Source organism: Xenopus laevis, chromosome 9_10L (genome assembly GCF_017654675.1).
Source record: "Xenopus laevis strain J_2021 chromosome 9_10L, Xenopus_laevis_v10.1, whole genome shotgun sequence".
In the NCBI taxonomy this organism is placed as follows: Eukaryota; Metazoa; Chordata; class Amphibia; order Anura; family Pipidae; genus Xenopus; species Xenopus laevis.
Genome location: NC_054387.1, coordinates 118,968,502 through 119,092,609, shown reverse-complemented (window position 1 = coordinate 119,092,609; position 124,108 = coordinate 118,968,502). Strand labels below are relative to the sequence as shown.

At 41.6% G+C, this 124,108-nt stretch overlaps 2 protein-coding genes across 3 annotated transcripts; one reads left to right on the top strand and one right to left on the bottom strand.

Moving 5' to 3' along the window:
• Positions 1-34,022: 34,022 nt before the first annotated feature.
• grap.L (GRB2 related adaptor protein L homeolog) lies at positions 34,023-73,929 on the bottom strand. 2 transcript variants are annotated; one of them, XM_018236586.2, is made up of 6 exons: positions 73,796-73,929; positions 70,950-71,240; positions 69,266-69,363; positions 65,665-65,787; positions 44,730-44,898; positions 34,023-34,432 (listed from the first exon to the last, which is right to left on the bottom strand). In XM_018236586.2, the coding sequence occupies exons 2-6, from the start codon at positions 71,025-71,027 to the stop codon at positions 34,241-34,243; spliced, it is 660 nt and encodes a 219-aa protein (XP_018092075.1). In that variant the 5' UTR covers positions 71,028-71,240; positions 73,796-73,929; the 3' UTR covers positions 34,023-34,240. The 2 variants fall into 2 exon arrangements, with proteins under 2 accessions (XP_018092075.1, XP_041432869.1); XM_041576935.1 differs by having other exon boundaries at positions 70,950-71,200.
• A 20,463-nt stretch (positions 73,930-94,392) lies between these two features.
• LOC108701657 (synaptogyrin-3) lies at positions 94,393-123,637 on the top strand. The gene is made up of 4 exons (XM_018236585.2): positions 94,393-94,756; positions 113,254-113,488; positions 118,852-118,988; positions 122,536-123,637. Exons 1-4 carry the CDS (start codon positions 94,658-94,660, stop codon positions 122,746-122,748), a joined length of 684 nt encoding a protein of 227 aa, XP_018092074.1. The 5' UTR covers positions 94,393-94,657; the 3' UTR covers positions 122,749-123,637.
• The last annotated feature ends 471 nt before the right edge of the window (positions 123,638-124,108 follow it).

Here is a 124,108-nt window from a genome sequence, read left to right as displayed (position 1 = left end):
TTCCTGCACTTTACATTTTGCTCCTGAGTCTCAGAAGTGGCCCCATGTCAGCAGCCTGCTGAATGTCACTACTAGCAACTTCCACATGAAATAATATGTATGTTACGTTTCTGTGATATTCTTGTGACGTGGCTGATAATTGGCACTAAATATAATTATTTAATTGAATCATCGTGGGGGGGGGAGAGCTGGATTTTATAGGAATCCTCATTGCGTAACACAAAGTTCAAAAGGATTTTCCTATAGATTGAAATGGAATCATATTGGATTAATCAGCCAGTCGCATGAATCATAGGAGGATATTCATGGTTTCTGGGGAGAAATTTGGAAGGAGGATGAGTTACTCACCTTTACTTTGGTGTCAGTGTATTTCTGTCAAGACAAAAACAAGATACTTCATGGGCTCTCACCTGGCCCCACACTCATATGGCATTTATAACAGATTGTGTGGAGTGTATAGTAAGGCGGGATAGTGTCAGGGTAAGGGGCTGTTACTATGGGATGGAGTGTATAGTAAGGCAGGATAGTGTCAGGGTAAGGGGCTGTTACTATGGGATGGAGTGTATAGTAAGGCAGGATGGTGTCAGGGGTTGTTACTATTGTTGTGCCAAAACAGTCCGAAACTGCTTTGGCACAACTTGGCTCCTTCTTCAGTGCAACTCGGCTCAGCTCCTACTTCGGCACTGCTCCGTTACTACTTTGGTGCAACTCGGCTCCCCCTTCTGCGCAGATCGGCTCTTACTTCAGGTCAGCTCGGCTCCTACTTTGGCACAACTCAGTTCCTGCTCGGCTACTACGTCGGCATTTTAAGGGAGGCCCGGCTAATCCAAGAAACTCAGTTCGGCCGGGCTCCCCTTAACATATAGAAGCCACTGGGCCTGGGATGATTGTTTTCCACCCAGTGCCCCCTGATGGTGGCACTGCCTGCCAGCTGCTCCTTCTTGGCACATTGTGGGCATTGTGGGTAGTGCAGTTGCCAAAATACTGAGCTGTCAGTTTCACCCCAGCGGCACAGACATGGCCTAAGCCCAGATACTGTAAACTGTGGTTTTGCATGGATGGGAACGGACTGGAACAATAATCCTTTCTTGCTGTGATGGCACAAGTGACTGATATCTGTGTCTAGACCTGAGATTTGCTGAGGGCAAAGAACAGACGTTACCCGTCTAACAGCAATGTGGAATAATGTGGAATTCGAACAGGACAGGGAGAATTCCTCAGCAAGGAAGAAACAAGTAGCATTGGTGAAGTGAAACAGCGTTACTGTTGAGGGAACACATGGAGCTGCTGGGGGATATTGCGATGCAAATGTAGATGCATTGAGCTTCCCTGCACTTGCTGCATGATCCTGTGTCTGCAGTACAGATTACACTTTCCTTATAAATTGTACAGGTATGGGACCTATTATCCAGAATGTCAGGACCTGGGGTTTTCCAGATAAAAGATCTTTCTGTAATTTGGATCTTCATACCTTATGTCTACTATAAAATCATATAAACATTAAATAAACCCAATAGGCTGGTTTTGCTTCCAACAAGGATTAATTATATCTCAGTTGGGATCAAGTACAAGCTACTGTTTTATTATTACAGAGAAGAGGGACATTATTTTTAAAGATTTGGATTATTTGATTATAATGGAGTCTATGGGAGACAGCCTTTCCGTAATTCGGAACTTTCTGGATAACTGGTTTCGGGATAACGGATCCCACACCTGTAATTCTACAATTTATAATCTGGCTGTCAAGTGGGTTGAAGGTATGGAATGGATTTCCTTCAGTTTAGGCTGGAGAGCTGCTGAATATTAAGCTAAATAACTCAAAAACCACAAATACAGGTATGGGACCTGTTATCCAGAATGCTCGTGACCTGGATAAGGGATCTTTCCGTAATTTGGATCTTCATACGTTAAGGGGCAGATTTGCGAAATTGTGAGTTAGATAATATAACTCACCCACGTTTTATTTATACCTATTTATCGTTCTATTTATACCCTATTTATCAAATTGTGAGTTCTAATTTGCACCCATTGATAAATGCTATTCTAAAAATCCCATAGGAATGAACAAAACGTGGGTGAATTTTTATTTATTAAGATATAAACTCACATATTCATAAATCTGTCCCTTAAGTCTACTAAAATAAGATTTAAACATGAATTAAACCCAGTAGGATTGTTTTGCCTTTAGTAAGAATTAATTATATCTTAGTTGGGATTAAGTACAAGCTACTGTTTTATTATTACAGAGAAAAACATACCTCCCAACTGTCCCGTTTTTAGAGGGAAAGTCCCTCTTTTGACAGCTCAACCCGCAGTCCTGCGTTTGTACTGGAAAGTCCCGATTTTTCTGCACTGAACAGCCAAAAAAGATACAATGTTTCTAACTTAATTGGCTTTTGGCAGAGATCCCAGAATCAATACATTTGTAACAGTTTTGTCCCTTGGGAGAAGTTAGACTTACCACTTAAAGGGCAATTCACCTTCATTAGTAAAACTTTAATAAAACATAAAAGCTACAGAAATGTGTTCAAACTTTCATAACCTGCCAAATTTTGTAAAATAGGCACGTTAATTAGGTGGTGTGGCCTCAAAAAGAGGCGTGGTAAAAAATTGATGCGCTTTGTCCCTCTTTCCGTTTTCCAGAATGTTGGGAGGTATGAGAAAAAGGAAATCCTTTTTAAAGATTTGGATTATTTGGATAAAATGGAGTTTATGGGCAGTGGCGTAACTAGAGTGCGCAAGGCTCCCCTGCAAAAAAATCTTCAGAGGGGCCCAGCGCACTCCGATCCCCATCCTCCCTCCCACTTCCTGTCCTGCCTCCACCCTGCCCAAGCCCCACCTCTGCCCCACCCACATCCCTCCCGACTCCGCCCACATCCTGGCCCAACTTGCTGCCCTCTTCCTCACTGTAAGAGAGAGCGGCTGGTGAGGAGGTTTTTTTTATTAGCTATCAAGGAAGCAGACCTCACAGTCCGGGCCCCCTTGCGACTGCGGGATCTGCTTCCTCTATAGTTACGCCATACCTCCCAACATTTTGGAAGTAAAAAGAGGGACAAAAAAAATTTTCCGCACGTAGCACAGCAATTTTTGACCACACCCCTTTCTGTGGCCACACCCCTAATTACCATATTTGTTTTACAAAATTTGGCAGGTTATGAAAGTTTGAAAATATTTCTCCTTATCTAAACTGTGTTTTTGTGTCTCAAAATTGTTACAAAGTATCTTATTTGCACCTGTTAGCTGTTCTGGGCTCTCTGCTAAAAGCCAATTAAGTTAGAAACTTTGTTTCTTTTTCTGGCTGTTCAGTGCAGAGAAAAGAGGGATTTTCCAGTACAAATGAGGGACTGCGGGTTGAGCTGTCAAAAGAGGGACTGTCCCTCCGAAAAAGGGACAGTTGGGAGGTATGGTTACGCCACTGTCTATGGGAGATGGCCTTTCTGTAATTCTAAGCTTTCTGGATAAAGGGTTTCCCGATAACGTATCCTATACCTATAATAAAAAAATCTATTGCAAATTGTCTCAGAATATCACTCTCTACATCCTACTAAAAGTTAATATAAAGGTGAACAACCCCTTTAATTGTCTCTTGAATGCCTTTAAATGTAAAGTGGGAGCTTATGCAGCACAACAGGGAACATACAATAACAAAATAACCTTCAGCAGCTTTAACAGACCATCCGTGATCTGCCAGAGAATCTCATGTTCTTGGACTCAAATCTGGGATTTGTTATTTGGAACAAAGGTTCCATACAGTGATGCCAAACAGCCTGAACTCTCCTTCCCAGGTTCCTATGAGGACAGACAGATGGCTAAACGGCAGGTACAGACTGATCTGTCGGAGTGGGGGTGCCACCGTGTAAACTGCCAACCCCCAAGTCAACGAAAAGTTATCAGGCAAAACATCTTTCATTTACAGTTGACAACTACCTGATTCATGCGGATAAAACATATATTAAAGGGTAAGCAAACCCATATATAAAGAGTTGACTAATATAAGATATTGTTAGTCTCCATCAAGTCATATGAGGCAAATCGAGAGGGTCCCTGTCTAAGGAAAATGGATGAGTCCATCCGCAGTAAGGGCGGTTTCAGACCTCTGTTTTTAGATGGCACTGATCTGAGATCACATGACTGAAAGAAAGCAATCAGCCCCATATGTACATCACACCAGGAAGCTCACAAGCTGAAATGTGTCTGTATTCTTTATATGGGATCTGTTATCAAGAATGCTCGGGGCCTGGTTTTTTTTCCGGATAACAGATCTTTCCATAATTTGGATCTTCCTACCTTAAGTCTACTAGAAAATCATGTAAACATTAAATAAACCCATCAGGCTGGTTTTGCTTCCAAATAGGATTAATTATATCTTAGTTGGAATCAAGTACAAACTTCTGTTTTATTACTACAGAGAAATTCTGAAAACTCCATAGCTCAGACCTTTCTGGATAATGGGTTTCTGGATAATGGACCTGTATGAATAGCCTCCTCTTGTACTTGCTGCCCCTAAATCTACAATTTTGCCTGTAGTCATAGGCCGTTGTCTAGAAGTTGCGTGACTCCCCAGCAAAATCATTTTAGGGTCCCTTTAACTTTGGTGATGACACCAAAGCACATGAACAGGTAATCCGTGTGGTTTGACCACTAGCATGGCCAATATGGTTCTAGTCTTGAAACCGCTTATTAAATGATCCCACTGCCAATATCTGAAATAAGTCCTTGAATAATAAAATGAGCATGTCACTTTAAACTGAAACGCATGGAAATCCAACCAGGGCTATCTTGGTGGGAAAGTCAATTTCCAGGTTGGAGATCCTTGGTTGACAATATTTTAGCCAAAAGGAAATTCCTAACCAACCCACCACCATCCAGTCTCTAATAATGTGATCATGTGACATTTTGCAGATTCCGCCTTGAAGTTTGTGGAACAGAAGCCGGTTGTTTGTACCCGGCTGGTCATTAAACTCATGCCTAGTGGTAAGTTGGCCCTAAAAGGGGGACTTGGCAGTGTGTGTATAGAGTATAAAGGGTATAAGTAATGATGTCTGTTTTACTTCGCCGAAAAATTAGCAAATTTCATGCAAAATTCGCGAAACAGCAGAAAATTTCGCGGAAAAATCATGAAATCGGAAAGTTTGGTGAAAAAATTGTGAAATTCTGACATTTTCACGAAAAAATTGTGAAAATCTGACATTTTCACCAAAAAATTGTGAGAATCTGACATTTTCACGAAAAATCTTGAAAATCGGATATTGACGCCCACGTCCAAGTTGACGCTGGCGTTAAAGCCAATGGGCGTCCCAATAGTGTTGACCCTCGCCAATTTTGATGTGAGAGACTTTTGGGAAGCGTGTCCAAAAAATGTTGACGCCGGTGAATTTCCACAGGAGATTCGCAAATTTATTCGCTGGCGCCGAAACGTGGAAATTTGCTGCAAATTTGTACCAGGCGAATTTATTCGCCCATCACTAGGTACAAGTGAGGGTTCTGATTATTACGAAATTCTATGGATGTAATGACGTCTAGTTATACCATGGTGAACTAGACTTCCCTGGCCAAATGGAGATTGTGGATAGAGTCTTGGGTTCCCTCATCATTTTCCACCCCCTAAAACACCAGCTAGAAACGTGACCAATAAATGCAGCATCTCCTATTGTTCTGGCCTTTATCAGGTCTGCGCGGGCTGATGATTGCCGTGATGATGGCCGCCCTGATGTCCTCCCTGACATCCATATTTAACAGCAGCACCCTGTTCACATTGGATATCTGGAGGAAGATCAGCAAGAATGCCAATGCTAAAGAGCTACTCCTGGTTGGAAAGTATGGAGTAACCAGCAAAACGATTCTCTTTATTGGAACCAGAGTAATATTCCTACGATCAAACTATCACATTACCCTGTTACCTCCACCCAACCATTGCTCAAATGAGCTGCCGTTATAGTCAGTCAATATTTCAGTCCCTCAAAGAAACCTTCCTCAAGAATGTTCTCATAAATAAGCATTTTCTTCATTTTTCGCCATTTCTGAAGTCGCCATTGTGAAGTGCAACGCAACGAGTTCCCTCATCACTAATTAGGACCATTGTATGTGATTGAGATGGAGTTCACTGAACCTGTCATGTATAGAATTATATGTGATAATAGGGGCTGATTTAAGAACATAGATTCCAAATTACTCAAGTGCATTAATAGTCGTTTGCTGTGGAAGTGGGACACACTCTCAGCTCAGTGTCGGGCTGGGCCAGTGGCCACAAAATATTGTGGGCCCCATCATCCTTGCCAGGAACTGGAGAAGATCCCGTCTCATCATGACTGCAGTAGGTAAAAAAGTAGGCAGGGGGCGGGTGGAGGAGCTTGCGACTTGGGCAGGAGGGCACAACTGGGGCCAGATAGGTTGCGACTGGGACAGGGGCCCACAACCAAGGTGTGGGGCCCCTAAGGTGGCAGCCCTGGTGGTGGGCCTCAGACACCCCAGTCCAATACTGCTGAGCACTGTCCACCCACCAACATTGGAGGACATGGGATATGGGATGAGCCAGCAGGCATTTTATACAAAAAACAATCACAGAATATATGACTGTTCATTAAGGGGCTCATTTACCAATTACAAACTAGACATGTTAAGTTAAATATCATTTTCCCGTTTTTTTTCTTACGCCTATTTTGTTACTAATAAATGTTTGCCCTCCCTAAGGAGGTTTAAGCCATACTCATACTCCTACAGCTTTCTATTCACTTACTGGCTTGAAAATTTGGCCATAATTTTTGCACCACCGTATTTTAGTTTCCATGAACTGGTAAATTGCATTTGGGACTAAAAAAAAAATTCCTGTGTGTTTTTCAGTTGGGAAAACAGTATTTTGAGGATTACTAAATTATGTAAATAATATTTTGACTTCAACCACAGAAAAGGGGGAATTAGGCAATTAGGCACATAGGGGCCGATATACTAAGGGGCCGATTCACTAACTTCGAGTGAAGGATTCAAAGTTTTTTTTGGGCTACTTTGACCATCGAATGGGCTACTTCGACCTTCAACTACGACTACGACTTCGAATCGAAGGATTCGAAGTAAAAATCGTTCGACTATTCGACCATTCGATAGTCGAAGTACTGTCTCTTTAAAAAAAACTTCAACCCCCTAGTTCGCCATCTAAAAGCTACCGAAGTCAATGTTAGCCTATGGGGAAGGTCCCCATAGGCTTGGCTAACTTTTTTTGATCGAAGGATATTCCTTCGATCGTTGGATTAAAATCCTTTGAATCGTTCGATCAAAGGATTTTATCGTTCGATCGAAGGATTTTATCGTTCGATCGAAGGAATTATTATATACTATCTGTGAACTATCTGCGCTAAATCCTTCGACTTCGATATTCGAAGTTGAAGGATTTTAATTCCTAGGCGAATATCGAGGGTTAATTAACCCTCGATATTCGACCCTTAGTGAATCGGCCCCTTACAGTCATATTTCTGCTTTTTTTTTCTATAAAACATCATGCTTTTTTAAAATTTCTCCAAAAATTTATGAAAAGTGAGAAAACGTGAAAAACTCAAATACAAAAATTTGGCACGTAAAAGCAGTCAAAGTCATACCGTGCTGAGTCTATTATTGAACCTTGTTTTAGGCATTTGGTTTTATGATTTTTTTTCCTAGTAATTGTCCAAAAAAAACCTCAAATTTTTAGAGGTTTTAGAGGTATTTGCATTTTGTTTCAGATTGTCCAGCTCTTTTTTTCATTTATGCTTTTTTTATATTCAGATCTTTTAGTAAATTACACAGCATTCATGATTTTAGAGATTTCAAAAACTTCTAAAACCACTAAAATGAGAATATTGATAAATGGGCCTCCTGTGTTCATGGAGCACAAAACGTATAAGGCAATAGAGATGTTGTTCAAATAATGTTTTTTTGTTTTTAAATAATTTTTTGATGAAGTTTATGGTTTTTGCCTAATTCTCCCTTTTGTGTGGTTGGAGTATACCATTTTTCTGCACCTTTTCTTGGGGTGTGGGGTTGAGGCACCAGGACCACACTATGGGGCCGATTCATGAAGCTCGAGTGAAGGATTCGAATGAAAAAAACTTCGAATTTCGAAGTATTTTTTGGGTACTTCGACCATCGAATTGGTTAAATTCGATCGAATTCGATAGAATTCGAACGATTCGAACGATCCGAAGTAAAAATCGTTCAACTATTCGACCATTCGATAATCGAAGTACTGTCTCTTTAAAAAATACTTTGACCACCTACTTCGGTAGATAAAACCTACCGAAGTCAATGTTAGCCTATGGGGAAGGTCCCCATAGGCTTGCCTGTGATTTTTTGATCGAAAGATTTTCCTTCGATCGTTGGATTAAAATCCTTCGAATCGAACGATTCGAAGGATTTAATCGTTCGATCGAACGAAAAATCCTTCGATCGATCGATCGCAGGATTTGCGCAAAATCGTTCGACTTCGATATTCGAAGTCGAACAATTTTAGTTCCCAGTCGAATATCGAGGGTTAATTAACCCTCGATATTCGACTCTTGATGAATCGGCCCCTATATGAACGGTGAGTGATTATTTCAATATTTTGTTTTCATACCATGGTACTATGTTTTACATTTCTTTCATAGAAAATATATTGAGTGAAGAACTAAAAAAAATTATTTAGTTAAAGGGGATTATTTTTCAAAGTCCAAATTTATCTCAATATTTTCCGCTACAAACTCCAATCAAATCCACTTGGGTTTTTTACGCTTATTTATTATAAAATTGTCCTGAGAATTTGCTTTGCGGGAATAAATCAGAGTTTTAAAATTTTTGGGGTTTTTTCATCCTATTTTCACAATTTTTCTGGATTTTTCACCTTTGATAAATCTGCCCCTATTTTCAAAGTGAAAATTAGAATTAAAAAAATTAGAATTTCGAGCTAATTTTTGTGTTAAAAAAAAAAAACTCGCAATACTTTGAAATTGATAAATATGCCCCTTAATTTGAACTGTTTTCACTGATGATAAAAATGTGGAAGGGAAGAATCCCCCCCCCCTCTTTGATAGATCTACCAAAAAAAAATTAGGAAAAAGGGATAAAAACAGGAATATTTTCTGCCAATTTTAACTGTTTTTTAATGGTGATAAAATGTGAAATTACAGTTTTTTTTGCCACAAAATAAAATATTTTCCCCCCAGCCTTTGATAAATCTTTCCCTCTGGAAAAATCCCTCAAAAACAGAAACTTTTTCTCACAATTTAAATTGATTTCACTGATGCTAAAATGGCTGAAAATGAATTATTGAAATGAATGAATGGGTGAAATGAATTGAATTTTCCAAACCTAGCCCCTAGGAAGAAATAATAGGTTAGAGTGATACCATGGTGGTTTTTGTTTCCACAGGTGCTCAAATGTGAAAAGAAAGAAGAATTTTTCAGCTGTATCTGCCCCAGAAGGTGCTGGGATTTGTAGTTCATCAACAACAGAGGTTGAATGACTTAAGTCAACATTTTAATGGTATTGTTGCCAGCATTCCGTGTGTCATCTCTCTGTATATATATATATATATATATATATATATATATATATATATATATATATATATATATTAATAAAAGCTTAAGAATGTAACAAATGCCAAGCACCCCAGCCATGCCATTAAGTGACAGTTAGGATGGCACACAAACTATATTTACCTCCTGACGGCTTTGGAAGTGCCCTGGGCACCTGACCTACATACAGAACCATGTCATTTGCCAAGTTATGAATGGCCACAATGTTTCAGGGAAAAACAACAAAATAGTGTGTTAAAATAACATGAGATCATACATCATATTTACAGGTCTTGCCTTGAAAAGCAAATATTACAAACAGGTTTCATCTGAAGAACGTGCTGCTATTTATACTTGTGTTTTAGAAAGTTCCAGTTTTGGAATGGTGAACAGAACAAAATCTGGACTGTAGTTTCGGTCTGTCCATATTTAGTCCAACAAACATCCACCCTCTCTCATCGACAGCCCCTTTTATCCTATTTCCCCCCTAAGGGTAGGGGCACACGGGGAGATTTGTCATTTTTAAAAAGCGAGTCTCCGCGACAAGGCGATCATCTTTGTGCAAGCGAAGATTTCGAGTGACTTTTGTTCCGGAGCGATTTGTATCCCATAGTGCGTCGCGCTACTTTCTCTTCCCACGCAGGAAACGGAAAATAACTACAGTTGTTTTTCGCTCACTGTTTTGAACATACGCATATGCATAAATTATATATTCTTACACACACACACGAAGGAGAGTATTTTCTCAACGTCTTGCCTCGAGCGTTTGGTAAAAGAATGGTGTTCCCGCGGCACGACCTTTGCTAGCTTCCTTACGTACCTGCGTCATACTTTTACATACTATTGCGGCTACTAATCTCTATGTCTGTGTGCTTGTAGGTGATTTCAGAACTTCACTATGTACATGCTATTTCTGACAAATCGCTCCAAAAAAGGTCTCAGTGCGTTTTGGAACTAAAGGCAATTTGAAATCGCGCTGTGTGCATAATGACTGGCGTGTCTCATGTAGAGACAAAATGAACGACTTGTCGCCAGAACTCGCTTTTGAAATTTCCCCATGTGCCCCTACCCTAAAGCTGGCCATACCATCCCCGTGTTTGGCGAGGTCACTAAAGGGTGAATCTTTCCACCGAATTACCCACCTAAGATGGGCAAAATCGGGCTTAATCTGATTGTTGGCCTACGGCAGGAATACGAGATGTTGAAACAAGGATTGCATCAGCTAATCAATGCAGTCCTCGATCTGATGGGAAAATCAACCGATCAACCAGATATTGGTCAATTGGACCCATCAGAGGGCCCCATACAAGGGCATATAGGTTACTGAATCGGTCTAAAGGGCCCGAATCGGTAGCTTAAATCTGCCCATGTATGGCCACCTTTACTCTTTATCTTTTCGTTTACCTCTTTCTTTTGCTCCCCTCACATTTTTTATCCTCCTCTCTCCATTTTTTTTACTGTCCCTTTATTCTTTTATCACACCATCATCTTTTCTCCAGCTGTTCTGTCCCCCCTTTTACCATATCGTCTCTCTATCTCTCTTCAAGCATTTACTTTCTTTTATAAACCTATCTTTTCAACCTTGCATGTGATGTGTTATGCAACGCTCTCTTCTCATGCCACCTACAGTTTCCATTCCTCTTCCCATCCTCCACCCGCACACACAGGTGTCCTTCTTTCTCGATCTATATATAGTGGTGTGATCTACAGTCCTGCATAGGGTCAGATACCTGCTCAATGACCATGAATTAGTTGCTTATAAGGCAGAAAACCCATGATTTTCCATATGTGTGGGCCATCTGTGTACAACACTCATAGGGAGCTGGTGGGTTGGAGTCTTTTTAGAATGCTATAGCTAGTGTAGATTGGCAGGCCATGGTTGGGTGCAGGTCATGGTTGGATGCAGGTCTTCCTGACTACATTCATGCCCCTTCCTTTCTCCTCTCTCCATACTTGTTGAGTTTGTGTGGGAGCAGCAGCTGGGCTGGAGAAGAACCCTGACAGCAGTGAAGACCATGTCACCATCTAACAAGCACCTGATTGGAAGTCTGATTCTAGAATGTCTTGTTCTACATTTTAGGTTCTCTTCAAGTGAACTGCAATATTAGGCTCGAGTAAGTTCAAGGTTAGGTTCAAGGAAAGCACATTTTTGCTTAGTAATCAGGGCTTGGATGAGGTGAGGAGGTCCACCAAAGATTGCTGACTGACTGGCTGCCAATAACTAGCCGCATAAGTACTACAATGGTTTTTACCGTTCTGCAATTGGAAAACCATGTTTACCAGAACACCTAGTCTCTCTTCACTCTCTTTTAGAGCAGTTTCAAAGGGGAACTAAAGTCTAAAATAGAATAATGCTAGAAATGCTGTATTTTGTATACTAAACATGAACTTACTGCACCACAAGCCTAATCAAACAAATGATTTATGCTTTCAAAGTTGGCCACAGGGGGACACCATCTTGTAACTTTGTTAAACATGAACAGGCAAGGATAAATACACAAAGGTCAAGACAAAAACAGTAGAAGCGCACCCAGGAACTCAGAATGAAGAACCTATTGTAGGGCAATGTGAGCAGTGTCTCAGCGTCTTTTATAGGCCTCCTTTGGCGCCAAAATTAGACGCAGTGACGTCATGACGCCGTTTGACGCTGGTGTGATGTCACAGAGCTGCGACTAGGGGGAACCACATGGAAGCCGCCGCCATCTTGGGAGACGCCATCTTGGGATGCCAGGTAAGATTTCCTTACACACAGTCAGCTACTGCTCTACAGGGAAACAAAGAAAGCTGCTTGAGTTCTGCATGTCTGAGAAGTAAAACGGCCCCTGCTTTTCATGAGTATGATTGTTTCCCTGCAGAGCAGTTAGGAACCGTCTGACAATTCCTATCCACAGCAGTAAATGAAGGGAGAATTTCACTGCATACAGTCAGGTTTCTTATAAAAACAGTACACATTTTTTAATTAAAATATATTGGAGATAGGTTTCTTTTTCCTTAAAGAAGTAAAAATGGGATTTTATTTTTTTGCCTTTGCATGCCCTTTAAGGGAAGTGGAAGTAGACTTGACCCCTCAGAGCTCCACCAAGCAGCTATTATATTTCAATTACACCCCATAACTCTATGAAGTACAACAACTCACAGCATCACTTGATGGCACACACAATGGACTGTGCCCTCTTCTGAGTGGTATAGAAAAGTGGTTCCAAAAACTGTGGTACTGAAGGAGCTCAGAGCAGCGGATGGTGGTCGGGGGATGGGCTTGGATGAGGTGATGAGGTCCACATATAAGCCTAACGTGTTTCGTGCCTGAATGGGCACTTACTCATAGAGCCTATGAGTAAGTGCCCTTTAAGACACGAAACGCGTTAGGCTTATATGTCCTAATAAAGTCTTTTTTAACTTAACAATACTTGGGCTACTGCTTCACTAGAAAATGGGCCTCATCCCACTTTGAACCTTATATATTGAAGAAAATTGGCTGGCAACCATTGGACTGGGAGCTGGCCTGGTGAGGGACAATTTCATAATTTATACTTTTCTCTTTTTTTCTTTATTTTGAATTTGTATATTTTTTCAAGGATAGAGTTACACACCATTTCTTGCATGTTTTTGGATAAGGTCCACATGCCACCAGGTTGCAGACTGCCGGCAAATGGGAGGTGCTCTGAGCAATTACAAGTCACATTAGTACTACCATGTTTTCTGAAACAGGGAAACCATATTTAACAGAACAGCCAGTCCGGTTGTAGTAATTTTGGTAGTAATACGTAGTAATACCTGATGACTGGGATTACCAGTCGCTCCAATGATCGAAAATACTCTTCAAAAAGTTACTGTGTCTTTGTGTACAGAGGGATTTCTGCATGTTTGCAGGTGGCTACTGAGGCCTTTTGTAAAGCAAGGCGTGGGAAAATCAAATGATGGAAATAGAATAAGCAGCCCAATCCCATTCAGTTAGTTTTCGGAGATCAGCTGCTTACAGGCACCAAGCGACCTGGATAGTGATCTAATTTACTATAATTAAAGAGGAGTGTTTTGGTAGAAAACAACATGACTTATTTCCTAATACCCATGATTATAAGGCTTTGTGCGGGTGAGATACTTTCTGTATTCACAGTGACTGTACTTTCCTTCTCAAGAGAGGTACAAAATAGCAAAAATACACCTAAAATTACATGGGATTGGCCTAAACAAAACAAAGTGGATTAGTACCTTTTGCTATATGTATAAATGTTTATTTACACAGTTGGAGAATTTAAGTTCATGGAACCAATGTGTTGTAATTATCTGACATTAACCTAGAGAAGAGGAACTTACCATGTGGTGGTTGCCTTACAGTAGGAGGCCTTGGTCAGCTTCTTATTTAACAAACCATGACGCAAAGGGTTCAAGGGAAATTGCTACCCTAACTTTAACAACTGGTGACGGTTTTATGATTGTTGCATAATAAAGCCGGATAACTATTTGGTATTTGCTTTCATTATTCAGTGATGCACTTGTATGAGAAAAATAGATTAGTGTTCCTCTTTGCTTGAGGTCTAGGCTTGTAGGCATCTAGGGGAACTTTGCCAGGCATATTGATATGGCCATATTCATATACTTAAAGGCCTAACCTTCTGCCTTCCATTTTTTTCAGCTTCTACTACATTCAGGGGTGTTTCGCCAATGAGGCAAGTTGAGGCTGTCGACTCAGGCGGCAGTGCCCCACTAGGTACCAGGGGCAGCAAAAATGCTGCTCCTGTAGCTTTAAGAGCGAATTTCTGGGGGAGGGGGGGCAGCAGGAACTGCTGCTGCCCAGGGCCAGAACTAGGGGTATGCAGAGTAGGCACGTGCCTAGGGCGCAAAGCTGGGGGGGGGCGCCAGGCACGCACCTCTGTCGCCTACCCCCAGTCCGGTGCCCGACTCTGTGTGGTCTTTACTTCTTCTTGCGCTCCTGCAGAAGTGCAAAAGAAGTAAAAACTACCGCTTTCTTGCGCATGCGCACGCGAGCGCCACCTTGCGCATGCGCACTTGGGCTAAGCCGGCGACGCGTCCGCCGGCTTGCCTTGGGCACCTGTGCGGCGAGGCCCAGCCCTGCTGCTGCCTCAGGCGGCAGAGGGGCCAGGATCGCCCCTGACTACATTCTCTCTCTCTCTTCTTTATCTATAAGAGCTGTCTTTAGGAAAGTGGAAATAGACTTGACCCCTCAGAGCTCCACCAAGCAGCCATTACATTTCCATTACACCCCATAACTAATGATGGGAGAATAAATTCGCCTGGCACAAATTTGCTGCGAATTTCCGCACTTCGTTGCCGGCAAATAAACTCCCACGAAAATTCGGCGGTGTCAATAAATTTTGGACGCGAGTCTGAAAAGTCGCTTGCATCAAAACTGACACGGGCGTGAATTTTCGAGTTTTAGAAATTTTACGTTGTTTCCCGAATTTCACGGGAAATTCGTGAAACAGGAGAAATTCGCCCATCACTACCCATAACCCCATGAACTACAACAACTTCCAGCATCACCTTTTAGCACACACAATCGGCTATGCCCTCTTTTTAGTGGTATAGATCAGTTGTTCCAAAAACTGTGGGACTGGTCCCCCTGATGGGGCTTACAGCAGTGGATGGTGGGTGGGGGGAGTCAGTCTGAGGTCCAGTTAGTCTGAGACTGACCAGTTGCTTTCCTAGGTACACTTAGGAGCCAGAAGGTCAGTTAGGGTGAGATTTGGGATGGATATATTTTTTTCATCCTAGATATTTTTCAAAGTATGACTGATACATTGATAGTTTCCTATATCTGTTCTTATTTCATGAGCTGTTGGGGGGCTTAGACCAAATGTTGGACTACCCTGGCCAAACTTGAACTTTAAGTGAGACTTGAAATGAAAAAGCCTGACAACCAATAGTCTTTGTTAAAGAAATTAAAAGATAGAAAATAAATAGAATAAATTAGACACCTCTCAACATCTTTTTCATGTTTTAAAGACTCAATACATAGAAAGGTTGTATCATTTTCCTAAAAGGATTCGGAGAGATGAGGGCCACATCCTGAAAATCTCAGTTCTACACCTTCACATAGTTAAAACCATCCCAAATGTAGGTTCTCTGCCTGAAACTGAGAACTAGAGTCTGTGAGCTCTGGTCACACCCAAGGTGTCACTGGTCTATTAAAATGTGCCCCACAGAGTGAAGCTATTAAAATGTACATAGGCGCACCTCTGTAATTGTTTTCATCCTTTGTTCCTTGATGAAAACTTTCAATTAACTTCCCCCGTCATTGAGCAAATGCAAGTCATCGTCTTGGCATGAACAGAGGGTGGTTCAGCTAAGTCTGATTCCACCATATGAGGTTCTTGCTTTGAGCTGCATGCACTGGGCAGCCATATTTAATCCTAAATGGATTTGTTCTACTGATGGCAGAGGTGACCATCAGTTGACTGTATCCTTCACATTCTCCAACAAGACTGACTTGATCTGATCAAAAAAGGATCACTGGGGGTCAATCATAGGCTAATAGGTGCCTCTCTAAGGCCCTCTAGAAGAGCAGATGTAGACTTATTTGTTGATAATAGTGTCCAGAGCTGATCATAATGTGGCCTCCAGCCATCACAGTTCATCATTGTTTTAGTAATAGTTTTCCTTTAATCTTGATTAAGTAACAATAATTAAAGGCAGTATAAACTGCCTAGTGATGATGGATATTCACCCTTGAAGATCCATCACATCTGATAAATACTTAACTCATGAATCTTCTTCTTTCTTTTGCTTCTCTATTCTTGGGTGGATCATTGGATATAGCCCCTTCCTACCCTGAGATATGAATTGTCTCTTCCTGCAGGATAGTCACCGTGGTGTTGGTGGCAATCAGCGTAGTGTGGATCCCCATTCTACAATGTGCTAACAGTGGGCAGCTCTACGTCTACATCCATTCTGTTACAAGTTATCTGGCATTGGCACCCCCGGTCACAGCTGTCTTTGCCTTGGCAGTTTTCTGGAGAAGAGGCAATGAACAGGTAAAGTGCATTATACACCTTCTGTGTAGATCAGGTTTGGACAATCTGTGAGCCTCCGATGGTTAAAATGGCCATGCACAGACCTATAAAAGACCAAGTCGGCAGCTTATTGGCCAGTGTATGGGACCCTCCGACATTTTTCCCTGATATCTGGCCAAAAATCCCTTTGGATCGAGAATTGCATTGGTTTGTTGATTTAGTTCTCTCTCTGACCACCTGCATTCCTGGCATTGTGATCCAAGCATTGGGCCCTAGGGTCCACAATTAGATCAGCCTAATATTGCCTACTCTAGGTGGGCACAGGACCGCTATCAGAAATCGCAGGGCCCCATAAGACAAAATTTCCTGGGCCCCCTGGGCTGCGCCCACCGCAAGCCCCACCTACAGGTCCGCCCTCCCCGCCACACAGTAAAAAAACAATTGGTGGAAAATATTGGTGGCTAGGGTTCCCACATGTTAAATAAATTTTTATTAAATAAAAAAGATATTGGTGGTCAGGGCCCCCCATAAAAAAACATTTGTGGCCAGGGCCCCCCCATTAAAAAATATTGGTGGCTAGGACCCCACATGAGAAAAAAAATTGGTGGCCAAAATTGGTGGCCAGGGCCCCTTAAATGTCCATGCCTTCCCGAAGTCAGCAGCTCTCAGAAAGATGGGGGGCCCGGCTAATCAAGTAAGTGTGGCATGGCCAGGCCCCCCTTACCCTCGGGCCCCTTACAACTCTCCCCCGTGTCCCCCCCTAATGGCTGCCCTGGGTGGGCATATCCGTGCAATTTGGCAACCTCTTTAGGTTATATTATTTACTTACTGAATCAAATTGCTAACATTTTGGACAGGGAGACTGCTCAATCCAGAGGCAGAAGAAAAAATCTCAAGTTTGTCAGTAAATATTAAAGGAGTTTAGAGAGCAGAACTAAAAGCAGCCAAACAAGAGTGGAGAAGTGGGGACTCAAAAGGGAAGGTAGAAGACAGTGGAAACATTCTATAGGGCAGTAAAAGAGCAGATCAGAAAGGGTAATAGGGGAGAACCTAAAAGACAGAATGGGAAAGCGGAATGGGTAACATTTACTAGTTCACTACCCAACAGTACAACTCAGTACTCAGGGCCGGATTTACATAGAGGGCGCCCCTAGGCCCATTGCCGTTCGTCCCCCCTGTCCCCTCCCCTTTATTCGTGCAAATTTTCATCATCAATGGGGAAATTTAAAAAATGATTGTATCTCCAGTGCTTTCCAAGTGTTTATGAATCAATGTGGGTGTGGTTGAGCATCATGCCGTGCCGCCCCCCTAAAATCCTGCCGCCCTAGGCCTGGGCCTGTCAGTACTACCATTGCTGGATTCCAGGGAATTGAGACAGGCATATCGCCGGTGTGTAATTACCCTTCCAATTTATACTGAGTTTTATAATCTCTTTAATTAAACACACACTTCCCTACCTGCTTTGAAATTGTCTTTTGCACAGTTATGAAACCTTATCTGCCCACACCTGCACACAGGAAGCCTTGCTCAGCTCAGTGAGGATTATCTAACAGTCGGGACTTCATAAATACTCCCTAGCCAGGAGAAACATTAGCTGGTGTGTTCTAGCAGTCACGCTATACAATATGATATCAGGCTGAAACCCTGGATCTGTGGCCAACTACCCACACTGTATTGCCCACAAATTTGGTTGTCCTCCTTTTTCCATTTTTCCATTCTGTTCTTCTGTTATAACCTTATTCTTTAATGGTAGCCTCTTCCTCTTCACTGTTCTTTGTACCTTCTTATATCTCCTATATATTCCTTTTGTATATCTCTCTCCTATATACGTTTTTTCATTGCTCCCCAACTTTTTGGTCCTTCTCATCTCTCCTTTCCCCTTCTCTAGCCTGATTTCTCTTCTTCAGTTCCTCAACCCTTTTTTGATTGCTCATCTCTTTTTCAACAAATTTCTATTTTCTATCTTCCTTTGTGCCACCATCTACTGGGACCCATGGGATTGTACTGTAATGGGAGCTGTACTGCTAAAAATGGCTAAAAGGGTTTGAGCAGTTTGAGACTGGGTCTTTTAGGACCACAACAGGACCATCACAACAGTTAGATGTAGATAGTGCTAGATGTAATTGGTGTCATGTAGACCTATGGTGGAAATAAGAAGGGCTAATGGAAATTGTTTGAGTCTTGGGCCCACCCAGGGATTCTCTGGTGGGTCAGTCCATCATTGCTTGCAGACTAGAGACAGCATCGGGTGAACTATATAAATCCCATCTCCTCCTCCAATGACTCTGCAGCACGTCCCGTGAAGCAGGCTCATGTTTTATATTATATTACCTTTATGTATATATGGGTTCACTGTATGGTCACGTCCTAGCAAGAGCCACAGAGACACATGTAGGGAAAACTGAACTCCATCAATACATAGAAAAATTCAGCAGTTGGATTTTAGAGCTACCTACCCAAAAAGGCAGTGCAGACGGGGGCATATGGGGCAACCGACTAATAAAAGACCTGATGAGTGTAGCATACAATTTGATTTAGGGTTGAACTAAAGCTTTTCCCCATCCATTTTTAGTATAGGAGACTATATTGGCTCTGAGCGTTTATTAGCATGTCAGAATCCAGACTTTATATCTGTGAGGAACGGCATATTTGCATTCTGGGTTAGGCATTTTGTGTTCTGGTGCAAAGCAATGCAGATATAGATTCCTGCTAAAGATAGTTGTACATTTGCTATTTAAAGGGGCATTGCACTGAGCAATATTGACAATCAGGGGGATATCTACATGGTCCCAAGCCCTGGGGTTTTAAGAGGCCTATATTGGCCATTTCCCAATGTCACACTCAGATGTGGCCAACGGAGATTTGTTATATACATGGCTGACTTTAGATTGTAATAGCTCCATGCACGGCTACTTACAGTAATACATAGTAACAGCAAGTTAGATTGAAAAAAAAGACTCTCGTCCATCAAGTTCAAACTTTTAAGTCTATATATAACCTGCGTAACAGTTAGTTGATCCAGAAGAAGGTGAAAAAAACATTTGAAGCCTCTCCAATTTGCCTCAGAGGGGGAAAAAACCCCAACTTGGCCAGTCTTTCCTCATAGCTAAGATTTTCCATACTTTTTACCAGCTTAAACGAAGAAATACGATGTGACTAATGGCGGAGCTCTGCCCTTGCACGCCAGCTCCTGCTGAACTGCTGCTCTCGCGATGAATCGGCTCCTTCCAGCCGGCTTCTACTCACACACTCTCTGTCATCGCTGTATAGCGCTGTTCAAAGCATTATCGGAGTCTGGCTTGTTAGTATCAAATAAATGGCTTTATTGAGCGCTTTAACATAGCTGAGGAGGGGGATTCACATCTAACGCGTTTCGTGTCAGTAAACCTGACACTTCACCAGCTTAGTTGCCCTTCTCTGTACCCTCTCTAATACAATAATGTCCTGTTTGAGTGATGGAGACCAAAACTGTACGGCATATTCTAGATGGGGCCTTACCAGTGCTCTATACAGTGGATGAACGACCCCTCCTCCCGTGAATTTATGCCCCTTTTAATACAGCTCAAGACCTTATTTGCCCTTGATGCTGCTGACTGGCTTTGCTTGCTACAGCCAAGTTTATCATTTACAAGGACTCCAAGGTCCTGTTCCATAATGGATTTGCCTAGTGCAGTCCCATTAAGGGTATAAGTGGATATTTTTACATCCCAGGTGCATGACTTTACATTTATCAAAATTGAATCTCATTTGCCACTTAGCTGCCCAGATTGCCAGTTTGTCAAGATCATGTTGCAAGGATGCCACATCCTGGATGGAATTAATTGGGCTGGATAGTTTTGTGTCATCTGCAAACACTGATATATTACTTACAATACCCTCCCCTAAGTCATTAAAGGGATACTGTCATGGGAAAAAAAATATTTTTTCAAAATGAATCAGTTAATAGTGCTGCTCCAGCAGAATTCTGCATTAAAATCCATTTCTCAAAAGAGCAAACAGATTTTTTTTAATTCAATTTTGAAATCTGACATGGGGCTAGACATTTTGTCAATTTCCCAGCTGCCCCTGGTCATGTGACTTGTGCCTGCACATTAGGAGAGAAATGCTTTCTGGCAGGCTGCTGTTTTTCCTTCTCAATGTAACTGAATGTGTCTCAGTGGGAGATGGGTTTTTACTATTGAGTGCTGTTCTTAGATCTACCAGGCAGCTGTTATCTTGTGTTAGGGAGCTGCTATCTGGTTACCTTCCCATTGTTCTTTTGTTAGGCTGCTGGGGGGGGGGGGAAAGGGAGGGGGTGATATCACTCCAACTTGCAGTACAGCAGTAAAGAGTGATTGAAGTTTATCAGAGCACAAGTCACATGACTGGGGGCAGCTGGGAAATTGACAAAATGTCTAGCCCCATGTCAGATTTCAAAATTGAATATAAAACAATCTGTTTGCTCTTTTGAGAAATGGATTTCAGTGCAGAATTCTTCTGGAGCAGCACCATTAACTGATTCATTTTGAAAAAAAATTTTTTTCCCATGACAGTATCCCTTTAATGAACAAGTTAAATAAAAGTGGACCCAATACCGAGCCCTGAGGGACCCCACTAAGAACCTTACTCCAACTAAATAATAATCCAACAATAATACTGTTCGTGGGAGTGCATGGGATTCTGGGACTCCTATTGCCTCCATGTTTATCATCCTTTTGTGTTTCCCGGCAGGGGGCATTCTGGGGCTAATGGTGGGACTTGTCATTGGCCTTGTTCGGATGAGACGCTGACTCCAAAAGGAAAAAATGTGAGGATCTCCAATAATCAAAAACTAAATATTTTTGTAAAAAAGTAGAAAATTTATTAACCTAACGCGTTTCGTGCCTAAAAGGGCACTTACTCATAGGCTTGTTCGGATGATCCTGGAATTTATATATACCCTTCCCTCGCTGTGGGATCCCTAATGAATTAAAAGGATGTGCATTACCTGCACTTTTCCATCATCTTGTGCGCTCTGACTGTGGGGGTAATAGTGGGGGTCAGTCTCCTGACAGAGCCGCCTTTGCAGTCGCAGGTAAGTCTACGCCACGCTTAATCCAGTTGAGGCATCATGAAATGTAAAGTAATATATTTGTAATTGTCCTTTCAGTGCTGCGGTTGGCTCTTTCATCAGTAAACAAACACATGGCATGGATCAAAGAGCCAAGCAGAAAAGTATAAATTATGGAGCGTGATGTAAGCAGTGATTTTCAGACCACTGTAGTCAGAATGCTGTGTTATATGGATAGGTAGAATCCCAGCCGTAAAGCACGGCAGAACTGTTGCTGCTGCTGAGAGCTGAATGTGTGTTCTATTAACCATACATGCAGCTCTTTTTGTGCAGTGCCCTAATGCCCTGTTCCAAGCAGAAGAGAGGTAAGCAAAGGGGAGCACCATCACCATCATGGTAATAACACATGTCCGTGTTAGATAAACATAAGAGTAGCCGTATCCATTGGCTGGATCATGCCATTCACATGCAAACATTGTAGAGGAAAACCAGCAGTGCTCATGATTTATTTACATTGCAAAATGACTCCAGGGCGTGCATCTTGCCCCACACACAACAATGCACCTGGAAAAGACAATATCAATTTGGAATGCATTGCGGCAACCCAGGAATTCCTTCATGACGATCCAGGGAAAATATGGTAACCCACAGCTTTAGCCGCAAGCACCCGGCAGGCACTGGTTCCCATTTCAGGGAACTGGAAATCATTGTTTTTATCTCCACTGAAGATTTTTTTTTATTGTGAAGAAGATATTTTGCATTAAACACAGAGCATTAAGCAGTCAGGGAGACAAAGGCTGGGTGGGGGAATTCACAGGCTATTGCTGAATGTAACACCGCGCAGAGACCTTGTGGCTTCTTGTAGTTTCTTCAGGCAACATGAGCTGTGAGAGGATAATGTCAGTAGCAATAACTGGTACTTTGCAGGGTATTGGCCTCTGGTTCCTTCTTAAGGAGGCCACAGATGTAATCCTGCAACCACTGGTCAAGGGAAAGATCAGACATTTAGAGCTGAATCATCAGATATACAGGTAGAAACAATAGAATTCTAACTGGTTCAGCTGTAAAAATACTTGCCGATAGGCAATGTTTGGAAGCCCAATGTTCGGACTTGGGCAATCGACGAGCCAACCAATATCCAAATATATTGCCAGTATTGGTGGGCTCATCTTCCGCCATACACACACCGAATATTGTATGAAACATCTGTGTGTCTATGGCCGCCTTTCCAGTTTGCAGGCCTGGACTGGCAAACTGGGGGTTCTGGCAAATGCCAGAGGGGCTGCTGTAAGGTCCCATAGAAAGTCACTATTGTGTGTACTTGGAATGCCAGGGCCTAGTCCAGACCTGCCAGTTGGGCACTTAAATATATTAGGAATTACAAGCCTTAGGCTAGTGGCACCAGGGGCATTCTGAGTCCACCTGTCTTACAGTGATGTACAGTGTCGGACTGCAGAGTTCTTTCCGGTGTTCCACTGGCCCAGTCCAACCCTCCTGTTACACAAAGAGCAGTGGCAGACGGGACACAGTGCAAAAATACTTAGGCATCTGCTTATCCACCTACTATACATCAGCCATACATTATATTTTGATTACTTTAAACACACTTTTATTGTTTGGGGGTCACCGTTCCTTTAAGGAGTTGTGTGACTAGTAGATCTATTCTACAACACAACTCAGGGGCAAATTCACTAAAGCGCGAAGTGGCTAAAGCTAGCGCAAATTCGCCAGCGTGACGTAATTTCGTTACTTCGCCGATTTACTAACGGGCCCTGTCGTAAATTCGCTAGCGAAGTGGACCTACTCTAGCGCTACTTCGCACCCTTACGCCAGGTGAAGTTGCGCTATGGTGAAGGGACATAACTACGCTAATTCACTAATTTGCGGATTTTCATGAACGTTAACTCTTGCGCCAGACTTGCCTTCGCCAACTGAGACCAGGCGAAGTGCAATAGAGTAAATAGGGCTTGCTTCAAAAAAAGTTGACATTTTTTCTAAGTCCCAAAAAACGCTGGCGTCTTTTCTTTTTTTTAGGGTGATAGGCTGAAAAAGATCGTACATTTTTTTGGGGGTACCCTCCTTCCCCCCTACATTTCCTAACATATGGCACCTAAACTATACAGTGGGCACATGTGTAGGGCAATATAACAACTCTATTTTATTTTATGAAGCTTTCCCAGGCTTGTGTAGTGTAATGTATTTGGTGCTACATATACGTCCATTGTACTTTAACTTGGCACCGTATGCAAATTAGGCATCGCTAGCGTAACTTCGCTTTGCTTGACGAATTAACGCTAGCGCAACTTCGCTACCGTTCGCCTCCCTGAGCACAACTTTGCATTTTAGTGAATTTGCATAGCACTGGCGAAACTACGCCTGGCGAAGTGCGGCGGAGTGTGGCGAAGCTGTCGCCGGCGCAACTTCGGCTCTTTGTGAATTTGCCCCATAGAGTCTGAGCTTTAGTTGGCCTTTACATTTCAGTGGCTGGATCCATTATACACAGTGAGACATTGAGCAATTGCTTTCTCGTTTAACCGTGTGATCTTCCCGGCTGTAGAATGTTGGATAAGCTTAAGGAAAAGTTCAACAAAGAAGCCCATGAAATGGATGCAGAATAGTGCAAAGCATTCCGTGCGGGTTTCTCATGAAAAACACATGTGCTGTATATGCATAATCAGTAGCAACTCTCCCTGTTAAAGGAGTGGTTCACATTTAAGTTAATGTTTAGTTTGTTATAGAATGGCTCATGCTAAGCAACTTTTTAATTGGCCTTTCTTTTTTATAGTTTTTTAATTATTTGCCTTTTTCGTCTGATTCTTTCCGGCTTTCAAATGGGGGTCACTGACCCCATCTAAAAAACAAAGGCTCTATTCTAGTCTATTCTCGGTCCACTTTTATATTTTATATACAGTATGCTTCCCCTTGGTTTTTTAATTCGACGTTTTAATATTGCGTTTCATTTTTATGCAGCTTTTTTTTTTCTTTTAAGCGAAATTATCAGAACGCCTTAACGAATTTATCAGAGTGATTAATCACTATTAAAACCTGGATGGCCTGCAACTTTTTAAGCCTAAATGAAGAAAAAACGTAGGTTTTGATCATTGGTCCTGAAAAGCTTTCCAATGCTTTGTAGGTGGATCTTGGTTCATTGGGGTCTAAAGTGAGAATGTCAGTAAGGAACTCGGGTATTGTTTTTGATTCTCAGTTAAATTTTCCTTTACATACAAATAAGTTAGTTCAGTCATGTTTCTTTCGGCTGAGAATTATTGCAAAAATTAGACATGTTCTTTCTTCTAAGGATACAGAAAGAATTATTCATGCATTTGTCTCTTCCCGTCTGGATTACTGTAATTTGTTATTTACGTGCCTGAGTCAAAGATCGTTGGCTCGGCTTCAGTTCATTCAAAATGCGATGGCTCGGCTGCTAACAAAGTCAAGACGATTTGCTCATATTAGTCCAGTGCTGGTCGCTCATCATTCGCTGGGTGAAGTTTAGGATTGATTTTAAAATGTTACTGCTAACTTACCAAGCTTTACACCATGAGGCTCCAGAATCTCTTTCGGAGTTGCTGACTGTTCATAAGGTCCTCCAGTCATTGCTTATCTTTTTATTCAGGCCTCTCCTATTCATATTTCAGTCTCTTTTTTAAATCAGTGTATGGTTGCTAGGGTAATTGGGACCCTAGCAACCAGATTACTGAAATTGCAAACTGCTGAATATAAAGCTAAATAACTATAAAAAAAAAAAAAAATTAAAACCAATTGCAAATTGACTCCGAATATTACTCTCCACGTCATACATAGGGGCATATTTATCAAGGGTCGAATTTTGAATTGGAAAAAACTTTGAAATTCGAATTCAAAAAGACCAACCGAAATTAAAGCAAAGTTTTTTTTTGGTCGAATAGGTTCATTTTCGATCGAATAGGGCCGAATTTTGGCGAATTTGAATCGTACGAATCGAAGGAATAGCGCATTCGATCGAATTCCATTCAAATTTTTTCCCAAAAAAAACTCAAAAATTTTACAAAGTCCACCAATTGACTCCAAATAGGCTCTAGGAGGTCCCAGATAGGCTAAAACAGCAATTCTACCGGTTTTAGATGGCGATTGGTCGAAGTCGAATTGTTAAAAAGACAGTACATGCTAAATTTCTAATTTGGACTATTCCCTAGTCGAAGTACACAAAAAATAGCTTGAAATTTAAATTTTATTCATCGGAAATTCACCTTTACCTTTGATAAATCTGCCCCTAAAAGTTAGTTTAAAAGTGAACAACCCCTTTAAAGGAGAACTAAACCGCCATCTTCAGCCGCTTCGGTAATCTTCAGAATAAGATCTGTGCTTTGGCAATTTTCGTGAGTTTCAGCGCACGCGCAGTTGTCGCGAAGTAGAATTGCTCCAACTGCACATGTGCCAATACGCCAGTCTCATTTCGAAGATTGCCGAAGAGAAGAAGTTGGCTGCCGTGAACTCCACTCGACAGAATCTGCATGGAGGGGTAAGTAAAGACTTAGGGGCATTTGCCCAGGGTAGCAGCTAGGATGGGGGGAGAAGGGTCTATGTAGGGTAGGGGGGGGGTAGGGTTTTTTTAACATTTGCATTCAGCACCGTCTGCATTAGGCAGAACACTATCTTCGAGGGGCAGGTGGGGAAAGCCCCTAACACTTGAGAAAGGGTATGTAATAACCCGAAACATGTCGTGTAGTAGCCTTTAAATAAATACAACCACAGCGATTTTGCTATTGAGAAGTGCTCTCCTCATTTTTGAAAATTTGAAAGCCCCTAAACCATTGTATCAATGACACACAAGATAGGGGACATCAGGAGACCCAGGCCGCCCTATTTCCTCCAAACAGGAACATCGGCCCGGGGAAGAAAACTTGATTTATTTCACTGGTAGGTGTCTGACATTTTGGAACACCCTCATTGAATAAGCTTTACTTGTCCTTTAAGACTTTTTTTTTCTCCTTTCAAAAATTCCGTCGTTAAATGCAGACAGGCTCATTTATGAGCGCATTTTCCTTTTTCAACAATTCAGTGGCTTTCCCAGAATTTTTTTCCCCAGAATTGCGGGCAGGTTTGTTGAGGCAAGTAATATTTACATTAAGGTGCAAATTCCAACATGCTGTCCATAAAAAAGTAAATGAATAATGTCACCCATTTATTAAAGTTATTCCGGGCTCCCTATTGGCTGGCGTGCGTGTAAGTAACTCTCATCGGCCCCAGGACACCCCAGAATGAAATATAAAAGCCAATGATGTCACTGCCCCTCCTAGCACCCTAAGGCCTAAACCACCAAAAACTTAATTAAAAATGAAATTAATGTGTCTTTCATTAATAACCTGATCAGAACCGTCTTTAGGGAGGGGTAAATAGAGGGGAGTGTCCAGACTTCAGGGCTTTGGGCAAAATTGGGTTTCACAGAGCAGTAGCTTTGGGTCTACCTCCCCCCAGTAGGGTAAAACCAGTGAAAAGGGGAGCCAACCTGAAGGCTTATCAGGGGAAATTTAAAGGAGAAGTAAAACTCAAGGATTATGTTAGAAACAATAAACCTTCCCCTTGCTCTTTAGCAGGGAAGATCTGTGCTTCAGAAAATGCCCCAGTTGCACCCCATCTTCTTTTCTGCTGATTCCCAGCACAAGCTGTCATTCACTGAGCTAAGGAACCCGCTCACAATATACAGTGTTTTCTGCTAATGGGTTAATCATATTACACAACCCCTAAGCTTAGAGCAGCCCAGAGCACACTGAGCATGTGCAGTGCCACTGACACAAAAAAGATGGCCCAACGAGATCCAAGATGGGGAGCTGCTGGGGACAACTTTGAAGGCCTGGATCATTACTGTTATAGGGCTACAGAACTTCTGGGCTGGTACAGTAAGTAATATAAAATATATTATACATAAAATACAGCATTTCTAGCCATATTTATTTTAGAATTGAATTATCCTTTAAAGGAGAACTAAAACCTAAAAATGAATATGGTTAAAAATGCCATATTTTACATAATGACCTTATTGAACAAGCCTAAAGTTTCAGCTTGTCAATAGCAGCAATGATCCAGGACTTCAAACTTGTCACAGGGGGTCACCATCTTGGAAAGTGTCTGTGACACTCACATGCTCAGTGGGCTCTGAGCAGCTGTTGAGAAGCTAAACTTAGGGGTCGTCACTAATTATCCAGCAGAAAATGAGGTTGGTCTGTAATATAAGCTGATGCTACAGGACTGATTATTAATTTCTGATGCTAATTGCACTGGTTTCTGTGCTGCCATATAGTAATTATCTGTATTAATTACTAATCAGCCTTATATTGTGACATTTCTATTCTATGTGTACTGTATATTGTGAGTGGGTCCCTAAGCTCAGTAAGTGACAGCAGCACAGAGCATGTGCAGTGAATCAGCAGAAAAGAAGATGGGGAGCTACTGGGGCATCTTTGGCGACACAGATCTTTACTGTTTAAGGGCTGTAGTTGCCTTGATTTGGTACAGAAGCCCAAAACATAATGTACAACATGTCTAGCTACTATTTAAGTTAAGCTTTAGTTCTCATTTAAGAGTGGTTACTATAATGTGAATCACCATAGCTCAAAATATCCTCTGGGGCAATTAAAAAAATTAACCATGGGCTACTCAATATGCAAATGGCAGACTGCACCATCAGCTACAGCAATGCAAAGGGCAAATAAACAAGTGCATCCGTCATTTGGAGACATATCAGTAATGCAAGTGCACAGCCACAGCTTGGAATAACCCTGTTAGGTGTGTCGGCATTTGTTCATCTTTAGTTTGGGGCGTGGGGGGAACTACGGGTTCATCTTACATTCGTTTAATGAGTAGCTTTGTAATTTGAATCGATTTTACTGGTTGTGCATGGGTGTGCATATTTGGAGTTAATGGTTTTTTGGCGTTTATTATGTGTCTCATTAACATGATGAAAACCAGGATGTCAAAAACAACTTCAGCTTCTGCAAATTGAAGTAAATTTTCATGGTTTGGATTTTTATTGACTGGTAAAATGTTAAGTGGTTCAGTGGTAAAACGCTGAAATAAAATATAAAAGAGATCTTCTCAACATGGGCCCCATCATCATGCCATAAACACTATGTGCTTGTCTCTCCTTTAGCCAATAAACCCTAGAATGTCTTGCCTATATATTATCATATGGATAATTACATTTGCCTCTTTCATTTTAAGTGTTTTTACCATTGTTTCCATGACAATATATTAGTATTTCTAATTAACCTGTGGCCTATGAAGAGTGGCGTTACTAGATATTACTGGGCCCCACAGAAAATTATTTTTCAGGCCCCAAAATGTTTAGAGGTTGACTTATTTTACCAATTTTTATTGAAATTGTATATGTATTAGGGCCTCATGGGGCCCCTTTTTACTGCCTGGGCCCCCTTGCAGCCCCAGAGTCTGCTTCCTCTATAGCTATGCCCCTGTCTACGGAAGAAGATTGAATGATCCTGATCATTATCCCATATACTTTACATGGTGGACCATTTGGTGGATCGTATCCCAGGGACAGCCCCCCGCTGAAACCAAACTCAGGAAAGTTAACACAAGGAGCCAATGATTGTAATCAGAGTATTTCCAGATTATATGATATTAGACAATGGTCTACATACTCTAGTGCTTTGAAGGACTTTACAGTTGAGTCTGAGCTCATGATTAATGTCCACCCAATGGGAGGTAGAGTCCTGCGCTGGTCCATTTTTTGGACAATGTACCCGACCCGTACCCGCAACCTGCAATCCGCAACCCGGACCCGCAACCTGCATTCTTAACCGATTGGACACACTACCCGACCCGCAAGTACCTTATCCGCATCCCGGACCCGTGACCCGCTGACCATCAAGAAACAGGAAGTGCTGCCATTGTAAACCGGAAGTGACATCATCAGAAGTAGGCATGATCAGGAAAAAAAGGAGTAAAACAGGAAGTTTTGTCATTGTAAACCGGAAGTGACATCATCGGAAGTAGACGTGATCAGAAAAAAGGAGTAAAAATCGCTATTGAGAAGACCCTCTGCCCAACCCGTGACCCGCAAAAACGCTGACCCGTGTCTATACCCGCATTCGGAACTTCTACCCGAAACCCTCAGGGTACCAGACCCCCTGCAGGACTCTAATGGGAGGCTTACTCTGCGGCTGCACCGAATGTATTTAACATTTCAAGATGTACCATAGTTACCATCTTCCCGGCCGACTATTGGATCTTCTAGTGCAGGGGTAGGCAACCTGCGGCTCTGGAGCCTCATGCGGCTCTTCGTCCTGCTTGCTGCGGCTCGGTCTTGCCTGTCATGTCGTATATACAGCCCTCACACCTGCTGGTGGCTTCTTGAGTGTGCGACCACGGTAATCGATCCATTAGCTTCCCGTGGTCACACACTCAAGAAGCCTCCAGCCGGTGGTAGGTATCTATAGACATCCCAGGAGTGACAGGCAAGACTGAGCCGCAGCAAGATAATTCATCAAGGTCCTTACTGCGGTCACACACTAAGGACAAGAGAGAAGATCAGCATGGAGCTTCTCTAAAACAGAAGTCACATTAAACAGATGAGAACACTAGCATTTAATAGGGCTATTCAGTGTTTCATTTATTTCAAAGTAGGCCTACACATACACACTGCACTTCTGTTTGTTGTATTCTGTTGTTGTAACAGTTAAAATTTAAAAAAGGTTAAAAAAAAGTTTATAACTGTGTGTTATGTTTTGCGGCTCCAGACTATTTTTCTATAGTGGGAGAGGGGCAAAATGGCTCTTTTGATAGTAAAGGTTGCTGACCCCTGTTCTAGTGTATGTACCGAACAGTAAAATTCATTCAAGTGAATGATTGGCGGGATGGTATGGTCCAGGAAACCCTATCCTACATCTGGTTTTTTTTGTAACTTTTTCTTTAACAAATAGAAAACAATAGAACGTTTGCATTAGAGAAGTATCTGCCAGCCCAGTTTCCTACAAATAGTTGTCATATACCTACAGTAGCCCAGCTAGAGGTGCCAAAGTGTTGCCATTCAGTTAATGTTTCATGTCTCCCAGAGAGTCCACGTTTCTAAATATTGAGTCATTTGATTATGGATATGAGCAATTCTGGACTCAATGTTTTTATTGCTTTCTATTCTGGCACACACCTCGGGTATGGTAGGTGAGTCCGGGGTTTTCCATTTTGCTGCAGTCAATATGTGGTTTATCAACATTTTTTACTTTCTTTTTGGTTTTGGGATGGTTTTTGCCAAGCAACAAGGTCGTTATGTCCTTTGTTATCATTTTATGTAGAACAATATTAAGCAGTTTTCGCTTGTTTTTGGGGGATGTAGTACCAGAACATCATAATCTTATAAGTATGTTCCTTCTGCTTCACACGTTACTAGTCCTCTGGTATTTTGCCAAATGGAGTCCCAGTCTTCTTCTGTTCTGTTGAGGGAGTATATTGTTCCATTTCTCCATATATGTGTGTTGAGTTGGGGTTTCATGCAGCAGATTGCTTATTCTAGATATTACTTTGGGGCAGGCCCCTTTTGGCTATTGCTTTGGATGGGGCTGGTGTGCTGATTAATGCACTAATGCTGAATGGGTATCCTACATCTTCTGTTCTAAATAATAGCTCCAATTCCTTGCTCCAGCAACCAATAGGAAGGTATGATTTACTGGTCTAAACATCTTATTGGTTCAATCACAAAAATTGTCAGAAAAGGTCAAACACAGTATAAAAAAATCTTCAGAGGGGCCTGGTGTGCACAGCAAGTTCTATCCTGTGGGAATGAAACTTTGGGCCCCCTACAAATTTAAACTTATGTCCCAGATTCCTCAGACCTTGTCCTGCTTTAACCATGGGTTGTTAAGAAGATCCAGAGCACACGCCAGGGGTATAGGGGTACAACTGTGTATCCCAGGGTATTTTGCAACCCCACCCCTATTTGTGAGCTTGTTTGCATTAGCCTGTTTATGCCACACGTTGGTTTTTCCTGTTGGGTTAAAGGAACAGTAACACAAAAAATAAAATAATTTTAAAGTAATTAAAATATAGTTTACTGTTGCTATGCATTGATAAAATGTATGTGTTTGCTTTAGAAAGACAACAATAGTATATGTAAATAACTATTGTGTAGCCATGGGTAATAGAATACAATGGAATTCTACAGAGTGCATCAGTTAACTGCTATGTAACTTGTGCTATGAATGGCTGCCCCCATGAACTCACACTATTACAATAGTAGTATTCTAAAGCAAACACACCAGCTATACCAGTGCAGGGCAGCAATATATTAAGGGGGTTATTTATTAAAGTCTGAATGCTAAAAACTCGAAAAAAAAATTGGTTTTGTTTTTACTATAAGATCCAAATTTTGAGTGGAAAAAAAACCTTACATTTTTCGAGATTTATTTTACCCCGAGGCTGCAGATGGTCTGAATCTGAAAATACCCTGTAGTAGTACTATCTGCACTGGATTTCGTATGATAAATCAAACTTTACGGGTTTTTCTACAGTTTTCACGAAAAGTCGAACCATTTTGGGTGTCAAATTCGGAAAATTCAGATTTTTTGCACCACAATTGGCAAAAAGTTTTGTTTTTTCCCAATCAGATTTCTTTCAAGGTTTTTACTGATAAATAAGGGCAACTCATGGATTCTAGTTTGGTCTGACTTTTTTTATTTAGAAAATCCAAACAATTTGGATTTTGATGAATAACCCCCTTAATTTTAATGACGTTAAAATTTTTTATCGGTTTTACTGTTCCTTTTAATAAACAGGGCAAGTCGTGTGGATCCCATCAGTATGACAAAAAGCGGGTATAAAATAAATGGTGTATTTATGTTGCTCAGAAGGATTTTCTGCCTTGTAGCTGGGTTGCACATTGGACATCACTAATGTATGAATTCTCACAACCCCTCCCCCTCCACCTGAGATGGGAGATCCCTCTTCTCTTGCTCCGACTCTGGTTAAATCAGAGCAGATCATGGAGACAAAATCTGCTCGTCTGTAACTCTGGGAAAACAAGGCGCCGCACAAATAAACACAAGTCCAAACATTGTTGTCAAATTGGCGTGCCATCTGCAAACCTGAGCAACCTGTGAAATTATTCCTCATTAGGAGAATTATACTCACCGGGCCCAGAGTATTCAAATGCTTCCAGAAGATTAAAGCCGTGAGGCAGCAGGAAAACATTCCGTGCATCTGCTAATTGTCTCCTCATCATCTGCTTTTCTATATTTAAAGAGAAACACACTGATCATATCAGTCTATAAGTCATTCTCAACTGATATATACATATTGTGAAGATGCCCCAGATGTGCCCTTCTGACAGTTTGGCTTTTCTTATCATGTACGTGTAGGTAACAGTGTCCAAGACAACCTGTAGGTTGGTCTTTGTCATTTATCCTTTGTGGTTTTATAGGTTTTATAAGTAGTAATTAGGTCAGATTATCATTTGTCTCCATCACAATGAAAGTTTAAGCTGTAGGTGAATCACAAATGCCAGTCCTCATCAGCTGCTTGGTTATAGTTAATGGGAGTTGTAGCTCTATATATGTAGATCGATTAAGCATTTTGCACAACCAATGGCTTGTCCATAAAGGGCCAACCAAATAGCCAATCACAGCCCTTATTTGGCACCCCCAGGGACTCATGCTTGTGTTGCTCCCCAATCCATTTTACATTTGACTTGTGGGTAAAAAAGGTTGGCGACCTATGCCTTTACAGTGTTCCCTAACCAGTGGCTCATAAGCAACACCAACCCCCTGGATGTTGCTCCCAGTGGCTTCAAAGCAGGTGATTATTTTTACATTTTTGGCTTGGAAGCAAGTTTTGGTTGTATAAAAACCAGATGTACAGTAGAGCCTCCTGTAGACTGCCAGTACATATAGTGACTACCAAATAACCAATCACAGCCCTTATTTGGCACCCCCAAATTGACCTTTTTCATGTTTGTGTTGCTCCCAAACACTTTTTACATTTAAATGTGGCTCACTGGTGAAAAACGTTGGGGATCCCTGCCTTGATACAATTGTGCTGAGGTTTGGAGAAGGGGGAAGTTCTAAAAATGAGGGGTTTGAGTAGAGGAGCCAGAATGGGTGGGGGTGCATATATGAATGGAATAGTTCTTTAAGGCACCATCCATAATGGCCTAGGGCAGCACAAGTTAAAGCAGGTCACACACTATAAGACCTGCTCGACTGGAAAGGTCACCAAACAAGAGGAGCTTCCACTGATTTAGCCACCAACATTTTGGGCATAATCCGGGATGATCCAAATGTATCATCCCCCAGGCCAACAATTCAATTTTTATTAGGGGCGTAGAAAGATCTTTCAGCATTAACACCTTGATGCAGACCTTGCCTGTTTCTATTGGTTGCCCTTGATCTCAAGTAAGAGGAGCAAGCAAGACACCTCCTGTGAGCCCAAGACCAATAGCCAGATAAAGACATACCCTGTGACTAAACAGAGCTTTTGCATTTAATTACTCACGAAATAAAGAGGAAATGTCAATTATCAAGGAGCCAGATACTCCACGTCTTTATCATTACTTATAATTTATTGTACAGCAGGCATAGATTCTGAGAGTGACATATCACAACACAAAAATAACAAATAATACAAGAATTTCCATCCCAAGGGATATAGCAGGAGGTTACAATGTCTTATAGAGAATTCAGGCATGTTTGAGTCATCTATACATAACAACCCGACACTAAAATATTGACAGTTCACATTTGATTAACGTGGATTGGATGCACATAGTTCTGTGGGAACATGCCGGTCATTCCAGAGATCCTCCCTTTCCACCAGTGTGGATCTGAGTAGTCCACCACCTCGATGATGTCTCCTCGTCTGAATAAAAGCCCTGTGGGTTGATCTGGGGTGAAGTCATAACGAGCTTGGACGTAGCGTATTTTTCTCTGTAAGGATACAAGTAGAGAGAAATGTTGTTATTAAACACTGGGGTTGAACATCATCTGGAGGTTCTTGTTTACCCCCTGCCCTGCAAGGCAGAAAAGCAAAAATAGATAACACTGGGCGCAAACTAAAGCAATGGGAAACAAGGTTCTGGTTGGTGGAAACCTAGTATAATGTAATATTTAGGTTCAAGAGGAGGGTTGTGGGTGCACTCCTAAGGCCATATAAAAACATATTTAAATACAATAATCCCCTGTCTAAAAAAAGAAAAACAGGGTTTTTTATTACAAAGTTATGATCATAAAATTGGTAAGCCGCCATACCACGTCAAGGTAAACCCCAAATGATCACAGGTAAACAGGTTAAGGACCGCCGTATGGCGTTTAACTTGACGTGGTATGGCGGCTTACCAATTTTATGATCATAACTTTGTAACAAAAAACCCTGTTTTTCTTTTTTTTAGACAGGGGATTATTGTATTTAAATATGTTTTTATATGGCCTTAGGAGTGCACCCACAACCCTCCTCTTGTACCTGTAATGTAATATTTACATAAGTGTGAATACATTTTTAGTGGTCGACCAGCTCTATGCAATGAAATGGGGCTTCCAAAGACTTTGTACATCACTTCTTGCCTCCTACGAACATCGGAAAAATTGACTAGAAACCTTCTCAGGCATCGGCATGCCTTTGATAACATGATGCCTGTTTATATTCTATAAGTGAGGAGGCTGGTACTCACCTGGTTCAGATCAGTGTATTTCTTATAAAAGACAATTATTTCGGTGCTTTCCACATGGCTGCCTGAGGCAATGGCTGATCCCAAATTCTCAGCCAGCTGCGCAAATGTAATCACCACTCCTCTAACAGTATCAGCAGAAGGGACCAGCCTAATCCCCGTCTGCTCTTCTATATTATTGCCCAATAACCCTTATATTTACATGAACTTGCAAGTACAGCTGTTCGGATCACATTGCACCCACTCCTTGAAAAATTAGCCAGCCTTGCAATAAATCATCACCTCCATGCTGGAGCAGACTTAGCAAATAAAAATCCACCAGTGGGATCTCCAAATCATTACAGAGTCATGTTTTATCAACATAAGCCCCTAAACAGATCTATTCTTTAAGAAGATTGGGACAAAAATACGGTGGCTCCCAACCACCTCTTTATAGCAGATTGTATTCTATACGATATTTGTATTGCAAAAGCAGAAAATAACCTTTAACTAGAAGAGCACATGGGGGCATCATGTTTTGGGCTGCAAAAACTGTTGGCTCTCCATTGCTTCTCTCCACTAACCACATTCTCTACCCTTATGTTACCTTGAAGATCCCTCTAGAAGTGAAGAGATGGTCACTACTTGGATACCTTGTGCACAAGAGTAACAATTTTGTTGGCTTCTCTCTTTATGCAACCCAATGTTGGCCAAATAAGCATATATCTGGTGGGCACCCTGTACTTTGCACCTTATTCCACACACTTGAAGAAACCAACAATTTGGTGGAAGGCACAAGTGTGTATTGATGAAAGCACCTTGGTGAAGAACATTTAGATGATTCTAAATGTTCTTGACCTTATGGCGCAAAGATGGGCCATAAGGTGCCAGGATTATGAATTATTAAAATGAATTATTCATTGAATTATTAAAATGGTTACAGCTGATTTTCTGCCTTCTTCATCCTTTTGCAAAACTCTACCAGCGACACGCTCATCATCTTTCAGCTGACGCCATCATTAAATAATAGACAGACCGACTCGTCTGGTTATGTTTTCTAAAGAATGGGAGGAAGCAGCCTTGTTCTGTACCACAGTGATCATATGTCTTGTGAAGAATATGCATATTAATCAGTTGAACTACTGCCAGTTGGAGGTTAACACCTAAATGTGAACAAATTCCAATAAAATCTGATCTGCCTAAAACACATCTGTATCTAATAAGCCAGTCTTGATGTTTGTACTAGAACTTGATGGGCCAACAGTGAAAAAAAAATTAGTTCACCACCAAACCTAGAGAAATCGTTTTACAAATATATTATTAAAACTCTATACCAGTCAAGACCCAGGTGGGCCTCATAGCAACTGCTGGGTCTGCTGCCTTCATTGCTACATCTCATCTACTGTCAGATGGCAATGCATAGACTGATAAGCCCCTTAGCCTCACAGTGTTATGCAACCCTTCAACTATGGGATTCTGGGAATTGATGTCCCTCTGCTTTCCATAGACATTATGCAAGGGCCACTATGGAGAGCAGAGGGAATCCATCCATTCACAATGGAACAAGTGACACTGCGAGCCTTATGGGGTTCGGAAATGGTTTGTACGAGTATCCGTAGAATCTATAGGTGTCTGCAGAAAATTTTCAATGGAGGAGGACAAGTAGGCTAATATAACATAGGGTAGCTTCCCACTGAAGATGAACCTATTGATGACAATGCAGAAGATAACCTAATGAAGGCTTGCCTTGGGATGGGAAGTAAAAAAATGTTTTGTGTTGTTGGGAATTACTGCAGAAACCCATGGTGGAATCATGTATGTGTCTTTCTACACAAGCCTAAGTGAATGAGCTGATGTAGAAAATAAGGGGGGTATATTTACCTTTCATTTTTACTAACCAGTCAATGACTGTAATTGGAGTGCTGAGAGATGTAGTTCAGCTACAACAGCCAGAAAGCCACAGGTTAAGGATCAAGGCAGACCATCTCTCCTAATGGTCTTTGAAGCAATTCCAGATAGCCTGCCATTTGCAAGGGTTTGGTCCAAAGATTAGAACCTTACAATTATCCAATGTGTGTCTAATTACCCAGAGCTGAGCATGCAGCATTAAAATAACCGTGTGGTTGGATTTGTGCAACACTGTAATCTACAACTCATAGGAACCTTCCTGTATAAATCAGACTTAACATTTGGTACTTGCATGCCGGTGGCACACCATGCAGAGGTTCTTGGCAGAGAAGATGCTCTATGCCAAAAACTGAGCTTTACCCAACAGCCTGCAGACACACAATAGAAAAAAAGTGATTAATTTCCCATTTGTTCTGCATGTTCTGCATGTTCTGCCCTAGAACATATTGTGTTGTTATTATTATTAGTCTAAGATATGTTGACAAATGGAGCGGAGCTGTGTCTCAATGTCTCTGCACCTTGGCTATGTTGATCCCTGCCTTTCCTACTATTGCTGATTCTCACCTACAAGACCAAGCATCTCTACGCAGGTCACAGCAATCCAAACCCTTTGTGGTCCAATATTTGGTGAGGTTGCCTATAACTTTAGAAAGAAATGTTAGTAGCTCCACTACAGATCTGATAATATCCAAGGTCACATGCTCCATCAAATTTTAGCCTAGTAGGTCTAGGGTAGCAGCCCTCGGTATTCTCTAACTTGCTACTCTGGTGGGTCACAATATAATGTCTTCTTATGATATCAGTTGACACCTCATTGAAGGCCCAAATTGTGGTCCAGTCTGATTGACTTATCAAAATGATGGATATTTAAAGCACTTATTTACTTGCCATAGTTCCAGGAGTATTTAGGACAGGTAATAAAATGACACACTATTTCACTTTCATTCTGGGCTTACAGCTCTCGTAGAGAGAAAATAATATTTATTTTACATGGGTTGCTTCAGCCATGAGATGAGGCCCTGTTGCCTTTGGCAGAAGTTACACCGAAATCAGTCATGGTTTAACACTAACTGATCTGCAGTCTGGCTCCACCAGTTACTGGTCTGGGCGCCTCCGGAGGGGCAGCCCCATGAGTCTGGGAACCAATGATATAACAAGACAAACCTATCTATACTTGTGTTACCACAATGTTGACTCATCTTCTGAAAATAAGGGAGGGAAAGAATGAGAACGTTAAAAGTCCAAGAAAGGGAGAAGGGGAAATAAGTATAATTGCACCCAAGCAATATGCAGCTTGAATTTGCTATAATAATAAGGGTAAGTACATTTTATTTATGCTCTGCTGCCCACACCTGCAGGCGTATATTCATCCTACTCTCAGGCTTCCGTTTAACCCGCACGTCGGAGGAAAGTGGACAGGACAGAGAAGTGAAACTGCTCTTCTACATCTTTTGTGGTCTCTCACCTTTCTTTCTTCTTTAGAGAACAGCTGTATATCTAACAGTCCCATACCATAATACCATAGAGCAGGCAAGTAAAACTCAAGACTGTGCAGCTGCCGGGAACTACATCTCTCAATATATTCCGCCAGCTGGCACTCCTGCATTAAATTTTATTAGAAAGGAATAAGTAACGATAAACATTATTTGTAAAGGTTACCAGAGGAGGCAAAAAAAGCCAAATTTCCTGTCTTCAAATTAGTAGCTTTCTGAGCTACCAATGAGACCCCCCTGAACCCCCTCCGCTGCTGAAAAGGTAAGCAGGGAATAATGTCTTTCAGAGAAGTCAGATAAGTTAACAACATTTAGAAGAAGAGCTGCCAACATCTCAGAAAAGTTATAAAATTCAGATACTCTCACAAAGCACAGATACCCAAACACATGGTTTTCTGGTCACTTTATAATACATTTGATGGAAGACTACCCCAATGTGTAAATAAATGTACACAACAATATTTTTCATCACTTCCTGGAATAAGGTCTGTCTTGGTTACGTAGATGACATTTTCATAGGAAGAGCTGAAAACTGTAAGTGAAATTACACAATTCAGATACTCTCTCACAGAAAATCACCAGATTTTATCACTTTATAACATTACATTTTTACATGTGAAACCAGTGGGTTTGGTGGGTGCATTGTAGACTAGTGATACCCTTCTGGGTTTTGTCTGTTACCATTACTTTTGTAGCATCAAATAGCAATCCCATTATATTTACCAAGTCTTATTTGCAAGTTTTGTCTCACCGTCCCACAAAAATAGCCTGGTCACCCAATATATGGGCCATTGCCCAAACTACTCCAGGCACCCTTTCCACTGAGCAAATAAACCTATTCTAAATATTCAGTGGAAATCCAATAGACACATTGTACTGTTGAAAATATAGAACACATTCATTTCAGAGGCTTGGGTGATTATTGTAATTCACAGCATCCAACCAGCCAGCAGCTGACAGAGACGCCAGTACTCCCAACCTAATATACCTCAATACACGTTGTATGAAGGAGGCCACAAAGCATCGGCGGTACTGTGCTGCAAAACTTTTATTCCGAAATACACGACATGTTTCAAGTCAGCAAGGACCCTTTCTCAAGTGTAGTCCCAACCTAATATGTTGTACAGATGGAATCTCCTATATTTACTAATGCACTGACATTGTTACACCTAATTGTTAGCAGCAAATGTACAAAGTTCACTGCACCCTGGACAGATTTATGGCATCTTCTGTTCTGACAACCTGCTTGTACCTCTTCCATTAATACAGATTGCGTTTCTCATCTTTTTCCTTAGGGCTATTGTCAGTCGAGTCCCTTTGATGTGTTATTTTAATTACAGGCCCCTTTTGTATAAGTTAGACATAAAACAGGTGTCTGCTCCGACACTCGGCTGGGAACGTGGCTTTGTTTTTCCCATGTTGCTGGGAGGTTGAGAACTTTATTTTTCCTTATAGACGATGGCCAGTGCTGTACATAAAGATAGCTAGAAACTGAGCCGTAAAGCATGATCAAATTGTAGCTTTGTGAGGACGAGGAAGGAGACCAAAAGAAGTTCATAGTCCATTGTAAGGCTAAGGGTAAATGATGAAGACTCTCTCCTAGGGCTGTCCTAGGAGGTTGAGGATCCTGGGGAATTCTATCTTGCACGGACCCTTTATTGATTGAGAGATCAATAATCAGCTGATTTTGTTATGAGCACAGCTGCCCTTATCCATCACCTGGCTCAGTCCTCCACTGGCAGAGAAATATCAGTGCTCAAATGATACTGCCTCGGCCTCCTGCAGTGTCACTTGGCTCACATTACCCTTCAGATGGTTTCCCCTTGTAATTAGTAGTAAATATCATTGGGTTTGATTGTAAGACAACAGTACCAACTATTTATAAAAAACAAGGCTCCTTTATTTCTCCTAATGAGATATTCCTGCATCACTAATAAGGCACCAATACATTAATCAGTGCAAACGTTAAGCGCCAATCAGCCATAAAACAAGTCTTATTTTCAGTATGGCCTTCTTTCACAAGGATATTTGCAATAGTCCATTTGTGTAGGCAAAGCTAATAATACGAGCCATTGTGAGAGAGATGGGAGTGTTATTTGTTTTTAATCAAGCTGAATTGCTTGCTATCGGGCCGATGATTGCTGTTAGGCAAGTATCTCCCTACTTCAAAGACAAAGATAGAGAAGGTATTTCTTTGATAATGGAGACGCTTGCCAGCAATTGTTTTACTTGAGGAGAGTGCCAATTTTTTAAATTCCCAGCAAGCAGTTGTTGGGATTTGGGGTACAGGAGACCATACCCTGGAAATCCATTGTTTTTGCAAGGTTTACAAATAAGGGGATTTTTGCCTTCCAGGTGGTAGGCCAAATCAGGCTGATTTATGATCCCCAGACCAAATATCATCTCAAATCGGAGCCTATGCAGTTCCCTCTTATACTACAGAAACTGAATTAACTTCTTCAAGGCGGTGCCTTGAGGGCATCTAAAACTCCTTAACTGAAGAAACAGCTCTTTATACACATTCTGAAGGGGTTAGGGTGTATCTAATGATACCTGCCTTCAAAGGCTTCCAAGGTCCTTTTGATTGATCAGTTGCTTTATTTTTTTTGTTTCATAATTCTTTTTATATGAAGCACAGCAAGTAAGAAATCATTGATCATTTGACATTATAAAAGTGCCAAAGTGCATTGAGAAATGTGTTGTACACTCGGTATTCACAAAAGTATTTAGACTTTCTACTAGATAGACAGAGGATGTATCTAATGATACATGCCTGAATGATCCAAGTCCAATACAGAATGTCTGGTTGTGATCACCCAGAAAAGAACTTTCAGTTGGATAACCTGAAAAAGACCACACAGTTCTTGTGATGTCAATGGTCCAGGACCATTCATATGGCAGACTGTGCTGTGTATCAGACAGCAGGTCCATTAGATAACCTGAGATTAGGCCTGTGAAGGATACTTATGGATGCTATACATACTACATTTGTGGTAGCAAAGAACTGCACCCCGACTGTGCCTTCTGTTTTTCCATAACTGCCTTCTTGGGCATGTCAGCATTCCTATGTCTCCTGTTCTACATGTCTTGTGAGATTCTACCACAGAATGTTCAACTGAAAACAAACTGGGAGTGTACTGAGGTATGAAGAAGTAGCCTGAAGTAGAAAGTATTGGTTGAGGTACCACTAAACTACACAGTAGTCCTGTGCCTATGGTGCCCAACCCTCAAAGGATTTAGTTGCCTGTCATCCCCGCAACATCGACCTGCTGAAGATATTCTTTTCCTATTGTACATATGCCATGAGATGCCACCACAGAGGGTTCAACTGAAAACAAACTCCGAGAATACAGAGGTATGGAGAACCAGACTTAAGAAGAAGGTCTTAGCAGAAGTACTATTAAATACACAGCATTTCTGTGCCTTTGGTACTTAGCCTTAAAGGATATAGTTTCCCTTTACCGCCACAGCATAGACTTGTTGAAGATGTTCTTATCCTATGAGATATGGAGAAGATCTTTCCAGAGCTACCACTAAAATACACAGAAGTTCTGTGCCTTTGGTGCCTCAAAGAATTTAGTGGCTTTTTATGTCCACAGAGTAGACTTCCAGAAGATATTGAGAGGTTTCTTCCACCAAAGCTGGAGCATAAGAGCATCACATCCATCATAATTATTGCATTATTTATATGTTGTGCGACGAGAACATATGGACTCCTGTTCATGTCATAGAATGTTTATCTACCAAATCAACATTATCTCAGGACTCTACTTGCCATTTTCAAATAACTATTACTGCTCTAGCTGTGAATAAACACCTCCTAGCTAGCGTTTTACTGCTGCTTGTGGTTTGCATAATGCCGAGTCGACTGCTGATTCTCTGTCAGATAATAACATGAGGAGTTAATGACTTGTATTTGAAGCCTTCATTAGACTCTGCCCTTGGCATCTGTACATATAAAGAGTCTATCACAGGGCAATTATAGCAGGGCACTTTTATATCATTATTGCAGCACGGGAATTGGAGGCTTGAAATTGCCCCAGTATAATTTATAAACTGCTTTATCTAAGGAATGTTGTTATGCACAGCACTGTGTGTACAAGAGAGAGGTAGAGTGAGCAAAGGGGAACTGTCATGCCGATGTTATGCCATTATTATTGTGTATACCTCAGAAATGTATCTTTATGAAGTTAACAGATCAAGTTTAGGTTCAGTACATGTGAGTTATTTCAGCTTACATTCAACCGCACAGTGGTTTGCTGCCGGTGTTGGTTTTTCTGAAGGAAGGCTCCCATCAGTAAGAACTGATTCATAAAGCCTGCCTACATATACTATCCCAATACCTATGGGTACTGATACTGGTAAGATTTGTGTAATAATGTAATTTGTAGCAATCAGTTAACTGTACCTTTGTATTAACAGCAGTATGGTCCTTAGTAAAATGAACCCAAGCCTGGTAGACCCTCCAGTAGGCCTGTGAGAGTCACCACACCCATTGCATGAAAGTCTGCAGGTAAGAACTTGGAGGGGGTCCCATCCTTGAACTTGGATTCGGAATAGGCCCTGGCATTGTTACCTTATGTACTTATTCCCTGCCCCTCCAGTGATGGTCCCGCCCATCTGTACCATCATTGAAGGAGGCGGGTCAAGCAAGGGCTTAAAAACATCATTAAAAGTTCGGTTGTGGCTGGGATAGCACTAAGCGGGTTAGGTTGGCCCACGCATTTCTAGAGGGCGTCAATACTATTTGGTCCAGCTCTAGCTGAAAATGTTCTGCTCATACAATAATATAAAACTTCCTCCTGAAGAGAACCCCTTCTTAAAAGGGGATACTTCCTCTTTAAATGAAGAATCTAATTAGGCTTTGTTAAAATTACACAGTTTGTTTTGCTATAATATATCAATTTGAAGAAAAAAAACTATTCTCCTGATTGAGCTCCGGATGTTTCCATGTTTTCCCGTGATAAACCTTAAGATATGCATTTTTCCTTGAACTGAATCTGGCACAAAGTTTGATAACAGTCTATGAATCATTTTGGTCCCGCAGTTTTGCAATGGCCCCGCTACCATTAGCTTCATTGTATCAATATTTCTTAATAAAAAGGTTTGCAGAGCTTTACAATTACATACAGTGGACATTAACAAACACACAAGGGTTACAGTATTAATTAGTATGATTGGTGCTGTTTACAAGAGCTTACAATCTTTAATCCCCCCATTCTCTCCTCCAAGCAAAAAAAAAAAACTAAATTCACTATGAGTCTTGCACGATAAAATTTCATGACATCAGCAACTGTATTTCCACTGTTACGGAATATGAAAGGGGAAGTAGAAGACTGTAAATAAAAGAGCAGGCTACCTCTCCACCACACCTGTTTCCTATCTGAGTAGATCACATTGTCAGAAAGACGAGGGCTATATCTTTATAAGAGCAGGAAAATTATGCCAATTACAGCTTTATTTGGCACCCCAGGAAGTTTTTCTTGCTCCCCAACTCTTTTTATTTTTGAATTTGGCTCATGGGTAAAAAAGGTTGAGGACCCCTGCTCTAGAGGTAGGGAAACCAGTCCAAATTTGAGTCAAGAGTCATGGGTTGAACTAAATGCATGTTTTCAAGCCATTACCTCTTATAGAGTGAGACCTAGGATGCCTCCGTAGGTCTAGATATGTGGCCTTTTAATTCAGTGTAGTCTGCCAAAAAATCTCCATAAAAGTTCCTTGTAAGAAACAATACTTTATGGAGTGGCAGCAGACACTGAGAACTGAATTCTGATGAGAGGGATAATAATTCCAAGAAGCTGCCCAGTTCAAAAATCAGGAACATATCCAGAGAGAGAGGTAAAACCATGGATTACTATTGGGTAATAGGTAATATAGAATGGAATGCTGGTAAGGAAGACTGTGGTCAAACAATGATAGCAAAGACAAAGCTAATAGTGGCAAGTCCTTAAGAGATCAAGATAATAAGCATATTCTGTATTGCACTGTGTTTCCAGTAACATATCTAATTACTCCTATTGGAGTCATGTAGAATATTATGGCAGCATTCTAAAAATTAATTTTGAAACATTCTACACCTGGCTAAGTTGACTAGACTCCTACCTGCTCAACAATTATAACATTGATAGGCGACTTACAGGCCAAAAAGGTGACAATGTTGTTTTTTAAACCCACCCCTACCTTCTCATCTTCATCACAAAGCAAGACCTGGTGGTACTTGGCAATCGAGTATCTTCTATAGTAGTCCACCAGCTCGTTCAAGGAGTTGAATTTGGCCTCCCACAGGTAGTATTTGCCTTTGTTCTCATCGTCTCTCAGAACCTTAAAATGTTGCACGTGGTGCCCATAGCTGCAGAAACAATGAGATACTAGTGATGTACAAATTTAAACATGGTGATGGCATCTACAAGTACTTGACCAGTATAAACAAATCTGATATAAACATAATTCACACATACAGTAAGTCAGTTGGACTGAAACCCCAAACCTTCATGGTGTTTAATTTAATAAAAGGTCACCAGATCTGTTTTTCTTCTAGTACTGTGTTTTATCTCTTTACTCTCGATCAAAACAGAACGTTCCCATTGAACACTTTAATCAAGTGTTTATGTTCTGTCGGCTCTAATTATCCCTCTGTCGTGTATTTGTCCTCCAAGCACGTATTGTCTGTGTCTGGGCTTTGTCATTTGCATTTCCTTCAGTGGCAGACAGTTTGTATTGTATTCCACCTGTCAGTTTATTTGCCGTAGTTAAGAGCTTGACAAATTTAAACCATAGCTGACGAGCCAAAGGGTTACTGTATAGGATGCCTCTGCTGTACAGTCATTTATTGTTGGACATATGAGAAGAATATTAGATGCTTTCGTGTAGGGCTTGGGAAGGGTTACTTGGTCATCTAAAAAAAAATTAGGGACCCTTCTCATAACTGCGAGTCAGCCATGAACTCTTTCAGATGGATTTTTTACTCTGGATTTTTTCACCTTAATCTGGCTATAGTTATTGGATAACTGATGAATGATCATACAGCCAGTTGTCCGGTATATGATCATCATCAGATGGGGCCTCCAGGCACTCCAGGAAATCCACCAGTATAAAATATACTGTTTATTTAAATACAATTAAAAATTAGTAAACATCTCCAATGGCCCTACGCATTTCATGCCCTATAGGCACTTAGTCATGGTCTCCATCGTCTAATTGTACAAAGAACGATCATTAACTTGAAGACTGTTCTACGTTCAAAGGAAAGACAGGCCGGAAGGCTGTTCATGAGTGTAAAAAAAACAGTCAAGAACCCACAAGAAACGTTGTGCTTTGTCTCTAAAATTCTACTGTAATTGTCAAATTAAACGGCATTGACAGACAACAGGTATTTAAGGTATAAGAATGTATTGCCCAATCATCCATGAAAACATGCATCCCAAATAATTGTATCTAATAATTGCATCTAATGATAATTGTATCTAATGATAATTAAATACAAAAATAATTGTATCTAATGATACTATCTGTATGTGGATGGCCAGCTTTAGGTGGACCTATCTCCTACCTAGAACTAGCTTAGATCCAGGACATGAAGGTGGATTTGAGAAGTAAGCCCCTCAATGTTGGCTTATGCAACATGGGAAACATCAGAAAGCATCTCCAAGTGGATTGCTTTAGTAAAAGGGGCATTTGGCCAGGTCTCACTTAGACAAGTGCCCATCCATCTGCTTCAAAAGATAAGTCCCATTATTTTAATGTACGGAATGAGCTTTAATTTAATTTCCCTGAATCATATCTAAAGCATGTTTGCTGCCATCTTTAGCGGAAACATAAAAGATGTCCCACATGGCCCTCCGTTGCCTTCAGTGAGAAGGACACGGGCGAGAAGTTGCCAAGTGACTCTCAGCTAAAGACTTCCAGATATGCCACATATTACATATGCTAGTTCCATATATGAAATTAAACTGTAATTAATGAGAGTTAGTTGGTATGCCTATAATAAAACAACACCCTATGTGCATATGAATGATTTCAACCCCATTCCATATAGAAAAATAATATTGGGTGGATGCCAAAAACACAGAGCCTCTCCTTCAATCTACTGAAGGTATTCCATTTAAACATTGCCATAAAACTCTCCCCTTCTCAGGAAAAAGACACTGTGCTTGGGAAATAATCACTTGGCGTCCAACCCAATCAGTAGGAGCTCTGCATCCAGTGCCAGTGAGCTGTGCCGTATCTTGCTGCTGGATGTCGAAACAGGTATCAAGCCCAATATGCTTCAAAGATGTCTGGGGATTTAATAATAGACAAACGGCACCATTTAACTGTCCATGAAAGAATGACCAGTTAAATAGGGTCAAAAATGGATCTCTCCACATCAGCGGCAACTGCCAAAGTATTCTTATAGCCTATATAAAGAGATATTCCTTAGAACCAAGACCCCAAAGACATTCACTTGTCCTACACTCAATTCTGCAGGAATATTTAGTAGTCCATTAAGTCAATAATTAAGTCAACCTTAAACTCCCCAGGTCTGGTACGGCTACAGCTCCCATCATCCCTTTTCCAAAGAAATGGGAAATATAGTTCTACTGCTCCCAAAGTGCTAAATATTGATTGTCCCTGAAGAAAACCCAAAAGTTGACGGCAGTTGCACTCCCATATTGATAATGTTTTGTTAAAGGGGTTGTTCACCATTAACTTTTAGTATGATGTAGAGAGTGATACTCTGAGACAATTTGCAATTGGTTTTCATTTTTTATTATTTGTGGTTTTTGAGTTATTTAGCTTTTAATCCAGCAGCTCTCCAGTTTGCAATTTCAGCAATATGGTTGCTAGGGTCCTAATGACCCTACAACAATGTATTGATTTGAATAAAAGAGTAGAATATAAATAGGAGAGGCCTGAATGGAAACATGAGTAATAAAAAGTAGCAACAATAAATTTGCAGCCTTACAGAGCATTTGTTTTTTTAGATGGGGTCAGTGACCCCCATTTGAAAGCTGGAAGGAGTCAGAAGAAGAAGGCAAATAATTCAAAAACTATAACAAATAAAGACCAATTGAAAAGTTGCTTGGAACTAGCCATTCTATAACATACTAAAAGTTAACTTAAAGGTGAACCACCCCTTTAAGGAGATTCTTAAGGTGGCCATAGACGCACCAATAATATCGTACAAAACTAATCTTCATATGATATTTGGTGCGTGTATGATGGGAGACGAGTGACTGATATCGGTAGAAGACTTGAATATCGGACGGCTCGTCGATCGGGCTGCCCAGAAAATTTTGAACAGGCGCCTTTGAAGACACCCAAACATCGCCCATTGTTCGTGCTGAATCATCAGATAAAGGTAGAATTCTATTGTTTCTTCCTGTATATCTAACGATTCAGCTCTACACTATGGGGGTTATTTATCGGAAACTCTCATATTTCGTAGTTTTCAGAGGAAAAAAAAAACTACAAAATTTTCGAGATTTATTAAAGTCTAAAAACTCCGAAACCCTGGCATCTAAAAGCTCTCGAGGTCCTGTCAGTGGGGAAGGTCCCAGTGTCTGCGCTGATGTCCGTACCGAAATCCACTGAGTTTGTGGCTTCTGCGCAAAAAACTCAGAAAACTATGATTTTTTTAGTTGTTTTCAGAGTTTTTTGTGCAGAAACCACAAACAATTCAGAGTTTTCGGGGAAAGCTCCGGAGTTTGCCCGATCCCTATTTTTTCTGGCTTTTTCTTCATAAATAAGGTCCATTTGGGCAACTGGAGTTGCTCAGATTTCTAACTTAGAAATACTGAGATGAATTCTGACCTTGATAAATAACCCCCTATGTATTGAAATGAACAATCTTTCCAGGAAAGATCGAAATTGTAACATCTATGGCCCCTTTTAGAAATGGAGCAAACGTGGAGCAAAAGACACGTGAAAATCTAAATAGACATCAATACATCATATAATGTTGATCAATAAAATTAATGACTTCCTTTATGCTTGATAAACAATGACTGCCAGATAATGACACCCATTCCATAGTATTGAGATATATATTACATTATATATTGTTCCTATGGGTTATTATGCACCTGTTTGGCCATTGATATTCAGTAGGTCGGTTGTGATGAATGAAACAGGAGGAATGAAAGCCACCCGGTAATTGCAACGTATATACTGAAGGCTGGTCATACACAAAACTATTTGTTATCACAAGAGGCATTAACTGATAATGATGATGGGAACAGGTTGTGTTACAAGCGACAGTAAATATTTCACATTAATGGAATGATTTAAACACCCGTAATGGCAGAGGCAGGCAGTGTCGGACTGGGACACCAGGGGCCCACCATAAACCCTTAGAGCAGGGCCCACCCAAAAACCCTTAGACCAGGGTCCCACTCTAAATATTATTTTCTTCCTATCCTCACTCAACGTCTATTCTACTAGTATCTTTCTTTACATACTATAATCTATTATTCCATCTATTTAGTCTCTATATTCTCTTAGAAATAGAAAATGGCCATGAAATAAGCCAAATGTTTAGCAGCATGAGGCCCACTGACACCTGGGCCCAATGGGAGTTTTGAAATGAATGTGTTCTGTGTTCTCTGTAGGGCCAACCTGCATTGGGAATAGCTACACTGACACCGATTTATTGAATCTGAAATAGAAAGTGGCCTTTTGGCCAATCACATGGTGCCCAGGCTGTGCCCCTTTCTTACTCCTTTGGAGGGGATTATTACACTGGGAGGACAAGGGAAGTGACTAGTGATGGGCAAATTTGTGGCGTTTCGCTTCGCCGAAAAATCTGCTAATTTCCCTCGAAAACAGCACCCAGTCTCATTTTTGACACTGGCGTCTGTTTTTAACGCCATCGTCTGTTTTTTTGTCATCGGCGCATATTCGCTGGCGGTTTCACAAATTTATTTGCCAGCGGCGAATTGCGAGAATTCGCAGCAAATTCGCGCCTGGCGAATAAATTTGCCCATCACTAGTTGTGACAAGTTAGATTCTGAGCAGTCAGCCTGAAAACAATGGCTGGTAGGTATTTCCATTAGACAAATTCACAGATAAAACTAAAAATGATGACATGCCCCTATAAAGGAGAACTAAAGCTTAATAACTTAGAAATGCTACACCATATGTTTGGGGGTTCTATACCAGCTCACAGTCCTTTATCAGGGAAGATTTGAGCCTCTGAAGATGCCCCAGTAGCCCCCCCATCTTCTTTTCTGCTGATTCCCAGCACATGCTGTCACTTTCTTGAAAATGACAATTAGGGGCAAATTCATCATGGGTCGAATATCGAGGATTAATTAACCCTCGATATTCGACTGGGAATTAAAATCCTTCGATTTCCAATATCGAAGTCGAAGGATTTTAGCGCAAATAGTTTGATCGAGCGATCAAAGGAATAATCCTTCGATCAAACGATTAAATCCTTCGAATCGAACGATTCGAAGGATTTTAATCCAACGATCGAAGGATTATCCTTCGACCAAAAAAATGTAGGAAAGCCTATGGGGAAGGTCCCCATAGGCTAACATTGAGTTCGGTAGGTTTTAGATGGCGAACTAGGGGGTCGAAGTTTTTTCTTAAAGAGACAGTACTTCGACTATCGAATAGTCGAATAGTCTAACGATTTTTAGTTCGAATCCTTCGATTCGAAGTCGAAGTCGTAGTGGAAGGTCGAAGTAGCCCATTCGATGGTCGAAGTAGCCCAAAAAACACTTCAAAATTCGAAGTTTTTTTACTTCGAATCCTTCACTCGAGCTTGGTGAATTGGCCCCTTAATATACTGAAATAAGAAACTTTCTAAATACAATCTATTAAATATTTTACATCATTTTTTAAATCAAGTTTATGTTCACTATCCCTTTCTCAGCATCTGTTTCTCTTCATTCTCTCTTCATGCAGCAGTTGGGTGTCAGATATTCATTGACAGTTAGATCCAATATATCTTATAGGGGGGCTTCCTTTCCTAGCAGATGTATTAGAGCTCACTCAAATAACTGATTCCAGAACAAACAAAATCTAACAAAATAACTGCCTTTTGCACAAATCCTGCATGTAGAGAGACATGATGTCTGGTAATTTTAATAGAGTGAGCTCTGATACATCTTCTAGGCAAAAGGAGCCCTCCTATAAGATATATTGGATCTAACTGTCAATGTATATCTGACACCCAACTCCTGCAAGAAGACAGAATGAAGAGAAACAGATGCCGAGAGAGAAATAGTGAAGATAAACTTGATTATTTCAGAAACGGTACAGAATATTTAATTGATTGTATTTAGAAAGTTTCTTATTTCAGTATGCTGAAGCTTATATCAAATTTTCATTTTCACGATTGTTCCCCTTTAATTTATAATACATTATAGACAAAATATTCACAATACAAGGCCGATTAATTATTTACATGACATGTCGGCACAGAAACCAGTGCACTCTGCATCAGAATTGATTAAAGGATACTGTGTAAAAAACAAGAACGGGCCAGTAAAACTCTTTTAAATATAGAAGGAATGGCTGTCCCCCTCCTTCTGGGTTTCTGGCAGGGCCACTAGGACTAGCCCACCCCTAATTTGAAACAGGGACAGTAGCAGATCTAAAGGGAGGACCAATAAAAGGGACATTCTTGAAGATTATAATGTTTCGCCTAGAGAAAAACCAGCACCATATAATATTCATTGCTGCCTACAAGATTACAGGGTTATGTCTCCTTTATTAATATGTCCTGTAGCATCAGCTTCTATGACAGATGGAACCTCAATTTCTGCTTGATGATTTCCCACTACCCCTAAGCTCAGCTCCTCAGCAGCAGCCCACACTGAGCATGTGCAGTGCCACTGACATAAAAAAGATGCACTAACAAGATCCAAGATGGGGAGCTGCTGGGGACAACTTTGAAGGCCTAGATCATTACTGTGATAGGGCTGCTGAACCTCTGGCCTGGTGCAGTATAGATACAGTAGTATTTCTAGGCATTTTTATTTTTAGATTTTAGATCTCTTAAAATCTATTAAATGTTTACACCTTAACAGTCTTGCTGTGTGTGTGTGTGGGCACATGAGACTTTCTAAAATTCCTATTTTTATTTAGACATCTTTGGGGACAGTCGTGCGTTCCTCGTATTGTGGGTGTCCTTGATCCGGAACTTTTTTGGCACTTAGTAGTAATTAAAATGAGGTGCACAATTAATTGTAAACTAATAAATGGTTCACAAGTCTGACTCATAGACATAATGGCCCAGAATCAATTTAATGAGAAGTGTTTAACGCCTAATTCAATTCCAGATTTTCGCATAAAGCCACATGGTATTCAATGAGAAAAGCCGAACATCATACTGTTTCTCACAGTATTTATTAATATATAAGGGGATCATATAATAATCTCGCTAATGCTTTATTTATCAATAGGTCCTTCAAGCTGACAAGAGGGCACCCATTCCGATTAGAAGAAAAGAGGTTCCGCCTAAATATTCGGAAGGGGTTTTTTACAGTGAGAGCTGTGAAGATGTGGAATTCACTCCCTGAATCAGTGGTACAGGCTGATACATTAGATAGCTTTAAGAAGGGGTTGGATGGCTTTTTAGCAAGTGAGGGAATACAGGGTTATGGAAGATAGACTGATAGTATAAGTGGATCCAGGGACTGGTCTGATTGCCATCTTGGGGGCAAATTCCCTAACCTGCGGAGCACTTTGCCTGGTGAATTTTCGCCAGCGCTCTGCAAATCCACTAAGATGCAAAGTTCCGCTCAGCGAAAGGTAGCGAAGTTGCGCTAGCGAAAATTCACCAGGCAAAGCGAAGTTGCGCTAGCGAAGGGGAATTTGCATACGGCAGTAACTTAAAGTTTGAATGGACGTATATGTTACAGTTAATACATAAAACTACACAAGCCCAGGGAACCTTAATAAATGCAAATAGAGATGTTTTATTGCCCTACACATGTGCCCAGAGTATAGTTTATGTGCCTTATGTTATGAAAAGTAGGGGGGAAGCAGGGTACCCAAAAAAAAATTTCTTCCTTTTGCAGCCTATCATCCATGAAAATAGAAAATATGCCAGCGTTTTTTGGGACTTAGAAAAAATTTTGAAGTCCTATCTACTCTATTGCACTTCTATTGCAGGTCTAAGCTGGCAAAGGCAAGTTTGGCGTAAGAGGTAACATTCAGTAAAATCAACTTCTTAGTGAATTTGTGTATTAACGATTTTTAGCCCTGGCGAAAATTCGCCTGGCGTTAGAGTGCGAAATTTCGCTAGAGTCTATTTTCGGCAGCGCCAATTAGTAAATAGGCGAAGTATCGAACTTACTTAACGCGAATTTTCGCCAGCGTTCACCACTTCGCACCTTAGTGAATTAGCCCCTTGGAGTCTGGAAGGAATTTTTCCCCCCTTGGAGGCAAATTGGAGAGGCTTCAGATGGTTTTTTTTTTTGCCTTCCTCTGGATCAACTGGCAGTTAGGCAGGTTATATCCAGTCTTAAAAGTTTGAACTTGATGGACATGTGTCATTTTTCAACCTTACTTACTATGTTACTATGTTAACTCTGTTGAAGTCTATGGGAAAAACTAGGACAAAAATGTATTTTCGTTTCAAATTGAATCTCACCCATAAGTTTTCTTGTGATAAACCATAAAGTAACATGTTCTGGCCCAGCATATCAGATGCAAGTGTTTGTAGCAGTCCTGTATTATACATCATCACCTTTATCATCCCCCCTCCGCAGAGTATTTTCCTTATGTGTGTACCCCAGCATTGACACATGAGTGGGGCTCATTTATAAACACTGGGCAAATTTGCACCTGGGCAGTAACCCATGGCAACCATTCAGAGGCCTGCTTTCATTGTTGAACCTGCAGCTGGCTGAAAAAAGCCACTCACTGATTGGTTGCTATGGGTTACTGCCCAGGTGCAAATAAACCCGGTCTTTATAAATGAGCCCCATGTGTGATGGGGCAAACACAACTACAGTCTTCCTTTAGGTCAGTGGTTGTTAGACTGTTTCAGTTGAAGAAACCCCTGTAAGACCAACCTTTGTTCAGGGCCCTTCCTTAGCCCATAACAGTGTTACATACAGATACATGGACATATTGTTGTATCCTCCATTCAGTCATAGTGCCAAGAATATCTAGTGCAGCAAACAAGTAGATCTCATACAAACGGACCTCCTCGTTGGGCTCTCAGGAATATCTAGAAGGTTCTCACTCTAAATGGCCTTCAGACTGAGCAATCCTGGTCACTGTTGGGCAGTAATGTGGGGCTAGAGAAGTGGGTAGATGTTACTTTATGGTAGTTGTCACCTCAGGGGACCAGTCCCAGCCCTGGAACCAAAGTACCAACTATAAAATGCTCCAAGGAACCATTTAAGGATTTACCATGCCAACCTGTGGTTACCAGCTTAGTGTGAAACTCATGTGTGCCAGCTGGCACCGAATGTGCCAATATCTGATCTCAAAGAAGGTTCTTACTGTAGTAAAACAAAAACAACGACAGCCGCCTCCCATATTCCTGCCGTAAGAATGCAAAAAGCTCTTTATAAGCAGTTTATCCGTAATAACAAAGGCCATGCTCAGCTATATATAAAGCAAATCCCCCTTTTACAGCAGCAACAGAGAGGTACAACCCATTGGGTAATCCCAGAATGAGGCATCAGAAATGGACACGTGTTCTAGGTTAGACACAGCTGGGGTGCCGGCCCACAAGCCTTTTCTGCACAGACACTGCCCAGTTAATGGGTCGCTTGTACTGTAATTAACTACCTTGCTGGTTAAATAAGGAGATAGTGACGCAGCTGGATTAATGCTGACTCTCAAATTAAATATTATGTAACCAGAGGAGGGGTCTGCCACATGGGTAGGGTAGCCAGGCCTCACTTTTATTATAAGACTGTGGGCCCCTATAAAATGCATATTACATGGTAGCACTGAAACCAAAGGCACTAGGTCCTACATAAAGTGTAAAGATAGATTTTATGATATAATAATAGACTGCTGCAGGCCTGTCCTTTAAATATCTTTCCTCGTCAGCTATGCTATTTAAAGGGAAAGAGTATCCTGTGTAAAGGGGATTTAAAGCCCCTCCACCCAGAATAAAGCCCCTGTATGTGTGTAGGAACTGTAGGAGAGCTCAGGCAGCCCCCAACAAGGATTATTATTATTAATATTACCGTGTATTTTTATAGAGCCAACATATTGCGCAGCCCTGTAAGGATAAGTGTTCTTTCTGTTAGTATTAAGTGCGTTAGACAGGACTCCCCCATGTGACCCCTGCCCAGGAGCATGTATAGGTGTGTATATATATATATATAATATATATATATATATAATTGTACCAAAAGTACAGTACCAAAAGCCCGCACTCAAACTTGTCAATCAAGTTACCAGAGGTCCATAACCAATTGTTGTACAGGTATAGGATCCCTTATCCTGATCCCGATATCCAGAAAGCTCAGAATTACAGAATGGCTGTCTCCCATAGACTCCATTTTATACAAATAGGGATGCAGGATTCGGTTCGGGATTCAGCCAGGATTCAGCCTTTTTCAGCAGGATTCAGATTTGGCCGAATCCTTCTGCCCCGCCGAACCTGCACATGCAAATTAGGGGTGGGGAGGGAAATCGCGTGACTTTTTGTCCCAAAACAAGGAAGTAAAAATGTTTTCCCCTTCCCATCCCTAATTTGCATATTCAAATTAGGGTTCGGATTCAGTTCGGTATCAGGCCGAATCTTTCACAAAGGATTCGGGGGTTCGGAGAGTTACAGAGTTACAGAGTGTGCTGACTCCTCAGCAACACACACACACACACACACATATATATATATATATATAACCTGAATCAGACGCTTGCACTCTAAACCAGTCTTCCATGAACGTGGGTGCTGGGTCAAAGTATTTATGTAGAGTTCAAGAGGACCCGCACACCTTGGTTAGTGAACCAAAAATTTCTTTATTTTTCAAACTTGTGCATCCAACGTTTCGACCCACATTAGGGCCTTGATAAATATATATATATATATATATATTGCTCTCTTCTATCCCCTTCAGGTATGAGAGTAGGTGTTGGTTGGTTTTCATTTTTTATTATTTGTAGTTTTTGAGTTATTTCGATTTTTATTCAGCAGCTCTCCAGCTGGCAGTTTCAGCAATATGGTTGCTAGGGTCCAAATTACCCTAGCAACCATGAATTTATTTAAATAAGAGACTGGAGTATGAATAGGAGAGGCCTGAATAGAAAGTTGAGTAATAAAAAGTAGCAATTACAATACAGGGCAGATTTATCAAGGGTCGAATTTCGAAGTAATGGTAGTTTTTTTTAACTCCCGTAACTTTGACATTCGAATAAAGAAAGACCAATCAAAATGTATTTAAAAAATTGAAGTAGGCTGAATAGGCTGTATTCCACTTTCCCATTTATAAAGAATTTTAACAAAACTGTATCAAAAATATTTCCATGCATGACCCAGCTTAAAAAAATTGATTCCCCTCAGAGGTGTAAGATTTAGTTTTTTCCCCAAACTTCAAGGGAAAGTGAAAAAAAATGTTCCTAATCATGAAAAATGAATCTGTTAAAATATAAAAAAATAAATAGGATACCATTTAAATTCGTTTACCTTTAATTTAACATTTGACATGACGCAGAAAGACAGTGCTCAGCAACCCTCAAGTTTCAAATTTCAGTAGCTACCTGCTTGCTAGGGTTTAATTTACCCTAACAAACAGGCAGTGGTTTAAATGACAGATAGGGGAGGAATGGGAGGAAGCCTAAATAGAAATGTAAGCAATACAAAGTAGCAATAACAATAACATAGTAGCCTTGCAGAGAAATAGTGAACTAGCCAGGACACACGGGCATGTATCATGGCATAGCTGGTCTCTGTATGGTGCTGCTGGGTCACTGCAGAACCAAGAAGATTCAGAAGCAAGATAGAACACATGCAATGTGCTCCATGTACTGCTGGCAGCAATTTTGAACTCATTGGCAAGGATATATTTGCTTGGCAGCTATTCCTTGTCTAACTTGCATTAACCAAAGAATATTAGAAAAACGTATGATTTCCCAGCAACTGCCAACCAGATGCCAAGGCTTCCTAAAGGCTCATCCATTGACCTTGTATATGGATTCCCTATACCCTGTGGAATCACTGACACTTGGGCACCCTTTTGCTATGATGCACAGAGACATTAGGGCACAAAATCCAGGTTAGTTAGTTTTTTGGCCATGCCACATCACACGCAAACCACACCCTTTTCTTTCCCTATTTTAGGGGTATAAATAGGGGTTACCTGCACAGAAGAAATGGAGTAATTATCTCTTCTAGCCTTATCCCATCATCTGGTTCACTAAATTTGCCAGGCAGGGGGTAATGGTGCAGTTAGACTACGAGAGGAGTGGTGCAGAATGTATAAATGAGGGGAGGGGTGAGTAGAATCTGGGCATATAGGCAGTCAGGACTTTCCACAAAACTGTAAAAGGTAAAATCAGCTTCTACTATATGATTCAAGGTTCAGAACCAGCAGTAAAGAAGGGAACAAGGAGATACTGCTTTCGATTGCATTACATCTAAAACCTACAAAAAAAATTATGAATTTTGAATAAAATGTTTGAATTTCACTGATCCTTTGCATCTGCTAAGAAAGTAGCCAGTGCTAGAAGGTTGATTAGAGACAGGAACATAGTCAGACCAAGCAGGGCGGTGGATCTATCACACGCACCTGAGTTGTGACTCACCAACAACACGTTTGCTTACTTAGCCTGTTTGTGGCTTATTGGCATAACTCTACCACCCCCAACCAAGCCCAGTCATCACTCACGTTCTTGCCTCATTTCCTAGCTTTTCTTTTTGGGCGTTGGGTCTTCCCAGTTTCTAACTATCCTGGTTGGATGGCCCAGTTTTATGGATCCAAGTGGCAAGTGTTATCCCAAGCAGATCCCAGCCCTTGTATTGGCAATCCTGATAGAAGTATTTTTGGCTGGCTGGTGGAACAGGTTGGGTATTTCACAGACATGCTTTATTCACAAGAAAATCCATTTGATATTTAATTGCTTTATCTATGTTACAGACCAGTGCTCACACGTTCTAGGGTAAGAAAAATGTCCATAAAGGATCAGTTCATTGGTTTACCTTGTAAGCAGGGTAACAATCCAGAGTGGATCAAAGCTTAGTAAAAACCCAACCTGTGTTATTCCTTTCTTATTTCCACTATAAGCATATATAATTCTCTATACCATTAGGCACTGCCTCCATCTAATTGAGTGGGCCCTGTATGTTGCTCTGTCTGAAGGGCCCTAGTAAACCCAGTCTGCCATTGTTTGGAAGTAGCCTGGATGCTTTTATTAGCATCATGCAGCAGGTATTGGGAGGGTTGTGTGAAGAAAAATTCAGAAATGGGTAAGGGTGGTGGAAAGTTAGAGAAGTAGGAGTATCCCTTTCCATCTTTCCACCCCTTTTGGTTTTACTGTATAATCAGGTTTATTATAATAATAAGGTTGCTGTCGATGGGTTAGGGTTAGTTAGGGTTAGTGTTGCAGATTGGATTAGGTAGTTGTGAGGATGGTGAAGATGTGGTTTCAGGTCTGGGTGCAGGTTCACCTGATTAGACCCCTGCAGTTCTGTGGAGGTGGCTTTCCGGGGGTGGGGGGATTTTGGAGCAGTGTCTTTTCCAGTGTCAGACATATTTGTGTGTGTTTGATATGACAGTGACAGAAGCCTGAGGTAGCGGTGTGAGAGAAAAGAAAGTTAGTAGGCTGAGTGAGACAAGATGGCCGCCGTAGCTATTCTATCAGTGTCAGCCATATTTGTGTGTGTTTGATATGACAGTGACAGAAGCCTGAGTTTGCAGTGTGAGATAAAAGAAAGTTAGTAGGCTGAGTGAGACAAGATGGCCGCCGTAGCTATTCTATCAGTGTCAGCCATATTTGTGTGTGTTTGATATGACAGTGACAGAAGCCTGAGGTTGTGGTGTGAGGGAAAAGAAAGTTAGTAGGCTGAGTGAGACAAGATGTCAGCCGATGCTATTCGATCAACTGTTGCTAGGGAACCAGTGGTTGTATCAGTGGGTCAGTGCTTTCTTTCTGAATACCAGAGAAGAAGGATTGTAGTAGAGGTGGTTTTTGTTATGATAAAACAGGAGGCTGGAGTGGCCATGCTACTTCCTGAAGTGATCTGGATTCATAACAAAAAGTTCGTTATGAGTTCTCTTAACAACACACAATACAGAGAGAGGCTCTGACCGGATTTTCTAAGGTCATTTCATACAGTGCCACCACACCTCCCTTTCATCCGCTCGTCTGTGCCTCATGTGATCCGGGCTGCCGTCCTGAAACAACAACCCTGTGTTGATCTAAACATGAAAACATGAATAAGTTCTGACTCTGGCACTCGGTGGTATTTGTGTTGGTATTGGCTTGAGTCTTTATCCTACATATTTCACAAACAGATGCCATCAGTCCTCACGGGCACCGGGGAGATCAAAATCGTGCAACAGTTTATTCTCTTGATAAATTGTTATTCACCATGCCTCTGTCCACTGGCGTCCAATACAGAAATGTATTAAAGGACTGGTTCACCTATAAGTTAACTTTTAGCATGTTATATAATGGCCAAGTCTAAGCAACTTTTCAATTGACCTTCAATTGTTTGCCTTCTTCTTCCAATTCTTTCCAGCTTTCAAATGGGGGTCAGTGACCCCATCTAAAAAGAAGCAGATGCTCTGCAATGCTACAAATGTATTGTTATTGCTCATCTCTCTATTCAGGCCCTCTCGTATTCCTTTTCCAGTCTCTTATTCAAATCAATGCATGGTTGCTAGGGTAATTTAGATCCTAGCAACCAGATTGCTAGAATTGCAAACCGGAGAGCTACTGAATAAAAAGCTAAATAACTCAAAAACCACAAATAATAAAAAATGAAACCCAATTGCAAGTTGTCTCAGAATATCACTTTGTGCATCATATTAAAAGTTAATTTAAAGTGTGGACAACCCATTTAAATAGGTGTGAACACAGTATAACACACCCATTTCTTGACTCACGTATCGTCAACCTTCAGCTGCTGATAGACTACATCTCCCAGCACCCCCTGTCATTGATCTGTAGCATAAAAAAATTCCTGCCAACAGGCCCCGCCCCTTTCCTCATAGTTGGCATTTATCGGATATCATTAATATATAATAAATACAACATAATGATGCCTTTTTATTTGTTTAATGTAATGATGAGGATAACGATAACTATATAATGATATACCAGGATATTAGTGGCTATTCCCTTAATTATATATTTCTCAAGATAACCACTATAAACCAGCAGGGGGTGTGGCCAAGAAGGTGGGATGACATCAGCAGGGGTGTGGCTTGTAAAATCTGGAATAATGGCAGGGAGCAGGCATAGCACAGACATAACAACCCTTTAAAGTGGCTCATAGACTGTACAGAAAGAACATGACACTGTAGTCAGCACAAATGTCTATCAGTGGCAACTCAAACCAAAGGGTGATGTCAGTTTGATGTCCCTTTTAAAGTGTGTTGCCCAACATGGAGCCATATTTGGGTTGCCCGGATATCTATGATATAAATCTGGTCCATCTTCCTCCAGCAGTTGTGCAACGCACGCTTCCTTCTCTGCCCTATGGCTTGAATGAAGTTGTTTGATCAGTGAGTCAGACATTCAGTGCGTGTTGAGACTGGCTGCCGGCTGACGCCACAATCCAACATGATAAAACATGACATCAAAGGGCCCAACGGCGTGAGGTCTGTCCTGGGCCCTACTGTTTTGGTAATGAGGAGCAGTTAGGCCCAATCTCTTTGCTGTTGGTGCAACAGAACTGGTTCTAATGTCCCTGTTTTATTGGCATGTAGCATAACAAAAGCTGCTGTACATTAACAGTGTGCACAGCAGGACCGGACTGGCAATCTGTGGGTTCTGGCAAATGCCACAGGGGCTGCTATGAGGTCCCATTGAAAGGCAGTATTTAGTGGGCTGGTGGGGGCTGTTTTGGCCTCTATGTGGGCTGAGTGGGCCTCTGTGTACCTGAAATGCCAGGGCCTAATTTAATTCTCAGTCTGAACCTGGTGCACCGTAGCCAAATGTGTGCACACCTTATCTGCAGGCCCAAAGGTCTATAGGCCTTACACCATGGCTTTTTGTTAAAGGTGAAAGAGGCATGAAGTTCAGGTTACTGAAACAAGCACAAGCTACAAAGGCTCATTATGTCAATAATCTATAGTCCTCAAAAACAGTTACCTTACAGAGATTATAGCAGAGTTTACAATCTAAAGTCCCTTTAGATATCACATTCACATGCACATCAGCAGCCAATCTATAACTCTTAACTGTCCCATTTTTCGCGGGACAGTCACGATTTTGAAAGCTCAATACGCAGTCCCGGATTGTTACAAGAATGTCCCGGCTTTCTCTTCAATCTCCTGCACTGAACGGCCAGAAAAAGATACAAAGTTCCTGAAACTTAATTGGCTCTTGGCAGAGACCCCAGAATATGGTTCACTTAGGAACATTTGTAACAATTTAAGCTAAACAAAGAAGCGATTGTAACAATTTAAGATAAGCAGGTCTCTTGGGGAAAATGTGACTTTCACACTGTAGTAAAGGCCAGGGGCTTTCTCACATATAGTAATGTTACCCTACAACAGAAGGAACTGGGTGAGATTAAGATGAGCAGCATGTGAATATAAATAGGATTCTGTAAGCTCAGCTTCTTCCTCCAGATAGTGGCCAGACAAGTGATAGGCTACTTTTTGCAGTAGACACTACTGATTCCAGGGCTTGAGGGCAGCCCCCATATCAACCATACAATCCTAAGCACCTGAGATCATTGGAAACCTAATTACAGCACAAGTCATACACCACTGAGCTTTATAGACTGAAAGCCAAATAAGTGCTGTGATTGGCTATTTGGTAGCCCCTATGTGGACAGACAACATACAGGAGGCTCTATTTATTAAGCCATGGAGTGCTCCCACAACCTCTCCCTTTTTTTTTTCTATTTAGGCATAAACCTGGTTTTTGTGCAACCAACACTTGCCTCCAAGCCAGAAATTCAAAAAGAAGCAGCTGCTTTGATGCAACTGGGAGCAACAGCCAAAGGTTTTGTGAACAACATGTTGCTTGTGAGCCACTTGTTAGGAATCTAATGGGTATATTAGAACCAGGACCAGAAGCATGAGCACTAGAAGGAATATGGGGGTTTCACTGTGTGTGGTACAGTGGTTCCTTCTGCCCAGCTGATAGCAGAGCCAGAACATACAAGGGCAGTTCCCCACATGCAGAGCAGCTCATTTAGAGGCCACTTGTATATTTAATTTTCCCCGGACCATCTAATCGGTAATAGAGGGCAGGGTCTATCCAGCAGGTTTAAGGGGGCTACAATCGGCCTACTTTACTGATATCTGGCCAAAATTTAGGCAAGTAAGAAAATCTCATCAGAGGAGGATGGCACTGGCACATTAATGTGCTATTCTCCCAGTGGACATGAATTAACCTTCATCATGTTCAAGCTGATCTTGCTGTGTAACTTTAGCCAACATGGAAATGAATCACTGAAATTGATAATAGTTACAGCCAGCTCGTACATTGTTTTCAAGCAGAAGTCCTGCTATATTTATCAGCCTCATGTCATGATGTTATCTGCTCTTGTTTCCGCTTTACACGTGAGGGCAAAGTTAAGTAGATCTTAATTAAGGGCCACATAATTTGTTTTCATCAGGAGAGAATCTCTGACAATGTGCCACCAGCAGGTCTTCCATGGGAGCAATAACTAGATATTACTGGGCTCCTCAGCCCATTCTTTTTTAAAGGAGAAGGAAAGGTACCGAAGCAGTTTATTGTCAATAGATTAGCCACAATAGTGCAAGCGATAACACTATTTATTCTGTAGAATGCTCTCTGTTTGTTTAGGATAGCAGCTGCCATATTCATTTGGTGTGACATCAATTCCTGCCTGAGTTTCCCTGCTCACTCATAGCTCTGGGCTCAGATTACAGCAGGGAGGGGAGGAGGGAGGAGGAGAGTAGCAAACTGAGCATGTTCAAGCCCTAGCCCTGGAGGTTTAAGATGAAAATTGGAAGTCTGAAACAGAAGCCCATGAGTATACAATAGACAGAGGACTCAGAGCAGCATTACTTTGAGGGTTTATTGGTGTATTTAAATTTTTAAATATACCATCTTGAAAAAGCTTACTCAATTTTAGCCTTCTTCTCCTTTAAGCCCCCAAATTGTCCAGAGGTTGACTTGTTATACCAATATACATTGAAAATGTTTATTAATTAGGGTCATGGGACTCCTATACCTCTGCACCCCCTGAAGCCACAGGGTCTGCTTCCTCTGTAGTTACTCCCTTGACGTAACCCTACTGCTATCATATCTCACATATTGCTTTTACAATTATCCATGAAAGGACTGACATGTCTCAGTTCTCTAAAGCACCCAGAAAGCGGAGAAATTTACACCAGAATAAAATAAAATCTCTGCCCCTGGGAGAGGGGCATATGGTCACTGCAGTGGCCTGGGGCCTAAACATATGGACAGCCAGGTAGGCCTGAAAGTGATGGCACATTTTTTATTTTCTGATAGATTTAGGCAAAAGGTGGGCCCAAGTAGGGTTGATGTCCAGCCATTAGAACAAACAGCCTGTCCAGCTATGTCACCAACCTACTCGGTTATGCCCCTGGCCTGTCCAGTTATGTCCCCAGCCTGTCCAGTTATGTCCCCAGCCTGTCCAGTTATGCCCCCGGCCTGTCCAGTTATGCCCCCTGACCTGTCCAGTTATTACCTTGCAGTGGGCCCTCTATGATCTGGTTCCAAAAGTGCTCTCACACTATCCCCAAGGCATACAAGGGTTGATAGAGACAAGGTCTCTATTTAAGCTGATATTTGCCAGTTTGTCCTCCAGGTAATAGGCAGAATTAAGCAGATCTGATTGGTCTGCTCCCCTCAGTCATTACAGTAATTATGTAGCAAGACTCCTTCATTCTCCTTAACCTTTTCTATATATATGTATATATATATAGCTCCACTGACCTCTGGTGGAAATTAAGATGATTTTCCCATAGCAGAATCCTCTATGGAAGCCTGTATACAACAAAACTCACATATCTCTGCACCTCTTTGCAATGTAATATACAATACAGCTTCTTTTTTAAATTTTCACATTGTTTTAACAGTTTTGCCTTCCTGGTGATAATATAAAGTTGTATCTGAGGCTGCATTGTATATTCCCCCCCACTGCAGAGAGAAATCAATGTGCCCGGATGTACATCTGCTAGAGGACATAACTGCTGGTGCAGGAGTCTTGGAGTTTAGCCACAGCCAGCTAAAGTACAGGGAGAGCTGACACTCAATTATGAAGAGGGATAAAGTGCATAAAACATTGGCGCTCCACTGTGACTCTGCTCCAGAACAGAGCATAGACAGTTGCCCCTGTTTCTATATAACTCCCTGCATGTGCTTGAAAGTATGGTATATAGAAGGGGCTCCGTATGGATGGGATGTGGGTGTCCACTTGCCCCTTACTTGTAGATCAATCAAGGAGCCACAGGGGATTCATAGTTGTCCAGAGCCTCCTTGGGCAATTATTATGTACATACTTTGCTCTTGAACAGGCACAGAACCACAGCTTGCATTGGCAGTGGGGCAACTTTGCAGCCCTTATTGCTTCAGCTCTTGAACAGCACATATAGTAAATTAGCCCTAGTGTTTATAAAATTGATATAACCACATATCCAGTTTCTGTGACCTCCCTAGCCTTCTCCTGGGGCATCACAGTATCTCAATATTTCATTGGCCCTCAAAGTGCATCATAGATCTGGCTGTGTCAAAGCCAAAACAGAACAGTGCAGAACCTACACAGCCGCTATTGAATCAAAGATCCCAGATTCAACAATTCAGTAATCAGTGATTGCTCTAATCAACAAACTTCAGATCTCCCTGAACCAAATAACCATCTCATGTTCTTTGTGTCACAACCACCATATTGGAACTCTTAGGCTTGAGTTTGGTTCCCACCAGGAATCTATCTATAGACAGTTTGTTGGGTTTCTCCAGGTTCCCCTAAGGGGCAAATTCACTAAAGGACGAAGCGCCTAACTCTAGCGTTAATTCGCTAGCGTATCGCATTTTCGTTAATTAGCCGATTCACTAACGGACAATAGCGTAAATTCGATAGTGTTACTTCACACCCTTATGCCTGGCGAATTTGCGCAATGGGCGTAACTACGCAAATTCACTGATGCGCACATTTTTCTGAACGCTAACTTCAGACTTCCTTCGCCACCTCAGACCAGGCGAAGTGCAATAGAATAGATAGGGATTGCTTAAAAAAAAAAAGTTAAACATTTTTCTAAGTCCCAAAAAACGCTGGCGTTTTTCCTTTTTTTATGGGTGATAGGTTGAAAAAGATCAAAAAAAGATCAAAAAAGTTTTTGAGGCTCCCCTCCTTCCCCCCTACATTTCCTAACTCATGGCACCTTAACTATACAGTGGGCACATGTGTAGGGCAAAATAAAAATGTTATTTGCTGTTTTGAAGGTTTCCCAGGCTTGTGTAGTGATGCTACATATACCTCCATTGTAACTTCAATTTGGCGCTGTATGCAAATTAAGCATCACTAGCGGAACTTCGCTTTGCTTGGTGAATTAACGCTAGTGCAACTTGGCAACCTTACGCTTCCCCTGAGCGCAACTACGGATTTTAGTGAATTTGCATAGCACTGGCGAAAATACGAAGTGCGGCGAATCGGACGCTGTCGCAACTACGAATCTTAGTGAATTTGACCCTATGTATCTTCACATATCTGGTTTTTAGGCTCTGACCAAAACCATGGAAAAGGTTGGCCTCGGTGCTCATGCACATGCTTGGGAGCCCAAAACTGAATATGATACAGCCCAAGATAGCTGCTGCCAACCCTGCCTTAACACTGCATGAAGGGAAAATCTACTGAAGACCCCTATGGTTTATAAAAAGTGTCAGCAATACAGTTGGATAGGGAACATATTTAAACAGGGATGTACAGAGGGGCTTTCATTTTTCTTAAAAGAGAGGTTTAATGTAGCTTGCATTGTTTTTGACACCCTACATCCCCTTAATAGGCAATGAATAATGAGTGGAAACCAGTTGCTCTTACTTGACAGAGATGGAGAAGTCTCCGGGGGAACTCTCACTGTCTCTGATAAGAAAGGCTCCAACGAAATTCTGTCTCAGAAGCTTCTCTTCTGCCACTTGCCGGGAGATCCTGCCCGCGTACCACCTGGAAAATGGAACCCACAACACCATTGGATTAGTAAAAGCTGAAAAGACTCTGCAGCCGAATCAAACGTATGGTTAAAGTAATTGCAATTGAAAGCAGTATCTGTCTGCACCTTTGTGTTTCAAGTCCTGATTCTTTCAACAATGTAGCAGGGATTAGTTTTAGCTAGAATTCCATGGTCTCTCTGTTTAATGGAAATGTCTCACTGAACCAAATTGCTAGTTTAGGTATTAATGATTCTGCTTTTAATGTGTTTTTAAATGTATGAGCTTATGTGTCCAGCACAAAGGCAACAGCCACACACAATCGGAACCGCAGAGCAGAGGCGCAAATGAGTGACCACCAGTCGACTCAGTCGGTTGTTCCTTCTGCTTGAAATTCTCCAACTTTTTCCACTGAGTGGGATGACATATTATTAACATGATGGACTCATACAAAAAGGTGTAAAGAAGCTACGAGCAGGCAAATATCTTTTAGTGACCACATTCAGACCTCAAGCCTCTACAGCAGTGATCCCCAACCAGTAGCTCATGAGCAACATGTTGCTCTCCAACCCCTTGGGTGTTGCTCCCAGTGGCCTCAAAGCAGGTGCTTATATTTGAATTCCAGGCTTGGAGGCAAGTTTTGGTTGTCTAAAAACCAGTTGTACTGCCAAACAGAGCCACAATGTAGGTTGACAATCCACATAGGGGCTACCAAATGGCCAATCACAGAACTTATTTGGCACCCCAAGAAAATTTGTCATGCTTATGTTGCTCCCCAACTCCTTTTTCTGCTGAATGTTGCTCACGGGTTCAAAAGGTTGGGGATCCCTGCTCTACAGGAACTGACTCCTTCGTACATGAGACAAAAGTCCCACAATCTTTTATTTTTTGCAATTGATAATCCATAGTGTCAGGGTCATGCTTTTATTTCTACCCTAAATCCCTCCCCCTAATGAAAAATGTAAATAAAATAAAAAAAAATAATGAGCTTTGTAAAACAAACCCCTGCTGTTTGTGCCTATGCTTCTTTACCATTGCTGAGAAAGGACAGACTGGAGGAATGTGGACGGTGGATTATGCACAAGGTTATGAATGCATCATGATTCACATGTATTTCTGCATCACAAGTCATGCTTTCAAGCCTGTGAATGGTGTAGGAGGGGCTCGAAAAATATTTCTGCTTTGAGATCTGGGGAGCATGGAGTTATGCCTCTGGCTATAACAATTGGACTTCTACTACTGGTGTAACTACCATACGGGGGGGGGAGGGGTCCCAGTCCTGATAGGCCTTCTGCACTGCCTGTCCTGTTGCATCTTCCAGTGCCGTTCACTGCACAGTGAGTTGGTGGGTTTTGGGCTGTTGAAGGTATCAGCTGTAATACAAAGTGGAGGAGCCCGAAATTTTTTTTGCTGGGAGACCTGGATGACTCACCTGTCCGTCCACTGACCCTTATTTGTATAAATGCAAATATGCATAGAAGACATTAAGGGTCCTTTACCAAATCCTCTGCAGGAGTCTTAGTGGAGCACAAAGGTTTATGTCACAGGGCAATAAGAACAGGGCAGGTCCAAAAAGCAAAAAAAAAAGTCAAAAATCATTCCCAGTAATCAAATCCCAGAAAGACACCCAGTCCATGGGTCACATAGTTTAAGTTAAATCAAACAAAAACTTGAAAAAGGAGCCCATCATAGGCCCCTAGGCCCATCCTTGGCACGAAACGCGTCAGGCTTAAGCATGTCCTAAATAAAGATTTTCTACCTTTATATATCATCTGGGCTCTTTTTTCATCAACAGTAAGTCTATCCTGTTTTTGTTTGATTTCACCCCCCCCCAATTATTCTTGTTTCTTGCCTGCTACTATGGGCAGGGCTCCTCTTGTTTAAAAAGTGCCACCAGTCGGTGGGACTGTTTGCTGAGTGCCATGCAACCCATTTCTTTCACCCTCCCAGGTGCCCCCTGTGCCAGTTGTAGTAAGTTGCTTGCGAAGCACAGAAATCTCTGTACTGTGGAAGCAATGTAGAAGGAAGCAGTTGTCTAAGGAAGCAGTTGTCTATGGAAGCAGTTGTCTATGGAAGCAGTTGTATAAGGAAGCAGTTGTCTAAGCCCAACAGGGGACGTCTGGAAGAATGGGTAGAGATAGAGGTGCTCAGCAGACAGTTCCCTAGTCTTGTATGTTTTATGAAGAAAAGCAGAGCAACATCAGTTGGGGGTAGCAGGTAAGCAACTAGAATCACTGGGGATGCCGAAACACTTGGAACCCATCAAAGATTTTACCTTTGTAGCTCCTTAAAGGAACAGTTCAGTGTGAAAATAAAGACTGAGTAAATAGATAGGCTGTGCAAAATAAAACATGTTTCTAATATAGTTAGTTACACAAAAATGTAATGTATTAAAGGCTGGAGTGACTGGATGAGACCGGCGCTTTCAGTGCATGCGCAGTTATCACTAAACAGAACTGCTCCAACTGCGCATGCGCCGCCACACCGGTCTCATTGCCAAGATTTCCGAAGAGAAGAAGATGGCGCCAGTGAACTCCAATGCCTGCATCTGCACCGAGGGGTAAGTAAAACATTAGGGGCATTTGCCCGGGGTAACACTTAGGCTGGGGGGAGGAGGGAGGGGGGTCTATGTAGGGTAGGGGGTAGGGTTTTTTTAAGTTTAGGGTTAAATTCTCCTTATAAAACCGAGGGATTCTGCTCAGCAGGGACACAGATAACAAATGTATCAACTAATGTATCAGTTTAGAGAGTCGCAACCCCCTCTTCTCAGAGCTGTTTTAGAAAGGTGGAAAATTTGACTTACACAAAATGGTCACACATACAAAATAGATGGAAAGTAAATGAAAAAAGTCTTTATTTCTGGTGAACTATCTGAAACCACTTGAACTGAAAAAAAACTCTTGGAAGGTGAATCCCTTTAATAGGAAAAGGGCCTGAATTGCCTATTTTACCATTATTTGTTGAGAAGACCAACAGGCCCTAAATACCATGCAGAAGGTGATGTTTGGAAGCTGGCACCTTACTAATATGATTAGTCCCCACAACTCAGCCAAACTTATCTCTTTTCAAAAATGAAACCTGTGCCAATGTACGTCATCAGGACTCATCAAATTCTATCTTCTACGGTATAGTCCAAGATTGGGACAGTTTTCTGCTACTTCACAGTTAGAAGAGCTAAGGCTACTATGGAACCTTGATGTAATGCAAATAGGTAAATTGAGATCTTGAGCTTGCTGGAGACTATCTCTAGGAAGGAGCACCACGGGAAGCCCTGTTTTAAAACTAGCATTTCGATCTATGACTGAGCTGAAAACTTCAGGGAGAAATGGTGCAGAGTACAGAACATACAAATATTAAGATGTTACTAAACCTCCTTCTAATTATTGACTCATTTTTGATAAAACCTCCAGCAAGTGGTTTCAATATTTCATTGCCCCTTTGGTGCAACTGGTGGAGAATAATGGATCAGGCAGACTTGAGATTTGAGTACTTACGGATGGGGCTTCACTTTGATGTAGTTCTTTGGAATATAGCCCTCTCTTCCAAAAAGTTCTGCTTTAAACCAGTTTTGGTCATCTTCCATGTTGAGAATCTGAAGGACAGAAGATGGCTTGTGTCAGTCAAGGCATAATGTGGATAAACTTGGAGGCACTGGCAAACAGAAAGGGGGGGTCACATGGGACAATCCAGCTGCTGTAAAATACAGCTCCCAGTATCCTCAGCCTGCCATTATTTGGCCAGCCAGAACAAGGCCATTTTAAGATATGGCAGGGAATGGGAGGGTGCAAACAGACTTTGCAGGGGCCTTTAAGTAGTATTGACCAATATATAGGGTTCCAATTGCTGCTGTGGAATGAAAACACCCAAATGTGTCTCAGGGGTTGGCGGGTGCCACCAACTGTACCTCAAAACATGTTAAAGGCCACACATTGGGCAGCATGGATATGAAGCAAAACTGTGACAATCCTGTTCTTCTGTACTTGATGTATACTTTACTATACTGCTGCTCGTCATTGTGTGCATAGCCTACAGCACACCATCTACATCCAGGAGCGAAACCATAGAGCAGGGATCTCCATCCTTTTTCTAACCATGAGCAGCATTCAATTGTAAAAAAAAAGATGGAGAGCAACACAAGCATGAAAAAAGTTCCTGGGGTGCCAATTATGGACTGTGATTGCCTATTTGTAGCCCCTCTGCGGACTGGCAGCCTACAAGAGACTCTGTTTGGCAGTACATCTGGTTTTTATGCAACAAAAACTTGCCTTGATTTAAAAATTAAGCACCTGATTTGAGGCCACTGGGAGCAAGAGCCAAGGAGTTGGTGAACAACTGGTTGCAGACCACTGCCATAGAAGAAGAAGATCCTGCAGGGTTGCAGGGTGGCCTAGGAGTGTAAGGGGCTCAATAAGGCCATAATTAATGAACAATTTTAATATATCTTGGTAGAATAGGCCAACTTATTAATATTTTGGTGCTCTAAATTGAATTTGCAGTGGGGCCTGGTAACATCTAGTTATGCCACTGTCTACATCCCCCTAAAGATACAATATAGGGTTAGCTATGCCATGAGAGAGAGAGAGAGTGCGTGTGTGTGTGTGTGTAAGAAAAGAAGAGCTTGTGTTTGCACATGTGTGCATTTACTCTTTCCTTTATCTTTCCTGTAACAAAAGACACAAAGAAAACCCCACAATTTCAACGTGTGATGTATACAATAGCGCTGCAGGAAAACGCCAAAGTGCTGTGTTTGCAGAGATTGGAAACATCCTGTCTGCACCCAACAACAACAACACAGAACTCAATCTCAGGCTAAAAAAGTTATTTTGCTGTTCTCCGCAACAGGGACATTTAAAAGCAAATGTTGGAATTATAATCATTGTACATATTGTATATTCTAAATCATGGAGAATACATATTTATAAAAACTGATGACATCCTTTCCTAGAAACTAACTATAATATTCTTAATTATCCGATATGGGAACATAGGCACTTGTGTCCCCTACTGATAAATATTGGCTGTGGTCCCTGGTGGCCTTTTGCTAATAGTTATGGCCAGTTTATAATTATGGGTGCATCTGTAGAGCCTCATATTTTATCCTAACTCACATCGGCTATGTCCAACAACTGAACAGCCCTGTTCTATAGACTGCCTCTCAGTCTTGACCAAACCACTTACCTTTATAATATCCCCTTTGTTAAATGGCAGCTCATCCCTTTCTGAGGTCTTTAAGTTGTATATTGCGGTTGCCTCCATATCAACTGAGGGTAGTCACCAACATGCAGTGTGGACAGTTGTACCAATAAGTCATGCAGAAATGGGAAAGGCTTGGAGAGTGTGTCCTTAGGCTGTCAGTTCTACTCCTGGATATTTGTTGGATGGACAAATATCAGCCATATATATTCAGTGATGGAGTCTGTTGGCCGTTGCTGATGGGTGGAAAGAGATTTCACAGGTTTGATCCAAAATCTGCAACAACATCACCCAGTTAGTGTGGAAGGGACCTTCTGAGTCTTCCAAAAACAGTGGATGCGCTTGTGGTTATTAGCCCAGCTTCCCAGGTCTCAATTATTACTTGAAATATAATTATCTAACTCTCACACCCTTTTGGAAGTGGCATGTACAGTAACTTTTGTGCCACTGTCCTCCATACAGACTGGTCCCATATTTTAATGAATGATCTAGCTGAAGACCTGTGCACTAGATCTTTTGAGAAACTCACAAGTCCCTGGCATCCTCTTAAAGGTGGCCATAGATGCAAAGATCCGCTCGTTTGGAGATTTGCCAAACGAGCGGATCTTTCCCCGATATGCCATTAACAGGCATGGCTATATCGGGGGTAATCTGATTGTTCGGCCGTATGGCCGAACGATCAGATTACGAGGTGCCATGAGCTCTGGCGGGATCGGTTGGATCAAACCTGACCGATCAACCAAACGACCGATCTCCGCCGGGCGAAAGATGTCGGCACACGCCACACACGATCCGAAAATCGTACGAATCCTCGATTCGTACGATCGGATCTGTGTGTCTATGGCCACCTTAAGTCCTAGCCATCATTATTGGGTGAGAATATTTCATGGGTTAATCAGGACATCCACTTGGTCAGCCTAATTGGCCCTAGCCAAGTACCAATGAAACGAGATTTTGGTTGGCCCATAGAGTGAACCGATGAGGTTCATACATATATTGTTGCCTATTAAAATAATAGCAGAGGATGAACAAATATACACATCCATCAAATTAAAGGTTTTGATCAAATAAAGCCTTGCTTCTAACAGATCCAGAGACTGGCAAGAAAAAATCTTCTGAGGTTGTCTCTAGTTTATCTCAAAAAGGGAGAAAAAATTCTGGCCTGACTCCACAACAACAATCAGACAAATCCCTTGGTCAACACTGTACTTAGCGAGTTGATAAGACAATTGTCCATCCCAACACATACAGGTATAGGACCTGCGTGGGACCTGAAGTTTCTAGATAAGGGGTCTTTCTGTAATTTGGATCTCCATACTTTATGCCTACCAAAATTCCATTTAAAAATTAATTAATTATATCTTAGTTAGGTTTAAGTACAAGGTACTGTTTTATTATTACAGAGAGAAAAAGGAAATCATTTTTAAAAAATTGAATAATTTTATTAGAATGGAGTCTATGAGAGACAATCTTCCATTAATTTGACATTTTATGAAAACAGATGCCATACCAGTTTATATTTTTTTATATATATATATATATATATATATATATATATATACATATATATATATATATATATATATATCGATGATAGAGAGAGAGAGAGAGAGAGAGAGAGAGAGAGAGAGATGATAGATAGAAATATAGAGATATAGATATAGATATGACCATGCCATTCTAAAACATATTAAGGAAATTGCAACAATATTACCCTGCAGGGCATCCCACGACCTCACATCATTTAACTGTCTCCCCTGCTTCAACTGAATATTCAGTTCCTTAATCCAAGGACCATCTTTGTTCTATGACAAAATTATCTTTTCGTTCCTTGATTCAATGCCTTTTTTAGAAACAGTTCTTTGTTGGTTCTAATAGCCACTAACTGACACTGCCTAGAGTTGTACAGTTTCTTATCCACAACCTCACAAATCCTTCTCAGTTAAGGAAACTCCCAACACACTGCCATTTAGTGTATAACTTGCATTTATATTATTTCTGCCGAAGTGCATAACCTCGCATTTATCAACATTGAACCTCATTTTCCAATTTGTGGCCCAGTTTTCCAATTTTGTCCAATTTAAGCATTGAACTTATACGTCTGCATGATTTATCATCATCAGCAGACAGTACTTTCTATGCCAACCTCAAAGTCAAAGTCAAAGTTAAAAAGCGATGGGCTAAGGACAGATCCCTACAGTGCTCCACTAACAACACCGGCCCAATAACAACTATTTTTGTAATCGAACCTTCAGTCAGTTCTCTATCCAAGTGCAAATATATTCCAGGCCAGTATATCTCATTTTAATCCGAAATCTTCTGTGTGGTACTGTAACAAATGCTTTAGCAAAGTCTATCACATCCCCTGACATCCCTTATATCAAGGCATTAATGTCTGGCAAGATCAACTGAAGGTAAAACCATGCTGGCACAAACTCATAGCCATATAATTTGAGATCTATTAGTATCTTATTCCTTTTAATCCCCTCCAAAAGCTTTTCTAACAGCAATGTCAAACTAACAGGCCTATAGTTATCAGGCTGAGAACGGGATCCCTTTTTAAAAATCATTTTTTATTATTATTGTATCTGCCGGTAAAGCAGTTTCAAGGAGAGGCTTCTGTGCCTTTTGCCACTATGATTTTAATACCTTCATCCTTCTAATCTCAAAATATGCCCTCCCCCCATATTCTCTGAAATGATTTAGTAGTGAAATGTTGTTTTACGTATTGTAAAGTACGTAACACTGTCCCCAACAAACTGATAGAGAACTCCCAATATCAGCCTGATACAAACCTACCCCAGGGGGTATAACCAGTGAGAATCACTTACCCTCAGAAGATCTTACTTGCCTCTTTGCTGGGAACTATTAAGCAGATGCCCCCGTCTGAACCGATGACTTTATCAGCCTCCAGACTGTCTCTATGCTCTGCTGAGCTTACAGAGGAAGAGGGCTGGTATTTTTCAACTAAAGGGTTTCATTTGTTAGGTAAAGAGGTGACAGGAAGTCACAATAAAAAACACACTGCACTGGGGCAGCACAGAGTTACTGAAGCAAATACTCAGCCTCCTCTGTTGCAGATAATGATTCTCCCACTCTGTATAAATATATATATATAGTTGTGGTCATGCCTCTTGCTGCTCTAATTCCAGTTATAGAAGCCATTCTCTGATTTTCTGCTCAGAAACATACAAACTAATGTTATTATGCCTTTATTCACTGCTGCCAATTGCAAAGATCTTACTGTATATATATATATATATATATATATATATATATATATATATATATATATATATATATATATATATATATATATAAAATGGATAAAGTACCCCCTCATGTGAAATATAAGGATATTATAAGTTACAGAGGAGTTCCATGACCATATTAAAACAAGAGGCTGAAGAGGTGACTTCTAATGTCCTGATATTTTGCAGCAGGGGGTACTTTATTTATTATAATACACAAGTTTTAGTGAGTCATGTGACAGAAATGACATCACTAAGCTTCGATTATAAGCTATGACATCACTAAGCACTGTTTATAAGGATACAGTTTACAGGATATTCATGGCTCTTGTGTATTATAATTGTATAATCTCAGATTGGTGCCTCAGGTACAGAGGGTTTAAAGGGATGGTTCGCATTTAAATCTGTTGAGTCTAAAAAATTATATACAGGATCCATTATCCAGAAAGCTCTGAATTATAGGAAGGCCGTCTCCCATAGACTCCATTTTATTCAAATTATCCAGATTGTATTTTGCTGTAATAATAAAACAGTACCTTGTACTTGATCCCAACTGAAATATAATTAATCCTTATTGGAAGCAAAACCAGCCTATTGGGTTTATTTAATGTTCATATGATTTTCTAGTAGACTTAAGGTATGAAGATCCAAATTACAGAAAAACAGAAAACCCCAGGCCCGAGCACTCTAGATAACTGGTCACATACCTGTGTAGCTTTCTGTTTTTTATAAACAGGCAGATTATTTAAAAGAAAATAAAAAAGGAAAGACCTTTGTTATAGCTGAAAAATGCATACAGCCCTTAATAGTTCCCTAACCAATTATCCGGGGAGTAATTAAACTCAGGGTCGTATTTATATATAGGCCCCCGAGTGCCTGTGTTTAGGGCGGCATGGTTTTGGGGGCGGCCCTCCGGGTGCCTATTTTTTTTTTAAACCCTCCACCATGGATTTCTATAGGAAATCCGGTTATGGAGCTGAGGAGGGGAGGTGTAGGGGGGCCAAGGAAGAATGCGTAAGTGATGTCACGCGCACGAGGTGCTGACATCATTTCCACTGAATATGTCGCGTGACATCAATGCGCACGATGTATGACGTCAGCATGCACTCCGCGTGATGTCAGAGCACCGGTGTGTGACGTCAGAGCGCCGGTGTGAAGTCAGCACGCACGACGTAGGGGCGTGTTTACGTTCGATGCCTAGTGCTACATCGGACCTAAATACAGCCCTGATTAAACTTGAAATGCCAGAGCATGCCCAGAGTGCCAGGCCTGTTCTAATGTTCTAATTCCTCCTGGAAGTTGATAGGATTTCTAGTGACTTTTGTGCAAGTGGACAGCAGGTAGCAATGCTCTCTTGGGCTGGGCTTCAAATAATGCACAGTGAGGTCATAGTTGGCTGCATCACTTCTGGTCCCTGGCTCTTTGGAGCTGATCCCCTAAGAAGAACATACACCCCAGAATCCAGGTCCTGGCTAATGCTCATGCTCCTGGTCAGCCAGAAAACAGGGACAGGAAGCAATACTACCTACTGTTGGGAAAGGGTGCCTGTATTTGAGCCATGTGCCATATGAATGCCTTTACTCAAGCACATTTTCATGTTGTGATAGTTTTGGCTATAAAGCATTATTCCTTAAAGGATACACTCAGTGTAAAAAACAAGAATGTACCAGTGCATTATACTCATTTAGATATAGAAGAATTGTGAAAGGGAGATGTGAGTACCTCCGACAATAATAAGTCAATCAGTTAAAGAAATTGAAAAATTTATTAGGACATAAAAGACAAGACCTAATGCGTTTCGTGCTTGCTGGGGCACTTACTCATAGGCTGATAGAAGAATTGTGCTTAAAAAAAGTAGTGTTTCAGGCTGATTTATTGAATATTTCTGCAAAACCCTAATAATCCCCCCTTCTCTTCCACTTCCTGCTCCCTGAATTCCGAGGCTGTGCAGGGGAGCCGGCGGCTCTCAGCTCACTGTACTGTAGGACAGGAACCAATCAGCAGCTAGCAGGACCTGATAGGGAACTGAAGCCTGTCTGTGCTTGTGTGACTGCAGGACTGTGATTGGCTGTCCCCCTCCTACTGTGTTTCTGGCAGGGACCGTTAGGACACGCCCACCCCTCATTTGAAACACAGACAGGGACCAGAGAACATCCATAGGAAGCTCCAATAAAGGGGCTATTTTTTTTAAAAGGTAAGTTTTATTTCTTTTTAAAACACACAGCAATCATACATACAACAAATAAGTACACTCGCAGACTAAACTGTACAAGTTTGGCAGGATGAAAACATGGCATAGGCTATCACCAAGCATAACACAATACAGTGATTGAGCAGTTGAGATGGACACTATCAAACTCAGGTGAACTTTACATCTGAAGGCTAGGTTGGGACCGTCGAGGATATGTAGGATAGCTAACCATGAAGGATTTCATAATAGGAGATGGACTTGGTTAAGACTTGCTATAGAGGGGTCGGGTCAATGTCATTCCACAATCCCCAAATTTTATCAAATTTTAAAGGGGGCTATTTTTAAACATAATATTCATTTTTAGCACCATGTAAAAGCAACACCATATATTACTTATAATTAGTGATGGGCGAATTTATTCACCAGGCGCGAATTCGCGGTGAATTTGCGCGATTCGCCGCCAGCGAATAAATTCGCGAAACGCCCGCGAAAATTCGCGGAAAAAACGAGACGCCGGCGTTTTTCGGCGAAGCAAAACGGCGCAAATTCGCCCATCACTACTTATAATTGCCTACAAAATTAGGGGTTTTTCATTTATCCTATATGTCTCCTTTAATTTTTCCTCACATTTTTGCCAGTTTTGTGTGTGTAAATTTTTCAAATGCTGTTACATAACTGTCACACGTTTTTGGACTATACAGGCTAACAGGGTTAATCACCAGCTAGTATACTGGAGCATGGGTTACATTGGACTCTAACACTTAAGGCAGGGCCTTCGCAAAGTGGAAGAAATGAAGGTGTGGTCTAGTGTAACTACAACTCCCACAGGCTACTGTGCTTTAACCAATAAAGAAATGGGCGCCAGGTTCTTGCAGTCAGTCATAACAAAATAACTTTATTTGTCAAAGACAAATGATCCACAGGTTACTTACATCAAAAAAGAGTCATTTGCAGAATAACTAGGCACACAACTCAGACAGTATAGCAGATGTAGATGCAGGTGCATTAGATTAGGAAGTAGTCAAGGCAGTAAAGTACCTCCAGGCAGAAATACCTCACACGTGGTCTGGATCTCACCCACTGGAGTAGTCAGGGAGGAGAACCTAAAGCCTGACACCCTTTCCACTATGGTCCCTTCGCTGTAGGCAAATCTTACAGCCTGGGAAGCTACTTCCTGCTACAACTCCTTGTTGGAGCACAAAGCTGCTCTTTCTCTCTTCCCCCACTGTCTTACTCTCCTAGAGACTCTATAACAATTGTATTCCTGCCACTAAATAGCCTCATTCACAGGGTCCCTGCTCCCCGACTTCCACACTAGAGGTTCAGGTCCCTCTAGGGCAAACTGGCTTTACTGGGCCTTGTTGTACCCAGGCTCCTGGGTCAGACACCAGGAGCCAATAAGAAAGATCCACCTCTTCTCACTCGCCATACCAAAGTGTGACAGGATGTGGTCACAACAGATATGTAAATTACAACTAGGTAGATCAGGAAGTGTAGGAATTTAAAGCCATAGGGGCATATCAACCCTATGGGTCCCTACATAATCTATGGCCAACAATTGGTGGGATTAAGATTGTCACAGCCACACCCTCCCCACGACACTCTTACACAATGGTCCTGTGTTGTTTCTAAGGTAGTACCCTGTAGGCAGCGTCAGACTGAGAGTTCCAGTGCCCACCAGGGCTCCCACCGTAGGGGTTCCTGCCTTCAGTCCCATACATATACGTATTTTATCTTATATGGCATACAGCTCCACACTTGAATTACAGAATTTGGTTTAACCCTTTTATGGTATTTGTTTAATTGTAAAACGGAAGGCAACAGAGGTGTGGGTCTTGTTGAGCTAAAGAGCTTGTGTGTCTTAGAGAAATTGGAGGATCAAGTGAGCAGATTTACTAAGTTTGAAACTGTGCTGGGGGATGTTGAGTTAGAGCATGAGGGGAATTTCCCCATATTTACGCTGTTTAAAAGCATGGGGAAACTGATGTCACAGGAATTACTGCTTTGTTGGGACTTTTCTAGTCTGGGAAAATATATTTCTTTTAAATAGATCCCTGGGGGATCAAGAATCAAAAAGTACCCTTCTTTTGCAAAGGAAAATACGGATTTCACTAAGAAGTGGAATGGGGTCCTGACTAGATGTTCCATAGACTTGGTGAAACTCATTATAGATCATAAAAAACAAAGTCTGCACAAGATTAGGGAAGAAATAAATGATTCCCAATCCCTTCTAACGGGACATAAGAAATCCCCTGATTTTTATAAATGTGACCAACAATTAAAGGTACATTTATGGAAAATTGGAGGAATCAGTCAGCGCCTGCAAGAAGCGTAAGCTCAAGCGGGACAAATGGGACTATGATTCAGTTTATGTTTGGCACAGGCCTAGATCCATTTTGAATAATAAGCCTAAATCTTATGATCACAATAAATCGAAATCCGTTTCTTTCTCAAGTGAGTCAGGAGAGGAGACATCTTTTTGCACAGGTGACGTTGAAGCTGTATCCCTACGTCGTGTCAGGAGGAGTCCGAGGGGAATGGATCTCAGTGATCTGGATGACAATAATAACTTCAAAAGGTAAAAAAACTACTACGTCCAAGGGGTGTAACCAAAGAAATAAAATGGTGGAAAGGAAAAAAGGGATGATGAGAAACTACAGGGTCCAAAGAAGACCAGAAGAGGAGGAAAGAGATTTCAGGGAAAACACTACAGGTTAAGAGAGAATTCGAAGAAAAGGGACAGGATCCATTGAATGTAGTAAATATTTCCTCTTTTACTGTGACTCCATCCCAGACAAAATTGTTAAGTAATGGGTTATATTTTGCCCCTCACACCATTTTAATTTATTTAACACGCTGTTAGATGTAAACAAATTTGCACGCAAGTTAACTTTGCGCAGACATTTTGGTAACTGTGGAAGAGGTACTATGTACACTAATGATTATAGGAACAATTCCACTGAGGCTGACATTGATGTAAATAAAAAAGGGTGGCCTCTGATTTCTACCCCATACAGTCTAGGTGTCCTTCAAAGGATATGTTTCAAGATTTAATTGAATCCAAACTGAAGAGATTGGCTACTAATACTCGTAAGAGTTCTGGTGATAAAATATCCATTGAAGAAAGGAGAGCACTTGAAACCCTTAGGGCAGAGACACAAGCTCAGATTTGGGGAGTTTAGTCACCCAGCGACAAATCTCCTCTTCCTCGGGGGCGACTAATCTCCCCGAATTGCTTCAAATTGGTGCACTTTGTTTTCCAAGGTCCAGTGTCGGACTGGCCCACCGGGATACCAGGAAAACTCCCGGTGGGCCCAGGTGTCAGTGGCCCTCTTGCTTCTAAACATTTTGCCTATTTCATGGCCATTCTCTATTTCTATGAGAACAAAGAGGCTAAATTGATGGAATAATAGATTATAGTATGTAAAGAAAAGAGAATAGGAGAATAGAGGTTAAGTGAGGAGAGGAAGAAAATAATATTTAGAGTGGGCCCCTGGTCTAAAGGTTTTTGGTGGGCCCCTGATGTCCCAGTCTGACACTGCTGAAGCCGCCTGAAGTTTCCTTGTGAGGCAACTTCGGAAAATTAAGCTCACCGATTGCCATCTCGCTGGCGATTTCGCATCGATTCTAGGCATCAGCGGGTAGTTCAGGGAGATTAGTCGCCCCGAAGAAGAAGCGATTTATCACTGAGCGACTAAATCTAAATGACTCTGTTTGTAGAACAGTAAAGAAATATCTCCTTATTCTGTATAATGATAACAGGCTTAAGGAGGTATTATCCCTCAACGATATTAAATTTGTTTCTAGGAAAGCCTCCACTTTGGGAAGTAATTTGCCCCCTTTGTTTGGTCTCTTCGCCCACACCCAGTACAGGAGCCAAGTGTCTCTCCTTGAAAGGAACATTCAACTGAGGTTGATGATTTCAAATCATATGTTACGGGCCATATATAGTGGAATTTTAATTTTGGGAGGTATAATATCAATGTAATATACAACTGTGAAATCATTAGTGGATAATTTACATGGCACCCAGTAGAGGTCGCAGTTATGCTACCTATTTAAGTAAGCAAACGATTACCAATTTTTGAGCCTATTATTAAGGGAGTCTCCTAGATCTGTTGCAATAGAGAATCTCTTATTTTATTCAGAGTGCCATCTGATCTATGTATTGAGTGAATATGGTTGTCATAGGCTGTGCTCCGACCCTCTACACGACACTACAATGGCCCTGTGCTGTTTCCAAGGTACCCTGTAGGCAGCGTCAGACTGAGGGTTCCGGGGCCCACCAGGGCTTCCACCTCAGGGGTCCCCACCCCCAGTCATGAAGTCAGAGTCACGTCCTCCAAGGAATATCCGACATTGCCACCCTCTCCCACCAACCCTAGCATTGGTAAATAAGCCATAATAATAATAAAGGGTAATCAAACAATGCCAGACCTGAGCAGAGATGTATCTGCTCGAGTGAGTGCTGAGAAACTGGATTTAACTTTTGGATCAGCAGAATGGCAAACCCTATTAAGTTAGTTATTGGTGAAGAATTCACTGAAAAATTGCAAACTGCTCCTTGTCCTCTTGCGCCATCTTCTGGGTAAAAACAAAACAGCCCTTGCCAGTCTCCTCTTTTGCACTGACTTGGCTGAATAATGATAGTGATTATTTTCAGAGCTCTTTGTCCTTTATCTATATATTCTATTATATCTCCGTCCTCCCTGTATTCTGACTTCTGAGTAACTTCACTCTCTGCCCTACATGTGTTGCCTTACCTTGTTATCCTGCTGTTAGATAGAGTGGGGGCTTTTTGGGTAAATCACAGGGCTGTCCGACAGGCATACATGGTAACCCTGGATGTCAGGCTTTAAGGAAGAACAGGGCAAGATCCTAAAGCACTGTGGGGTCCACTATGTCTACAAGCTGGTTGGGTGTGTTAGTAGTATTTACTGCCTTATATTGTCTATTAGCAGGGTGGGAGTTGGCCAGAAGGACACTGAGAAAAAAACCCAGTGGATCCCACTGACCCAGACCTGCTCCTGCTCTCTGAACGCTTAGATGCTCCAGCCCTGACTGCAGCAGTTTAAAGTAAGTAGAAGGTACAAGGCTCAAGTGGAGGGGAACGGAGGCTGGTGGCATTTGGAAGAGTCTGCAACTGGGTGGGGGCCCCTGAGTATGCAGCCCCAGAGGCCCAGACACCCCAGTCCTACCCTGTCAGTGTGATAAGTGTAACGAGTGTATCTTTCTCTTCATGCTTAAGAACCACTTGTATAATTTCATCAGGTATAACCTCATTTTTTTCTACCCAAACATAAAAGAAAAACTGCTGACAATGTGCGGTTATCAACCTGCAGAACACCTTTATTGTGTGTATCACAGCATGTTTCTAGATACCTCACTTGTGATCCACACAATAAAGGTGTTCTGCAGGTTGATATCCGCACATTGTCAGCAGTTTTTAAGCTTTTATATGGAAACAAAAAACATACAGACGGGGAGTGTAAGGAAAACTGTGACGAATAAGACAAGGTGTAGGTCCCATTCTTCATTGTACTCATTTTTACTACCTACTAAGCCATATTTGCCTCTGGGTCAGCTAATTTTTTCTTTAGTATGGCAGTCACCCTAACGCTATTAGGCGAAACCTAAGGTTTCAATATAATCAACTAGTCCATAGAGGAAACTCACTTTTGAAATCCAAGGTCGGGGGCCCAGGTTCACTCAGCCTTAAGCTGGGAGAAAGGAAACAACCGCATTGGGTAGAACAGATTTCCTCTATTTGTACAGAAAACCCGGTGGGCCCAGGCCCTCATGGCCCCTGCCAGCCCAGATCTGCTCCTCGATCTGCTGGCCCGACGGCGTCTGGATGGATCTGGCATCTTCTACGTGTTTGCTGATGCGCTTGGCACATCTTATGTGTTTGCATACCTCCCAATTGTCCCTTTTTCGGAGGGACAGTCCCTCTTTTGACAGCTCAACCCGCAGTCCCTCATTTGTACTGGAAAGTCCCTCTTTTCTCTGCACTGAACAGCCAGAAAAAGAAACAAAGTTTCTCACTTAATTGGCTTTTAGCAGAGCCCAGAACAGCTAACAGGTGCAAATAAGATACTTTGTAACAATTTTTAGACACAAAAACACAGTTTAGATATTTTCAAACTTTCATAACCTGCCAAATTTTGTAAAACAAACTTGGTAATTAGGGGGTGTGGCAACAGAAAGGGGTGTGGACAAAAAATTGCTGCGCTACGTGCGAAAAAAAATATTGTCCCTCTTTTTACTTCCAAAATGTTGGGAGGTATGTGTTTGCACATGCACGCGGCAAGTCTTATGCGTTATATCGAAGGAGGAAGATTGGAGGTCAGGAGGGGACCCCCGTGAATGACAGGAGGGCCCTTCACTTTGCAGTCCTGGTGGGCCCCCAATGCGCCAGTCCAACCCTGCAGAAATATAATTCTACCATGATTGCCTGGGACCTGAAACATTATAGCTTCTTGGCCTCACCTCTTCACTCACTTCATTTGACAAGAGCTATTGTAGCACTATAATCTACTAGTAATCATTTCTGTAAATCATAAGTAACACTACTAAATAATAACCTTATAATGCACAAGAGCCATGAATATCCTGTAAGTTATATCCTTAGAAAAGGTGACTAGTGATGTCATTGGTTATAATTGGAGCTTAGTGACGTCATTTCTGTCACATGACTCACTGAAACGTGTGTATTATAGAAAAAATAAAGTACCTCTTGTTGCAAAATATAAGGATATTATAAGTTACCTCGTTGTTCCATGACCTGTATAAAAACACTTGGCCTTTGCCTCATGCTTTTATATAGTCATGGAACCCCTCGGTAACTTATAATATCCTTATATTTTACAATAGCGGGTACTTTATTCACTATATAAATGGCGCAGGTACCCCTGCAGCAACAAGGAAGAAGCATGAACAGATGAAGAAATAAACAAATTGCATGGCACAATGTCCCTGGATAGTCCATCAAGCCTACAAAACAGTGTCCTTTAAAGGGGTTGTCCATCTTTGAGTTAATGTTTAGTATGATGTAGATCAAGGGTCCCCAACTTTTTTCTCCAGTGAGCTACACTGAAATGTAAAAAGAGTTGGGGAGCAACACAAGCATTGGTTCCTGGGGTGCCAAATAAGGGCTGTGATTGGCTATTTAGTAGCCCCTATGTGGACTGGCAGCTACAGGAGGTTCTGTTTGGCAGTACATCTGGGTTTTATACAACCAAAACTTGCCTCCAAGTCTGGAATTCAAAAATAGTCACCTGCTTTGAGGCCACTGGGAGCAACATCCAAGGGGTTGATGAGCAACATTATACTACAAGTCTCGTGATCCTCTGTGGGACCCATGTTGTTATATAAAGTACACTCCTCTTTGTCTAGAGGCAGTGTCCGACTGGGCCAGTGGGACACCAGGAAAAAGCCCAGTGGCCCCCGGTGCTCCAGGGCCCAGGAATTGGAGGTCGGGAGGGGGCCCCTGGGGACTGACAGGATGGCCCTTTGTTTGCAGCTAGGGTTGCCACCTTTTCTGGAAAAAAATATTCTTGCGGTATATAATTAATGTAATCATTAAGATAGGGATGCATGAATTCAGGATTCGGTTTGGGATTTGCCCAAGATTCGGCCTTTTAAAACACTGAATTCAGCATTTGGTTTGGGATTCAGTCAATAGTATATGTGACGTCACTTCCACCAGGCGCAGCTACAGGGAACCCCCTACACCCCATCTCTGCTGCCAGATTTGATTAGAAAGTATCCAGCTGCAGGAGAAGTGGGGTTGGGGGTCAGAGGGCCTCTATGGTAAAAACACAATGAATCCCATTGTTTCCAACTTCCAGATGCCAATGTATAAGTATGCTGTTATTTGAATTTGGAAATTACAGTTGAGGTTCAGTTTGTTATTAGGCTAAATCTGGGGCAGGTGGAGTGACTCATTGTGCCATTGATTTGTCTACTTTATTTTTGTAGATATTTGAAACAAATCCTGATTTCCAGCTCGGCGCCGGTGAGGCTGATGCCAAAGCTGTGAAAAAGCATCAGTTGTTTAGAGCAAGTTTATATTGTTATGATCTTGTATTGCAGTCAAAAAGCCATTAATATTTATGGATGAGTTCTCACTATTTTTTATAATGGCATTGCTATTTTTCCATGTTCTCTTTAGTACATCTTGATACATTGTGATGACTGTGAATTCTAGAAGATACTGATTGTGTATTACTGTATTTCTTGTCTTTCGGGTTATTGACTGGTAGTGATGGGTGAATCTGTGGCGTTTCACTTTCCCGGAAAATTCGTGAATTTAACTACAAATTCCCGAAACGGCAACAAATTTGAGAAATGCATTGAAGTCAATGGGCGTCAAAATAATTTTGACGCATGACAATTTTTATGTACACGGCTATTCGGGCATGCAGCAAATTTATCTGCTGGTGGCGAAATTCGCCTGCCAAATTTATTCGTCCATCACTATTGACTGGGATAAAAGTCGGTACAGAGGAATCAGGGCTCCATTTGAGCCAGACATTCAAGGCCACCTGGAGAGCCGAAATGATCCCAAAAGCCACAGTGGAGCATTATGAGCATCAGCTCTGAGAAGAACATCAGAGGAGCAAGAGGCATTTGAGGGCTTTGATTATTCCCCTGACTGAACAACAGACAGTCTGAAGGAGCAAAGGTTGGAATGGACAGGGTGGGTGGAGGGTCAGTCCACATCTGTATACAAAATCTCAGTCATAAAAAATGAATATCAGATGGCTCATTTATGTGAAAAACCTTTCTCAAATCTTCCCTAAGTAGAAGAACATCAGAGCAGCCTCTTTCTTTCTTTCTCCTGACAACTTCCTTGACTACTTGGTGGTCAGACTGGTGGGAAGATGACCAGCAGGTGGCGCTGTTGGAACAAAATTCATTCACATTAACAGTACATGTATCCCTTAATATCTTGGAATTAAAAATAAATAAATAATGAATGTTCATTGCAAAAGTGCTTAGAATAGCCCCCTCATTCATTTTACATTCACTTATTTTTAAGGTTTACTTATCCTTTAATGAAGACTAAATAACATAATTCCCCATGGGGTGTGCTCTTCCTTGGTTAATCTTTTCTTTTAGGATTTGCTGATAGGATCCAGTCTTTGAGAGCTGCACTGTTTCCGAATGAGGCTCACTGCAGTATATAAAGGGCAAATGCCTTAAAGGGAGCGTAATATAATTCTAAGCAACTTTCCAATATACATTCATTCCCCATTTTTACTGGTTTTCAAGTTGCTTGTAAATGTAGCTGCTACCGAAAGCGTCTGGCCATCCCTTGCTATTTACTGCACTGTTGATTCTGACTCCTGAAACAGTGTAGCAGAATCCAGCTGATAAGCAGACCTGTAAAGACGCATGCAAGTCATTGTGGGAATTGGCATTGTGGGGGTTGACTTCTGCTACTTTTTTTGAAGAGTCACAACCATCAGTGAAGAAATAATAAAGACATGCAATTATATTTACAGACAACTTTAAAACCAGTGAATATGTGTCATGACTGTATAGTGGGAAGTTTAGCATAATATTTAGAATATATTTCTAATATTTTCTATAAACAAAAACAGGTTTTTGGTAAAGTTGCCCTTTAATTATTCTCCAACATCTTATAAAGTCAAAAGGTAAACAGACGCCCTAATGTGCAAATATAAAAGTCCCCAGTTAATATTAGAATTATTCTTGGCAGCACTTGTCTAACAACACATCAGTTCATGGCTACATTTATTGGCATAGCTGCCCCCTTGTGGTGCTCCTGGTATATACACCTAGAAGAATTTCCGGGCTCCGCATACACATAATAGTACAGTCGAATAAATGTCATTACATTGCATGCAGATAACTGGTGTTTTATTGAAGGGGTTGTTCACCTTTACGTTAAATTTTAGTATGTTATAGAATGGCCAATTCTAAGCAACTTGACCTTCAATTTTTACTTTTTATAGTTTTTAAATGATTAGCCTTCTTCTTCTGACTCTTTCCAGCTTTCAAAGAGGGGGGTCACTGACCCCATTTAAAAAACAAATGCTCTGTAAGGCTATGAATGTATTGTTACTTTTTATTACTCGTGTTTCTGTCTAGGCCCTCTCCTATTCATATCCCAGTCTCTTATTCAATTCAATGCATGGTTGCTAGGGTAATTTGGACCCTAGCAACCAGATTGCTGAAACTGGAGAGCTGCTGAATAAAAAGCTAAATAACTCAAATAACTTTAATAAGTAATAAAAAATGAAAACCGATTACAAATTGTCTCAGAATATCACTCTCTACATCCGACTAAATGTTAATTTAACAACCCCTTTAATGACCACAGAGCAAATGGTATATCTAAAAGATTTTGAATTAAGTGCCAGTTAGGAAGCTGATGGCCTCATACACAAGCTGATTGGCAGAGAGCCTAAATTGGTAGCTGATCTTTGGCACTGAATGGGCAGCTTATTAAAGGATGAGTAAACCTTAAAAATAAGTGTAGGGATCCAGAGGGTTAATTCCCCTCTGTTCCTTAATATGAGTCCCACATGGTGAGAAATCCCCTGCTTCTCCAGCTACAGGTTGAACTTAGAGTGTAGGGAGGGGCTGGAGCCTTGTCCCTTTGCAGAGTATTCTGGCAGATACCGGAGGGTATTACAAGGTGTCGCTGTCGCATAATTATTTGATATATGCAGAGCCATGTGCATTGTGCACACATTGTACACACACTTTCACTTTGATGAAGAATGGAGTGACTGTCTGCTGGTGTGCTGCAGGGCAGACCTCAGGATATGGAGAGAAACCACATGCTTGGTGATGCCCTCAGGCCCAGATTTGTGGCGAGGCCCGGGACTAGGGTGGCAAATTATTTGGGGCGGCATGTCGCCCCGCCGCTTGCTGAGGAGCACTGGGGACACGCAGCTCTGAAGTGTGTGTGCTTGTGCATGCGGCGGCCTAGGGGCGCCCGTGATCTGAATCTGGCCCTGGATGCCCTGGTTGGGCTCAGGGATAACGGGACCTTGATATTCATGAGAGATGCTGCCCAGGATGAGAGAGAGATTCCTGGAGATGGGTGCCAGTTGGATGGGCTTTGATGTGCTCACACTGTGACTGGTATTGGGAGCAAGTCCTAAAGATTCCAGCAAATTATGTGCTTGGCTAGGAGAGCTTGGAGCCTCTGAGGATGTCATCGCTGTGGATGTCTGTACCAGCTCTGTGTGATCCCCCCGGTGAGTTTTCTTGAGGGAGGGTAGAGAGAGAGAAAGGATCCAGCTTGTCTCCTGTTTGTGGACAGGCTTTGTTGCTGTGCCTGTCACGTGGGAGAAAATTACCTCTGTCCAGCCGGAGAGGTATTTGGGCAGGTAGTGATACCTGGGAAAGTAATGATCTTTGGGGAAAAGGGACTCAGACTCTTTGTGTGGGACTTTGCCTGGCAAGGAGGTGGATTGGACTGCAGATATTCCCAGGGTAGTGGGTCATGAATATGATGTAAATGCCTATTTTACTTTAGTTTTAATTTTATATAAAGTTCTATGTTTTACTGCAAACAGTGTGTTTATAAATTGTTTCTTAAAGGAGCTACCCGCAAGTGTATTCCCGAATCCCATCAAGTGGAGGCACTGCCACGAGAGGTAATTCCCAGTATCCTTTCACTTAGCAAAGGGGACTCAGCACCTGAAGTGCTAAGAAATATGTGATAAATAACCTTTGGCACAGGGGGTGGTCAAAAAGGGGTTAAATAAGTGAATGTAAAACGAACGAAGGTGATATTCTAAGCACATTTGCAATATATATTCATTATTTTATTTATTTTAATTCCTAGATATTAAAGGATACATGTACTGTTAATATGAATGAATTGTGTTACAACAGCGCCACCTGCTGGTCATTTTCCCACCAGTCTGACCACGAGTAGTCAAGGAAGTTGTCAGGAGAAAGAAAGAGGCTGCTCTGATGTTCTTCTGCTTAGGAAAGATTTGTGAAAGGTTTCTAATTTTCTAGGATATAAGGATAGGATCAGGAATGGATACAAGGAGAAAGACCAGACAGTGCAGGAAGCGAGGAACAGGAGAGTGAGAGCACATGAGGCTGATTCCACCCAACCAATAAGGTTGCTGGGAAGGGATCGTAAAGGCCAGGTGAAAAATAGTGAACAAACCTGCAAGCTGCTCACCTGGCCCAGTGGAAAGGACATAGAGCCATAAACCCAAATATTTCTGGCTGGTTACCAGGGGTGATCCTGGTAACTTAATGAGCTGAATTTCTGGTTTTCAGACTGGAAATTTGGCTCTTCTAGAGCAGAGAGAGCAATTCTGCTTCTCTGCACTCTTTGTAAGCAAAATTAATTTTGGGAATTTTACTCTTGAAAATGGAAATATCCTTCCCAGGATTCGATGTGCCACATACAATATGGGTGATAGGATTTTGGGATTTCCAGGTGAGATACGTTCAACAGAGTGTTCTCATATAGTTGCACTGGGGAAGTTTTACTGCTGCTTTAGACTTTATTTTCTTCCTTGTACCTCTGGGTGGAGGTATTTCCATGCCGTGAGATCAGCTAGTGACTAGCACATTCTAGTATTAGCAATGGTAATAAAGAAGCAACAGAACCCACAGTAATAAACCCAATCAGGTTGCACCAGACATACGAGTTCCACCAATTCTCTGCACACACAGCCAACAGGCTTAGTAAATATAAAGATAATGCTCTGCTGCTCACACACATCCCTGTTAATAAACAATGGCCACCTACCTGCCATATTGCGAAATACGCTGTTCTTAAAGGAGTTGTTCACCTTTAAATTAACTTTAAGTATGATGTTGAATGTGATATTCTGATTTTCATTTTTTTATTATTTGTGGTTTTTGACTTATTAAGCTTTTTATTCAGCAGCTCTCCTGTTTGTAATTTCAGCAATTTGGTTGCCAGGGTCCAAATTACCCTATGCATAGATTTGAAATAAGAGACTGGAATATGAATAGGAGAGGCCTGGATAGAAAGAGGAGTAATAAAAAGTAGCAATAACAATACATTTGTAGCCTTACAGATAATTTGTTTTTTAGATGGGGTCAGTGACGCCCATTTGAAAACTGGAAAGAGTCAGAAGAAAAAGGGAAAGTATTCAAAAGCTATAAAAAAGAGAAAATGAAGGCCACTGAAAAGTTGCTTAGAATTAGCCATTGTATAACATACTAAAAGTTAATTAAAGGTGAACTGCCCCTTTAATAAGGAGTGTAAAAAAAACTCCCTCTAGTAAATTATAAGGATATTATAAGTTACCTTGGAGTTTCATGACCATATAAAAACACGAGGCCGAAGGGGGTACTTTATTTATTATAATTCACAAGTTTCAGTGAGTCATGTGACAGAAATGACATCACTACTCACCGTTTATAACTGATGACATCAGTACTCACCGTTTATAAGAATATATTCATGGCTTTTGTGTATTATAAATATTAATAATACAATGTTTCCTTTTTTCTGGCAAAATTAGGAGATAGGGTATGGTAAGGTAAGTTTGGGGCTCCTTCCACCAGGTCTGGACTGAGAATTAAAATAGGCCCTGGCATTTCACAGAGGCCCAATCAGCCCCCACCAGCCCACTAAATACTGACTTTCTATGGCACCTTATAGCAGACCCTCTGGCATTCGGCAGAACCCACAAATTGACAGTCCGGGCCTTGCTTCCACAACTAGAAGTCCTGCGCAACCTAAGGGCGATGACACATCGGGTTATTTTGAGTTGCCTGAGTAATTGGAGGGACAAAAGACTCAAAATCACCCCACGGACTTAAAGGGCAATTCCTTGAAAACACCTGCACACTTGCCCCTTTGTATAGCATGCAACTAAATTTCTTGTGTGCCGGTGTTGTTTTCTCTCTTTCTGGTGATTACCATTCCAGTGAATGGAGAAGCCATAGCAAGCTTTTCATCAATTTAATCCCTGATACCATCTCCATAGCCCTCCTCCTCCTTATCTTCTAGGTGAGCTGCCCAGGGATGCAAAGGTCTGGGGTGCCTGAATTCTGAAGGGAATATACCCTGTATATACATTATATCCCCCTTGGAGGAGGGGGGAAGCACAAAAGAAATCTAAAGGCTATGAAGTGGGTTCTTGTGAGGTTTCCAACTGAAGAAGCGGAGAATTGCTGGCCATGGGAAATAGAGAAGTTGAGAGAAGAGAAGTGAAATTAAAAAGTACCATTGAAGTTCAATAAAAGTGAATTAAGAGGAATCGTGATTCTGGTTTGGATCGGCACATGCCAGACATATACTGTAGCTAAAATGCTCAAGGCTGCAGCCTGGTTTGTGCAGAACATGAGGGCACATTTCTGAAGCCTGAGGACTTTAAGATAGAATGGGAAAAATAGGTTCATATTTTCTATATAGGCAACATATATAGGACTACAGCTTAGGGTGGGCAGGCTTTGGGTGCAAAATCCAGCATCTGAGGGGGAGGGGTGTCCCTCTTCCATTAGCACATGCACAATAGTCAATGCACACTCATCAATTGGATTGGAGAGGGGTCGGAAGTGCCCAGGGTACCATTGGAAGGACTTAAATGCGGGTTAGATTTAGTTTTGGCAGAAAACTAAGGATGTGTGTCAACTCAGTCTGCAAACTTTCATAACATAAATTGAATAATAATGAATTCCATACATTGTTCACATATATATCAGCAATCATCTCCAGATAATGGATTTCCAATAGATATGATATGCACGATCAATAGATAGATATCAATGGATTAATGTATCTAAGGAGGATATCATCCTGGATGTTTCATTGATTGTTTTTATATAGGTGGTTTCTCCTAGCATTTTGGAGAGGGGATACAATATGATTACATAAGGGTTCTGTGTGTAGGTAGGAGCTGGGTGAAGGTTACTGGGCTGGAGGCAGGACTGTGTAAGGATGGGGATCTGTATGGTTGGCCAGTTGATCAATGGTGTCCTTGTTGTTAGTGAATCATTTAGTGGCTGGAGACAGTAGATAGATTTCAAGCTCTGCCCTCCCATGCATAGTAGAAAGGCTGGGAATTTCATTGTAGAGTATTTGAGAGGTGTCTGTATTTGGGGGTTATGGATATTAGTTGGGTACATGAGGCAAAGCATTCTGGTTGTGGCAACCACATTAGCCACAAGAGAAATCCTTGTAATTCCTTAGATTTTTTTGTCTTTTAAATACAAAAAGGTTGAGTTTTATGTATATATATATATATATACATTAAACCATGCATACACTGTGCAACCATCCATGCTTCTGTGAGGGGGTATGGGGTTACGGGGACGCCCGCCGCATGGTCCTTGAGCCGGCGCTGGCGCATGCGCCATCGTGGGGTTCTAGGGCGCGTGCGGCACGCCTGCGCGCCTCTTAAAGGCACAGGCACGCTGGCGTGTTTGCGCCAGCACGTTTTTGGCGCACGTTTAGTGCGAAATTTGAAACTATTTAAGGGCCATTCTGTGTTCAGAACTTGTTCTAGTGGTTTTCCTGAGCCTTGTGTGTTTGTCTTGAAATTTCTGATCTGATTATCCGTGTTTGACCTTGCTTGTTCCTGACTACTCTCCAATCTGTATCCTGACCCTTGCCTGCCTCTGACAACTCTCCTGCTTAACCCCTTGATTGACTACCTGGTTTTGACCCTTGCCTGCCTGACGATTCTGATATCCGCCTGCCTTGACCCAGCCTGTCTGACGATCCACTTGCCTAATCCTCTTGTACTGTGACCTTCGGCCCAAAAGACTTTGCTAATAGCCGTGCCCCTTCACCAGCCAGAACATCTCGCCTTGCACCCCTCGTTAAGTCCAGATGGCACCCAAGTAAGCTGAGGGCTCCTCCCGAAGCCCAACGGTGGTCACACTACTGGTGAAGCCGAGCCGAGACCAGGGTGCTTGGCACTTGTTCTGGTATTGGGTGCCGGCCGTGACAGCTTCATTTGCCATACAACCTAAGTGATACTGCTAGCCTAAGCATGGAAACCCCATAGACCAATGTCTTGCGCTCTCAACACACTTGCGCTGAAAGGAACGGCCATGGGGACAGGAGCCTTGACAGCAAATTGAATCTCCTACTCAGTCCTATGCAACTCCCTATAATGTGGTCCATGAGTGCCATTCCTCCGCAAAAAATGCAATCCTAGGTCTGGACTTTGTGTCCAAAATTAGCAGCATTTGAAGCTACAAACCGTTTCTAGATCGTTTGGGCTGCTCAATCCGACAGTGATCTGGTTTTGCCACTTCCAGAATGTATATAGCACGTAGAAAATGAAGGTAAACTGGAGAGCAATTGAGTTCAATTTAAATTGCTTTTATTCTGGGTGCATAGCACAACATGTTTCAGACCTCTTGGGTCCTTCCAGAACTGCACCAGAGGAACTGCACCAGAGGGAGGACCCAAGAGGTCTGAAACATGTTGTGCTATGCACCCAAAATAAAATCAATTTAAATGGAACACAATTGCTCTCCAGTCTGGACTTTGTGGCCTGCACACCATCCAGGACTGGGCATACTTGCTTATTTGTAGCATTTTTGTGCTTCATAGGAGGGGGGCGCTATAAATCACATTCAAAGTGAATGGGAATCATTGATATGCTACTATATATATATATAAGTGATGTGCGGGTCAGGGGCACCCGACCCTAACCCGCCCTGTACCGACCCGTGCCAGCCCGCACCTGCTTCCGGGGGTCCTTTTATAGACCCGTACCGCCCTGCCCCGCCGATGACGTCACAAAAGGGGCAGGGCGAGCAGAAGCGAGAGTATAAAATCAGGAACCCGGAAGTCGGATGCCGGCATTTGAAGGTGGAGGGTGGGGAGAGCAGGAGAAGAGCTCAACCCGCACCCACCCGTGGGTATCGGGTCGGCCCACACATCACTAATATATAGAGAGAGAGAGAGAGAGAGAGAGAGAGAGGGGAGAACCAAACCCATGTCAGTAATTTTCATTTCCATTGAATGGTGGGGGGTACAATTTCTAAATTCTTGCATATGCCCCTCTCACATTGAACATGGGGGACAAAAAGCTAGAAATTGCCCAGTGTGAGCAGAACTGTAGGAATAAATTGCCCTTGTTTTGTTTCTCTTGCCTCCTCGACCCTCCTTAATCCCCAGTCCCATTTATCCTATGTTACTCCATCAGCCCATACATCTACCCCTTCTGCATTTTTCTATATTCCATGATAAAATTATGTATTTAGCATAACTGAGAGCCTGGGAGAAATAGAACTGGATCAGTAAACCTTAGTTCTTTTAAGGTGAGAATTCTAACTGTATATAAAAATATATATATGTGTGTGTATATTTGTGTGTATGTATATATGTGTGTGTGTGTGTGTATTTATATGTGTGTGTGTGTTTATATATATGTGTGTGTATATTTGTTTGTATGTATATTTATATATATGTGTGTGTGTATATTTGTGTGTATGTATATATGTGTGTGTGTGTATTTATATGTGTGTGTGTGTGTGTGTGTGTTTATATATATGTGTGTGTATATTTGTTTGTATGTATATTTATATATATGTGTGTGTGTGTATTTGTGTGTATGTATATTTATATATATGTGTGTGTGTATATTTGTGTGTATGTATATTTATATATATATGTGTGTGTATATTTGTGTGTATGTATATTTATATATGTGTGTGTGTGTATATTTGTGTGTATGTATATTTATATATATGTGTGTGTGTATATTTGTGTGTATGTATATTTATATATATATATGTGTGTGTGCTGTTAGACTAGCAGCCGGAACCACGCTGCACACACAGATGGGAAGACTGCTGCCATGCTATCAGGAGAGAATTGGCATCACCTTGGGCAGCCTGGGAGAATGCTCAGGAGAGCAGAGCCCGAGAGCACAAGCAGCACAACCAGAGAGGAGGTGAAAAGATAAAGGGGGAGAAAGAGGATTCTAGAGGAGCGATAAGGTAGATGAGAGGAGGAGGAGGAAGAGGGTGGCTGACAGTTGAGGGAGGAGGTGCTTGTGTCAAGCTCAATACAGTAGCACGGACTGGCAGAGAATAGGGAGAGACTGAGAGTGCTGGGAGGAGGAGGAGGCAGACAGGCAAGGGTGAGGGACTGAGAAGGAAAGGGAAAATAACAGACAGACTAGGACAAACCAGACATTGGCACAGTGAACTGAAAGGGCAGGGGGTTGTTTGTGCAGGTGCAGGTTGGGCTGAGCAGGGACAGAAATCAGACAGACAGTGGGGTCAGTGTTGACAGACAAGACATGGAAGGAGCCTCATTTGGCGCTGGCCGGGCAGGTGGAGGATTTGATCCTGTGGAATTCCTGAAGCAGCCCCAGACCATCCTGAGAATCATATCATGGGTAAGTCTCCTATGTCACATATTGTCCTTGCACGTCAGATCACTAATCATCACAAGGGCAGAGCATATATATCATGGGCAGGGTCTACCAGCACGCAAGCTTATACCGCCTGCGAACAGACAATTTATCATTATATTTCCAAAACGATGGCACTGATGGAACGGTCCGGTTGCACTGATGTTTCGGGGGTATAGTCCATACACTTGGGATCTGATATACAACAAAATGCCCTTGTCTCTGATGGGGTTGGAGAATGGAGATGTCATGGTGCTCAGGGCTGTTCCCAAGCCCAGAGTGTGTGTATATGTGTGTATATGATATATGATATTTATATATATATATATATATATATATATATATATATATATATATATATATATATATATATATATATATATATATATATATATATATATATATATAGACAGTATCTGAGCTAGTGGAGATATATATACAGCCTTCTGAACGACTGCTGTCTATCTGAATTTGTTATCCATTCCATTGGCACCATCTCCTTGCCTTTGCCATGCTTTACCTGCTAATCCAAGCTGTAAATGGGGAATAACAAGGTTATATTAGAGGCCAGAGCCGCCCTGTGTTCGGCATTCAACCTTGGATTAAATTATTAGTAGAGCACAAAGCACCCACATTTATGGGGTTATTCCTGGACTCTCTCTGTACTGGGATTGGAAGGAAGGGGGTGCAATGTTTATATGCAGAGGTGGTCTCTGTGTGTGCAGAAGATCAAGCTATGATATGGGTGCCGTCACTCTATACGGTGGTTATATTCTTTCACCCACTGCCTTTGTGTCTGTTTCCTCTTTGTTTTTTACTACTGGGGGCTGCAGGATGCAATTAGGTGTTGTATATGCATGCATATCATTTGCATTCTGTATCTGCCTGACTGGGGAGTGATATCCGCTCCACTAATGTTGCATTTTGCTTTGCAATTTATTGCAAGTACCTTCAACGTATTTATTTTCCTTTCCTTTTAATTAGGCCAGTCAGTCATGGGTATTACAGGAATCACAAACAAAGGTGGAGGGGAATATAAAATATCATAACATGTGCGTGTCTGCCGCGGTGATTCCGGTCAACGCTACCAATGAATCTATTTTAAAAACCTGACTCACGAGAGATTTGGAGGTCCGAAATAGATAATGAAGTACAGAAGTCAGGTGTGAGACTCGGGTTGCAGTATAAAAAGAGATATTTCTAGATATGTACCTGAAAGATAATCTCCGTCCCAAAACTGTTTTTTGTATGGTGAATATATATATATATTTATATACATAAAGTTATTTGTATACAGTATGTAGCTGCTTATATTTTCTGCACTGATGGTTCAGACTCCTGACACAATGGAGCCGATACTAGCTGATTTACAGAACTGACTTCTGCTACTCTGTTTCAAGAGTGAAAACCAGATAAAAGTAGGGAAGACAGACAGAATTATATTGGGTGGAGCTATAGTGCTTTTGCCAATATATGTTGGGTTCATGTGCACTATGAAGATGAGGGGCATAGTGGTTCACACATAGTCGTCGGCATTTGAAAGTTCCAGGGAAATGTTATCACCGGGCCTTTGCATCCTGAAAACTATGATTAAAGGGGACATAATGTGCCACACCTTACATACACGAGATGCATACAAGATCTGTCACATTCCTCTTTGTAGCTGGTTAGTTCAAAAACAAGGGTGAGTTGGCCTGGTGCTCTACAATATTCAGCTCCACACTATTCAGACAGCAGCTCATGCTCCAGTTAAAGTTAAATTGTAGTCTTTATTGGTTCCACATTAAAAGCAGGCAAGAGACAGTGGCGTAACTACCGGGGGAGCAGGGGGTGCAACTGGGCCAGGGCCCGCATCCCTGCAGGGCGCACGCTGCAGCCGCCAAGTAAATTCGCACGGACGAGGGTGGGGGGCCCGGGTGGGGGGGCCGGCTGCACGGCCCGCACTAGGGCCCGCCCCCACTTAGTTCCGTTACTGACAAGAGAATGAAAGCCTTACGCGTTTTGGGCTCTGATTTAGTATAGTAAGGGCAGCGTACAGAAATGTTCAGTCATTCACATAGGTCCCTGACCCAGGAGAGCTTACAGTCTAATTTCTTACATTAGCTATATATATATAGTCACATCAAGTATCAGCACTCACCCAATATTCAGCCAAATCTCAGGTGCATCTCCCACAAAATATCACAGCAATTGTAGAAAGTGGAGGCACTCACTTCCCTGGAACGACGCTTCTAAAGGAGCCGAAACGCGTTGATGTGGGGGAATATGTAAAAACTCAATAAATCTATCAACATTTGGACCCGTGAGTGCCTCCACTTTCTATAATTGCTATATATATATATAATATATATATAGTGGGGGGGTTGGCCCTTGGGAGGGTCACAGGCCCCTGATGTGGCAGCCCCAGTAGGCCCACACTCCTCCAGTCTGACTCAGTATTGGATCTATTAGGTTGGAAACCCTTTGTACATAAAGCTCTGACGTATGGGAAGGATGTCTCCATTTTATCCAGATAATTCAAATGTTTGAAATGTAATCTACTTTTTCTCTGTAATAATAAAACAGTACCTTGTACTTTATCCCAACTAAGATATAATTAATCCTTATTGGAACCAAAACCAGCCTATTTGGGTTTATTTAATGTTTAAATGATATTCTAGTTGTTTTAGGGTAGAAAGATCCCTTATCCTATATGGAATTTATAGATACAGTTTAAAGATAAAATGGCTGCGCCTGCAGTGGGGACATGAAAGAATTGTTATGGTGTTGCAGTCTGGCAGCTCCATCTCAGGATCTATTCACACTACAGACCGTGACTGCAGTCGGACCATTGATCTGTGAAATAAATTAAACATGAAAGGCAGGATTGGTATATCGGCACTCACTTATACTGAAGTCTAATAGTTGCCCAGCAGAGTCCTATTTGGCCTCTTGTTTGAGTCGGACTGGCATGGGCATGTGCAAATGAAGCGCTGTCAACAAAACGGTGCCAAATGAACAAATTTGTTGCCAACTGTCCTGGACATTAAAGTCCTGGTTCTGCTGAAAAGAAGGATATGGCCGAATCCAAAATCTTGAATTATTTTTTTTCGACCAAATGGACCAGGCAGGACCATTTCAAGGGCCCCATAAGCAAGCTGCCCATAAGTAAAACCTGTGTTGCTGGCCCTTTTTTCCTTTTTCCTTTTTTCCCAGTGTCCCTCCAGCCCAGTCCGACCCTGTATAGGAAAGTGTAAAGGCAATGGTACTGGTGTCAGTCCCAGAGATACCATGCATTCCTATTCCAGTGAATGGGAGGGAGCAATGGTGGATTTGGGTGTCCTCTGATGGCTGAAATATGCTGGCGGAGAATTCACCCCATGTGCTGTAACCTTAGTGGGTTTTCCAAAGGTGGGGTTCACCTTTGAGTTCACTTTTAGTATGATGTTGAGAGTGATATTCCTAGACAATTTGCAATTGATTTTCTACAATATGAAACACCGGGGGTCATTTACAAAGTCTGCCCGGCGCATATTTATTCTCAAATGGTTGTATTGCCCATGTTTCTTCCTGCATGCTGTGCCCGTCTTTCCGTTTTTTTGCGAATTCGTAACGAGAATAAATTTTCGCACATAAGATGGGTGTTTGCGTGAGTGTGCCCACTGTTTGAGGTTGTTGTGCACGAAAATATCATTGACAGTAACTTGAATTCGCAATTTGCGAAACTGTTTTGCGAATATTTTCTCCGCCACCAAAGTTATGGCATAATTCAAAAGCAGAGTGTGCACATAATATTCACAATTTTTGCCATGTTTAAAAATCTCTTATAGACATTTGCAGTGTGAAAAAGAAAATCGCAATTCTGTTTGCACACTTTTATTCAGCTTTATAAATGTAACCATGTGCAGGGCAAATATATTCACTGTGCGAACCAACCTGCCCAGCGCAAAGTTTATTTTCCCTATAATATAGTTAAATGTGCAGCTTCGGCTCTGGTCTCGATGGGCCGTGCCTCTTATCTACGGCTCACGGGTTTTAAGATGGAGCAATATAAATCCAGTTGAATGGTTATCATGTATGTCCTAGTTTCCAGGAAAGAGAAACAACAGCGACAATATCAGCTGCTGGTGTGGAAAACAGCACTATTTGGGCTCAGGCGCAGCATGTGGATCAATTGATATACCTAACTTTACATAAGTGAGAATACGCTATGGTTTATAGGTACAAACTGCATATACACCTCAATGCATGCTCTGCAGGACTGAAAGCTGCCCCTGCTCTCCTATTGTGAAGCTGTTATGGCTCACAGCTGGACTTTTTTAAAGAAGTAGTCTGCCTTTAGTATGATGTAGCAAGCGATATTCTGAGACAATTCGTTTTCATGTATTATTATTTGTGGTTTTTGCATTATTTAGCTTTTTATTCCGCACCATTCCGGTTTCCAATTTCAGCAATCTGGTTACTAGGGTCCAAACTAACCTATTCACCATGCATTGATTTGAATAAGAGACTGGGATATGCATAGGGGTTTTTCACAAATTAACTTTTAGTATTATGCAGGGCGTGATAGTCTCAGATAATTTGCAATTAATATGAAGAAGAGACTGGATATTGAGAGAGCCCTGAATAGAAAGATAAGTAATAAAAAGTAATAACAAGTAACAGTAACAATACAGTTGAAGCCTTACAAAGCATTTGTTTTTAGATGGGGTCAGTGACCCCATTTGAAAGCTGGAAAGAGTCAAAAGAAGAAGGCAAATTGTTCAAAAATGATAAAAAAAGAAAAAATGAAGAACAGTTGAAAAGTTGCTTAGAATTAGCCATTCTATAACATACTAAAAGTTAACTTGAAGGAGGCCCCCCTCCCTCCTCCCTCCGGGCCTACCTCCCCCTGGGCAAATGCCCCTAAGTTGCTACTTACCCCTCGGCGCAGGTCCTCTCTCGTGGAGTTCACAGACGCCATCTTCTCCCATGTGGTCTTCTTCCTGGATTCCCCGGTTTGCCGGCGCATATGCAGTCACAACGTTTTCCAATTTCTTTTTTCGGGAACTTCGTAATTTTCGGCACATGCGCAGTAGATTCCAACCGGCAACTGCTCCTACTGCGCATGTGCCGCCAAACGCCGGGGAATCCAGGAAGAAGACCACACGAGAGAAGGTGGCTCCGGCGAACTCCACGGGGGAGGACCTGCGCCGACCGGTAAGTAGCAACTTAGGGGTATTTGCCCGGGGGGGGAGGTAGGCTGGAGGGGAGGAGGGAGGGGGGCCTACAGAGGGGAGGGGTTTTGTGCCAAAAGGGTTTCCTTCTCCTTTAAATGTGAAGCACCCATTTAGTGCAGCTCATAGTACATTGCCTGGATTTGGTTGGTATTTTACTGGCTAGGCTGGTGAAATACAAACCAGATGACCACCATATGTTTAGGTGCCAAGGTTTCTCAGCCCCGCCCTACACTTAGGCACAGTGTTTCATATTGTAGTAAACACATATTACCTGGAAAACCCTAAACATTGTGCATATCTGATCCCCATGCCTGTAGACATTCCCAGTATATATGACGTATTACTTGCCCTTTGCTCTGTGATAAACTTATGTGTGGTCAATCTCACTAGGACCGAATAACCGCCATGAATCCAGACATTGGGTCAGTCTAAAGAATAACGTCATGCGACTCCCAGAACCGAAGAGACGAGGCTGAAGCCTCTTGACACTTTTTGCCTGGAAATAGCTCAGTCATTGTTTCTGCTGAAATGCGGCAGGTTTTATGTTGTAATAAGCTCTGCATAAAAGAGCAATGTGTTTGCTATGGCTTGTTTCCATGTAATGCTTAGGCACAAGGAAACAGACGCCCACATGCCTGGCACACAATAGAGTCATCACAAAATCTGGATGATGGTCGTAACTTTGTGTACTGACAGCTTGAAATGGATGTGCCCTTTATGCTGGCATGTCAGGGCACAATTTGTATTCTTCAAACAAACGGGAAATCCCAGCGACACTTCTGGACCTCCTCCTGTCTGAAGTGGCACCAAAGTCACCCCCTACCCACACTTATCTCTCCTGTATTTGGACCAGGGCAAGAGGGATGGATTGCTGGGAAGCTAAATTAAATTAAAATCATAAACATGAACTTACTGCACTAGAAGCCTAATCAAACAAATGATTTATGCTTTCAAAGTTGGCTACAGGGGGTCACCATCTTGTAACTTTGTTAAACATCTTTGCAAGACTAAGACTGTGCACATGCTCAGTGTGGTCTGGGCTGCTTAGGGATCATCATAAATTATCAAACAGCACAAGTCAAATAATATCTGCCAGAAGCCGATACAGCAAGACTGATTAATAATCAGAATATACAGACTGCACTGGGTCCTGTGTTGTCATGTAATCTAATGTGGATTTTATAGTTTTTGTATTGTTTAATACAAACTTTCTCCAACTCTGCAGAACCAGTGGCTGCAGCAAAATAATCCTCCAAATAGAATCCCAGTTTATCTGTTTAAATCTGGCTCCATGATCTTTGTCCCTGCAGCTGGAGTTATAAACAGTAAAGGGGATGTAAAGGCAGAAATAAAATCCAATACAAATCTCTACACAGTCGCCAACTGCTCTACAGGGAAACAAAGCTGCTTGAGTTCTGCATGGCTGGGAAGTAAGGTGCTGTTCATAAGCATGATTATTGCCCTGTAGAGCAGTTAGGGATCATCTGACAATTCCTATCCACAGCAGTAAATGAAGGGAGAATCTCAAAATACTTTTTATTTACTTTATTTTACTTTATATTGACTGGGACACAATTTGTACACTATTTATCAAATGGGCAATGTTTTGCATCTGTATTGTGCACAGTAAATGGCACATCATATTCAATAGAATTCATTGTATCATTAAGTAGTTTTGGGCATTTCCCGTATGCCGGAACCAGGGAACAATTCACAAAATGTAATTCTTCATCACACCATATTGCAACGTGTTCCCACTGTGCTTGCCAATTATCTGTCTGACGGTGCCTTGGGGTAGGTAAACACTTTACGTCCCCAAGAGAATCCGTGACATATCTATTGCCTCCGCAATGTTCTGTTTCCTTGGAGAGAACAGAGTGTAAACAGAGTATTGCTTAGATCAATTCCCCACAAAGGCAGTGGTTATGGTTTTTGTATTTTGTAATTTTAAGGCGTATGGCACGGATAGCTGCCACATATAAAGATGCCACAAAGCTCCTCCTATGGCCAGTCACATAAACCACGTCATGGGATTTTTCATACTATTCTCATACTGAAGCAAGGGAGAACAGTGTGAAAAGTGCCCAACTTAGCGTTTTCGTGCTATTCTCATTGACAGGAGAGCATCTGGTCTTTATGCCACTGCCTCCCATCCCACAAGAATCTAAATTATAAATAGACTGTTAAATTTAGCAGGGGTGTTTCTTTGCTGCTCCCAATTCATTGCTATGGATGTGATTATAGAAATGCTCCTGCTCATTAATATAAATGGGAGTATGGTGGTTCAGTTGTGTTATTTTCCTATGTTTCTGTGTATATGGGTCCACCTGACACACCCCAATCCATAAAAGAAAAAAAGGGGGCACTAAAGTGTCACTTATAGTTGAAAAACTCACCAATATGGTCAACAAGGTTCTCCAGTCCCAAAGGAGCAGATAAACCCTTGTAGTACAAGAAACACATGAGACACTCTGGAAATACACAAACAAGCAATATGATCCAACATTTATGTTTTCTTGTACACCCAAGATCCCCCCAAAATTTCTAAGGCTCCATCTCTTTAGGATCTATGATTTGGAACTGTCCATTGGGTGGGATGAAAATGCAGATCACTGATGACCATCTCTACTAGAGCGATCTGGTCACTTGACTTGATAAATGAGGCCACTGGTGTTTAGGGAGGGTATTCCAGATGTGGCATCTCTCTATGGGCAAGAGAAAAGTCTGTGAATCCCAAAATGTTCTTAGCTGGGAGTCAATTATATTACGTTTGGAGAGCCAGATCATTAAAAAAAAAAAGTCATACAAAGAGGTCTATGGGGATCCTGGGCATGCTGATGGCCACCAAAAGCTATTGAAGAACCAGATCTGGGCTTATAGTTGGACAGGCCTATCTAAGAGGGTCTCATCCAACCTTCTGTACAGCATTAACAAAGTGACTGAACCTCTGGCTGTAGCTAATGATTAAATACATTTAGAACCCCAACTACAGTTGCAAAGGAAGTATTTTAAGAGAAAAGTACCCAGCTTGTAACTCACATATCAGATAGCATTGGTCACTATAGAAAATAATTAGTCGCCCCATTGGTTGAGAAATTATAAAAACTTCTCTATATATTAAAGATTTTTAAATGGATGATTCTCCTATGTTCGTTCCACCAATTCCTTCTTGCACCCCCAGTACAGTTGGGGAGCATCACAATGCCTTCATTCTTGATTCCCCAAGTAGTTCATTCTGGGCACATGTGCAATATAGTAATTCTAGAGTGTCCCAGTGTAATGTGCATGTCTGTACCCCAAGCCCATGCAAAGACTACCTGGGAAATCAGGAAAGATGATGGCGCCACACTCTCCTGCTAAATACCTCAAGCAGTGCCAATTTTTATACGCTGGCAGAACCAATAGTTGTTGGATGGCCTAGCGGTTTAGAAGTTTCATGTTGTATTTCATGATATGAATGTCCATTGTCCATAGTTATGCCACTGTCCTGCAACCACAGAAGTTATGTTAGACAGTATCCAGCCCCACCAAGAAGCTTTTGTGGGGTTGTTATGTACCACAAGAGTTTTTCAAAAAACCACCATAATCATTGCTGGACAATAATGAGTCCTAGCCTCCCCCTAAGAGAATCAACTACTATATATATATTAATATAAGTTCTCCAATGAAGAGCCTGGTTAGTATGAGGTTGACTACGTCTGATGGTAGACCCGAACTGGGACTCAGACGAGGTCATGTAATAACTAGGGCAATGCCTGCCCAAGTCTAACTGTAGAAACCAATCAGCGTCTAGCATTAACTAGAGTTTGATATGAAAACATTGATCTTGACAATTTTGTAGACACATTTTTCTCCTGTTCTAAAAGTCCATAGCAACCAATCAACAGCATTTCCTCAAAGCGCAACATTTGAATGGGTCACCAGACCTGGGGCAAAATACACCTGTTATTAATCTTGATGGAAGCTATTTGATGGCCCCTGATGGGCTGCAAATACAACCTTAGCTCTGTCTTCTTAAACAGGGCTCATGCCAGATTGTTGCTCAATAAAATGTTGTCTTTAAATAAATATGCCAATTCCCCAATGTATTCGTAGCTGCTCCTATAACCAGGGAAATTCCAATTTGGCAGGTATGAACTGGTATAGCGCCAATAAAATCAAGAAAGAAACTAGAAGCAAATCCTGTGCCGGTTAAATATCAACCCTTTCCCTGCAGAGGAGAAATTATTTTGCAAGTGGTATTTAATGTGACTATTGGATTTCCCCTAAAATTTTCATGGTAGATCTGACTGGGCCCCCTTCTCCCAACTCCAATGCAATTAATATAGTAAATATCAAATCTAGGGATGTACCAAATCCAGGATTCAGTTCGGGATTCAGCCAGGATTCGGCCTTTTTCAGAAGGATTCGGATTGGCCGAATATGCAAATTAGGGACGGGGTGGGGAATCGCCTTCCCACCCCTAATTTGCATATGCATATTAGGATTCAAATTTTGTTCAGTATTCGGCCGAATCCTTCGCGAAGGATTCGGGGGTTCGGCCGAATCCAAAATATAGAATAGATTCGGTGCATCCCTAATCAAATCCCAGGGCACAAGGGATACCCTTTTCTTTTATAGTTCATAGTGGGTGGTTGCATGGAGAGGCTTAACAGAAGGACACCCCCAACCTACCCCATTTCCCACAATGAGTCATGTGTGACCCAAGACCATATGGCTCCATTCGCTAGAGCTAGATCAAGGAACTTTAGCCTATTCTGCTTATTAATCAGTCTTACTGTATCAGCTTCTATGGCAGAAATTATTTGACTTGTGCTGTAACTTATGACGATCCCTAAGCTTAACCTCCCAAATGAAGGCCAGACCACACTGAGCATGTGCACAGTCTTGGTCTTGCAAAGATGTTTAACAAAGTTACAGGATGGTGACCCCCTGTGGCCAACTTTGAAAGCATAAATCATGTGTTTGATTAGGCTTGTGGTGCAGTAAGTTCATGTTTATGTTTAGTATACAAAATACAGCTTTTCTAGCCTTATTCTATTTTAGACTTTACTTCCCCTTTAAACAAAAACTACATTACCCAACATGCCTTGGGAGACACAGGCTTGGCACATTAGGGCAACAGAAAACTTAGGCTGGTTTCCAAAATACAAACCAGCCAAAGGCCCAAAAAGTAGCCCAAACCTGTACTTTGGCTAGTTTGTACTTTCAAAACCTGCCTGGGCTTTAAATTAGTAGCCCAATTTGGCTGGAAAATTGCCAACCCTGCACCCAGATTTCCCCCAGGGCCACAGGGACTTTTATTGAGCAGCTATAATAATTATGACTTATGACCGTTGAACCTATAATGTAAGGCTGCTTAGAATTTTTGCCTTAACCAAAACAAAAAAATTTTTTTATGTGTGTTGTAAGTTACTGATGTAGTGCCAATCAAAAGTCCAATCAAAATCCTTTGAAGAGTGTGATGCTTCTTGTTGCTAGGCAGAGGTGAGTAAGTCCAGTCCAGGAAACTGTAAATACTGAAAATAATTGGTTTCTCTCCAACAGAAAGCGGAACAAAAGTATTTCTTGTTGATACAGACTCTTAACTATTTCATTGTCCTTGCAGTAAGGGCATTTTTTTTGCCCAATGGGATTTTCTGAGAGGCTTTTGAATCGTGAACCATTTTGCTGTATAGAAAGCCACCAGCATTTCTCATGGGGCATTAGAGGCAAAGGACAGGGCCGTATGTACTATACAGGCATGCAAGAAAAGATTATTGTGCCCCTCATCATGTGTTGGATGGATTTTCTAGGTCCCATGTGATCGTAGGGTCCGCTCTACATCATTAATCTTTATATACAGGGTCATACTGGGCTGGCAGATACTGGGAGACAAACCCTGTGGGCCCCGGCCCCCCATGAGCTCTGCCAACCCAAACTTGCTCCCCACCCTGCACCCTTACCTCCCTCATTGTTTGAGGGGGATTGTGGCCTAGAGGCAGATTGTTGTTGCAGCTGGGGGCCCGGGGGTTTGCGGGCCCCTGAGGTGGCAGCCTCTGTGGTCCCTGGACCCCCCAGACCAGGGTTGCCAGGTTGGCTGTTTTCCAGACAAATTGGGCTACTAATTTAAAGCCCAGGCGGGTTTTGAAAGTACAAACTAGCCAAGGTAAGGATTTGGGCTACTTTTTGGGCCTTTGGCTTGTTTGTACTTTGGAAAGTTTTTTCTTGCCCTAATGTGCCAAGCCTGTGTCTCCCAATGCATGTTGGGTAATGTAGTTTTTGTTTAACAATTTGCCAACTGCCAAGTTTAATGTAAGACTACAATACCCAGCATGCAATGGGACTGACTTGTGTAGATGTGCGCCAGTTACCAGATTTTGGGCTTTGTACCCCAGTCTTCCGTCCCTCTTAAGCATTCTCACGTTTTCCAGTGACTTTGCTAAATTTCAGACAATTTTGGGCCAAAAATCTGCTGGCCACCAAAATGTCTAGAAGTTGACCTGTTATACCAATATTTATTGAAATTGTATATGTATTAGGGCCTTATGGGGCCCTATACCTCCCGGGCCCCGTCTGTAGTTACAACCCTGGCAATGGGCTAATCTGTGTCATTTTGCTTCGTGGGAAAATATGTGAAACAGTGAAAATTTTAAAAAGGTGTATTTTAACATAAATTATTTTTTAGAATTGTTTTCACTGCACAAATTGTGCTATTTTGGGGCTACTGTTGAAGTGCCTCTTGGCTAGTTTTGAGCTGACTTTGGCTGGTTTTGAAAATTAGACCGCACATTACATAGGAAATTACATTCTGCCTATTAAAAAATATTTTCCTATTTTTCTGCCATTATAAAGGACTAATTTGAAAGTTGGGCTTTGTTTGCTGAATTCACCTTTATAAACAGGGCAATTTGTTCTACAATCAAATAAACCTCTCCCTTATCTAAGCAACCACTAAGCAGTTCATTATCAGGGGCTTCTCGGTGGACTGGTAATTAGCTTTCTCAGCATATCTGGGACCAGAAGTGACAGGGAATGCTAAAGTGAAACTGGCTTCGTATTCTTTAGTGCCAGAAATAACAGAATGCAACGGTCTTGCTTAATTCAAATAATAAGCAAAAAGTATGTTCAGCACAAGCCCTAGTCATTCAGCTCATGTTGAAACGGGGGTTTATACTGTCTCTTTAAACACAAGTGTCATAGGGCTCAGGTGTAAGGGCCCCTTATCATTTGACTGAAACATAATGACGTTGGATTTCTTCCTCGCAGGCCCCATTTTTATGTTTCATGCACATTCATTCCCAGCACTTATGGTACTTATGGTACTGCAGGACTTACTGAGAATTCAATTAATTGCTCCCACTTTGCCTATTAGACAGATGGCTGAAATGCCGGTTTGTAGCATCTCCTCGTATGACTCAGCAAGGCACGGCACATTCATAAAATGCATCAACCGCCTGCTAAATTTAACAAATCAACTGCACTTAGCCCCCACTCCCAGTATATACAGTCTTCTACACAATGACCGGCGGTTTTTCATTATGATGGAAAATTAATATATAGATCGTGTAGGACAGATGACTTTTTTTCAACTCCAGCCAGAATAACGTCATTCAGTACAGTTATGGGACCTGTTATCCAGAATGGGGAGTCTTCCACCATTCCTTAAATCTGCTAATGAACAATACATTTAATAAACCCAATAGGATTGTTTTGCCACCAAAATGGATTCATGCAGCTCATTATCCGAGGCTTCTCAATGGACTGGTAATTAGTTTTATAGACTCCTCCGAAGTTCTTTGGGACCATAAGTGCATCAATACAAAGTAGTTTTATTATTACAGAGAAAAAGGAAATATTTTTTTCTAAAATAGAAGTATTTGCTTAAATTGGATTTATGAGATGCTTTCTTGTAATTCTGAGCTTTCTGGGTATTGTATTCTGGATAAGAGATCTAGTACAAGGCAATTCTCCCAGACCTGTCTTTGCGGGGGAACTAAGACTTTTGCACCATTCTTTAAAAAGTAAAAAACAGGAGTTAAGCAAATTCTGCGATCAGTAATAATTGTTAATAATTTACAAAAACTTTAAAAGCACTGAAACTTTTTAATAAATGCATATTGAAAAGTTGCTTAGAATTATATTTTTTTTTATTCGGCAAATTTTTATTTTGGGTTTGGCTTGCCCTATAAAAAAAGGATCGGGGATTACACCTATTTCAGCAGACAGATAAAAGACTATAACTTTGTTTATCCGGAGGATTTCCTGCTGAGATCCAGTGTCATATCTCATATTTGTATTATTGATTTGAAACGTATTTCATTTTATTTAATCACATGAGCATTTCATTGACCGGATCCATTCAGCAGTAATCCATCAGTCTGTTCATGGCACTCATTAAAGAGACAGTATACATCTAAAAACACCATTGCTATTGTAAAGCAATCATTTGAAAGTTGGACTGTGTTCCCTGAACTCATCTCCTTCTTTATTAACAGGGAAACAGGGTTCCCTATCTACCTTTAAACAAACAAACCTCTCCCTTATCTAAGCCGCATCTTTTGAGCAGTTAATTATCAGAGGCTTTTAAATGGACTGGTAATAAGTTTTCTCGACTCCTCTGAAGTTCTTTGGGACCAGAAGTTACAGGAAATACTGATGTGAAATAACAGAAATGAAAAATGAAATTTTGCCTTCTTTTTCTGACTCTTTCCAGCTTTCAATTGTGGGTCACTGACCCCCATCTAAAAACAAATGCTCTGTAAGGCTACACATTTATTGTTAATGCTACTTTTTATTACCCATCTTTCTATTCAGGCCTCTCCTATTCATATTCCAGTCTCTTATTCAAATCAATGCATGGTTGCTAGGGTCATTTGGACCCCAGCAACCAGAAGGCAGAAATTGCAAACTGGAGAACGGCTGAATAAAAAGCTAAATAACTAAAACACCACAAATAAGGAAAAATGAAAACCAATTGCAAATTCGCTCAAAATATCATTCTCTATGTCATACTAAAAATTAATTTAAAGGTGAACAAACCCTTTAAAGGCCTCTCTGTTGAGGCCTGGTGAAGGATGAACAACCTATGCCTAATCCTATTACATGGGTTTGTGATGAAAGGCCTATCTATCTATCTATCTATCTATCTATCTATCTATCTATCTATCTATCATCTATCTATCTATCTATCTATCTATCTATCTATCTATCTATCTATCAATCTATCTATCTATCTCTCTATCTATCTATCTATCTATCTATCTATCATCTATCTATCTATCTATCATCTATCTATCTATCTATCTATCTATCTATCTATCTATCTATCTATCTATCAATCTATCTATCTATATCTCTATCTATCTATCTATCTATATCTCTATCTATCTATCTATCTATCTATCATCTATCTATCTATCTATCATCTATCTATCTATCTATCTATCTATCTATTATCTGTCTGTCTGTCTGTCTATCTATCTATCTATCTATCTATCTATCTATCTATCTATCTATCTATCTATCTATCTATCTATCTATCCCTATGGTGGAAATAAGAAAGAATTGATGGCTCACTAGTGCCTGGGCCCTATGGGGGGATCCTCTGATGCTCTGGCATGCTAGTCCAGCCCTGAAGGAATGATTGTATTTACTGAAGCAAACAAAATCTATTTCCGCTTGCTGAATATAGAGCAGGATCTCAGGATTCATTAGCAACTGACTGTAAAATATGAAGCCTAATCTGACTCCCCACCCCAGCACATAGGCCTGGACTTCAATGGAAGAGGCCTTGTTGGAGGAGGATTCAGAAAAGCCATGCGCACAATTTAGGTTGGATACAGATATTTGGGACGGAAATAACAAAATGTCACCTGATTGTTTCTCACTGTAAGAAAGCTAAATTACTGTTGTCCTATTTTCAGACTACAGTATTTGAATATGTTTTCTTGTGGCGTTGCATGCTTTATATCAGTGAGCCTGTGTGTTAAAAAAATACAAATACATAATGAAGTCCAGCTGAAAAGTTGCTTAGAATTAGCATTTGTGTAACATACTAAGGGCTCTTACAGACGAGCGTTTGAAGCTGCGCTCCCCTGCAATCCGTTTTTATGCGTTCAGCCGCAGGGGAGTGCAGGAGTAGACGCATTTCAATGGGGCTGTACTCACACAGGCGCATGTAGGCGCCGAATGCAGGCTACTCCTGCGCTCCCCTGTGGCTGAACGCATAAAAACGGAACGCAGGGGAGCGCAAATGCTCGTCTGTAAGAGCCCTTAAAGTTAACTTAAAGGTGAACCACCCTTTTAAGAAAAGTACACCCAACATTACAATTGTAAAAAAAAGGACAATGGGGTTACAGACATGATTCACCACAGTTATTGAGAATTGTAGAGGCACACACATTTACTCATTAAATATAAAAAACATTACATTAGACATAAACAATAAATGCGTTGAAATAAATTTATGCACAATAAGCACAAAACACTAAAAACCCAGTGTAATAGATAGCAACGTGTACGGTGAAATTAAGGAAGTCACAGAATTTTTTGGGGATTTTTATTAAATTCCAGATAAATGATGGCGGTCACTTGCTGACGCAGCTGCTACAGATAAATTAATTACTGCTGCATAAGGTTGAACACTGTTGATTGTAGCTGAGACAAGCACCATAGATTTTATTTTTCAGGTTCCTGGTACCCCTATGGGTAGCACGTGTTGCTAGGCAATGTGAAGTGCCAATTGGGACCCTTTCGGCCAGCCCTCAACCAGATCTGCATCAGGGGTAGTTAATTACTTCTATGAGGCTGTTATTTCTAGTTCCGACCTTATAGCCTTATCAAACGCAACAAGCTGAAGCTACATGCTTGATAATCTATACGACCCCAGCCCCCCATGAAGACTATAAAAATCAGGTGAGGCCCAAGGGTATTCCTTCCTCTCCATATCTAGGATTATACTGCATTCAAACTGCTGATTTCATTTTCTTCTGTAGAAGCAATAGAAATAGATATGATATTAATTGCTAGGGACATCTGTAATCAACTGGAAGTTTGTTTGTTGAGTTTGATAAGGCTATAAGGAACTAGGGATAGCAGCCTCGTAAGAGCAAGTAACTGCCCCGGCTGTTGCAGATCTGTATACATTTTTTGGAGGCACTCGTATTTATAAACACCAAGAAACATCAGAGCAGGTTGGCACAAACCGAACCACACAAGTTGAAAAACAGGAGCCGGTTGTAGAAATAGTAAAATAACACATTTTATTTTCCAGAATTAAAAACAAAGGCCTGACGCGTTTCGTGTCTCCAAGGACACTTAGTCATAGGCTGAACACTAGGCACAACAAACAGGGTATTTAAAGGAGGTCATTGCCTGGCGATGAAATTAAAGTCTTAGCGAAAGGTCTTACATTTTCTCCTGTTAGAAATTTTGATCTGTTCAATGCAATTACCAATATTTATCGTTTTGTACGTTAAATATTGTTGAAAAAACATTTTTATAACTATGATGGAGGAGGGGAAGATAGGCTTCAAGAAATAGATGAGAAGGTTGCATGATCTGGGAGCAATAGGGTGTGGTCAAAGCAGAATGGGGTTGTGAGCAAAAAAATCACCCAGATTTATACCTTGAGATTTGCCAGAGAGCCTTGTACTTAATGCTGGCCATAACCCATTGGTAAGTACAGGGGTCCCTACCTTGTAAATTCAAGGGGAAGATAACTTGCCACCCCCCAGCCCACCTCTTTTGAATGCAGCGCTGTCAACAGCAGGCAACTCTACATTCATGGGAAAGGTGCTAGGTGCAAAAGTGATGACTATGAAATCATTCTCACTCCAAATGGTGACTCTGTAGCGTCTGACACCATTTATTCTTAAAGGAGTAGTAAACCCTGCTGCCCTGCACTGCTCAACCAAACTTTACTCAATAGTAGCTGGACTACAAATCCCAGATTAATGTAACATATAATAAAGATTCAGGTAAGGTTGTATTCTTAAAGCAATATTGCACAATAAAACTTTTCCCCAAAGCTCCACAGCCAGCGACTGCTTTAAAAACGCAAAAAATCCTCCAATGAGAATCCCAGTTGATCTGTATCAATTTGATTTCATGTTCTTTGTTCCTGCAACTGGAGCTGGAAGCTTAAAGGAGAACTAAACCCTACGCAATGTTAAGTCCCCACTGGCCCCCCTCCATTGGTCCTCTCCCTGCCTCCCCTTGCACAGTCTTACCCCAGAGTATTGTCCCCTCTTGAAATAGTGACCGTACATGCAGAGTGAGTACAGTGGAGCTTACGGGCGCCATCTTCTTCTCTTCATGAAGTGAGCGGCGTAATGGCACATGCGCAGTTGGAGCAATCTTCTGGGGTAAGCCTGTGTAGGGGGAGGCAGGGAAGGGGGCCAGTGGGGACTTAACATTGCAAGGGGTTTAGTTCTCCTTTAAAGCAGAGTTTCCCAGCACTGAAAAAGTCTTTCCTTTATCCCCATGTTTGATTCCAGTGTCATATAATGAAGAAATAAATGACATAATTATCTCTATATGTAAGATAACAGCAAGATGCCTGACATGGTGCTGGGAATCAGCATTCTTATTGGTCACTTCTTTTGCATTTATAATGAAGCAGAATTCTCATTGGTCAATTCCTTTGCATTTATAATGAAGTTTTTGATCAGTAGAATTCTCATTGGTCAATTTTCTTGCATCTATAATTACATTTTTGGTAACTTCTATAGAAAACTAGGCAGGACGGTGTTATGGCTGGGTTTACATCCCCTTTTGCTGTATGCAGCCGCCTGTCTGTCTTGCTGTTCTGTTCCCAGTACTTACAGATTAATACCTTTCACAAGCTGGAGGCGTTTCCATGTGCTCTCAGTGGGAAGAGCTGAGCCGTTACAGTAGGTTGATGGGGTCTAGCAGAGGCAAACCAGTTGCCATGGTTATTTAGGGTAAATAGCACCTGGTGCTCAGTCTCCTGCTGTAGGATGGAGAAAGAGAAATGGGATGTAGGTACAAAGCTGCCTCTGAATTTATCAACTATCTCTTGGTATATAACATACTGTACATAGATCTATCGTGTATAGTCTGACAGAAAAAAGGCATAACAATTCCAGTCTATATACTCTATATTCTTACTGGAGACTGGCTGCTTGTTATGCAGCTCTCAACAGCCAATCATGATGAATGTGCTAGACGCCCCAAGGCCAAGTCCACCACAAACACAGTAGCTGTCCCCCCCAAACCACGTTATCTCCACACAGTGAATTAATCTTAATAGTATAGTAATATGTGTCCTTTGACTTTCAGGTGTTCTCCATTGTGGTTTTTGGTTCATTAGTGAACGAGGGAACAATTAACGTGGAAACCCCTGAGCTCTATTGCATCTATAACCAAAATGATGACGCCTGCAACTACGCCATCACTATCGGAGTCGTCGCTTTCTTCGCGTCCACCGGCTTCTTCGTTCTGGATATCTACTTCCCGCAGATCAGCAGCGTGAAGGATCGGAAGAAAGCGGTGATGATCGATATGGGATTCTCAGGTTTGTAACATTTACTATTGAGATGATAGATAGACAGACAGACAGACAGACAGACAGATAGATAGATGCAGTGTTGAACTGGCCCACAGGGATACCAGGAAAAGTCCCGGTGGGCCAAGGTGTCAGTGGGCCCTCATGCTGCTAGACATTTGACATATTTCATAGCTATTCCCAAATTCTATGAGAACAAAGAGGCTAAATAGATGGAATAATAGATTATAGTATGTAAAAGAAAGAGACTATGAGAATAGAGGTTGAGTGAGGAGGAATAGTACTGAGACTGAGAATAAAAGTACTGAGGTGGACCCTGGGTCTAAGATTAATTGGTGGGCCCCTGGTCAAAGGTTTTTGGGTGGGCCCCTGGTGTCCCAGTCCGACACTGGATGGATAGATGATAGATAGATAGATAGATAGATAGATAGATAGATAGATAGATAGATAGATAGATCGAGAGATGATAGATGATAGATAGACAGACAGACAGACAGATGATAGATAGATAGATAGATAGATAGATAGATAGATAGATAGATAGATAGATAGATAGATAGATCGATAGATGATAGATAGACAGACAGATAGATGATAGATAGATAGATAGATAGATAGATAGATAGATAGATAGACAGACAGATGATAGATAGATAGATAATAGATAGATAGATAGATAGATAGATAGATAGATAGATAGATAGATAATAGATGTGCAGATTTGACACCTTTTCTGGGGAAAAATTGCTTTTCTATATTTTTATCTTTCTACCCTATTAATAACATTGGCATCAAACATTATTTTTAAAATGATGGCTTGATATCAACCCTAATTGTGTGTGTGTGTGCAGAATGCGGTGCAAAGCTGTCAAACACGTGGCTGTGGCAATGCCATTTAACTACAACAACCTGTGTAACTGTTGTAGATGCCAAAATGCAGTATTTTCACTTCTCTGTAGTTATTTAATGTTCCCTCTGCAAATTCCCTTTGATTCATTTCCTAAACTTCCTCTTAGAACAGAAGACCACAGGGCCCCTGCAGAGATCCCCCTGCCCAACCACTGCAACCAAGCTCCGGTGAATAGCCCTGCTCCCCTCTACCAGCATTTAGGCAGAACTCAGCGGGGTTGGTGGCCTCCATGTTTAACAGCTTCAATTATCCTACATGGGCTAGAAGTGAATCCAGTCCTGGCTTTCAGTGCTCATGCTACTGGTCGGTGATCAGCACCAGAAAACCAAGGAAAGGAGAAGCGTCAGCTAAACACTGCGGCCACCAACCCCACTGCACAGCTGTGCCTAATGAGGATAAGTATTAGGGAGCAAGACTTTATTTGGGACCCTTGTTGCAGGGTTGGAGGCCACCATGTTGCATTGCTTCATTACACTACCTGGAATTGATCAGACTAGAAGTCAATCCAGTCCTGGCTTTCAGGACTTAAGCTCCTGGTCGGTGATCAAAGTACCAGGGAGGGAAGAAGAGTCAGATAAACATGGCAGCCACCAACTCCACTCCACAGCTGTGTCTAAGGAGTAGAAGTATGGGGGCCTTTCTTGGGGGCCTGATTACAGGTTTGGTGAAAGCCATGTTTAGCTGCTTCACTTACACGGCCTGCAGTTGGAAGCAGATCTGGCCCTGGCTTTCACTGAACATGTTCCTATTCAGTGAGGGGCTGCTTAAAGCTGCCATAGAGCCGTACATTTGTCAGGACCTATTGTAAGTCTTAGTCCAGACATGTCTGTAATGATATATCTATAGTAAAAAGTCAAATCAACTGGACTTTATTGTTATTTTTTTCCCGTCCAGTTGATTTGACTGATTACTATACAGTAGATATACCATGACCTGGATGAATGAGAATCTTCACCGACAGTAATGGTGTTCTTTGTTTTGCATTTTGGATTTGTTCTCCTTTAATACAATATCCTATTTCTTTACAGATACTCTCAGACAAACTGCTCCCTGTCCTGTTTCCTCCTGTAAAAATCCCCACTTGTGTTTCCAAATGGCAATAAAATCTCATAAGACTGAGTAGATGAGTCCCGCCCCTTCCTCCTTGTGTAATTACCAACGGCCAGGAACTTCCTGCTTCCTGCCTAGGAATTGTGTGCTTGCTGCTTCTTAGTTGCCATTAGTTACACATGTTTCCCTGCAGACCATTCGCTGAGGTTTTGGGTTGGGGAAACTCCAATCAGCTCTTGTGATTACAGACACTGAAGCAGCACTCACTGGCAATGGGCAACAGTCTGGCCTGGGGGGAAAGGGCCTCAGACAGGCAATATCTTTTGGGCCTATAGTTGCCACTTTTTCTGGAAAACAATACCGGCCTTCCTATATTCTTGCCGTTTTTTCCTATTAATAACATTGGCATCAAGCATCATTTTTACTGGCCAAGCAGGTAAAATACCGGCCAGGTGGCAACCCTATTTGGGCCCGATGGTATTTAAAGGGGAGGTTCACTTTTAAGTAAACTTTTTTTAGTATTTTACAGAATAGCTCATTCTAAGCAACTTTTCTATTGGCCTTCATTTTTTATAGTTGTTTTTAATTATGTGCCTTTTTCACCTGAGTGTTTCCAGCTGTCAAATGGGGGTCACTGACCCCATCTAAAAACAAATGCTCTGTAAGGCTATAAATGTATTGTTATTGCTACTTTTTATTACAAATTTTTCTATTCAGGCCTCCCCTGTTCATATTCCAGTCTCTTATTCATATTAATGCAGCGTCGGACTGGGCGGGCGGAACGCCGGGAAAAAACCCGGTTGACCCCAGCCCTCGTGGGCCCCGTCGGCCCAGACCCATCCACAGAGTGAGACCTCCTCCCCCTCTGCTCCTGACCTTGGCCAAGTTGCCCGGCTCCACCTCATGCACCCACTCCACCTCTGGCCCCGCCCACTCCACCCCACTTGCCCCACCCACAAACAAACGCACCGTAGGTATGCGCTGCCAGGGGCCAGAAGTGAGTTTGCTGGGGAGGGGGCCTATGACTGGGGAGGGGGGCCCTGATGTGGCAGCCCCGGTGGGCCCTGACTCCCCCAGTCCAACCCTATATTAATGCATGGTTGCTAGGGTAATTTGGACCCTAGCAGCCAGATTGCTGAAATTGAAAACTGGAGAGCTGCCAAATAAAAAGCTAAATAACTAAAAAAAAACACAAATAAAAAATGAAAATCAATTGCAAATATTCTCAGAATATCACTCTCTACAACATACTAAAAGTTAATTTAAAGGTGAACAACCACTTATGGTGTGCTGGTCATGTAGAGGCCTTGACTAGTTGTATGTGACCCCAAGATCTATGATAGCAGCCCTGTTAATATCTAGCAAATTAACTACATTTCCCAACAGCCCCTGCCAGTGTCTAGCAGCAAAGAAATGTTGTTGGGTTGGGGATAGAACTCCAAAACCATAGGAAGGGAACACATTATTAAATAAGTTCTGTGTTTGTTCATTGCTAGAATTATAACAAAGGGAAGAACACAATTAGAAACAAATAGTATTGTGCTTGTGCCTGAGTTTGCAGAGGATGCTGGGAGATGTAGAGGTTGCTCTTGGGAACGATATATATCAAATTGATATAGTTGTACAGCCCAGTGTTGGAGAATACACATCATACAGGTGATAGTGAGACGTATAGGATGTCAGGAAGATGCCTATGGGAAATGAATAACACAGCTTGGGGCTAAAACATAGGCTGGATCTAATAATAAACACCAGAAAGCAGCTGACTCGTTGCTTGAGATATTTTATATGTCTTTTTTTGTTTAATTGTCCCGCCGTATCTAGGTTATTTGCCTTCTATTTAGGCTCTTCTCATTTACCATTGTATGGTATTGCGTCAGGCAGGTAGGGACAGAGTAGGCAACTGCACTTAAGACACTGGGCACAGAGAATGGCTGATTAGCCGTCACATCTAATACATCCACGGAGGCTTGTGTGTGAAATGCGACGGAGCCTTGGTATGCATGTGTGTGTTTCTGTGTTCTGCATGGTTGCCTTGTGCTGTATATTTATGTCTGTTTTGTACTGTGCGTGTGGATTCCAACTGTGGGGGATAGTGATGGGCGAATTTGTCCTGTTTCGCTATGCCACGAAATTTGAATTTCCCGCGAAACGGGTGAAAAATTAGTGTAATGCGAATTTTGCCGCCGGCGGCTATCCCGTTGCTGACGACTTGATGCACATTAAAGTCAATAGGCGTCCGTTTAATTGTTGCCAGTGTCTAAATTGATCCCGACTTTGGAATTGTCGCCAGCATCAAAAAACGTTGACACTGGTGAATTTTCGCAACAATTTTGCAAATTTATTCACGGAAACACGGAAATTTGCCGAAAATTCATGCCTGGCGAATAAATTCGCCTATCCTTAATGGGGGATCTTTACTTCCCCCTATTTAAAACATAAGACTCCATTTCCTCCCCTATTCCTAATATACCGGTAGTTCTATCTACATAAAAAACCTCACCTAGGGAATTTGTTTGGTAGTTTCCTCTTACCTAATATCTAATATCCTCCCCCAATTAGCAGTTAAAGGAGTGGGTCACTTTTGAGCTAACTTATTATGTTATAGAATGGCTAATTCTAAGCAACTTTTCATTTGGCCTTCATTTTTTATAGTTTTTCATTTATTTTGCCTTATTCTTCCAGCTTTTGAAATGGGGGTCATTGACCCCATCTAAAAAACAAATGCTCAGTAAGGCTACACATATAATGTTAATGCTACTTTTTAGTACTCATCTTTCTATTCAGTTCCTTTCTTATTCATATTCCAGTCTCTTATTCGAATTAATGCAAGGTTGCCATGGTAATTTAGACCCTAGCAACCAGATGGCTGAAATTGCAAACTGGAGAGCGGCTGCATAGAAAGTTAAATAACTCAAAAACCACAAACAATAAAAGAAATGGGAAACCAAGTGCAAATTGTCTACATCATACTAAGGGCTAGTCCACACGGGGAGATAGCCACGCGTTTGCGGTCGCGGCGACAAAGCGCCGCGCCAGTCGCCGCGACCGGCGCAGGCGACAGTTTTGTATGGGCGCCTATGTAAAAACGCCTGTGCTAACCACACGAGGCGATGCGCTTTTCAACAGTCGCCTGAAAATGCCTCGCCAGGCTTTTTCAGGCGACTGTTGAAAAGCGCATCGCCTCGTGTGGTTAGCACAGGCGTTTTTACATAGGCGCCCATACAAAACTGTCGCCTGCGCCGGTCGCGGCGACTGGCGCGGCGCTTTGTCGCCGCGACCGCAAACGCGTGGCTATCTCCCCGTGTGGAATAGCCCTAAAAGTTAATTTAAGGCAAACAACCCCATTCATGGCACACAGCTTATCTCATGTCCCAAATCCCTCTGATGACATCTTGTTTGACCCTTGCAGCGGTATGGACCTTCCTGTGGTTTGTGTCATTCTGCTTCCTGTCTGACCAATGGCGGAAGACGTCTTATCCAGTGCACCAAGGAGCTGACGCCGCCAGGGCCGGAATTGTTTTCTCCTTCTTCTCTATCTTCTCCTGGGTGAGTTTAATGTGCCACATTGGGTAGCATTGTAGCTCATATCTGCTTTGGGCTGGATTTACTAAGTTCCCAAAAAATTACCTGCGTCATTTTGGTATTTTCAGGGTTTTTTTTACACTGGGCTTAAAGGATAAGTAATCCTTAAAAAGAAGTGAATGTAGAATTGATGAGGGTGCTATTCTAAGCACTTTCACAATGTACATTCATTATTTATTTTGTTTTAATTCCAGTATATTAAAGGATACATGTACTGTTAATATGAATGAATTTTGTTACAACAGCGCCACCTGCTGGTCATTTTCCCACCAGTCTGACCACCGAGTAGTCAAGGAAGTTGTCAGGAGAAAGAAAGAGGCTGCTTTGATGTTTTTCTGCTTAGGAAAGATTTGAGAAAGTTTTCTAGTTTTTTTCGCTCTCCTGACAACTTCCTTGACTACTTGGTGGTCAGACTGGTTGGAAAATGTCCAGCAGGAGGTGCTGTTGTAACAAAACTCATTTGTGTAAATAGTATACGTATTCCTTAATATCTTGGAATTACAACAAAATAAATAATGAATGTACATTGCAAAAGGGCTTAGAATAGCCGCCTCATTAATTTTACATTCACTTATATTTAAGGTTTACTTTTTCTTTAAGGTATACAATCACCAAATTTCACATCTAGTTCATGTTGTTATGACATTTCTGACACCATACAGGTACCATCCAGCAGAGATGAGGAACTATGTGCTATATCTATATTACAGACCCACCTTAAAATTCCAACTGGGTGCTAAAAACAAATCAAGTACAGCATACGAATAATGCACAAATAATGCGCAGCTATTCAGAGCCATCTCCTGGTAGAAGGCAGAATTGCAGTAGATTGTGATATTTGTTTCTTCGTAAAGAATTCCAGGCTTCTGTTCATTACTCCATCTATTCTAAAGCAACATATGCTTATGTTTCTTGAGTACATGCTGGCACCTGAGCAAAGCTAATAAGTATTTTTGCTATGGCAACAATTATATATATTTTCACTAGTTGTGTCTATTTCACTTTCTATAAATGTAATTAGCAGAATGACTGCGGGTCAGACACTCCTCCGCGCTGTTCTAGAATGTGGGAAAAATCAGCATAGTGGCAATTCTCTTATATGGCAATAATGGAATAATTAGCACCTGTGGTGTTCTAGAAAATACGTTCAATTTATTGTTGTACTTGTAGTATATCCATGGGCAGAGGAGGAGGAACCAAGGCATATGTGAATGGTTTATAAAAATTACATTATAAGGATATAAGACGTCACTGCGGAGTTGACATATAAAGGCACAAGGCTGTATCATTCATGTATTATAAGGGATAATGTACCCCCTAATGTAAATGATAAGGATATTAGAAGTCACTGAGGGGAACCTGAGTATCACTCGTATTATAAGGGATAATGTACCCCCTACTGTAAATGATAAGGATATTAGAAGTCACTGAGGAGTTCTGTGACCATATAAAGGCACAAGGCTGCAGGCTGAGTTATACAGGGAACTCTGAGGATCACTCATGTATTATAAGGGATCATGTACCCCCTACTGTAAATGATAAGTATATTAGAAGTAACTGAGGGGTTCTGTGACCATATAAAGGCACAAGGTTGCAGACTGAGTTATACAGGGAACTCATAGTATCACTCATGTATTATAAGGGATAAGGATATTAGAAGTCACTGAGGGGTTCTGTGACCATATAAAGGCACAAGGCTGCAGACTGAGTTATACAGAGAACTCTGAGTATCACTCATGTATTATAAGGGATAATGTACCCCCTACTGTAAATGATAAGGATATTAGAAGTCACTGAGGGGTTGTTCTGTGACCATATAAAGGCACAAGGCTGCAGGCTGAGTTATACAGGGAACTCTGAGTATCACTCACGTATTATAAGGGATAATGTACCCCCTACTTTAAAAGATAATCAGTCACATGAGAGAAACATCTGGATACACACTTATATTTCCTATGGATAGTCATTGGAGACTAAAGTAGAACATTTGTTTCTAAACATAAAAAAAACACATGCTTTGAATATAAAAAGCACTGACCCAGATATATTACCCATGTGCAGCAGATCTGCTGATAAACAACTTTCTCAGCTTAATTCACCACTACATTTCACAGATATCTCTTGTTCTGTAAACCCACCTGCCCACCCAGTGACTCGCTAATGTCCTACCCATAGCTGGCACTTCTCTTCTTTAAATAAAAAGACACAGGCCCTGGGTAGAGTGAAACTGCCATCTTGTTGCCACCTCCCAGTATCCCCTGCGCCTGCCTGGGAGGGTGCATGGATAGGACAGAACATCTTGCAGCTTTCCTTGGCACAGGGGATACCTGGGAACAAGCAGCAAGATGGCAGCACTAAAGGGGAATTATACAGGGTTATGGGAGATAGCTCATAGTACAAGTTGATCCAGGGACTGGTCCAATTGCATCATGGAGTCAGGAAGGAATTTTTTTCCCCTCTGAGGCAAATTGGAGAGACTTCAAGTGGAGTTTTTTGCCTTCCTCTGTATCAACTGGCTGTTAGGCAGGTTAAAATAGAGTTAAAAGGTTGAACTTGATGGACGTGTGTCGTTTTTCAACCTAACTTACTATGTTACCATGTAAAGTAGCCCAGGCCAGCTGGTTTGTTTAAAGAAAAGGTGCGCTGACCCGGGTAGGAGGTTAGCAAGTGGGGTGCCTAAAATTGCTACACTGCTAGTGATTCGTCAGTTTAGTTCCTTTAAAAGGTTAACCTTGCAAGAGTAGACTCCATGAAGTCATTGACATATTCCCAATTTAAAGCATGCATAAGGCCTTAAATATTTCACGTCTCCTTTAAGGCGTGGTTCGTCTTTTAAAATACCTTTAGCATCTTATAGAATGTCCATCTAAGTAGTATGATTTTTTTATTTTTTTTATAGATTTGCCTTCTGACATTTTCCAGCTCCCATCTAAAAAAAACAAATGCTCTGTAAGCCTAAAAATGTATTGTTTTTGCTACTTTTTATTTGTCATCTTTCTATACAGGCCTCTCCTATTTATATTCCAGCCTCTCATTCAAACTGATGCATGGTTGCTAGGGGAATTGGAACCCTAGCAACCAGATTGCCGACGCTGCAAACTGGAGAGCTGCTGAATAAAACCCGAAATAAACTGATGCAAATAGTCTCAATGTATCACTCTCTACATCATACTAAATGTTCATTTACCGAATCCACTATTTTGAATTCAGCCAAACCCCAGAATCCTTTGTGAACGATTCCGCTGAATACCGAACCGAATCCTAATTTGCATATGCAAATTAGGGGTGGGAAGGGGAAAAAAGTCATGCTTTTTCTCTCCCCGTCCATAATTTGCATATGCAAATTAGGATTCAGTTCAGCCGGGCAGAATCCTGCCGAAAAAGGCAGAATCCTGGATTCGGTGCATCCCTAATTTAAAGGTGAACAACCCTTTAATATCCCTATCCCTCTATACGCTATTTCTATATCTGAATTGCCATTTAAACTTTTATCCTTTTCCCCCCAACACAGTGTGCACTAGCGGTGAAAGCAATGCAGAGATACCGTCTAGGAACCGACATGTCCCTGTTTGCCGGGGACCAGATTGGATCTGCGCCCAACGCCGGATACCCAGGGTACCCAACAGGCAGCGGGATTGAGAGCACCACAGACACCTATCAGAGCCCTCCTTTTACCGAGAACATGGACTCCAGCACAAAGGGCTACCAAGTGCCGTCTTACTGAAGCCGAAGAGGAACGCGAGGATGTTTGGCTACAGAAGGAGCAGCTGTGCTGATGGGAGGGAATCGGCTGAAAACTCAAGTGTTCTACTTTCTAGATGTGATTTCCAGTGCTGGGTGATTTGTTCTATTAGCTAGATGTACAGTCCACTCTGTACAGTGGTCTCGATTGCTTGTGTGTGATATCTTCAAAGGGGTTTAAAAATACAGTGTTCTCTCTAAGGCCTGTCATTGGCAGAAGCTCTTTGCTGCCCTACTGGTTTGCAAATGGATTCTTCCTGCAGATACCTCTTATAAAGCCAATATTTTAGCCAGGAAGGAATATAAAATAATAATAATATATTGTTCATCTAAACATCATCTAAACATCTCCCTCCCCCCACGCATCCATTATTTTTATTTTAAAAGGGCCACTATACCCTTAGGTGTTCCTACAGAATTGCAGTTAATAGAGGGCAGGACCTAAGCGATAGGGCTACAAGAGAACAAGGGGGGGTTTCTCTGCTATTAAAAATGCCAGGAATGGTTTGGCTAGCCCCACCGCCAATGATACCCTGAATTTCTATGCCATGCCCCTTTCGGGGTGCCCGGCTATAACACAACCAGGGAGGACTATGGGAGGTGATCAGGACGTCAGCCTGACGCTCAGTAAACAATGAACTTGCCAGCTGAGCCAGTGCCACCTTCATAGAAGCTTGTGGGCAATACAGCAAAAGCAAACTACTCACACTGACGGTATAGGGGTCCTTTTAACAATACCCAGAATCATGAATTAGGGATTTACTGGTCTTCCATTTCCATCATCTGGAATTCCCATTCTCGTATTCACTAGATTGTTTACATGTTCCAAACGCCAAGCAGTAACATAATACATTCGGCACCCAAGGAACCAAGTTCCGACTGCTGCAATAAAACAATATAAATAGTGACAAAGTTTATAAATAATAATATTATAATAAAGCAGTATACTAAATGACTCTAGATGGGTAGATCTTGTTCCATGCCAAGGTAATGGCGCCCATTGTGTTCCTTTTAGGACCAGTCTGATTTATTAATTGTAGGGATGCATCGAATCCAGGATTCGGTTCGGGATTTGGCCAGGATTCGGCCTTTTTCAGCAGGATTCGGCCGAATTCTTCTGTCCGGCCGAACCAAATTCTCATTTGCATATGCAAATTAGGATTCGGTTTTTGGTATTCGGTCAAATTTTTCGCAAAGGATTCAGGGGTTCGGCCGAATCTAAAATAGTGGATTTGTGCACCCCTAATTAATTGCCTATGGGATAAAGTCCTGCAGCGAGTCATGTGCCCACAGGTTGTAGGATGATTGGGGTATAGGTATGGATGCAGGTTAGTGGGTCAACA

Excerpts from the sequence above, each read along its gene's own strand:
- grap.L (XM_018236586.2), bottom strand. The coding sequence starts at position 71,027 with ATGGAGGCAACCGCAATATACAACTTAAAGACCTCAGAAAGGGATGAG. Across the intron at positions 69,364-70,949 it reads ACAAAGGGGATATTATAAAG|ATTCTCAACATGGAAGATGA; the intron begins GTAAGTGGTTTG and ends TCTGTCCTTCAG. Across the intron at positions 44,899-65,664 it reads GACTTCTCCATCTCTGTCAA|CTATGGGCACCACGTGCAAC; the intron begins GTAAGAGCAACT and ends TTGTTTCTGCAG.
- LOC108701657 (XM_018236585.2), top strand. The coding sequence starts at position 94,658 with ATGGAAGGAGCCTCATTTGGCGCTGGCCGGGCAGGTGGAGGATTTGAT. Across the intron at positions 94,757-113,253 it reads TCCTGAGAATCATATCATGG|GTGTTCTCCATTGTGGTTTT; the intron begins GTAAGTCTCCTA and ends TTTGACTTTCAG. Across the intron at positions 118,989-122,535 it reads TCTTCTCTATCTTCTCCTGG|TGTGCACTAGCGGTGAAAGC; the intron begins GTGAGTTTAATG and ends CCCCCAACACAG.